General features: G+C 35.5%; 8 protein-coding genes across 14 annotated transcripts in view; 2 read left to right on the top strand and 6 right to left on the bottom strand.

The window, feature by feature from the left end:
- Positions 1-430: 430 nt before the first annotated feature.
- Positions 431-14,868, bottom strand: prrt1 (proline-rich transmembrane protein 1). The gene is made up of 4 exons (XM_051136869.1): positions 14,357-14,868; positions 11,321-11,679; positions 10,890-11,081; positions 431-7,328 (listed from the first exon to the last, which is right to left on the bottom strand). The coding sequence occupies exons 1-4, from the start codon at positions 14,373-14,375 to the stop codon at positions 7,152-7,154; spliced, it is 747 nt and encodes a 248-aa protein (XP_050992826.1). The 5' UTR covers positions 14,376-14,868; the 3' UTR covers positions 431-7,151.
- A 3,393-nt stretch (positions 14,869-18,261) lies between these two features.
- skic2 (SKI2 subunit of superkiller complex) lies at positions 18,262-50,263 on the bottom strand. Its single transcript, XM_051136844.1, has 29 exons — positions 50,184-50,263; positions 49,778-49,899; positions 49,569-49,690; positions 49,359-49,476; positions 47,827-47,941; positions 47,668-47,742; positions 47,527-47,580; positions 47,024-47,181; positions 46,753-46,923; positions 46,477-46,622; positions 44,314-44,460; positions 44,140-44,224; positions 43,948-44,054; positions 43,706-43,852; positions 43,394-43,493; positions 43,068-43,280; positions 39,015-39,125; positions 38,741-38,852; positions 36,203-36,321; positions 32,472-32,603; positions 32,156-32,293; positions 30,592-30,696; positions 30,000-30,135; positions 29,710-29,836; positions 29,418-29,628; positions 25,563-25,673; positions 22,720-22,938; positions 18,951-19,091; positions 18,262-18,683 (listed from the first exon to the last, which is right to left on the bottom strand). The coding sequence occupies exons 1-29, from the start codon at positions 50,194-50,196 to the stop codon at positions 18,483-18,485; spliced, it is 3,756 nt and encodes a 1,251-aa protein (XP_050992801.1). The 5' UTR covers positions 50,197-50,263; the 3' UTR covers positions 18,262-18,482.
- Positions 50,264-50,437: 174 nt separating this feature from the next.
- Positions 50,438-56,083, top strand: nelfe (negative elongation factor complex member E). Its single transcript, XM_051136866.1, has 11 exons — positions 50,438-50,500; positions 50,681-50,765; positions 51,804-51,873; positions 51,971-52,116; positions 52,213-52,287; positions 52,522-52,559; positions 52,650-52,921; positions 53,042-53,186; positions 53,428-53,482; positions 55,579-55,681; positions 55,811-56,083. Exons 2-11 carry the CDS (start codon positions 50,691-50,693, stop codon positions 55,882-55,884), a joined length of 1,053 nt encoding a protein of 350 aa, XP_050992823.1. The 5' UTR covers positions 50,438-50,500; positions 50,681-50,690; the 3' UTR covers positions 55,885-56,083.
- A 94-nt stretch (positions 56,084-56,177) lies between these two features.
- On the bottom strand, positions 56,178-62,214 carry LOC127181869 (zinc finger and BTB domain-containing protein 12-like). Of its 4 annotated transcripts, none has more exons than XM_051136856.1 (4): positions 62,127-62,214; positions 60,827-61,043; positions 60,185-60,454; positions 56,178-58,162 (listed from the first exon to the last, which is right to left on the bottom strand). In XM_051136856.1, the coding sequence occupies exons 2-4, from the start codon at positions 61,034-61,036 to the stop codon at positions 57,155-57,157; spliced, it is 1,488 nt and encodes a 495-aa protein (XP_050992813.1). In that variant the 5' UTR covers positions 61,037-61,043; positions 62,127-62,214; the 3' UTR covers positions 56,178-57,154. The 4 variants fall into 4 exon arrangements, with proteins under 4 accessions (XP_050992813.1, XP_050992814.1, XP_050992812.1 ...); XM_051136857.1 differs by lacking the exon at positions 62,127-62,214 and adding an exon at positions 61,923-62,107; XM_051136855.1 differs by lacking the exon at positions 62,127-62,214 and adding an exon at positions 61,645-62,107.
- A 2,090-nt stretch (positions 62,215-64,304) lies between these two features.
- Positions 64,305-77,988, bottom strand: zbtb12.2 (zinc finger and BTB domain containing 12, tandem duplicate 2). Of its 2 annotated transcripts, none has more exons than XM_051136854.1 (5): positions 77,662-77,988; positions 76,997-77,219; positions 73,832-74,023; positions 69,255-69,446; positions 64,305-68,140 (listed from the first exon to the last, which is right to left on the bottom strand). In XM_051136854.1, exons 2-5 carry the CDS (start codon positions 77,204-77,206, stop codon positions 67,121-67,123), a joined length of 1,614 nt encoding a protein of 537 aa, XP_050992811.1. In that variant the 5' UTR covers positions 77,207-77,219; positions 77,662-77,988; the 3' UTR covers positions 64,305-67,120. The 2 variants fall into 2 exon arrangements, with proteins under 2 accessions (XP_050992811.1, XP_050992810.1); XM_051136853.1 differs by having other exon boundaries at positions 73,832-74,026.
- Positions 77,989-84,022: 6,034 nt separating this feature from the next.
- On the bottom strand, positions 84,023-106,584 carry sacm1la (SAC1 like phosphatidylinositide phosphatase a). Its single transcript, XM_051136852.1, has 20 exons — positions 106,523-106,584; positions 102,811-102,908; positions 99,761-99,835; positions 99,514-99,641; positions 96,119-96,268; positions 95,577-95,636; positions 95,463-95,496; positions 94,454-94,555; positions 93,475-93,560; positions 93,281-93,367; positions 93,119-93,187; positions 92,951-93,030; positions 90,713-90,811; positions 90,475-90,613; positions 90,128-90,197; positions 89,951-90,023; positions 89,781-89,874; positions 89,604-89,696; positions 89,351-89,408; positions 84,023-86,254 (listed from the first exon to the last, which is right to left on the bottom strand). Exons 1-20 carry the CDS (start codon positions 106,549-106,551, stop codon positions 86,118-86,120), a joined length of 1,761 nt encoding a protein of 586 aa, XP_050992809.1. The 5' UTR covers positions 106,552-106,584; the 3' UTR covers positions 84,023-86,117.
- An 8,810-nt stretch (positions 106,585-115,394) lies between these two features.
- On the top strand, positions 115,395-118,356 carry tnfa (tumor necrosis factor a (TNF superfamily, member 2)). Its single transcript, XM_051136870.1, has 4 exons — positions 115,395-115,680; positions 115,774-115,801; positions 115,915-115,986; positions 117,583-118,356. Exons 1-4 carry the CDS (start codon positions 115,513-115,515, stop codon positions 118,020-118,022), a joined length of 708 nt encoding a protein of 235 aa, XP_050992827.1. The 5' UTR covers positions 115,395-115,512; the 3' UTR covers positions 118,023-118,356.
- An 8,315-nt stretch (positions 118,357-126,671) lies between these two features.
- The window catches only part of gabbr1b (gamma-aminobutyric acid (GABA) B receptor, 1b), a 180,222-nt gene continuing 162,714 nt past the window's right edge, over positions 126,672-144,179 (bottom strand). For all 3 annotated transcript variants that reach the window (XM_051136851.1, XM_051136850.1, XM_051136848.1), the window contains 4 exons: positions 142,510-142,637; positions 131,706-131,834; positions 130,912-131,055; positions 126,672-128,779 (listed from right to left, as the gene is read on the bottom strand). In XM_051136851.1, the coding sequence (XP_050992808.1) occupies positions 128,495-128,779; positions 130,912-131,055; positions 131,706-131,834; positions 142,510-142,637 (686 nt within the window). In that variant the 3' untranslated portion in view covers positions 126,672-128,494. The remainder of the gene's footprint in view (positions 128,780-130,911; positions 131,056-131,705; positions 131,835-142,509; positions 142,638-144,179) is intronic.

Genomic DNA, 144,179 nt, shown 5'->3' on the forward strand with positions numbered 1-144,179 from the left:
GCTGTTCTATTGTATTATTCTGTAACGCTTTCTATTATATTTTTTGTCCTGTACAGCCAAGCTCGGTCATGCTGATGCTTTCAGAAAGCTATCTTCACTCTCTCACTCTGATGGCCGGGCATCGTATTGAATTTGATCCACAGAGCGACAGATGCCCTCACAGATTGAGAAGAGCTGCAGCCCCTTGGCTATTACTGTACACCACGTAATAGATATGATATGTAAATGAGAGGATTTTATGAGGCACTGGCGCCCTCCGATCAGATTATCAGTTATGTGATGTGGAGATACACTGTAGCTCCAGTGACACGAGGGAAAAAGATTCAGAGATGGAAAAGGAAAAAACAGGGCAACTATAAATAGCACCTCTGAGACAAAGAGAAAGGCCAAACACGAGAGAGAGGAGGCAGAGAAAACGCAACACAATCGATTCTTGCACAACCAGGTATTCCTCTTTAATTCAAATCTGGATTCATACACAGCAAATCAATGCCTGGCCTCATTAAGAGGGAAAATCTCACAAAAACATCCGAGTCCGAGTCACAGTTCACATCCAAAATCAAATGAAAGAAAAATAAATTAACATCTCTTTCTACTGACTTAAGGTGAAATGTGTTCCAGACAGGTTTTGTGAGATTCACCATAGAATAAACCTCTAAAAGCACACAAACACAAGGGAGCTTGCGGCTTTTTTAATAAACCTACTGCATTTACAAGCTTAGAGAAACCGTGTGCAGTAACTATATGTAATCCGATCTCAGTGGCCATGTTTATAACAATAAAGCGTCTGCTTTATATCACAACAGTGTGAAAAAGCATATTGCTGGGCTAATTATAAACAGGAGCTAGGTTCACATCAACTGTACAGTGTTTGCACAACTTTAAAACACCAAAATAAAATGTATCAGACAAGCTCGTCTTATTAACAGACAGGATTTCTATTGAAACTATGCTCTCTTCGTTAGAAAATGAGGGTCATATTTTTCCACGTAGCCCATATAAACATGACCATGTGCAATCACACCTCTAACAGGTATAAACGATACATCAGTAGTCATTCAACAAACAGTTCAGCGTAACACTTGCAATATGCTGCAAGTCATTTGTTCAAAAATAGATCAGAAAGATATTAGAAATCGATTAAAGAGAGCAGGAAAAGAACGATATGACGCACTTCATATTTGCACAAGCAAAATAAATACTTCAAATTGAGTGACATGGCAGAAGAGGACAGAAAGTGCTCAAAATGGATGCAAATGATGATTTTTCTCCCGTCTTTCACATTCGTTTATCAAAATTGGCTGTTTTCTTTTTTGTATTTTACTAAAACAAAGCACATTTTACTCTTTGTATGACTGTCAAGCCTGAAATGTAGAAATCCTACAGCTTTATACAGTACATAAATGGAAAGAACATCCACTGAATCAATCCAAAAATTTAAATTCGGCCATTATTTTTACTTTCATGTTGAAAAAAACCTTTATGACTTCCTTTTTCTGTGGAATACAAAATTTTGCAGATTTAGGCTGAGCTTTTCCATACAGGGAAAGCAAAGTGGGAACTAGGTGTATCAAATGATTAAAAAAAATAATAATAATAAAATAAAGTAGTCTACACAATTTGGGCATATCATATGCTTCATATGTTAAAATTAATAAATAAATACATAAAAATAACATACAATAAACAGTCCACACAATTCGGGCTTATCTCATGCTTTATATCCCAAAAAATGAAATGAAATGAAATGAAATAAAATAAAATAAAATAAAGTAGTCCACACAATTTTGATCATATCATATGCTTCATATGTTAAAATAAATAAATAAATAAATAAAATAAAATAACATAAAATAAACAGTCCACACAATTCGGGTTTATCTTATGCTTTGTATCCTAAAAAATAAAATAAAATTAAATTAAACAAAATAAAAAATTGGGCATATCACATGCTTCATATGTTAAAAAAAACATAATTAAATAAATAAAATAACATAAAATAAACAGTCCACACAATTTGGGCTTATCTCATGCTTTATATCCTAAAATAAATAAATAAATAAAATAAAATAAGCAGTCCACACAATTCGGGTTATCTTATGCTTTATATCCTAAAAATAAATAAATAAATAAATAAAATAACATCAAATAAAAGTAGTCCACATAATTCAGGCACTATATTCCAAATCTTGTGAAGTCACATAATAGATTTGACACCAATTTTGTAATGTTTTGTGGTAATAATCAACATTTTAGTTTCTCCTTTCATGCTCCATAGAAGAAAGAAAGTCAAGGTTTTTGGACTGACATGAGAGTGAGTAAATGACAGACTTTTAATTTTCGGTTGAACTCTTGCTTGAAAATAAAGAGATTTAGAGATTATACAGTCAGTGGATGGCACAAATGGATGCATTTCTTTTTAAAGCAGATTAATTCACATACTGGAGTCCTAAAATAAATCTCTAAAACATTGCATCCATGTTTCAGTACAATATATATATATATGTAGGAGCACTCTAGGATTGTTTGACCCTTTTCATTCAACCAAACCATTGTGCTAAATGCGTTTACCTAACAAACTACAGCTAACTGACAGCAGCATGTGAGGAGTTTCAATGAGGTCAGAACTTGAAGCAAGTTACACTCTCATCTACAAAGAAGTGAGACAAACTAGCTACTTGCTTACTGAGCAGAAAAGTGCATATTATCACATGCTTCTTCAAAATATGCCAGCTGAGCAATCATCTGCGATGACTGACTGTTATCTAGGAGAGATAACCAAATGTTTCAGCACAACAGTTAGACCCTATGATTACATATTTCAATAAATATAGAATTATAATACACAAATGAATAATTTAGTTCAAACAATAAATAATACACTAGTTCACAACACACAAATCTCATGTCTTCCTTCAATGAAGAGCCAATTTACAAAAGTCAGTAATGAAGTAGTAATTTCACCCTAGAATACATTCCCGATTCGATTCCAGACCGGTTTGCAACAAGACACTTGGGGAACACTTACTCTACGCAAGTACATGAACGCAAATGCTTTTAGTTAATATCACATGTTGTTGCATTTTAAAACTTGTCAGCAATTCGTAATGATACGCAAAAACACATTGTATTCTCAGTGTTGCCACAAGGGGTGCTATACATTAGCATAAACTGTCTTCTTCTGGGGTCAGTTCAGTGTCGTGGCAGGCTAACAGTTTTTTAAATAACTTGTAGACATAATAACCACATAACCACAATAAAGGGCCATTCACACAGAATGCATTTTTGCAGTTAAACATCTGAAACACTGGCCATTTGCAACTGCAACTGCGCCACTAGTAGTGCAAAAATATAACATTTTAGTAATAAAAATTAGGGTTGGGTATTGTCACGATTCAATTCGATTTCTATTCACAAGCTTGCGATTCAATTCCTGTTTCGATTTGGTTCAGTATTGATTATTTTGGATGTATATTAGGTATAGTACATGACACATTCTCTCAAGGAAAAAAATCTCTCCACTAATGCTTTAAAATATACATGAGAGTCAGCTGGTACTACATTACTATAATATTTGAGGTTAAAATTAATTGATTTGTATACAAATACAACTTTACAATTACATAATTATATTTCTACTCCAATTCGTTTTTTGAAATATAAACATTTAAATTTAAAGGACAAATTTAATCAAACATAAAGTAAACATTTAAAAACAGCAAAAAAAACACAAAACATATATATATATATATATATATATATATATGTTATTTGGTGCATATATTTAGCGAAACACTACTCTCTAGTGTTCATTTTTCTAGCTGACTAATGTGTTTATGGTCACCAAATGTGACCCTGGACCACAAAACCAGTCTTAAGTTGCTGGGGTATATTTGTAGCAATAGCGAAAAATACATTGTATGGGTCAAAATTATTGATTTTTCTTTTATGGCAAAAATCAGTAGGAAATTGAGTAAAGATCATGTTCCATGAAGATATTTTGTAAAATTCCTACTGTAAATATATGAAAACTTAATTTTTGATTAGTAATATACATTGTTAAGAACTTTATTTGGACAACTTTAAAGGCGATTTTCTCAACATTAAGATTTTTTTGCACCCTCAGATTCCAGATTTTCAAATAGTTGTATCACAGCCAAATTTTGTCCTAACAAACCATACATCAATGCATCAATGAAAAGCTTCTTTAGTCAGCTTTCAGGTGATGTTTAAAGCTCAATTGTGAAAAATTGACCCTTATGACTGGTTTTGTGATCCCAATGTGTCACAAATAAGTTTTTTCTAAAGGTAAATGTGACGTTAAGTGACGCTGTTTATTAGCTGTTATGCTGCCATCTTTCCATAGTTGAAACACTGATTGAGCGATTACATGACACAGTATATGGATTTCGGTAAGTTGTACTCTTTCTTTTAACATACCTTCGGATGTTTATTCATGTTTATTTCATACTGAAACCGGTATTAAGGTGGAGGAGATGATCAGTTCACGTGCGCTTCTCTTAAACTGAGGTGCTACAGTGATCTGTCACTTCACATTAAACAGCACCAAAATGGTATATATTGTTCGAATACTGTAATAAATGGACAGAATTTGAAATCCAGAATTTTCGTATCAAAAGTAACAAAGCACAAAGATTATTGCGATTTATTGGATGGGAGATGTGCTAAAATATTCTGTTCATTAAATGAAAACAGGCTAGACTAATAAAGTGTTTTCATGACGCGTCATCAATCGGCCATGTTGGCGGCACTGAATGCAAACAATGCCACTGAACTGAAAAAAAACTTGCATATTTTGCTGATTATTGCTGCTGAAAATGGTCATTTTTTGTCATGTTGTGGTCTGTACTAATCGGTCGGACTGAGAAAAACACTTGGAGTACTATAGACTGACAAAAGTTATAACAAATCAAGGAGAAGAGTGCAAAAAACTGTCTGAGGAACAAAAGGCATTTGTGGTTGGCCAAACTGAACTGGGGTTTCCAGGGCAAGAAAGTTGACAACATTTAGTATTTAGTATTTAGTATTCAGTACTTGTTCTTATCATTTTTGGTCAGGTAGGTGAAATATTAGGATAATATCTTAATTAATACTGCTTGTATGTATCTTTACCACCGAATAACTTCAGATGGTCAATTATTTCCCTTTCCTGCTTATTAAGTCCTTCTCTATATGATTTAGCAGCTTCCACATGTTTTTTCCTTTGTTTAGACAGCATAAATTAACAGAACAATCTATTAAGTAGTACATTAACCATGCAATCCATGGTGCTGTTTACATCGGAGTATCGCCAATATGGCCATGCATGCGGGTAACTGACCAAATCGTGACGTAAGCACAAACCCTCTATAACGAACATATGGTCACCAAATGTTTTTTTTCTGAGGTAAAAGTGACAGTACTTGACATTGTTTACAATCTGTTATTTTGACATTCTAATATACTGTGATTATATCAGACAGGATAGGGATTTCGCTTTCTTTTAACATGCCTTTCGTACATTTATTAATGTTTATTTCGAGCTGTAACTAGTATTAAATCAGAGGAGATGAGGTACTACAGCGATGTGTCACTCCACATTAAACAGCGCCAAAACGGCATTTATTGTTTAAATATTGTAAAAATGGACAGAGTTTGAAGTCTGAGACTTTGTTTCATATCAAAAGTAACAAAGCACAAAGTTTATTGTGATTTATTGGATAGAAGGCGCATTAAAATATTCAGTTCATTAAATGAAAACAGGTGAGACTAATCAATTCATGGGATTTAAGAATCAATATTGTTTCGTATAGGATACAACAGACAAACAGGTAAACCAAAAATGATGCTAAAGCATAGCGTAATGTATGTAAAATTTGTTTAGCTAAAATAGAGAGGAGGCTTGTTGCTGAAGACCTTTATTATGACTGGTTTATCATCTACTGTATGAACACAACACCCTGAACAACATACTGAGTTTAATTAATACCCAAATGTAATTACCCACCCTGCTGGAAAAATAAATAAATAAAATAGACACCATCACAAAATCTGTAATGGTTTTACTGGTTATAATGTGACTTGTAGTGATTTTATTGGAAACTGTAATGGACCCTTTAGGTTTCTACTAGTAATTGGTCACCTTCTATTGGTAACTAAATGGAATATGCCCCAAACACACTACAGAAAACCTTTTTAAATGTTTTAATGGTTAAAAGTTGATGGTTTGTAATGTATTTGTAGCAGAAACCATTAGAATTTCTGTGATGGCTTCTACTGTTTTTTTCAGCAGGGCAGACTTCTTAGTTTCAGTTTTCAGCTAAATGAAAACTTTAATTTGGCTTTAGGAGCATTACTAGCTTTAAATATGCACAACAGAACTGCATGCTAGCAATGTAGCAAGCATTTGCATCTGAGTTTGTGTACTGCGTAGAGTAGATTTCAGGCCTCGGGTTTCAGAAAAGAAACCACTGAGTAGTCAATACTGATATACACTCTTCTGAACCACACAACTTGAGTACCTTTGGGTAAATGAAATGTGAAATGTATTTCAATACTCTATTAGTATTTTGACTTGTTCAATACATTATTTTACACTTTTCAATACTTAGCGTATAGAAAACACAGTAACTCAATTTCTCAGTTTAACCTGCAAAGAAATATATCTTTCTAAAGAGATAAATGGCACAAATAATAGATGGAATGTTTAGAACATCAAAAAACACAATTATACCAAAATGATGTTCCTGTAACACTTGTTTGTTTCTTTTAAAAAGTAACATTTTTGGCAAATTTCAAGAGCAAATGATAGCACATCTGACCTGACTCTTTAGTACGCTATATTTCTAACTACTGATCTACCACAGGCTTTTGTTTAGGAGAAACAGGAAGTGTTCAGGTAGGTTAATGTGAGTGTACACTGCTTACAACAAAGTAGATGAGCTGTGTTCCCCACGCTCGGATGTACTGTACCGTCGATCTATCTTGTAACTAATACATGGGCAAATGGCTGCAAAAGCGTATTTTCAACAGCAGATTAGCATGTGTTGGCTTGAGCCGTCAGAACTGTGCCGTGTGACAGAAAAAGCAGAATACCGACTGGAATGATGGCCTGGGGTCAGGATGGGGTGGTGCGTCCTGTGCTGGGCTCTCTAGGGCTCCCAGTCGTCATCATGGTGCTGAGAGGCAATGATGACCACTACGGTAAGTATGGTGCAGAGCACGATGGAGGCGATTCCCACCGCCAGACTGATGAAGGAGAAGTTACGTGCCTCACGCGAGGCGATCTCTGCTGTAACCATGTCGCCTCGAGCCACAGCGGTACGCACCTGAACACATACATTCCTATTTAGTAGACATCTAGTAGACATCAAATCTGAAACTTACATTAAATTGCTTGATGCTAAGAAAAACCCTAACTGAACAGAATTCTGTGTAAATCATTGTAAACTTTGATAATACAATGTCACACTGAAATGCAGCCCTTAAACAAATAGAACAAAAATATCCTATTTACTAGATATCTAGAATAAATCAATGAAATACACGAAGTCTGACATTTAAAAAAACCTAACTGAAGGAAATTTTGTAAATTATTTATCAACTTGAATTGGAACCACAAAAACCTAGAAATCCTAAAGACAAGAAAAAAATCAATAAAATACCTGTTAAAAGCAAGTGAAATTAAATTAGTATGCAAAATAAAGCTGTTTGATGTTGAAACAACCAAAGTGTTTTAGTAAAATCCAGGAGTTAAATTTTCTGAGCCTAAAAATCCCTAACTGAATGAAATTTTGTAAATTGTCACCTTGAATTGCAAACACTAAGCCATATCATAAAAAAATTATTAATGTAGATATCTAGAAAAACTTATAAAATTCCTGTTAAAAGCAAGTGTGAAATTAGTACACTAAAGTTTTTGATGTCAGAACAATCAAACTGAGTGAAATTCTGTGTAAATTATTTGTAATCAACCACTAAACAAATATGACAAAAATCATATTTTGGTAAAAAAAATTCAGGAATTAAATGAAATTATAACATTTTCTGAGGCTAAAAATCCCTAACTGAATGAAATTTTGTAAATTGTTTATTACCTTGAATTAGAACCACTAAAGAAATCCTATTTATCTATTTAGTAGATATCTAAAAACAAAAAAGGACAAAATGCCTTTTAAAAGCATGTGTGAAATTACATTTGCACATTAAATTAGGTTGTTTGATGTCAAAACAACCAAACTGAATGAAATTATGTGTAAATTCTGTGTAAAACCACTAAAGACATATCACCAAAAAAAAAACCTGTTAAAAGCAAGTGTAAAATTAGTACACTAAAGTTTTTGATGTCAGAACAAATTGACTAAATGTTTAATCCTGAGGTGGCCTTCCGATTATACTGACACTCACACCACACAGACTGTTACACATCACCCTGAACTCCATTTCCCATGTTCCACTGCATTGATTACGCACTCACCTGCAGCCAATCACACATACTTTAAATACGAGGCCCGAACACAGTTCAGGGCCAAGTATTGTTAGTGCTTACCAACCGATAGCTACTTTACTTTACAGTTCCCGGTTTTTGTTTTCAAAGTGTAGTCTAGTCTTGTTATACCCGTGTCTTGGTCCTAGCCTGTTTACCTCGTCATGTCTGTTCTCTGCCTGCCCTGTACACTTTTGCCTTTCTTGGATTATCCCTTTGTCTTGCCGTTACCGATTTTGTTTGCGCCTCGTCTGGACTATTGCTTGTCTGTGGATCACCCGTTTGCCTCGCCCTTTGGATTACGTTGTTACACTGTCGTTTGACCCACGCCTGTCTCAGGATTACTCTTTCGTCTTGCCCTGTTTATATCTGTTTGCTGGTGTCAACCCCGTCTCACATCTCACTCGCTCTGACAGAAAGCATGCATGCTGTGTAAATTATTTGCTAAACAAATAACTAAACAAATATGGCCCAAAAATACCTATGTTGGTTAAATCCAGGAAAAGGTAGAATACTAAAAATAAAAATACTCGTTCACACCACGTCTGAAAAAGGGGTCCTATTATGCTCTTTTTCAAAATCTTAATTTTCTATGGGGGTGTACTAGAACATGCTCTCATGCTTGGAGTTCGAAAAACGCATTATTTTTCACATAATTTACATTATTACATTACATTTCTCCCAGCCTGGCACTAAAGGCTTGATTAGTTCTGGGTTTAATGAAGGCCTGCCTTCTAAAAAAAGGAAATGTGTTATGATTGGTTAGCTCTCCCAGTGTGTTGCGATTGGCAAACAGCTTAGACAGTGTTTCAGTACTGCCATGCCCCTTGCCAAAGCAGTTAGCGCAAGCTAGATTTATAGTGAATCTTAAGTTTTAAATATGGATATTTTTCTTACAAAAACGCATCAATTCGTTACAGGAGACACCCAGGAGCCGTGTGAGGCATTTTTTATTATGGATGGATGCACTTTATTAGACTTTATTAGAGTCAGATTGCATTCGTCTGAAAGAAGCTAGTCATATACACCTAGGATGCATGGAGGGTGAGTAAATAATATGCTACAGTAATGTTGCATAATCTCCTATCCTCAGCCTGCGAGGTCGCCGATACATGATATTATCGTGCTAATTTATTTAATTATTTACATACTTAGTTTCAGCGGCCATTCTAGTCAATGCTTGTGTTTATATCCCCGCCACGCTGCGGCTCGTTGAAGCGGCTCTCTGTGCTGCATCACTAAAGTCAGGCTAATCCCCCACCTGGTCCCTACCCACCCCCAAACAATTCGAATTTCCATAGGCGGGATTTAATTTAATGATATTCTAATGGACCGTGTTGGGACATCATGGCATGCAGAAAACAAACGTTGTAGTCCAAAGGAGCCGTTTGTTGTAGCTCTTAAAAAGAGATTTTTTAATAACAAAATATCTCCCTTTGGAGTGGACTTTGAGATTTGTAACTTTGTAGATCTTTTTTATGCCCAATGATACACACCCCACTGACTAAAATTCAAAAAGTGAAAAAGCATAACAGCACCCCTTTAACCTAACTTAACCTAACCTAACCTAACTTAAGTTATCTTAAATCGTTTCATGTAAAAAGTCTAAATGTAAATCATTTATAAACAGAGACAATATGCCACATTAGCTGGGTTTCCATCCAAAGTAGCGAACTTAATTTATGCACAAAATTGGAATATCGCATAAAATATTTGTGAATAAGCACCACTTTCATCCAGTGAGTCGAAGAGAACAAAATTGCCACTTCCTGATAAACTGGCACTATATATCACTAAGAAAAGTAGTAGAAGCCACTGAATATAATAATTTTCATAAATAATAAATGACTTGCGCCTCAGAGTGAGCAGAGAAAATAAATGCGGTCACTGCTATCGGAGGCGGATGCCTGTTGTTTGGAACCGCAGTCACTTTGATGACAGACTTTGATTTGGGCATTTTAGAATGACCATAACATTTCAGATGCTGTGGAACGAGATCGGTTCACCGGTTGGTCAGGTTATGCCGTCCCATAGTGCAAAGTCACATTACTTTTTTGATGCACATGGAGGAATTCACTGGGCAAATGCATTTCCATCTCCTGTTATTTGCACAAACCCTTTTCCGCACAAGTCAAAAGCCACCTCTAGTGAACGCAAAAACTTTTTTGTGAATTAAGGGTTTTTTATTCAGATTTTTTTTGTTTCCATCACTCGTTTCTGATGCGATACTTCAAAATGCACATAAAAAACGGCGATGGAAACAGCTATTGAAATGCAACCATTTACCTAATGATTTCATGAACATTTGTTTAGTTCTTAGTAGTTTGTGTGAACAGCAAGCATGAAACAGAAACGATATTATCCGTGAGCTGATTTATATCTCAGCCCTGCTGGACTCAATTACCTGCACGGCTTTGATGATGGCGATTATTCCTGTGGGCCAGAAGCAGCAGACAGTGGTGAGGACGGCGATGGGCAGGTAGTCGTGAGGAGGACGACGAGACTCCATCAGAGCAATGCCGTTTGGCATATGCATGGCCATCTGGCCGGGGGCAACACCTGGATGAGGTGCACCGTTGGGCATGTAAGGCTGCGCCTGAGGAAAACAAACAGACAGGAAAGGCCATTTTTCATCTTATAGGAACTGGTGCACAATTCAGGTGCATAATCCCTATATTTTTTTTTTACTGGACATGACATTTTTATACTAGATGGGTATTGTTTCCTTGAAAATTTTGAAATTTCTTTAACTACTGTAGCATTGTGTATGTTGTATCCCACTCTTGCCATATACATGTGGATTATCCTGTGCAGTTTAAATGAATGCCCACTCACCCCTGTGCCTATGGGATAGACGGGCACGTAGGCCGTGCAGGGCTGCAGCTGGAGGGGGTATCCTGGATGTATGTAGCCCACTGGGGGATGAGGGACGGTTCCTACTGGTCCGTGCGTCTGCACTGGGTAACCGTTCGGAGCTCCCTGGGGCCCGAGGGTGCCGCAGTGGAACTGGGTTTCCTGCAGGTACCCCTCTGATCCGGGGGGAGGAGGTGGAGGAGGATAATTGGGCTGCGGGGCACAGCCAGGCGGAGGAGGATGTGGGGGCATGTTGGGGTCCTGGGTGGGAAGGTAGGGGGGCGGAGCCATTTGCATCATCGGCTGAGACATGGACTGCCTTCCCGCTGCCTCCTCCAATCCTGAGCCGTGACACAAACACAGTCATGCACCACAAATAAAGCCTGCCAGACAATTATTCATAAGAGTTGAGGCCCGTTTACACCAAGGACGGTAACTATAAGCATAAAGATGAAGTATGAAAATAGAGAAGTTCACACGGCAGCTATAAAGATAACACAGAAGAATGGTTTTATTGGAATCACTATCAGGATGATTTTTTTTCAACCAGATGAACTGTCAGAATCAGAATCCACCCGAGAGGTGACAAAACTGCAGCTTCTGCTTATAAATGTTATAATCCAGTGGTGTGGATACTCATGTATTTATAGTTATTTTTATAGTTATCGGTTTTGGTGTGAATGGGCTTTAAGACATAAATACACATGAAATTAAAAAAAAGAATAAAGACATTTAGACATTTTGTCTTCTGAGGCAATGACAAAAATCATTGCCTCTTGTTCATTCTACATGTGACATCAATTTAAGACATATACAGTAGTTGCTTTGGACACTAGCAGTCAAAAGTTTCTGAACAGTAAAATTTGTAATGTTTTTTAAAGAAGTCTCTTCTGCTCACCAAGCCTGCATTTACTTGATCCAAAGTACAGCAAAAACAGTATAATTCTGAAATATTTTTACTATTTAAAATAACTGTTTTTTATTTGAATACATTTTAAAATGTAATTTATTCCTGTGATCAAAGCTACATTTTCAGCATCATTACTCCAGTCTTCAGTGTCAAATGATCCTTCAGAAATCATTCTAATATGCTGATTTGCTGTTCAAGGAACAGTTACTATTGTTATTATTATTATCAATATTTAAAATGGTTTAGTACATTTTTAAAAATGAATACTTTTATTTAGCAAGGATGCTTTAAATTGATCAACAGTGATAAAGACATTTATAATGTTACAAAAAAAGATTTCTATTTCAGATAAATGCTGTTCTTCTGAACTTTCTTTTCAACAAAGAAACCTCAAAAAATTCTACTCAGCTGTTTTCAACATAATAATAATAATAAAAAATGTTTTTGAACCGCAAATCAGAATATTAGAATGATTTCTGAAGGATCATGTAACTGGAGTAATTATGCTACAAATTCAGCTTTTACAGGAATAAATTACATTATAAAATATATTCAAATAGTTATTTTAAATAGTAAAAATATTTCAAAATTATACTGTTTTTGCTGTATTTTGGATCAAATGCAGGCTTGGTAAGCAGAAGAGATTTTAAAAAACATTAAAAACCTTTTGACTGGTAGTGTATTATGGCATGATTCACTTGCTGGGACTCTGGTGAAGTTTTTTGCAGAATCATGAAAAAGGTATTTATTTATATATTTTTATAAAAAAAAAATCTTTAAAAAATTAATTAAAATAATAACTGGTGGTCTCAACAAAGGTATATACCATCGATCAACAACCTCAGAGCTCACAGGAGTTCTGTCTTTTTTAGTTAAGGTTTAGTTAAAATCTACAAAATCCGAAAACGAATCTATTTTTTTAAACCAATGCATGCTATTTTTATTTATATTGAGACAAAATTCCAATAAACTATTGCTAAACTCGTATTCCACCTGGAATATCCCTTTACAACAAAGATTTAATAAGATTTATACCAGCTGTGTCACCCAAGAGAGTTTAGTCCAGTGTGTGTGTGTGTGTTTATATGTAAGTGACTGGATCATTATGTAATCCTTCACAATGTCAGCAGCATACAGAGTTCAGGATGGTATAGGGGAATTTCAGGCACCGCAATTCATATTTAATTAGTTGCATATGAAGGGGGAAAAAAAGAGAAATACACATGGAATACATATTTAATGCATCATGTTCTGTGCATATTTAATTAACCTTTCCTTAAATAACTCTGTTCTCTTTACTTTCTAACATCCTGCAGATTAAGTATTTTAAACAATGCATATGAATCATGAATATACTTTAATTCTTTGTCTAAAGGTGATGACAAAGAGATGAGGGGTGTACAGCTTTACAGACTCATTACATTGAAATTATATTTTTTATAATAATAAAGATTACTGATAGACTAATCCAAAAGGTTCTTGTAAACCATATATTTGCGTTAAAATTCAAGTGATTTAGGGCCCTACATCGCACAGCACGGTGAATCACGGACCCAAGGGACCTGATGCATGAAATAGGGCCTCATACAACACCCTTTAAACCACATATAGCTATGTGCCTCTTCTCTCATCTGATGAAACTCCACACAGCCGTTTATAATCTCAGTTTAACACGACATACCGGAGAGAATAACGGACACAGCGGCTGTGTCTCAAATACAGTGATCTGCCTACACAGACAGCGTTGGTAGGGATCATCTGCTAGTTTTATTTCTTTGAAAGACGCATATGATGCCCAAAACGCGCAGGGTATGTCTATAACAGGCAAAACTGCAGCACGCTACTATAGACATCACGCGCTTTTGATGCCTAGGTAGGCAACTCACTAGGATTTGACACACAGTCTGAATATACGACTATATATAGACAAGGATGAACAATGAAAAAAAACCCATAAAATTCATGAATGGTCGTAATATAACGCTTTAATATGGCATTGTCTCTCATTCAGTTTATAATAAATACATTTGATTTAAATGAGTCGTCCAGCTGCGTGAACTGATTTAATTAGCTGTGCTATGACCAAATACAAAAACAGACATTTTTACCGTGTTTCTCCGACGACATCGTGCTTATTTATCCGTTTCGACGATGTTCAGTTTGTCCCTCCAGTAACAAAAACCCAAATCCAACCAGTACGTCTGTCTTTGTGTCAGATCACAACAGACGATGCTGATGATTTCTCCAGGCTAATTATAACGCATCTTCAGAAGGTAATCCTGATGTATGCTGTCTAAAGCCTGGGTTATTTGGGAATGTAAACGCGACGGGATGTCTGTTGCTGCTTTTTTTCCTCGGTCACACTGCAACATCCAGAGCATCAGCAGCAGCAGAAAAACAGGTTTCAACTAACGCATCTAGTTACACTGAATTAACCAGAGCGTCTTAAAGAGACAGCAGAATTACACTAGCACCCATGCCGCACGTATCACATGTTAGCATAATTCATTTCAAGAATACTAAAAACAATAAGGTGTATTTACTAGAAGAAATTAATAGACAGAAATAAAAAACAGAAACAAAACAAAAACGACGAATAATATGGTTACCATGGTAACTATAAATTTCGATAAACTACAGTGCCATCGTTACTATTTTTTTAAACTGTGGTAACTTGGCTAAATATTATAGTCGCACATTGTTTGAAGGAGCTACTGTATTAATTTATGATGCTTTTATATAATTGTATCTGTACATTTGGGGTGTATGGAGTTTTAAATGATTTTAACGTAAATTTAAAAATAAAATGACTCAAAATATTCACATTTTCTGAAATTTAGCCCCGAACTAACAAAATACTGTAAGAGTGAACGTGGTCATTTGTAAATTTGATGGGTCTGGCTTCCGGTCTCATCTGCGTCGAGCTATTTTTACCTATACAAAATAGCTTGTTTTGCTGCTTAATATGTCAGATTGGTGTGTCGTACCATATTATTTTAAAGTAATATCTTAATTATGAACACACTGTTTTGTAATGCAAACAGTTTTACCGTTTACTGCACGTTGTTATTCTTCTTGTTAGTTCCTTATACTGGCTATTTCAACTGCAACCGGAATACAGTTGAAGTAAGTTTACATACACCCTGCAGAATCTGCAAAATGGTAATTATTTAACCAAAATAAAAGGGATCATACAAAATGCATGTTATTTTTTAAAATGTACTGAGCTGAATAAGATATTTCACATAAAAAACATTTACATATGGTCAACAAGACAAAATAATAGCTGAATTTATAAAAATGACCATGTTCAAAAGTTTACATACGCTTGCTTCTTAATACTGTGTTGTTACCTGAATGATCCACAGCTGTTTTTTTTTTTTTGTTTAGTGATAGTTGTTCATGAATCCCTTGTTTGTCCTGAGCAGTTAAACTGCCCGCTGTTCTTCTTCTTATTCTTCTTTTTCAAAAAAAAAATCCTTCAGGTTCCACAAATTCTTTGTTTTTTCAGCATTTCTGTGTATTTGAACCCTTTCCAACAATGACTGTATGATTTTGAGATCCTTCTTTTTACACTGAGGACAACTGAGGGACTCATATGCAACTGTTATAGAAGGTTCAAACGCTCACTGATGCTCTAGTAAATTTAACTTTTGTCTTCTGTGAAACATGTAAGTATCTTCTGTAGCTTCTGAAGGGCAGAACTAAGTGAAATAAAAATGTAATATTTAGGCAAAATAAGAAAAATGTACACATCTTCATCTTGTTCAAAAGCTTTCATCCCCCAGCTCTTAATGCACATTTTTCCTTCTAGAGCATCAGTGAGCATTTGAACCTTATGTAATAGTTGCATATGAGTCCCTCAGTTGTCCTCAGTCCATCACTAAGCAAAAAAACAAACAAAAAAAAAAAAAAACGGCTGTGGATCATGCAGGTAACAACACAGTATTAAGAAGCAAGCGTATGTAAACTTTTGAACATGGTCATTTTTATAAATTCAACTATTATTTTCTCTTGTGGACTATGCAAATGTCTTTTATGTGAAATATCTTATTCAGGTCAGCACTAAATAAAAAATAACATGCATTTTATATTATTATTTTGGTAAAATAATTAACATTTTGCAGATTCTACAAGGTGTATGTAAACTTTTGACTGCATGACAAAAGTATAAAAAAAGACCAAATCTAGCAATAATGATGACACACAAATATAAAAGAAAATACCACTGCAGTTCTACTTAAAATGATCACAAAGCATAAACACTACTCTAGCATCTGGACCAATCAGACATACATTAATTGTTACATTTAACAAATAGTCTTTAAATCCAACAAGCTAGCTATATGCTGGAGCTCTGGAGACAACCCCCAAAGCAACTAACACCCCCAAAGGGCTCAGTTGCCAGGATGACTATCTGATAAGAGGTTTTATTGCCCAGAGGAATGCACATCTGCCCATGCTACATTTGCCCATAGGAAAAGCACAATGCCTACAGAAATAGACTCTTTCCTATTCATTCACAGACAGATTTCTTTGACCGTCCTATCACACATAGCCCAGGTCATCGTGTACAGTATTTTATTGTATTTTGCACTGCATTGTATTTTAATTTTGTCTGTTGTATTTGTATTTGTCTTTCTACTGTTTTATGCATGCGTTATGATAGATGACTAGTCGTATAACCCACCTATGCCATGTTTGGTCTCTTTGAATTTGTATTTTGATGATCTAAAAGATGGTGTAAATTAGATGCTGATACCTATGCAACATGTTAGTGTTTTAAGAAACCTTAGTAGTTTTTGCATCAACACCCAATGGAATTACATATGCAAAATACCATGCTCACGGACAAAGAGTCGTAAACTTTCCCTCCGAAGGTGAAAGTTACCATTGGTTCGTGGAGCTTAAAGGCATCAAACGATTGATGGGCTCTCTCTCTTCACTCTCTACACTCGTCTGCAACATCTTCCGATTGCTGCCCGTGTGGAGGAACCCACGGGGAGCCTGAGCCAGCACAGGGCGTGGCCGGCGGGCCCGACAGGCCCCAACATTCTCGACCACAAAGAGCCAGACATTTCCACTCAACCCTGGAATTCATCTTCATGACTCGCCTCAGTCAGTCAGTGGTTCTTTTAGAACGTAAGAAGATGAGCTAGAACTCTTCAGGACTTCCATAAGCACGCGCCAGGCCTTGCGGCCTTGTCTTTCCATTCCCCAAAGATCACAGGACTTCAGCTGGGTCCGTCTCAGCTCCTGGTTCTTCTTTTCTTTTCACATGGGAAGAAACTCCCAGTCACCATCGAGTCAGAACATCTTTGGAATTCATCACTCTTCAGACCCGGAAGAACGTGATTGCAATTCCAAAACCACCACTGCTCCAAACCATCAAGACTTTCACCTGAGACTGCATTCGGACACTTGCTCAACAACCAAGGCAATGCAAGTATTGTACATTTAACGAAACAAACAGAGGTTTAGTATAAGCTGTAGACAGCACTGATGGTTTCACTCAGGTGGCTGACTCTTTTCATAGCTTCATTTCCTTGTCTCTCTCTAACTGCTTCTCACTGACCATTCCTCCATGTATGAGTGATTTCATGTTTGTTTGTTTAGATTAGTTATGCGTTAGTCCTTCGTTAATAAACTATTGTGCACAAATTACATGAGTTTTGATTCTGATTCTGCCTTGCAAATTAATGTCCCTTTACAATTCCGATTCGAGCTACATGCTCTAATGCAACGGTACTTTAAGAAAGTTATTTTCTGTGGCCAAAAAAAATCATTTCTTAGAGTTGATATAAAATTATACTGAATGTTCGCTGGGCGAACAGATTAGTTGATGGAAAAATTAATTCTGCTACAGTTACTACTGGCAGTTGATATAAATAATTGTAATTAATTATAATTAATTGTAATTATTTATATACATTTCCCTTTAAATGCATATAAAATCGCTACACTACTAATACTCTATTTTTTTCTGACAATACAGATGAAACCATTCTTCCAGATACAGCTCATTTTATTGCTGTAGATTTAATTACAGTTCATGACTGTTCAACCTCCATTTCATATTGACATCACAATTTTGGTCAGGTGTGAGGTGTGAATTTCTCCTTCACTCGCACATGCATATTTTACTCCATGTAAACATGCACTCAGTAATTCAAGTACAGGTCCATTTTATATCCCAATCAATACAGAAACACATTCTGCCTCTTGTTCTCTGTTTCAGTGTGTGTAAAGCGAGGCGGTGAACACAATGTCTCTGCGTATGGCCAGTGAGGCTCTTTCCATCTTGCTGCCCAGGACAGAGTCGCCAACAATCCGCGCAGCCTGTCTCACTTCCTTCAGGACCTCATCCAGCCTCTGGATACAGCGTACGATCGTCCCCTCCTGCACATCCGTCAGCTGGGCGATCTCGGCAAACGGCTAACAGACACAAAAACACACCAGCATTATTGGGAGGTACTGAGAAATAAGATTTTCTCCGCCCAAACAGAAATGCAGTTAGTCTTTGGTCAGGCATTAATATAATTGCATTACAAGAATATAAATATTTGTACAAAGTGCTATTATTAGAGAAGCTACATTTAGATAGATAGATAGATAGATAGATAGATAGATAGATAGATAGATAGAGATCAAATAAGGCCACTGTGACAATTGGATCATTTGTGTTTTAAGGCCAGTGCTCACCATGCCTCTTGCCCAGCAGTACACAACCTCAGTCAGGCCAAACTTGAACTGGGCCACAAAGTCTTCAGCGGTCTGAGCTATCCCACAATCCCTCTGCAGCTCACCAATACGCTGTGCCACATTGAGTACTTGATTGATTCCCTACAAAAGCAAGAGAATGGGAGAAAAATTATTTATAATTATATATTATATACATAATATATAAATAATATGCATAAATTAGTATAAAAAGCTTGGGATCAGTAATTCTTTCAATAAATTTTAATTTTATTCAGCGTGAGCCCATTAAATGAATCGAAAGTGACAGTAAAGACATTTATAATGTCACCAAAGATTTCAGTTAAATGCTGTTCTTTTAAACTTTATATTCATCAAAGAATCCTGAACAAAATGTATCCCAGTTTCCACAAACATATTTAGCAGCACAACTGTTTTCAACATTGATAATAACAAGAAATATTTAATGAGCAGCAAATCAGCATATTAGAACAATTTGTAAAGGATCATATGACACTGAAGACTGGAGTAATGATGCTGAGAAATGTCTTTGCATCACAGGAATAAATTACATTTTAAAATATACTACAATAGAAAAAGTTATTTTAAATTGTAATATTATTTAATAATATTTATTTTAAATTATACTGAAAATTCTCAGTTTCTCAGTTATTTGTTTGAGTAAAACGTAATTTTTGTTTTATTCCATAAACTACTGATGACATTTCTTCCAAATTTTAAATACAAGTGTTCTCATTTAGTGCATTTTTGACAATTAGTCAAATAACTAAAAAGATAGCATGTTTTCAGACATGTTTATATTAGGGCTGTCAAAATAAAAGTTTGAGTATTATGAGTATTATGAGTGTTATGAGTATTTATTATAATTTTTATATAATTTATATTATATATAAACAAAAATATTTTGTACATAAATAACATATTTCTCTTAACCCTTGTATGGTGTTCGGGTCTGTGGGACCCGTTTTCACTTTTTGTCAAAAGAAAAATGATACGTGAAATAATTTTTTGAAGCTCATACTCATTGGCCTTGGCTCATTTTCTGTGAAGAACATATATCAGAACAAATTTTCAATGACCGCTCACTGTACACCCCTACACACTTATATTACACACAGGATGTTCGGGTCCACTGGACCCGGGGACAATAAAAGAGTGGACATTTTAGGTCCTGTGTAACTTCACTCTGTCCCCCTATTGTCAGGGGCTGCTATTAGTATGTGTATATGCGTTTATGGGTTTGTATGTGTGAGTATGTGTGTGAGAGAGAGTCTGAGAGAGTGTGAGTGTAAGTGTGAGTTGTTTGCTTCTGCCCCTGCCATTCCCAGACAAGGCTGTAGCACTTTAATTCATAAATGTGATCTAACAAAGGAAAAGGGCAAATATTAGCCAAACATTCTGTTTATATTGCTTGTAATTGGGATGAAGTAAACATCTGTTGAGTAGTTTAACATATATTTTTTTAATTGTGTTGAATTAAAAAGCCAAAAATGCAGCAGGTCCACCAGACCCACGAACACTGGTTGAGAAACAAAAATATGAACACCATACAAGGGTTAAATATATACATTAATATGTGTTTATTAGGCAAACTCAAACTTTTATTTTGTATGCTATTAATCGCAATTAATCGTTTGACAACCCTAGTTTATGTTCATTTTTAGACAACACAATACCAGTTTTAACGTTACAAAAGTTAAGAAATCAATATTTGGTGGAATAACCCTGATTTTTAAATCACAACAAATGAAAACATTTGTTATTTTGACCAAATGTCATTTTATGCACAAAAAAGTTCTAAATGACAATATTTGTATCAGACTGTTATAGAATAAAATAATATTAACATTTTACTCAAACCTATACCTAATAAATCCAGAGAAACTGAGAATTTTCAAATGGTCTCTTTTTTTTTTTTTTCCACAGCTGTATATGCATTGTATTATATCTTAATTATTTACTCATCATTTAATGTTTTAATGTAGTGCTATCAATCAATAAAAAATAACTAATTAATCACACTTTTTTTCTGAAATTATTCGCAATTAATCACGAAGAATCGCACCTAACATTCATGTTTTTACATAAACTTTTATATTGCTATAATTTCACATTCAATCTTCAAATTTATGTAGAAACAACATAAAGGCAGTATATTTTTAATATTTGTTAAATATTTTTTTATGACAGAATGTGAGTATCACTGATACCAATATTACTTATGTCTCTAGGAAATTTTTCTTTTTCCTAATATTTAACTATTGACTATAGCCATTCAACATTACAGTATAACTGAGAGCTATGAATTGTAACATTTATTAGATTTAAAAAATAACACTTCTAATTTAAGTGAACTTAAAAGAATCATTCACATTTACCTGTGTCCTTCAGCAAGTACGAAATATACAAAATTGAATAACGTTATCAAACACTAAACACTAAATTAAATATAGATATAGAATCCTTAAAGCTACAAAAGTTATTGATTTCCTCTTTTTTCCTTTGTTTTTTGATTAACATTCTTCACAGCGTCTTGGTTATTAGCTTATTTGGCTGCTATAACTTTAAGAGCTGCCGCTGCTGAATGTGATACGGATCTGTGATACTATGCTCATAGTTTCATTCACACTTTAATATGAAATGTTACAGTTCACAGCTCACACCGCTGAATTTGTGTGTGCAATTGAAGCGTGCATGCTACGAGCACAGTATAATAGCTGACAGAACATGAAAATTAGTTTTTACTGACATATGGCCTGACAACATCTCATCTGACCACAGTTCACAGTTGTTCTGCCATTTCCGTTTGATTAGTGCCTGGCGCTGAAGTGCAGCTGGAGTGTGTGTCTGAAACATCTCCTGTTTGATGTGGTCATAAAGACATTTTGCGACTAAATAAACGCAATTCTTGTCAAGAAAAAAAAAGAGACAGAAGTAGTTGAATGCACTAATTTTAACAGCACTGTTTTAATGTCTTATCTTCAGTTCAGTTCAGTTTTTGTTATATGGGACAAGTGATTAATTCAGTTAATTAACTGGCATCTTGTGTAATTAATGAAACTGGTAGGCCTAAACATATAGTTTTATATATTAGTCATAGTGAGATCTCTTAGCACAGCACTGCGTCAGTTTCTTTTGTCCTGTGCTCTACTCTTGTCTCCATCTGCTGTCTAAGTGCTTACACAACTAGAGCAATTCAAGCAATGTAGTCATGCAGTCAAACTGCAGCAACATTACCTGTACAATCTCACCTCGCAGGGTTTCAACAGCAAAGGGCTTTTTCACATTGCTTTACGAGCCACTGTGAAGTATATATACTCTTGCATGCTTCTCAGTCTAGTGTCATGACTTATTCACGGTCCCTTTAAAGCAATTCCATGTTTCTGGGCCGATCGACTTGTTTGTGTGCGACTGCATCCTTTGCTAAAGGCATAAAGCAAAGCGCCCGGGCCGCATCCACTACATTCTTATGCACATCTCTTGGGTGTTGAGTTTAGAGAGCCGTGTAAATTCACATTCATCCATAACCATGACGACAAGAGTATCTGATGCTTTATATTCTAATGGCTGTGGGCTCAAATAAAACGCTTGATGTTTTTCAGATGGGTGTAATGTATTAGCATGAGTAATTCATAGGATTTCCTCAGCATTTAATCTCAGGCTTTTGTAGTTTTGAATAGTTTAATGCTGTGTGATAAGGATATTTTCAATTTACATGTATTTGTGAGATATGTGGTGAGCATTGCATTACCTCCTGTAGCGTGTTGGTGATGTGCGGGTCTATCTGGGTGTTTTGTGTGAAGACGAGGCAGGAAAGCAGGGCGGCGCTCTCCTCAGGGGCGAGAGGACTCAGTGTGTTCTCAAAAAGGAGTTCAGTGAGTAACAACTCATGACTGCTGATCTGACACGCCACACGTCCCTTCAGCTGAACCGCTCCAGTGCTGTCCACATACTGAAGTGCTTCCAACACCTGCAAATGATGGTGCTATACTGTTAGCACTGACTGTGTTTATAATATCTGTGACATTCACAAACAGTGACTGTATTAGTATTGGCCAAAATTAACATTTAAAATTATTAAAGGAATAGTTCACCCAGAAATTTAAATTCTGTCATTAATTACTCACACTCATGTTGTTCAAAACCTATAAGACCTTCATCTTTGAAACACAAATTAAAGGAATAGTTCACCCAAAAATAAAAATTTGATGTTTATCTGCTTACCCCCAGGGCATGAAGGTGACTTTGTTTCTTCATCTTTTTAACTCAAACCGTTGCTGTCTGTCAGTCATATAATGGCAGTCAATGGCTACAAATCTTTGACTTTGCACAACAAAACCAAATTAACCCCCGCGACTCGTGACGATACAGTGATGTCCTAAGACACTAAACGATCGGTTTGTGCGAGAAACTGAACAGTATTTATATCATTTTTTTTTTTTTACCTCTGATTCACCGCTATGTCCTACTGTCCTGAGCCGAAAGCGATCTGCGCTTATACGTCACACTTTGCACAGAGATTGCTTGCGGCGTTTGCGTATACTATGCCAGAGCGTGTACACATCAGGCGCCAGATGCAGTAGGACAGTAGGACATAGCGGTGAATCAGAGGTAAAAAATTATATAAATACTGTTCAGTTTCTCACGCAAACCGATCGTTTAGTGTCTTAGGACATCAGTGTATCGTCACGAGTCGCAGGGTTTAATTTGGTTTTGTTTGTGTATGTTTTTTTTTTTACTTTCAAAGATTTGGTAGCCATTGACTGCAATTATATGACTGACAGACTGCAATAGTTTGAGTTAAAAATCTTCGTTTGTGTTCTACTGAAGAAACAAAGTCACCTACATCTTGGATGCCCTGGGGGTAAGCAGATAAGCATCAGATTTTCATTTTTGGGTGAACTATCCCTTTAAGGTATTTTTGATGAAATCCAAAAGCTTTCTGATCCTGCATAGACAGCAACGCAACTGACACTTTCAAGACCCAAAAAGGTAGTAAGGATATTGTTAAAATAGTCCATGTGTCATCAGTGGTTTGAATTTGTGTTCCGAAGATGAACAAAGGTCTTGCGGGTTTGGAATGACATGAGGGTAAGTATATTGGAAGCAAGTAATATTGGGTCTTCATTTTCCATAATTACACTTTTCTCTCCCAGGTTTCAAAGTCATTACACTGTTATCTACAGGTGAGGTCAAAAGTTTACATACACCTTGCAGAATCTGCAAGGTGTATGTAAACTTTTGACCTCAACTGTATTTTTTATTGTACATGCAATGTGGCAAATTTCACTTGAAACCTGAAGGAACAGTTCATCAAAAAATGATAATTTGATAATTCACCCTCAAATAATCAAAGGTGTAGATGACTTTTCATGGGAACAGATTTGGAGAAATGTAGCATTACATCACTTGCTCACCAATGGATTCTCTGTAGTAAATGGGTGCCGTCAGAATGAGAGTTCAAACAGCTGATAAAAACATCACAATATTCCTCAAGTAATCCACACCACTCCAGTCCATCAATTAACATCTTGTGAAGCGAAACACTGTGTATTTGTAAGATAAAAATGCATAATTTAGACGTTTTAACTCTCAGTTCCGGTCAAAATATGAGCCAATCGATAAAACAATTGATAAAAATACTTTTTCCAGTGAAAACGTCCATCCACTGTTGCCCTCTCATATCAAAACCCAGCAACGTATTTCTTTAGAACAGTTTTGGATTGTAAATGGTGCTTGATCTGTGCATATTTTTCTCCTGATTCAGATGAGATGACTTTTTTTTCACTGGATAAAGCACATTATTTTAGCTATTTTTAAGTTGAAATGGATTTATTTCTTATAAATGCGCAACTTTTGGCTTCACAAGACGTTAATTGATGGACTGTGAGTTGTGTGGATTACTTGTGGATTATTGCGATGTTTTTATCAGCTGTTTGGGCTCTCATTCTGATGGCACCCATTCACTGTAGAGTTGCCACTGATGAGCAATTGATGTAACGCTACATTTCTACATTACATCTATTCTGATAAGCAAACAAACTCAGCTACATCTTGGATAGCCTGAGGGTGAGTAAATCAACAAGTTTTCATTTTTGGGCCTTTAAAAGACAGTTTACCCAAAAACCATTGACATTTCTGTCGTGTATTTACTCATTTTCTTTTATTCACTAATAAACATCAACCAAAGCATGTAAAGAGCACAACATAATGTAAATAAAAAAGCCTAAATAAAAAAAAAAGATTTGGTCATGAATTACATGTATGAACTGTACAGTACCTTCAAACTTCAGTCTAAATGCTATAAAAAGGTTATTGGCAGGCCCATATAGAATTAATAGACGCTAATTAATAGACTTTCAATAGATTTTTTATTAGGGAAATATGTCTGCATGTTTATTTCCTACTGACACACTACAGAAAAAATAGAAATAACTGTCTTCAAACCATTTTTTAGCTGGTGATCTAATGCTTTTGGCCACCACTATATACAAAACTCTTGTTATTAATTTCATGACTGCATATCAAAAAACATATTACTGTGCTACTCAAACATATCCATCTTTAACATGGATGTGCAGTAAGTGGACTGACCTTGATTCTCTGATGGTACTCGGGCAGCAGTGTCAATGACTGGTCAGACACCAGGAACAGAAGCTTGTCAAGCTCTTCCTGTACACTCATCCTCTCCTGCACACGTGCAAACTGAGCAAGATATTCACAGAGAAAGAGAGAGAATATGAAAATGACAGTGAGAGAGAGCGAGTTTATCACTCTACTCCATCAGTGCATTGCAGAAGGTGAAGGCTGGAAGTGATTACTGAGAGCTAATGAGACACATCCTTATTCCTCCCTGCCACTGTCACACTCAATAAATGAGAGTCTGTGCACTCGGGAGTGTTACTGTGCCAAATTACTAAATATGGATGAGAAAATACAGCCGAGGATACATTTAGAAATTACTTCTTCGCTTTTGTCTGCACAGTGGATTTGCACATGACCTAAAACAGCAAGAAAAACACTACCAATCAAAAGTTTGGGGACAGTAAGATTTTTAAAAAGTTTTAAAAAGAAGTCTCTTACTTTAAAAACAGTAGCATTGTGAAATGTCACTGCAGTTTAAATATCTGTTTTCTATTTGAAAGGGTTTCTGCAGCCTTTACGAAGGTACATTTAAGACTTTTAGAACCAAGTAAAGAAATCCGGCTAAATAAATTGGTAACATTTTACAATAAGGTGTCATTAGTTAATGTTAGTTAATGTATTAACTAACATGAACAAACAATGAACAATACATTACAGTATTAATCTTGTTAATGTTAGCTAATGAAAATACAGTAGTTCATTTTAATTCACATTGCATCAAAGAACCCCACGTCCAGAACAACAATTTACAAATACTTTACTCACCCTCTTGTCATCCAAGATGTTGATGTCTTTCTTTCTTCAGTCGTAAAAAAATTGTTTTTTGAGGAAAACATTTCAGCATTTTTCTCCATATAATGGACTGATATGGTGCCCCGATTTTGAACTTCCAAAATGTAGTTTAAATGTGGCTTCAAACAATCCCAAATGCGGTTGTAAATGATCCCAGCTGAGGAAGGAGGGTCTTATCTAATGTAACAATTGGTTATTTTCATAAATATAATACAATTTATATACTTTTTAATGCCAAACGCTTGTCTTGTCTTACTCTGCCTGGACTGTTTTTGTTCCGATTCATGACAGTTAGGGTATGTCGAAAAAAGCCCATCTCATGTTCTCCCTCAATTTCGAAATTTTTTGTTAAGGGTGTTTGATCTTCTTTGCATGTTCACTTTGCAAATACTGGGTCGGTACTTCTGCAGCGATGTAGGATGATTTTGAAATGATTTCTGAAGTTGAGGGAAAAAATACGATTGGAGTTTTTCGACATACCCTAACTGTCTTGAGCCAGAATACACAGAGTTCAGGGAGAGAAAGGCAAGACGAGCGTTTGAGATTAAAAAGTAAAAAGACCCTTCTTCCTCAGCTGGGATCGTTCACAATCGCATTTGGGATCGTTTGAAGCTGCATTTAAACTGCCTTTTGGAAGTTCAAAATCAGGGCACCATATCAGTCCATTATTTGGAGAAAAATGCAGAAATGTTTTCCTCAAAAAACATAATTTCTTTAAGACTGACAGAAGAAAGACATGAACATCTTTTGAAGTACATTATACGTGCATCTTTGTTTTGGAAGTGGACATCTTTAATTAATGTTAACAAGCAATTGTGATTTTAATAATGCATTAGTAAATGCTGAAATTAACCTTAACTAAGATTAATAAATGCTGTAGAAGTATTGTTAATTCTTAGTTCATGTTAACTAAAGCAGTTAACTAATGTTAACTAATGAACCTTCCTAGGGGTTCAAGCACACAGTGCTGAAACCCTATTCTAATTGTTAGAATAGCCAAAGATCAGCAATCTCCAAGTAAAAACGAACCATAAGTCGTAGAGACTTGAAACTTGCAGGGATGGTAGTACTCACACCCTCTACAACATCACCAAAGCTCATCCCAATCGGCCTGACGGTGGCGCTACAGCGATCAAAAGTATGAAATCGCTCATAACTCCGAAACCATTCGTCACAGGCTCAAGTGTCTTATGTCGTTGGAATCCTTGGCTCACAATGGACAAAACGCGTGTTTCAGATTTGTCTGTAACCTCGGCCAATTTTTTGGGTTATTTTGCATTTTTTGGAAAACCTAATTTTGTGAACTAGTCGTAGGTTTGGTGTCCTTGGTGGTGCTATTAGAGCGGAAAAACACAAAAATGGCTATTACTGCACAACTATTTGTCTTTTCAACATTAAAATTGGTGTGTGCAGTCTTGGTCCAAAGTGCCACAAGTGTCTGCAAGGACATTTTCATATTTAAAATAACATTTACAGCCGCTATTGGCCGACAAAACTATGAGCACCTGTTAGACAAGGTTAATGGAGACCGATCGGAACAAACTCTGTGGGCCTGTTCGACTCACGGCCCCAAAGGTCTGAGAGAAATTTGAAAGAAATCGGCTACTGGAGGGCGCTATCATATTTGTCAACGATATTACGTACGCACACAGTTTTTTGCACATACATGCGATATTCGTATCATATGACAGCCCTCCTCATTCTATACAACTTTTCCTCTAGAACCACTGCTGTCAACCAAACCGTTAGTTAAATGATTGAGAAGATTTAAAAAAACCTACTTTTGTGAACTAGTCCTAGGTTTTTCACTCAATGTGGAAAAAAAACACTGCAGTACATTTTTTTCTTGGACTCTCTAGGTCAATAATTATCTAAAAAAAACATTGAAATGTACCCTTTGGGAAGCTATAACTAGGTTGTTAAGAAAAAGGGCCTATCTAAATATACCCAAAAGCACATAAAGCCTAAAAGAAAACTCAAAACGTCACAAAACCTGGTAAGCACGTGACCTGGATTTGCCAAAAATGCTTTTTTTAATCATTGATTTAGGTTGTTACAGGCTTGATAAATAATATGTAATGTCTTTTTTCATATGTGCTTAAATGCCTTAAAGCGCCTGAACCCCAGTAGTCACTGCTTGCAGCTTTATTTACAGTGTTACCAATAAACTGAAAGGAATACTATATGCCAATATGGTCTCTAAATGTTCATTTTTTTGTATTGGCAATTAAGACATATGTGACCCTGGACCACAAAACCAGTCATAAGGGTCAACTTTTTGAAATTAAGATTTTTACATCAACTGAAAGCTGAATAAATAAGCCTTCCACTGATGTATGGTTTGTTAGGATAGAACAATATTTGGTCAAGATACAACTATTTGAAAATCTGGAATCTGAGGGTGCAAAAAGCTCAAAATATTGGGAAAATCGCCTTTGAAGTTGTCCAAATGAAGTTCTTAGCAATGCAGATTAATAATAAAAATTTAAGTATAAAATATATTCATGGAACATGATCTTTACTTAACATCCTAATGATTTTTGGCATAAAAGAAAAATCGATCATTTTGACGCATACTATTGCTACAAATATACCCGTGCTACTTATGACTGGTTTTGTGGTCCAGGGTCACATATTTGCTTGAAAAGCAAAATTACATTAGCAAAATAAGGCTTGTTTTATGAGAAATTGATCTGAAAAGAGTTCATGATTCCACCAAGAACAAATACTAGCCAAAAGGCTCAGAAAAATTCAAATGGAAAACATTTTGCTGCTTATTATTTCTGCAGAAATGTGACTCATTTTTTCAGGTTTTTTTGTATTTTATTTGTTTATTTATAATTTGTTTGAAAGATAAACAAACAGCATTTATCTAAAATATAAATCTTATGTAACATTATAAATGTCACTTTTGATCCATTTTGCTGCATCCTGAATAAATAATCAATCTCACTGACCCCAGAGTTTTGAACGGTAGTGTATGAATGTGATACACGAGTATAACAAACAGACCTGTTCAGTGAAGGTTGGCGAGTGAATACAGTGGAAGTCTTTCAGACTGTCCTGTAACACTCGTTGCCTCATCACTCCCTCCACCACATCCACACCCTTCAGGTGCAGGTCATTCACAGGGTCAAGGGTCGTAATGCCATTTGGATTGGCCTCAGCCAATCGCAGGAGCTCCTGAGTTGCTGTCGAAATAGCCTGACCTGGTGGATCAAGTCTAGGAAGGGAAATGTATTTATTCATAACCACATTTCAACAAATGCAAATTCACTCACAGCTCAGACAACCACATACACACCTGAAGCGTGGCTGCTGTCTTTTATTGTAGTTGTCGATGATTCTCTCTGGAATGACCTTGAGGGTTTTGGCTGTGATGGCAGAGATGTCTTGCAGCTTTAGTTTCTGCACTGTATGACTGCAGGGTCCTACACACACACAGTCATACGGTAAATGACACTTTAAAAGAAGCTGTAGAAGTAGTTGTGGCGTGTATGATGTCATTCTCCAACCTAATGGGTGGTGATTTAATGTGTGGGCAGATAAGATTTTGGGGTGGATGTGATGCTGTGTGTGTACGTGTCTGCTCACCCTCTGGAATAAACAATGTAGTGCTGTAGATGGGATGTAAGGCTTTATTAGACAGATCATCACCCGCCGCCTCCTCATTACCCTTCTCACAGATAATGAGAGCGGTGAATGTGCGATTTACTGCATCGTTGGACACCTGTGGGAGGAGGCGAGAGGAAAGAAAGAGAGGAAAACAAATTTGGGAGAGTGGGGTAAGCTATGGTTTCTACAAAAATATTAATCAGAACAACTGTTTTCAACATTAAGAAATGCTTCTTGAGAAGCAAATCAGCATATTAGAATGATTTCTGAAGGATCATGTGACACTAAACACTGGAGTAATGATGATGCAAATTCAGCTTTGCATCACAGGAATAAATTACATTTTAAAATATATTCAAATAGACAACAGCTCTTTTAAGCTGTAATAATACTTCACAATATTACTGTTTTTAATAATAATAGTAGCACTGGTGGATTAAGTGGTGGTGCATCTTATCCCATTTTTCTACTTAAATATGTGACTGTGTCAGTGGTTACTGCTGTAGATGTGTGTTTATGGTTAGAGAAGGAGATGATGACGGTAAAATGTGTTCATTATTCAGTGACACACCTGTAGGATGACTCCCAGGGCGTTGCGATGCTGGCCGTTGTTCACTATCACCACTCTTCCCACAGACAGAGCTTTGAGTCCATTCACTGACTCCAGCACAGCTCGCTGCCACACATACACGTGATTATTATAAAGTGACAGTACTATTTATATATGTACGTATAAATATGCATTTTAAATATTATATAAAAATAATAAGTCTGGTGGTCTTGAAAGCAGTTATGTTTTTAAATAGAAAAATAAAATACTATTAGAAATAGAATTTTTTTTTGTTAAATAAACTAGCTAAATATGATCATAATGGCTATATTGTTTAATTTGAAGTTATCACTTTGCCCATGTCTTTGGTGTTATATCACCTGTTATAATAACAACACAGTGAGTTAAGTATCAGTGAAATACTATAATAATTTTTTATAACATTTTATTTTTTTTTCCACTTTTATTACTTTTTGAGAATTTTAAAAATGTCTGCATAGCTTTTTATTTATTTTATTTCAGTTTTAGTTATTTTATTACATAAAATGAAATAAAATAAAAAAATGTTTATTTTGCCTTAGCAATTAGTTGAAATATGTATTTTGTAATATGTAATTTTATTTCAGTTCACATTAATTTTTAAAAAATATTTTGATATTTTCGTTTATTGTATTTGTATATTTGTATACTTAAGACTTTTTGTAAAAAATTTTAAATGTCTACACAGCTTTTTTCATTTTATGTCAGTTTTAGTTTTAGTTATTTTATTACATGAAATTAAATAAAATAAAAAATGAGAATTGTTGCCTCAGCAAATAGTTGAAAAGTATTTTTTGTTTAATATTTACTTTTATTTCAGTTAGTTAATTTTAACATTTTTTTATATTTTCATTTATTATATTTGTATATTTTGTATGTTTCAATTGTTGTTTTTATTTTTTTGTGAATTTTTAAAATGTCTATAGCTTTTTATTGGTTTTCTTTTAGTTTTAGTTTTTTTATTGTACTACATCAAATTAAACGAAATGAAAATGAGGATTGTTGCCTTAGCAACTAACTGAAATAAGTACTTTTTTAATATTTAATTTATTCCAGTTAACATTTTTTTTTATTTTCATTTATAATGTTTGTATATTTTGCATATTTATTTTTTGGTTTTTAATTTTAATTATGCTTTGTGAATTTTTAAAATGTCTACACAGATTTTCTTCATTTTATTTCAATTTTAGTTTTAGTTATTTTATTTTATCAAATTAAACTAAATAAAAATGAGAATTGTTGTCTGAGCAACTAGTTGAAAAAAGTTATTGTAATATTTAATTTTATTTCAGTTAACGTACATTTCATAACTTTTTTTGTTTGTTTGTTTTAGCTCACTATAATAACCCTGAACAAAAACTAAACCAAGACAAGACATTTTATCTGATTAATTCAGTTCTGTCATTTAATCTGAACTCAACTGTCCAAGGTTTTTCTTAGCTGTTTTGTAACTGCATATAATAGCACAAATTCTGTGAATCCAGTGTTTGAGTGTGCATGTGATAGTGTACATCGTGCTCATATAAATGTGTGTGTGTTTGTGCACCTGCAGGCTCTCTGTGGTGATGCGCAGCTCTGTGATGGTGTGGTAATATGACAGTAAATCAGACAACTGCCCCTCCGTGTCCAGCGGAGGGAGAGTGGAGAGCGTGTTTCTCAGCTCGCTTATTCTCTTCTCGTGAGCCTGAGCAATACAAAGACAGAAATGACTCGGCTACCCAAAAGAGTTTCACAACATTTCATCACATATTTCATATTTCCGCCTTTTGTACGATTGAATAACCAAGGCAGTTACTGGGGCGTGCAAACCCCACAGACATTTCACCGTCACTCAGGGGCTGCTGGGAAATGAGGCCGTATACCTGTGTATCCCTATGGTTCTCAGAAAAGCTCCTCCTCATCATGTCGGTGACCCTCAGGGCCTCCACACGCAGCAGATTCAGGATCATGGTGTAGGTCAGTCTGAACTGAGACTGCAGCACTGTCGGCTTCCCCTGAGGCAAAGAAAAACGACACATATTAACACCATCTCTCTGTGCTCTTGTATAATTAATTCCGTTTCATTTAAATCACCCATTAGCATTGAGTCATTCACTGATTGGCAATATGTGAGGTAGTTCTAAGACTATGGCGTACAGACAAACAATGACAAACAATAGCATGAGGAGACAATGTAAGGATGTGTGCATCATGATGCTCTTTGTGTTCATCCGGTGTAATTAGAGTGGGGAAATGGAGTTGACATACAGCGGAGCTCCAATCGCACAGCGGCCCTTGACAACACACTGTGCGTTATTACAGCATCAGCTGCTGTTGCCATGACGTCCATGACATGGAGCTGATCAGCACACAGATTACTGGCCCATCCCGCATAGCCTGGGTCAAACTCATCAGCAGATCAAATGCATGAGGAAAATCTAATTTCATGCTTTTTGCCTTTTTTTCCCCCCCAAATAGCATGAAAATTACTTGTAAAACTAACTTTATTATTACATTTACTGAGGATCTGCCTGTGCAAAATTCACCATCATGATGCTAGGGGGTTGTGGGTGATTGCCAGGATATTGTTATGCGGTTGCAAACTAGTCAGAGTATCTTAAAGAGGTCATCAGATGCTGATATGATTCTTTAGGGTCTTAATGAAAAGTCTATAATATACTTTGGTTAAAAATTCTCAATGGTTGTGTGAACACCCTTTTTACCTTGTCAAAATGAGCTCTTCAAAAATCATCCCATTCTGAGGGATTGTTCCTTTAAATGCAAATGAGCTCTGCTCGCCCCGCCCCTCTCTTCTCTCTGTGGAGTGATGAGCTGCCCTAAGAGATTGTTTACTTTAGTCGCGAAACTTGCTAACTAGCACGTTATTAGCAAAGGTGATTCATAAAAAAAAAAAAAAAAAACCTCATACTCACTTCTGCTGGATCACGAATGATTTGCGTAAACATAGAGGCATTTATGAAGATCGGGAGGCGCATTCCCACTGCATCTTCAGCTGCTCAGATGTCGGGAGTAAATGACAACCACTATGTTCATTATTACATCCAGCAACACAACACCTCAATCGCTCAATCGGAGATATTCTTGTCTAACTTACATCCCTGCTCCGGCATTAAAACAATAGAGGTCGGACTGTTACAGCTGATCTGAGGTAAAACGCTCATATCAATCAACTATCGTGGGAGCGGCCTCTGTCGGTGTGACGCCGCACAGACAGGCATCTGAGAACGGCTCGATTTGAAAAAGGGGATATTATATTTACAGATTAATTAAAAACCACTGCATCGATTTTTATCATTATAAGGTAGATACATACACTGCATTAATGTTCAAACAAGAAAAAGTGAACTTTGCATCCGATGACCCCTTTAAACATGTTACTGAGGTGGTTTCTTACTGATCTAATTCAAAAGATCCCAGGTCTCTAAAAATGAACTGTTGCCTTTTCAGTGTAAGTCTATAGGTTTAATTGGTCCAAATGGAAAATTAAGCTAAAAGGAGAAGTTTACTTCCAGAACAAAAATTTACAGATAACTTACTCACAAGATGTTCATGTCTTTCTTTCTTCAGTCATAAAGAATTTATGTTTTTTGAGGAAAACATTTCAGAGTTTCTCTCCATATAATGGACTGATATGGTGCCCCGATTCTGAACTTCCAAAATGTAGTTTAAATGCAGCTTCAAATGGCTCTAAACCATCCCAGCCGAGGAAAAAGGGTCTTATCTAGCAAAACAATCTGTTATTTTCTAAAAAAAAATTCAATTTATATACTTTTTAACCTCCAATGCTTGTCTTGTCTAGCTCTGCGATGCACATGCGAACTTTGTGTAATCCGGGTCAATACATTTAGGGTATGCTGAAAAACTCCCATCTCATTTTCTTCTTTAACTTCAAAATCGTCCTACATCGTTGTTTTACCTTTATTTGTAAAGGGCGACTGATCTTCTTTGCATGCTCACTTTGTAAACACTGGGTCGGTACTTCTGCAGCGATGTAGGATGATTTTATAGTTGGAGGAGAAAATGAGATGGGAGTTTTTCAACATACCCTAACTGTATTCACCCGGATTACACAGTTTTCACACATAGCTAGACAAAACGAGCATTTGAGGTTTAAAAGTATATAAATTGTCAATTAAAAAAAAAAAATAGATAAGTATTATAATGCATTATGACTGTGGTTACAATCATACAATGCATAGTGTGTTACAAGGCATTATTAATGCATTAAAACTACTTTCATAATGCATTATACTGTATATTAAGTCTTTAAGTAAAATGTTAATATTTCATATTGCTGTTACGTATAGTATATCAAACATATAATATACTATGGTATGTTATACATTATTTATACACCATCAGTCAAAAGTTTTTGAACAGTAAGATTTTTGATGTTTTTTAAAGAAGTCTCTTCTGCTCACCAATCCTGCATTTATTTGATCCAAACTACAGCAAAAACAGTAAAATTTTAAAATATTTGTACTATCTAAAATAACTGCTTTCTTTTGGATACATTTCAAAATATAATTTATTCCTGTGATCAAAGCTACATTTTCAGCACCATTACTCCAGTCTTCAGTGTCACATGGTCCTTCAGAAATCATTCTAATATGCTGATTTGCTGTTCAACAAACATTTTTTTATTATTGTTATTATTTTCAATAATTAAAACAGTTAAGTAAAAATTTAGCTTTGAAATCACAGGAATAAGTTACATTTTAAAATGTATTAAAATAGAAAGCAGTTATTTTAAATAGTAAAAATATATTTTACAATTTTACTGTTTTTACTACACTTTAGATAAAAAAAACGCAGGCTTGGTTGAGCAGAAGATACTTCTTTAAAAATATTAAAAATCTTTAAAAATATTAAAAATCTAAAACTTTTAACTGGTAATATATATATATTAAAAAAAGCATTAAAATGTCAAAAGGTACATAACAATAACTTTCATTAAACCAAAAATTAAAGGTAATTAAAATGTTTAAAAAGTTAATAGTATAGTATTAATAACAAAAATAACACTGGTTCCAAACACTAATATTCAAAATCAGCTCCCACTACTGTGGATGCTGATATGTGCAGTGCAGAAAGCAAAATAACAACAGAGTGTTGTGCTGGAATGGCAGTGTATGGGGTCAGTGAATCAGAGACAGGGGTTAATTGACTGAACAGTCGTGATGTAAAGCACTGAGAGGTTAAAACAGCTCCAGAATTCTGGACACTCTAATGAAGCAAAGCCCATTCACCCACACTCCATCCACAAGAGGATGACAGAGGTGCACTCACAGGCTGCATGATGCTAAAAAAAGACCAGCGATGTCTGTATTTGGCTCCAGATTGAATAATCAGGCTGTGATTTACATGGACGAGATGGGATATCTCCTCTTAGATCATAGTAAGGATGGATTAAGAGAAGAGTGCTAAAGTAATCGTCATAAAAATTAAGGACTTCATCATGTTCAAATCTGTGCACTTTTACATGTTTTTCAGTTTTAGTCATGCTGAGGAGAATCATCAGCAGTGAGGTGTGAGGCCTGACCTGACGAGAGAGCTGTAGGTGTTTAACACAGACAAACGGCGCAGTACTGACCAGCATCATGGCGTGGAGGTCTCCCATATCATGAACTCCAGCCTTACAGAGGATGATAACAGTGCCTGTAGCATCCAAACCTCTTCTGCCAGCACGGCCCGCCATCTGAATGTACTCACCTACACACACACACACACACAGTTTAGTACTGTGCACTTTTGATCAAGATTAGAGTAAGCATCAGTTGTGTAATCTTTTAACTTTTTACATTCTATTTAATCTATTACATAGATTGGATATACAGTTGAGGTCAAAAGTTTACACCCTCCTTTCAGATCTGCAAAATGTTCATAATTTTACCAAAATAAGAGGAATCATACAAAATGCATGTTTTTTTATGTAGTACTGACCTGAATATAACATTTCACATAAAAGATGTTTACATATAGTCCACAAGAGAAAATAATAGTTGAATTTATAAAAATGAGTTTACATCCCCTTCTTAATACTGTGTTGTTACCTGAATGATCCACAGCTGTGTTTTTTTGTTGAGTGATAGTTGTTTATGAGCCCCTTGTTTGTCCTGAGCAGTTAAACTGTCTGCTGTTCTTCAGATAAATCCTTCAGGTCCCACAAATTATTTGGTTTTTCAGCATTTTTGTGCATTTGAACCCTTTCCAACAATGACCTTGAGATCCATCTTGCAAGTCATATGCAACTATTACAGAAAGTTCAAACACTCACTGATGCTTCAGAAGGAAACATGATGCATTAAGAGCCAGGGGGTGAAAATATATTATATTTTATTTAAAGAAAATTAAGTTTAGTTGTTTTTTTTTGTTTTTGTTTTTTTTACCATTGAGGCGTTGAGATATTTTGGTATTGTGACATATTTTTGATGACAAATAAGCTAATTATCTAATTATCTGTGATTTTTTTTTTTTTGAGGATCAAAATAATCAGTTTTTAAAAAGGAAAGGAAAGGAAAGGACTTGACGTATGGCCAAGTATGGTGACCCATACTCGGAATTTGTGCTCTGCATTTAACCCATCCAAGTGCACACACACAGTAGTGAACACAAACACACACACACACACACACACACACCGTGAACACACACCCGGAGCAGTGGGCAGCCATATTTTTATCGCTGCGGCGCCCAGTTGGGGGTTCAGTGCCTTGCTCAAGGGACTCACCTCAGTTGTGGTATTGAGGGTGGAGAGAGCACTGGTTATTCACTCCCCCCCAATATTTTTATTTAGCACAACAAATATTACCATGATAGTATAATGTAAAAGTTTGAAGTAAGATTTCTTTTTAAAGAAATTGCTACTTTTATTCAGCAAGGATGCATTGAATTTAATGCCAGTAAATACATTTCTAATGTTAAGTTTGCACAAAAATGTTAAACAGCACATCTGTTTTAAAAATATAGAATAATAATAATAATAATAATGAAAAAAGTTCATACCTGGAAAAATTATATTTTAAAATATATTAAAATAGAAAACAACTGTAATAATAATAATACTGTTTTTACTGTATTTTTTAAATCAAATTTAAGAAATCTCATATATGCTAAACGTTTGAATAGTAGTATAAACTAATGATTATCTTTCACAATTAAATAATATATAATTTTAATTAAAATAATAAGAAATTTTGGCTATTGAGAGGGAGTTTATTCATGTTTAATTGTCATAAAAACAATTTTACAGTGCAAAACACCTAAAATAGGCATCATTTTCTTAAAATAAAAATGTATAATGGTTTGTAATTTTTGGCTGAAACACGACCCAGAGACATTCTTGATATGTATTGTTACAATAAACCAGAGGTGCTCAACCTTGTTTCTGGAGATCGACCTTCCTGCAGAGTTCAGCTCCAACCCTGATCAAACATACCTGAACCAACTAATTAGGATCTGAAGGAGCACTTGATAATTACAGACATGTGTGTTTGATCAGGGTTGGAACTAAACTCTGCATGAAGGTAGGTCTCCAGGAACAGGGTTGGGCAGCCCTGCAATAAACTAAATGTTTTATGAATATCTATTTTGTTTATTTTGTGTTCTTTTGGCAAAATGTCTCCGATGCAATGGCTAAAACAGGGCCATCTACACTCAAATGTGTGCTACATCTTTAAAAGCAGGCAGCTTTACTTTCTCTCCCATCCCTTTTTTTATACACACTATTATTAGAAGAAAAATAGACTGAAGCAAACTCAAGTATCTCTCTCTCTCTCATACACACACATCAAAGGCCTCCTGCTGTCTTTCCCCCAGTCTCACTGCAGTCCAGTCACATGTGCACAAACATCTGCACTACTCCAGCATAATTAATCTGCTCATTCATTATAGACGCCTAATTCATCAAACACCTGGTCATCAGCAGCGTCTGTCTGCCTGTGGCGCCTCCGCCAACAAGTATCCGACAGCTTCTTGTAATGTGCATTGTTATGATGATACAAAATAATTATCATTTTAAATGAGAATACCTGCAACAGGCGTGCTTACGAAGCGCAAGGCAGCATATGTTTGGACAAAACAGGCATTTTGTTGTTTGCAATGTAAGACAGCAAAGGAGCTGTGTTTTTACCCGGTAGCAGATTTCTGAAACCTGTGCCGTCGTGTTTGCGGATGCTGTCGAACACAACGGTTCTGGCGGGCATGTTTACACCCATGGCAAACGTTTCTGTAGCAAACAGCACCTGAAAGAGAGAAAGAATGTTACCAACTCTTTAATCAAATATTTGTTATATATATATATATATATATATATATATATATATATATATATATATATATATATAATGTATATATTGAATCAATATTCATATATAGCACGTATGAAACAAGTCCATAAAACAAACCTTTACTAAACCTTTGGAGAACAGCATCTCAATAATCTCCTTCAAGATTGGCAGAATTCCGCTGTGATGAACACCAATCCCTCTCTTCAGCAAATCACGCATTGACAGGATCTGCAGCAACAATGCAATGCTGATAAACACCATAACTCTATTAAAGTATTAGCTCACTTTCAGAATATAAATTTCCTGATGATTTACTCACCCCCATGTCATCCAAGATGTTCATGTCTTCCTTTCTTCAGTCGATTAGGAATTAAGGTTTTTGAGGGAAACATTCCAGGATTTTTCTCCATATAGTGGACTTCAATGGTGCCCAATGAGTTGAAGCTTCAAACTGCAGTTTCAGTGGAGCTTCAAAAGGCTCCACATGATCTCAGCCAATGAATAAGTGTCTTATCTTTTTTTTTTTAAATACAAATTTCTATACTTCTTAACCACAAATGCTCATCTTGCACTAGCTCGACTTCATGCATTACGGCTTCAAAATTGTCCAACATCGTTGTTTTACCTTTTTTGTAAAGGGGTTTGACTTTGACGTTCGCTTTGTAAACACTGGGTTTGTACTTCTGCCTTTGTTATGCGTGACCTTTCCAACGTGACTACTTAATGCATGAGGTCAGGCTAGTGCAAGACGAGCATTTGTGGTTAAAAAGTATATCATTTATTTTATTTTTTTAGAAAATGACCAATTGTTTTGCTGGATAAGACCCTTATTTCTCAGCTGGGATCGTGTAGAGCCCCTTGAAGCTGCATTGAAACTGCAATTTGGACCTTCAACCGGTTAGCCACCATTAAAGTCCACTATATGGAGAAAAATCCTGGATTGTTTTCCTCAAAAACCTTATTTATTTATTTATTTTTTTAGACTGAAGAAAGACAGACATGAACATCTTGGATGACATGGGGATGAGTAAATTATCAGGAAATTTTAATTCAGGAGTAATTCTTTAAAAAGACTTTGAAAGTTTCATTATGCAGGTAAGTCCATATGAGCATCATGGTGAATATCGACCAGGCCAATTAAATCAATGAATAATCTGCAATTTTGCTCCTAATGCAACCAATTTTTTAAAAAATTGACTACAAATTTTGCAAAAAGATGCATATTTTTGGTTTTCAAATAATTTTTGGGTGAATTTTTCAAACACTTTTTAAAAATATATTCAAACAGCAAACAGCTGTAAAAATTTTCACAATATTACTGATTTTACTGTATTTTTGGTCAAATAAACACTTTTGGTAAGCATAACAGACCTCTCGTAACACTTTACTAGAAGCTGTTGTGTATAATGCATTACAAAGGTATTAATAATGTACACTGCAATGCATAAGATTTTTTCATAAGTAACTGCAACCAAAGTTGAACTGCATTATAATATTTGCAGATTCCTTGTTGCATCTGAAACAGGTTGTTTGTTATGTGTTTTTATGCATTATACTTTTTAAAGATGTAACTATGAATAGATAAGTGCTATAATGTATAATAATTATTCATGGGATCATAAGATGCATTATAGGGCATAATTAATGCATTAAAGTACTTATATAATACATTACATTATATATTATACAAATGCTTTAAATAAAGTATTACCAGACTGCTTACATTAAAAAAATCTTATCGACCTCAAACCTTTGAACAAAAGTGTAAAATTGTCTAAATAATGTTTTTTTTTTTTTTTTTTTTTTTTTTACATTAGAGTAGGTTACTGCAAGTTTAACTGTAAGTAATCTACTAAAAAAAAAAACATTACTTACTGTAATGCAAAAAAGGCAGTACTAAGTACACACTACTACTTAGTAACTTAGGACAGTGGAACAGTGGAACATCTTAAAATTAAACCACAACTTAAGAAGCACAACTTGGATAGTTCAGTTCTTAGTAACTATAGACCCATCTCCAATATACCTTTCATGAGCAGAATTTTAGAAAAAGCAGTTTTTAGACAGATAAATGATTTCCTTATGGGAAACAATATTTATGAAAAGTTTCAATCGGGTTTTAGACAAGGGCACAGTACTGAAACTGCTTTAGTGAAAGTTGTAAATGATCTGAGAATCTCTATGGATATAAATAATATTTCTATACTTGTCCTCCTTGATTTAAGTGCTGCGTTTGACACAGTTGACCATGATATACTTTTAAATCGTCTTAAGGAATATATTGGTTTAACTGGGACTGTTTTAAATTGGTTTAAGACATATTTAAAGGGTAGGAAGTACTTTATTAGCTTAGGGGACCATGTATCAGGAGTACATGATATTCATTTTGGTGTACCACAAGATTCTGTACTTGGCCCTCTGTTGTTCTCTTTATATATGTTGCCATTGGGTAAAATTATTGCAGAGCACGGAGTCAGCTTCCATAGCTATGCTGATGATACCCAGTTATATATATCTGTAGGGCCAGAGGATCCCGGTGCGGTAAATAAACTGGTGAATTGTCTAGCGAGTATTGTTAGCTGGATGAATAGAAATTTTTTGAAATTGAATGAAGACAAGAGTGAAATTCTCCTTGTTGGTAATGAACTGCAGAGAAAAAAGGTTCTTAATAGTCTGGGAAATCTGGCACTACAGACTAAAACTGAGGTTAAAAATCTAGGAGTTATTCTTGATTCTGAGCTTACATTTAAGGCACACATTGACAATGTTGTGAAAACTGCCTTTTTCCACCTCAGAAATATAGCTTGTGTAAGACCATTTCTTAATTTTGAAGATGCTAAGAAGCTGACTCATGCATTTATCTTTTCACGTTTAGATTACTGTAATGCACTCCTCATAGGACTGCCTAAAAAAACTATTGAAAGACTCCAGCTTGTTCAAAACGCAGCTGCAAGAGTTGTTACTCATGCTAGAAAATTTGCACATATAACGCCTATTTTAGCAGACCTACACTGGTTACCAGTTTCTTTTAGAATTGATTATAAAATACTCTTATTAGTTTTTAAAGCTTTAAATGGACAAGCACCTTTATATATTTCAGAGTGTCTAACCGTTTATATTCCAAATAGATCCTTAAGATCATCAGGCTCCACCTTGCTAAATATCCCAATGGCAAAATATAAAAAATATGGACAAGCAGCCTTTTGTTTTTATGCTCCTAAGACTTGGAACAAGCTGCCCATAAATATTCGTCAGGCCTCCTGCCTTAATATCTTTAAAAAGCAGCTAAAGACACACTTTTATACTCTGGCTTTTAGTTAGGGTGGTGCTGATTTTGTGTCAGATAGATTTGTAGGGTATCTCCAGGCTGACATGGTGTATCTAGTGGTTGGCTGATTTGTCATTGCTAGACCTTTTTATCATTTTTATTATTTTTTATTTCTTTTGATTTTAAATTGCTGTCATTTGTTAAATTTGTATTATTTTTGTACTTATTGCTGTTTTTTTTTTTTTTGTTCTTTTTTATTGTTTGTTTGCTCTCTGTAAAGCACTTTGAGCTACATACAAATGTATGAAAAGTGCTATATAAATAAAGTTTATTATTATTATTATTATTATTAAAGGAATAGTTCACCCCCCAAAAAAATGAAAATTCGGTCTTTAATTACTCACCCTCATGTCGTTCCAAACCTGTAAGACCTTTGTTCATCTTCAGAACATAAATTAAGATATTTTTGAAGAAATCTGAGAGCTTTCTGACTCTGCATAGACAGCGACGCAACTGACATGTTCAAGACCCAGAAAGGTAGAAAGGACACTGATAAAATAGTCCATGTGACATCAGTGGTTCAACCGTAATGTTACGAAACTTACGGGTTTGGAATGACATGAGGGTGAGTAATTAATGACAGATTTTTCATTTTTGGGTGAAGCAAAATATATATATATTTTATTTTTTTGGACTTATTTTGTAAAATAAGTGTTGATTTAATTTGAGGCTTTCTGCTTCTTGTTTGCAAATTAGTAAATATGTTTGTATAGTTTGTAATTTTATATAATGTATAATTTATAAGCATTATATTGGACATTAGCCACCTTGTTTTCCAGATATCTGAATTAGCCAATGAAAAATGTTGTTCTACTGCTGCACTGGAACCAAAGCTCACGTACCTGCGGTAACTGCCGATCGCCTCCTCTCAGCCTGGTCAGGCTCTTCTGCAGGAAGGAGTGAATCTCGCTCTTCTCTATGGAGCTGGTGAGGTCCAAAGAGGTCAGAGAGCGGGCGTTTTCATCACAGCGTGTCCGAGAGAACGTGAATGCCACCACTGGAGTCTGCTGCCTCTGAGACAGATAGTTCAGCAGCGTCTGCCACACGGCTCGATCCTAACAGAGCACAGAGAGAATAAAGCAAACACCATTAAAACATCATAGTTTTTTGGACCTATTATGTTAGATAACCAATTTAAAAGGAAATGACGAGAGGTTCAGACACTGACCTGACTGGCTGTTGTGTTGTGCTGCGATACATTCTTTGTGCCGAAAGATTGTGCATGTTTACTAGTGCGCTCCTTCTTGGCTTCTACTGCGGCATAGTAGCTGAAAAACAAAACATTTTGTAAAACGCAGTCAGAAAACATATGTTAAATTCTGATATGATGTTTCACAGTATTATTCTTTTTATTGGGAATATGAGATTTCTTTTAAAAATATTTCAAAACAGTAATGTACTAATGCTCTAAACCATCTTCAATAAATCTGAAACACATTTTTGTTTTAAAATGCATTCTTGTATTTGTGACTTAATGTACCCTTTAGTAAGGAAGTTTCCAGTGGAGTCCAGCAACAGGAAGAGCTCTTTTTGAGTCTTGGTGCTGTTGCCGGTATACAGATAGTGCTCTAGAGGAACAGGCCTCTTAATTGTGCTGATCACATAGATGGGCCGCTTCTTGATACGCCTGAGGACAGAGAAAGCACAGTACAACTGTATGAGCTACACAATCCACATAAAGTGAGATAAAATCCAGTTTCATGGCTTTGATAACACACATACCCGATCCATTCACTGAACTCCACTGCGTTTGGCACTGTGGCACTCAGCAGGATGATGCTAACATGCTCTGGCAACATGATGAGCACTTCCTCCCACACCACTCCCCTCTGAGAAACAACAAAATCATGCAAGATCTGAATGCAGTAAAGACAAAAGCATAACTGCACTCCATTTTTATACTGAATTCATCACCTCTGCATCATTGATATAGTGAACCTCATCAAAAATGACCCATTCCAGATCTCGAATGACCTCGGACCCGTTATAGAGCATAGATCTGTGAGGAAGGTATGCTGATTAACAAAGGTTGTCAGAAAATAATGAATTTTAAGCAACTGACATGAAGGCCTTCTATTAGATAATCACCTCAAAATCTCAGTGGTCATGATGAGACATGAGGATTCAGGACTCAGCTGGACATCTCCAGTCAAAAGTCCCACATCACCAAACGTGTTCTTGAAGTCCCGGAATTTCTGATTGGACAAGGCCTTGATGGGGGACGTGTAAATGGTCCTGTCAGGATTAACAGTGATATTAGTGTGAGCCATTAATCTACAGTATGACATGATAAGTTTACTTATTTTTCACGTTTCATACACAATGGGAATTCAAAGTGCTCTACATTTACAAGTACTTTTAACATGGTTTAAAAAATAACCAAAACTGCAAAGAAAAAAAAAAGGATTTAAAATACCCCTTGTAGTTTTTATTTTTTATGCATGCATTTCATTTTTTAAAAGTGACAGTAAAATACCTATTATTCAAAAATGTGTAGGTACATTTTATTTTTTTTATTCAGCAAGCATGCATTTAATTTTTTAAAAGTGACAGTAAAGTACCCATTATTCAAAAGTTTGTAGGTACATTTTTATTGTTTATTTTTTTAACGAGTACGTACTAATAACGTAAGTAACGCAAGTTATGTAATAATATTACTTTCTACAAGTAACTAGTAAAGTAACGCATTACTTTTAAATTTCTAAGAAAATATCTGAGTTACTTTTTAAAATAAGTAACGCCAGTTACTTTTTCCCCATTTATTGATTGACAAGGCTCCTGTCGAGAATTTGGGAGTAAACATGATATTACTGTATTCTAGACTAAATGTGAACATGCATTAATTCATCTCACTCACAAAAAACAGATTCAGTAATTCTCAAAATGAATAAAAACAGTGAAATGCAAACTCAGGACACAACCCTGCAATAATTAAATATGTTAAATAAAACAAATATCCTTTATGTATTTAATCCCATTTTATTAACCAGTGTCTTTGCTGCAGATCTTTGATGACGAAATTCAACTGTAAAAATTACTTTAGATAAACATTTTGTGCTTCATTTTTTTTAATAGCTGAAGAGTGATCTCATGCATAAATGTACTTTTCTTTCAGCCTGAGGTGAATTCATTTCACTTTTGGTGTAAAAGGGCTTTTACATTAGAATTGTTTTATATTCAAAACAAAGAAGCAAGCCCTGCCCAGATTTAAAAAGTAACACAAAAGTAATGTAACACATTACTTTCCATAAAAAGTAACTAAGCAATGTAATTAGTTACTTTTTCAGGGAGCAATGCAAAATTGTAATATATTACTTTTAACAGTAACTTTCCCCAACACTGGTGTAGGTACATTTTAATTTTTTTATTCAGTAAGCATGCATTTCATTTTTTTTTAAATTGACAGTAAAGTACCCAATTATTCAAAAGTTTGTAAGTTTGATTTTTTTTTTAATCAGCAAAGCATGCATTTCACTTTTTAAAAGTGACAGTAAAATACCCATTATTTAAAAGTTTGTAGGCAAGTTTTATTTATTTTTTTGTAATTTTTTTATTTAGCAAGCATGCATTTCATTTTTAAAAGAGTAAACAGTAAACTACACATTATTCACAAGTTTGTAGTTTCCATATACTTTTATTGATTTGTATTATTAGTTTTAGTTTACTTTGTTATTTTAATACTTCAGGTTAAACTATGAGAAATATTGCCTTGGCAACCAGCTGAAATAAAATTAGTAATAAAAAAAATAATAATAATAACAATTATTATTATTTTTTTTTTTAACTTTTTTTTGGTTTTATTTTTAGTTTAACTATAAGAAACCTGCAGTAACATTTATAATATTACAAAATATTTCTAATTCAAATAAATGTTGCTATTTTAAACTTTCTATTCATAAGAATCTTAAAAAAATGTTTACTGTTTCCACAAAAATATTAAGCGGCATACCTTCATCATTGAAAATAATAATAAATGTTTCTTGAGCAGCAAATCAGCATATTAGAATGATTTCTGAATGATCATGTGACACTAAAGACAGGAATAACGATGCTGAAAATTCAGCTTTGATGACGAGAATAAATTACATTTTAAAATATATTCAAAAATAAATATTTTTTTAATTGTAATAATATTTCACAATATTGTAGTTTTTATTGTATTTTTGATCAAATAAACGCTGAACACAAGAGACTTCTAAAAATATTACAGATCCTAATCTTTTGAACGGTAGTGTAATAAACAGAAAAAACCTGGTCATGTGCTTTTGGGAAAGTGCAATTGCGTATTCAGCCACCACGGTCTTGCCGGCTGAGGTGTGGGCCGCGACAAAGACAGAGTCATGAGCTTCGAGTCGGAGAATAGCCTGCTTCTGAAACACGTCCAGCTCAAAGGGATACTGAGACGGGCCAGGAATAAAGAAGAAAAAAAAAAACAACCCAAACAAACAAACCTTATTTTAGCAAACTCACAAAACCATGTACATAACAGCAGCTTTGCAAAAGGATGAACATCTTCTGAGTTCTGACCTTGAAAGCCGGGTCAGGGATCCGCTTGTAGAAGTCGCCACACGGTGAGGAGATGTCCACAGGAACGGCCCATTTTTTATTATCCCCCTTGTCTTCTTGTTGCAGTTTCTTCTTTTGCTCAGTCAGACTTACCGTGTTCGCTGAAGGCTGAGAAGGAGAGTTACCTGAATCCTGAAGAGTACATGAGTTTAAGAAGAACATATTTTAAAAGACAAAGACAAAATGTTGGGTGATCACCTAAATCATAATTCTTTCTTTAGGTTATACACACTTTAATTCCCAGGTCCTCCAAGCTGTTAGTTCTGGGAAGTTTAACAGTCTCCTCTTTTTGTGAGACTCCCTCCTTCTCCTCTGGCAGAGCGTCAACGACATCATCAAACATCGAGAGGAGGGACAGCAGGTTCACCTCACTCTTCGTGGTTTTGGCTTCTAAAGACATTAAAGGAATAATTTACTCAAAATTGAAATCCTGTCATCATTTACTCATCCTCATGTCGCTCTAAACCTAACTGACTTTTATAAAAGAATATAAAAGAAATGATTTAGAAATGCCTCAGTGTGTTTTTGTCTATACATTTGTCAGTGGTCAGCAAATTTGTTTGGAAACCAACATTATTTAAAATCTTCTTATGTGTTCTGCTGAAGAAAGGGAGTCATGCAAGGACATGAGGGTGAGTAAACAATGGCAGATTATTATTATATTTTGGATATTAATCATGCACAAGCTAAAGTGGGATGATGACATGGTATGCATGCAGAGAGCAGTAATCAGACCTTTGTCACTGAAGTCCATACCAGCCTTCAGCCCAGGAGGAACCGTCAACAAATCTGCAAGAAACAAACTTTCACTTTTTTTGTTTTCTTCCAGACACTCACAAATGATTGTTTACTGACAAAGCAAAACAGACCACCAACCTTTCTCAAAGTCGATGTCTTCTTCCAGCTCTGACTTCTTCTTAATCTGTTCTAACGTTAGTTCTTCCATTCCAGCTGTACAAAAACAGCAGAGATTAAAAACTGGATCATTATTTAAGCAGAATTATTAGAATTTCATCTAAATATGAACTACTGAACCTGGCAGAAATGGATAGTTTGTGTTACTCCCTCTCAGGCTCTCTGACGGAGGTCCAGGCTGTCTTTGTAATGAGAGGGAATTTTTGGCAGACAATCCTGTGTCCTCTAATAACACCTGACATAAAAACAAAATAACGTCACACTACCAGTCAAAAGTTTTTGGACAGTACCATTTTTAATGTTGTTTAAAGAAGTCTCTACTGGTCACCAAGCCTGTATTTATTTGATTCAAAGTACAGAAAAACAGTAAATCTTTAAAATATTTTTACTATTTTTACTAGTTTTCTTTTTTAATATATTTCAAAATGTAATTTAATCCTGTGATTTCAAAGCTGAATTTTTAGCATCATCACTCCAGTCACATGAATCTTCAGAAACCATTCTAATATTCTGATTTGCTGCTCAGAAAACATTTATTTTATTATTATTATTATTATGTTGAAAACAGCTGAGTATTTTTTTAAGGCTTCTTTGATAAATAGAAAGTTCAGAAGAACAGCATTTAACTGAAATAGTAATCTTTTTCTAAATATATTTATAACATCATTTTATACATACATAACATTATAAATGTCTTTATCATCACTTTTGATCAATTTAAAGCATCACTGCTAAATAAAAGTATTACTTTCTATAACTTCTTTCCAAAAAAAAAGATCTTTGGATCTCATCAAAGAATCATGAAAAAATGTACTCAACTGTTTTAAATATTGTTAATAATAATAAAAAAAATGTTTCTTGAACAGCAAATCAGCATATTAGAATGATTTCTGAACAATCATGTGACACTGCAGACCGGAGTAATGATGCTGAAAATGTAGCTTTGATCACAGGAATAAATTACATTTTAAAATATATTCAAACAGAAAGCAGTTATTTTAAATAGTAAAAAAAATATTACACAATATTCTGCTTTTGCTGTATTTTGTATCAAATAAACGCAGGCTTGGTGAGCAGAAGAGACTTCTTTGAAAACCATTATAAAAAAATGCATTACATTATAAAGAACATTTGCTGTGGTTTCCTTGTCCACATTAAAAAAAATGAATTTTAATATAAATATGAAGAGCATAATTTAGGCAGAAACTGAAGCAAAAATAATTACAGCTTTTTATTGGCTCGGCAAAAAGATCAAACTGGCACCACTGGTTGAGTGGAAGATGTTGGGACTTTCAAATAAACATTAATAAATATTTTTATGAATCATTATTCTGGAAATCAACCTTTTGTGTTTATTAACATTTTACATTAGCTTTTATATTTTTAGTTTTTGTCTGCATTTAAATATTTATCTTTATCTTTCAGAAACTGCAATACTGTTTCAACCACTTATTTTAATTTAATTTTTATATTTTATATTACATCTAATATTTATAATTTTTATTTTAACCTAATTTTGATTAACAAAAATGTTTTGAAATTGTTTTAGGTGACAATAACAATACTGAATCTATCTTTGAATACCGAAATGTAATAAGAAAACAAACTTTAACATTGACATACACATTGCAGTAAATATTTTCCAGTGTTACCTCAGTGAAATCCAGCAGCATACCGGTGGTGGGATCTCTGACCACAGACAGACCAGAATGCAGTGGAGACAGTGAGCAGTGCAGGAGAGAGTCCACCTCTTTGTCCCGCGTACTTATCCTAAAGGACAAATTTTTAACAGACAATTTAGTAAAGATCTGATACATATTGCAAAGAAAAGCACTTCCTTCTGCATGTGTCTCAGTGCATACTTAAGGAACTTGTGGAAGGCATCATCTACATCATGTACTGGGAGCCAAGCAGGATCTCTGAGAAAACGCTTTTCTACCTCTGTTTTTAGATCCAGGCAAGTAGGAGGGAGCCCATGGGGAAGCTGTAAAAAGATTATAGAAATACAAAATGCATATATTTGCATTCATAAACTAGTACATTATTATTCTAGTGCTATCAACTGACTAACCGTGCTGCGTGGAGGCAGGGGTCTGTTTTTGGGCAGTGGGTGTGTGATGAGCTCAAATCTCCCTGAGCAGCCCATCTCCAGCAGAGACAGGGGCAAATCATCAGGACCCAATGGGGGCAAATCTACACACAGAATAAAACAGCAGTTTATCAGTACCACTGCAACTACAGGCAAATACAAAGAAAACGATCTGGAGTAAGACCAGAATGCTCATAAAACCCGTTGGACCAGTACTGTCACATATAGTTTGGCAATGTAGCTGCTGAGCTGGCTGACATATGAGCGACTTATGAAGCAAAGCTGCTAAATCGTAAACTGACTCATGTTTATATTACTGTAGCACACCAGATAAGCACGCACAATTACATATTGCAAATAAAAAACAGCACGATTTTATTTTTCATACCTATTTTGTCCATGTCACTCTGCAGTTCTGTAGTATCAATAAAGTTTACGTCCTGCAGGAAGCTGCGCAGAACTAACGGACGGAAGTTTTATTATTATTATTATTATTATTTACTACTTTACAACATAATGGTGTATGTGTGTTAACTAAAATAAATGTACGTTTTAATGTACTTTAATACAGTGTAAAATAAAAAAAAAATATTATGGAAAAATTATTTGTTTGAGTTGGTTCCGTGGATGACAACAGATTACGTCATAATTGTGCGCCGAGCGAGGAATTACTGCAGACGCTTATGTTCATTTTCTGATTTTAAGGTAATTTAGTATAAAGCAACGCCTTTATGCGTTTTTATGCAGTATTTGTAAAAGTTGTTAAAAGCCACCTGTAGCGGAAACATGAAAACATCGATAGCATGTTATTATGGTAATGCATTGATTGGAAAAGATAGAAAACATCTGCTTAAACATATCGCTGTTGTTGTTGTTTTTCAACAGATCGAGCAAAATGGCAATATTTCCCAGTTCACTGACAGAAGAGGAGGAAGCACTGCAGAAGAAATATGCTAAACTAAAGAAAAAGGTGAAAATGTAGTTACGGTTCTCGTTATATGTTTACTAACCGTTAAAGGCAATATCATATAATATAATAAATAATAGTGTAAAAAGTCAAGTCTTATTTAATAAATAAATGCTTTATACAGTGCAAATAATAATAATAAACAGGAAAATAATGTTGTACTTATATATTATATATATATATATATATATATATATATATATATATAATTATCTGCCGGTGTGGTAAGAAAAATAAAAAGTAATTTCCTTACCCCGCTGGCAGATAGTTTTACTTGTTTTAAGCAAAATGCACTTCATTTAGAAACAAGACTAAATATCCTGTCATTTTACTTATCTAGTAAATGCATCTTGATTTAACACTTTTTAGATATTTTGACTAGAAACCAGACACAAATAATAAGTAAGATAAGCTTTTTTTTTTTTGCGGTGTACAGAAGACATCTCTCATTCAGCTCAAGTCAGTTCAGTGTTGATTTAATTATGCATTAACTGTCTTTTAAGACCCAACTGCGCAAGGCAAAGCTGAAAAAAGACACGTACATGCACATATGTGACCCTGGACCACAAAACCAGTCATAAGTGTCAATTTTTCGAAATTGAGCTTTATATGTCATCTGAAAGCTGAATAAATAAGCTTTCTATTGCTGTATGGTTTGTTAGGATAGAACGATATTTGGCTGAGATACAACTATTTCAGTATATGGAATCTGAGGGTGCAAAAAAAATCAAAATATTGAGAAATCGCCTTTAAAGTTTTCCAAATTAAGTTCTTTGCGATGCATATTACTAATCAAAAATTAAGTTTTGATATATTTACAGTAGGACATTTAGAAAATATCTTCATGGAACATGTTCTTTACTTAATTTCCTAATGATTTTTGGCATAAAAGAAAAATCTATAATTTTGACCCATACAATGTCTTTTTGGCTATTGCTACAAATACACCCCAGCGACTTAAGACTGGTTTTGTGGTTCAGGGTTACATATAAACAATCCTTTTGACATATAGTATTGTCTATGTTCACTTGTGTCATGTAGAAAAAGGCCTTAATGGCTCTGAAGAAGCAAAGCTCCACTAATCAGACGAGTCAGACAGGGCTTAAGCGCAGTAAGTCAATTTCTGAATTTCTAAACTTGCTAGATGCTCCTGAAATAAGTTTGAAATCTGTGATCTGTGAATGATCTCTATGACTGTCTCTGTTAAGCTTTGTCAGATCAGCCGGTGGTGGACACAGCGACTGCAACGGAACAGGCCAAAATGTTGATAAAGTCCGGCGCGATCAGCGCCATCAAGTCAGAGAACAAAAACTCAGGCTTCAAGCGCTCCAGAACACTTGAGGGGAAACTGAAAGTAAGAGACATTTTTCACCTCAGTAATGGCAAGTTAGCATAAATTTAATGTTTATTTTTCATACAAAGCTAATTATGGATTTTCTTTGTTTCTCAGGATCCTGAGAAAGGTTCAGCCCCAGCATTCCTGCCATTTCAAAGAAGCATCTCTACAGATGAGGAGCCTCCTGATGTAATGTTGTTTCACACTGTAGAAATGACACACAAAGGCTGGGTTTATTTGATAAAAATACAGTAAAACAGTAATATTTTAAAATATTATTACAATTTAATATAACTGTTTTTTATTTGAATATATTTTAAAATGTAATTTATTCCTGTGATGCAAAGCTGAATTTTCTTCAGTGTCATAACAGTGTCAACAAGTCTGTTGAGTATATTACAATTTTGTGTTTTTTTCTTGTAGTCTGCTAAACGAATCCACAGGAAATCCTTGTATGAGAGGTGAGACTGTAAAAAATAATACTCATAATCTTATACCTTCATAGAAACATTATTGCAGTACAATTTAATGCTGTTTACTTTGTCTTATAGTTTTGTTCCTGGAGATCGTTCTCGTGATGATGAGGGAGGAATGCCGAGTCGAGAATCAGAGCGGGATCGGGAAAGAGAGATGGAGTGGGAAAGAGATCGAGATAGAGACAGAGACCGGGACAGAGAGAGAGACCGTGAGAGAGGCAGGGAGAGAGAACGAGACCGGGAACGTGAACGGGACAGGAGCCGAGATAGAGAAAGGGACCGAGACAGGGACAGAGATCGAGAACGAGACAGAGAAAGAGACAGAGAGCGGGACGGACCCTACAGACGTAAGTAGTACTTCCGTTCAGGGTTCATATTGTGCCATTACAATGTTTTTAAGAACTGAGAATATTTAATTGTTCTGTTGAAAATGTAAAGGTCTAATAATCATCTCTAATGTTGTTCAGGATCAGATTCGTATCCAGAGCGCAGAGGTGTGCGCAAAGGAAACACAGTGTATGTATACGGCACAGGTTTAGTGGAAGACAGCTTGCGCTCGGCCTTCGCGCAGCATGGCAACATCATCGACCTTTCGATGGACTCACCACGCAAGTAAGATTGCTTAATGATTCTTTTGGGCATTTACAAAGGATTGTATGCTTATCATTATCCATGTGGATAACAAATCTGTTGTAACGTTAGAAATGTCTTTACTGTCACTTTTGATCAGTTTAATGCATCCTTGCTAAATAAAAGTATTTTTTTAACCTTTGTCCTGCCTAACTTTTGAACTGAGAAATGTCTCAGAAAACACAGAATATTTAACCCATTTTTGCCCTCTGTCTCTTACTAGTTGTGCCTTTGTCACCTTTGAGAAGATTGAATCAGCAGACCAGGCTGTGGCAGAGGTTAGTAGTCCATTCTTATTATGCAGCTGCTTTCTGCACTTTTTTTATTGTCATACGTTAATATTTTGTACTTAATACTTCCTTTTCTTTGTTTACCTTTAAGAATTCCATATATAAAAGATCTTAGTTTTGACAGGCTTCACTTCCCATGTCATTATGTCAATTTTCAGGCATGTACGTACGCAAGTAAGTAAGTGGTGAATAAGGACTTGTCTTAGTATATTAAAGGAGAAGTCCACTTCCTGAACAAAAATTTACAGATAATGTACTCACTTCCTTGTCATCCAAGATGTTCATGTCTTTCTTTCTTCAGTCATAAAGAAATTGTTTTTTGAGGAAAACATTTCAGCATTTTTCTCCATATAATGGACTGATATGGTGCCCTGAGTTTGAACTTCTAAAATGCAGTTTAAATGTGGCTTTAAACAATCCCAGATGTGATTGTAAATGATCCCAGCCGAGAAAGAAGGGTCTTAGCTATCGAAACAATCAGTTGTTTTCATTTAAAAAATACAATTTAAATACTTTTTAATGTCAAATGCTCGTCTTGTCTTTCTCTCCCTGAACCCTGTGTATTCTGGTTCAAGACAGTTAGGGTATGTCGAAAAACTCCAATCGTATTTTCTCCCTCAACTTCAAAAATCATTTCAGAATCATCCTACATTGCTGCAGAAGTATCGACCCAGTCTTTGCAAAGTGAACATGCAAAGAAGATCAAACACCCTTAACAAAAAAGGTACAACAGTGATATAGGATGATTTTGAATTTGAGGGAGAACATGAGATGGGAGTTTTTTTGACGTACCGAGTTCAGGCGGAGCAAGACAAGACGAGCGTTTGACAGTAAAAAGTATGTAAATTTTATTATTTTTATAAAAATAACTGATCGTTTCGCTAGATAAGACCTTTCTTCCTCGGCTGGAATCGTTTAAAGCCACATTTAAACTACATTTTGGAAGTTCAAACTCGGGGCACCATAGAAGTCCATTATATGGAGAAAAATGCTGAAATGTTTTCCTCAAAACACATAATTTCTTTACGACTGAAGAAAGAAAGACATGAACATCTTGGGTGAGTACATTATCTGTAAATTTTTGTTCTGGAAGTGGACTTCTTCTTTAACTTAATTAACTTACAGTAACAGGATTTACACAAAAATTAAAATAATATTATGTTGAAAAAAGCTGAGTAGAATCTTTCATGTTTCTTTGAATAGAAAGTTCAAAAGAACAGCATTTATCTGAAATAGAATTTTTTTTTAACATTATAAATGTCTTTATCATCACTTTTTTCTCTATCATTTTGAATGGTATAGTGTATAATGTATAAAGCTCTTTATTTCAGATAAATGCAGATTTTTGGATCTTCCTATTAATCAACTTAACTGTTTAAAATATTGATAATAATAATCATAAATAATGTTTCTTGAACAGCAAATCAGCATATGAGAATGATTTCTGAAGGATCGTGTGACACTGAAGACTGGAGTAATGATGCTGAAAATTCAGCTTTGATCACAGGAATAAATGACATTTTAAAATAAATTCAAATAGAAAGCAGTTATTTTAAATAGTAAAAATATTCCACAATATCATTACTTTTTCTTTATTTTGGATCACATAAATGCAGGCTTGGCGAGCAGAAGAGACTTTAAAAAAAAAAAAAACATTGAAAAGCTTACTGTTCAAAAACTTTTAGCTGGTAGTGTATATGTGTTTTATTTTATATTATGCAAACTGTATTTCAGTAACCAAAAACAATTGTTTTGGTACACTAAAAGCCAACCACAGAAGTGATCTGAGGACCCACTGAAAACTTTTATTGACAGTCATAAAAGCTCTAGTGCTCATTTGTTAACAAACTCTTGTGACATCAATATCATGTCGATTTCTGATGTTTTGCAGCTTAGCATTTATAAATAGTCTGTTGTGGACTGTAGAGTTTTTGTATTGTGTATATTCAAGCTTGTCTGCATTGCACGTTAACACTCAGCATTACAAATGCACAAAAAAATGTGTTTTCTGTGATAGTGCTCTGTGATCTTTGTTTATTTACTGAAAGAAAACCCTCTGTTTTTCCACTCTTTCTGTCTCTCAGCTGAATGGCACTACTGTGGGTGACGTTAACATCAAAGTCAGCATTGCCAGGAAGCAGCCCATGCTTGATGCTGCCACAGGGAAATCTGTCTGGGCTTCTCTTGGTAAATAAAGACATTTCACAAGCAAAAAAAAAAAAAAAACCTGTCAAGCAGGCTGAGTGTTGCACACTTGACTAACCCATTTCTATTTCTGTCTCCTTTTCTTGCTCCTGCTTTTTTCCTCCTTCACAGCTGTGCAGAACAGTGCCAAGGGCTCGTACAGAGACAAACGGAGCCAGGTCGTCTACAGTGAAGACTTATTTTGAAAACAGTTATTTAGCATGTGTTAAACTACTAAAAAAGTCCAGCAATACATTTTGTTTTTCAAAGAAGTGATGAAGTAAATCTGTTACTTTTCTGTCATTTAATCAGCACAGTGTTTGAGCATGTTTACTGCTTGGACGTTTAGCTCAGTCATGGATTATGTCATTGTGTTCAATAAATAATCAATAAACTTTTCCATCAGCATGTCTGGGTTGACTTCATAATATGTGCATACTAAAAAAAAACATTACCTCAGTGAAACAGCTATACAAGTGCATCTTCAGAGTCTGACAGGCAGAAACTATAAATCTGTTTTTGAATTTTTAGAGGTGACATCAAGCAAATATGAGCTTTGTGGATAAAAACTGATTTACTGCAGACCAGAACAAGCCTACCCCCGCAACAATCCACAACGTTAGATGGTATTGATGAAATGAGCTCTAGTTCAGACCTTCCAGTGCTAGTTTTGCCTAAAGGGAAACAGAATACTAAGAACACAAATACAGAGGCATGCACTGTTATATAAACTCACTGCATACTAAAAGGAGTAACATTATATCAGATTTAATGTGAAACACACCATTCTTTTAGAATTTTCCATTATTTTTTTTTTCTCCCATGAGATACAACATTACTCGTATGAATAAATATGGGGGAAGCTATTAAAACAAAGTTTTTTAAGAGAGAGAAAATGCAACAATATTTCAGCAGTAAGAAACAAAGTCTTAGCAAAGCATTTACCCATTACAAAAGCCAATGGGTAAATGCACTGTCTGATATGTATCTTATGTAGACATTAGTCTGACATGTAATAATGTAAAATAGGTGATGTTCCTGACCATTGTCCCACCACCAGAAGAAGTCCTGTGATTGATGAGGCAAATATCTATTAAAGATCACAGCTGGACCGAAGGCACTGATGGAGCATGCAGTAATGCCCAACAGGCACCTGTAATAATAGAGTCACAATTTTTGGACCCCAGTAATTTTTATAACATGGACAAGAACCATTAAATAAATATTTGTATTTCACAGTAGAAAGACAGTCGAGAAAGTCACAAGTTTGAAATGACAAGAGGTTGAATAAAACATGACAGAATTTTCATTTTTGGGCAAACTCTCACTCATTCATTCCAGGATATAGAGCTCAAATGCATAGTTATTACATATTGATTTTGAAGACATTTCTATGGCTGTGCAAATTAAAAATAGAAGTGTATTAAAAAAAAAAATAATGTCAAATTTAATTTTCATTATAATTTTCAATTTGATCTAAACCCCTAGCCCAACATCACCCATATTGTTTCGCTGCATCTCCAGGTGGTTTTGGGGCATGGTCTTTCCGTGTTGCTCCATTAGGTGACGACGTAGAGCAGATCTGTGGGCAAAGCTGACGCGGCAGTATGCACACACATATGGCCGCTCCCCGCTGTGTACATTCATGTGGTCATACAGTGTTGACTTTTGAGTGAAGGTTTTTTGGCATAGGGGGCAACAGTGGAGCTTGGAAACTCCACGGTGGACAATCATGTGACGGTTGAGGATATTAAAGTGGCTGAACTGCTTCCCGCAGCATGGACACACATACAGCCGGTGTGACACCAGGGAATGCATGGCTAAGTCCTGCAATGAGCAAAGCGCTAGTCCGCAATGCTCACACACCACTGGTCCCGTTACGCAGGATGTGGATCCCACCACTGCTACGGACTCGTCAGCAGCTCCATGTTCATTTGCATGTGTCCCAACTTCCACACTGGAAGCTTCCACATTAAAGAGTGCAGGACCTCCATCAGAGCCGATCTCTTCTCCTTGTCCCTCTCCAGGCCTGTACTCAACAAAGACAGAACCATCTGTGAGATGCTGATTGGATTTGTAACTGGACTGAAAGTCCACTCCAAAATTACTCATGGTCTCATCTGGTGGTGGAAGGTGCTCCTGATAATCCTGGTAGTTACCCAAATGCTTGCGGTCTTTGAATATGTACCGCTTTCTGTGTTTAAAGCCTCTTCCTCTGCCTCCACTGTGCTCTCTGTGTCGTCGTCTCCACATGCGGCCTGTCCCTCTGAAGCCGTTGCCTTTGGCTTGACCCTCCATATTGGGCTCCTCTACAGTGTCTGGCTGTTCATGGTCATCTAACACGACAATAGCTTCTCTGTCTTCCTCCTCAGCACTGGGGGGCTTCTCTGTGTCTGGAAGTTCATCGTTGATCTGTACCTGAATGATGTCACTCTCAGGCTCGTCCTCTCCCTCAAAGTGGCCAGATGCATCTGATCCTCTGACCTGTTATGGTAAAAAATAAATTAGTAAACTACATCTGAGCAAAGTATCTAATAAGAGCTGATCTGATTCTTTGTGGTGTTGGTAGAGATTTACAACATGGAAATCAGAAGTCGGTTTGATGGATGACTGATGGGTCAAATCATCTGTGGCACAGAATGGGAACTACACGTTAGGGTTGGATGATATGTAGAATATTCACAATTTGCATTGATTTTAACTGGTCAAACAAGTTTGCAATTAATATGAGGCATTTTAATAGCATATCTTTCCAAACATCAAAGCAAAATTTGCAATTTGGAGAGTTATAATAAAAAATTATTGATATTTGAGGGGCAAGGATGAGGAATAATTGATATTTGAGGGGCAAGAATGAGGGATATTTGATATCTGTGGGGCAAGGATGAAGGATATTTGAAGGGCAATGATGAGAGATATTTAATATTTGAGGACAAAGGATAAGGGATATTTGAGGCACAAGGATGAGGGATATTTGATATTTGAAGCGCAAAGATGAGGGATATCTGAGGGGCAAGGATGAGGGATATTTGATATTTGAGGTGCAAACATGAGGGATATCTGAGGGACAAGGATGAAGGATATTTGATATTTGAGGGCAATAATGAGAGATATTTGATATTAAGGGGCAAGTATGAGGGATTTTTGAGGGGCAAGGATGAAGGAAAGTATGGGGGCAAGGATGAAGGAAAGGATGAAGGAAAATTGACATTTGAGGGGCAAGGATGAGGGATATTTGAGGGGCAAGAATGAGGGATAATTGATATTGGAGATGCAAGGATGAGGGATATTTGATATTTGAGGTGCAAAGATGAGGGATATCTGAGGGGCAAGGATGAGGGATAATTGATATTTGAAGGGCAAGGATGAAGGATATTTTATATTTGAGGGATAAGGGATAAGAGATATTTGAGGCACAAGGATGAGGGATATTTGATATTTAAGGGCCAAGGGTGAGGGATATCTGAGGGGCAAGGGTGAGGGATATTTAATATTTGAGGGGCAAGAATGAGGGATAATTGATATTGGAGATGCAAGGATGAGGGATATTTGATATTTGAGGGATAAGGGATAAGAGATATTTGAGGCACAAGGATGAGGGATATTTGATATTTAAGGGCCAAGGGTGAGGGATATCTGAGGGGCAAGGGTGAGGGATATTTAATATTTGAGGGGCAAGAATGAGGGATATTTGATATTTGAGATGCAAGGATGAGGGATATTTGATATTTGAGGTGCAAAGAGATATTTGATATTTAGGGGCAAGTATGAGGGATATTTGAGGCAAAAGGATGAGGTATATTTGATATTTGAGGGGCAAGGATGAGGGATATTTGAGACACAAGGATGAGGGATATTTGGGGGGCAAGGATGAGGGATAATTGATATTTGAGGTGCAAAGATGAGGGATAATTGATATTTGAAGGGCAAGGATGAAGGATATTTTATATTTGATGGATAAGGGATAAGGGATATTTGAGGCACAAGGATGAGGGATATTTGATATTTAAGGGCCAAGGGTGAGGGATATCTGAGGGGCAAGGATGATGAATATCTGAGGGGCAAGGGTGAGGGATATTTGATATTTGCGGTGCAAGGATGAGGGATATCTGAGGGCCAAGGGTAAGGGTAAGGGATATCTGAGGGGCCAGGATGAGGAATGTTTGATATTTGAGGGGCAAGGATAAGGGATATTTGAGGGGCAAGGATGAGGGATATTTGAGGGGCAATGAAGAGGGATATCTGAGGGGCAAGGACGAGTCCCTCAGATATCCCTCATCCCTTGGCCACATGTCATGTTACTTGTGATTATTTCATAATGTGTCAAATGTGAGTATCCGTCAGCAGGTATGACTACTACATACATTTGAAACATATTTACATGGTCATCTTTGTGGTGGATGTTGAAGAGTTCAGCATTGACAGGCTGGAGTATCTTTCCTGAACTGTGAGGATGCAGTGATGCGGTATAAGATCCAAAATAGATCCCAAAGAATGGGTACTTACACTGACAATCACTGGCATTGACGGAAAATCTTCTGATTTCACAGTCTGAATAGACTTGTTTGAAGTTGAGACATTCACAACTGGGCTGCAACTCTGGGGCTGCATGTACTGGCTCAGGGCTCCTCTGCATTTCTCCACCACATGCTCCATCTGCAGGTAGCTGGCTGCAGTCAGGTAGTTCACAATCTCTTTGGCACTGAACTGCAGCATCCCTGTGTAACAGGACTGGAGGAGTTCACATACCACCGCTGAGCTGTGCAACATTGACACCTGGTGGACAAAGAGAGCATTTGTTGACAGAATTAAACAACCACTGTTCATATAAAAAAAAAAAAATAAACTGTCTGCATATAATGCATATAATTTCCAGCTTGCAAAAGTACATTCTAAGTTAGTCCAAAAAATCAGCAGCTATTACATAAAGAAGAGACAATACGGTCACTTAAAATAATTAAAATAAAAATGTATATCAACCTTTTTTTCTAAATCAGTGACAGAAAATGTATGTGTAGCAAAGACTGTTATTTCTTCAGCCTGTCCTGATGTTATCAGATTTCACCTTTTACACAAAAAATAAGAAGGATCAAAGTCACACTAATCATACAGAAGATTTCATGAGAACCTGGCAACAAATGGCTTCACCTGTAGCTCTGATGAGGGGTTCATGAGAAACTGGTCCCTGAGAAACACAGAGCAAGCAGCAAGTACAACCTTATGACCCTTGAACATGCGCCTGCCTCCCGCCACAATGGTGACATCACAGAAGTGCTGCTGTGTCCGCAGGAAGTTCATGTTACTCAAGGCGGTATCCCCATGTCCAGGCAAACGGAAACTCACCACATCCACATCCATGTTTTCACTACAGAAACCAAAAGAAAAAAGGCAAGAAATTACCTATTTTTACTATTTGAAGAATTTCATATGAATGCCCACGAAACACATATCTGCACTTTAAAATCACAGTTACTATTACTACAATACTTCCCGCTAACTGAAAAGTTTGCACCCCCTAGCTCTTAATATAATGTATTGCCTTTTTGAGAATTAAGGATTGTTTCCAGCTTTGGATCTCAAAACCATACAGTCACTGTTGGAAAGAGACTGAATGTGCAGAAGATGCTGGAAATCCAATCAATATGCAGAACCTGGAGAATATTTATGAAGAACAGTGTGCTGTTTAACTGCCCAGAGCTGCATTTTCTAATTGCATAAGAAGAACTATTGCCACCAATGGTTTCTACAATGCAATGTGATATGCAACCCAAGACTAACAAGGAACTTAGGAACAGCTCACAAAATATAAAAAACAGCTGTGGATCAGTAACAACACAGTATTAAGAATTAAGCATACATTTTGTTTAGTGTTTAGTTAAAAATATACTAAGTTACTATTTTGTCTTGTGTATACATAACATTTATGTGAAATACATTGTTCAGGACAGTACAAAAAAAATTATTACCCTTTTGCAGATTCTGAAGGGTGTATGTGTATGACCTCAGTTATAAATTCATATTTACAATAAAGCAGCAGCACAGTTCTTCGCTGTATGAATTATGTGTAACCAGTGTTATTGTTTGTATCAGTGTTAAGCTAAAGTAGCTGGCACTGTCGTATCTTTTGTTTCAGAGAGGCTGTTTAACACACTGCCCTCACTACCCTACAAACATCTCACTGATCTGATCTTGACTGATTTAGTGAAGAAAAATAAATAATCCTACAAAACACACGAACACACACATGATGTCTAGAAATCAAACCATCTCCATCCACATCACTGGACGAGCGAAAACATTACACTAAAATCTCGTTCTCGTTTACAGAAGTCTGTTGTCTTTATGTTTCTGATTTCGGTCCTTCCTACATTTTTTCTATTGCGCTCCGTGTGTTTTAAAACAATTACGGCTAGAATTCGCATAATGAAATTAAAGTAATGAAACTTACCAGGAAATATTGAATACGACGGATGATTTTCAGAATAAAAGCCCCGTTTGGACAACAATAAGACAGTGGTTCTTAACCTGGGTTTCGGGACCCCCGGGGGTCTCAAAGCGGTGGAAGGGGGGTCGTGGGAAATGTTATTTTTGAACGAGTGTATAAAAATACTTGCCTAATGGCCCCACCTACCGGCAACCTGTTATAAACTTTATTAAATTGAAAGAGTCACTGGTTGACATGGCAACAAGCAATGGCAGAGGATATCAGAGAAGACATTCTTATTTTATTCCTATGACATCAAGGAGGCGGCGCTACATCTGAGTGCTACGAGATGTCTTACGATTGGTTTGTTTTTATGCTATCCCTATGGGTGAGACTTCTGGTTTATTAGCAGCTATCCCCATTATTTTTAAACACGGAAGCCAATGGGCGAGACTTCCGGTTAATTAGCCGCTAGGCAAATAACGCGAATAACAACGTGCAGTAAATGGTAAAAATGTTTTGTTTTTACACAAGCGTGTTCGTAATTAAGTTAATACGTTAAAATGATACGGTAAGACACAACGATTTGCAATATCAAGCAGCAAAACGAGCTATGTTGTACAGCTAAATATAGCTGGATGCAGATGAGACTGGAAGCCAGACTCATAAAATACACAAATAGCCATGTCCTTTCTTACTGGAAAAATAAGGTGGATAGATGGTTTGCACTGACGTCACGGTTTGGTCAGTTACCCAGATGCGCAGCCATATTGAAGACGTAAACAACCGTATAGACTTCATGGTTAATGTACTACTGAATATGTTGTTATGCTAATTTATGCTGTCTAAACCATAGAAAAACATGTGGGAGCTGCTAGTAAGCATGAAAGGACATAATATTTTGACAAACTACTGAACAGTTAATAAGTGGTAAAGATACATACAAGCAGTATTAATTAAGATATTAGGCTAATATTTCACCTACCTCACCAGAAATGATAAGAACAAACACGAATGTTGTCAAGATTCCTGCCCTGGAAATCCTGGTTCAGTTTGGCCAACCACAAACACCTTTTGTTTCTCAGTTTTTTGCACTCTTTTCCTTGATTTGTTATAACTTTTGGCAGTCTATAGTCCTCCAAATGTTTTTCCTTGTCTGACCAATTATTACAGCCCAAAACATTACGATAACTGAACATTTTCAGCAGCAATAATTAGCAAAATATGTGAGTTTCGTTAAGGTTCAGTGGCATTAAGTTCAGTGCCGCCAATATGGTCGATTGATGACGCGTCATGAAAACACTTTATTGGAAAAGTACAAGAAAAACAACCCAGCAGTAAACAGTAAAACTGTTAGCGCTACAAAAAGTGTTCATAATTAAAATAACACATTAAACTAAAGATGGTTATCAGAGCCAAGGCATCAAGCTTATTACAGAGTTTGTTAACGAATATGTCAAAATAAAATATTGATTTGACTCTAAATTAATTTGAAACTTTTCTGTATGGTACTCTAAGAAAAACAATAAAAACTTTGGCTTAGCAACAAGATTAACACTGAAACATTACTTTATATTCTTACCGAAGCTCTTTGAGGTAATTTCACAATGATAGGTGTAAGATGCGTCGATTGCGTTTGTATGAAAACGAGTTTGAGCGAGCTCACACAGTGTTTTGAGACATGGAAGTATCGCCAATTCAGTTACCTAGATGAGCACTCTCATTCACAAAATTTCCATAGAAATTAGGAAACTGACTTCTTAATGCTGTGGTTGACTATTCAGTCAATAGATTTGATAGATTTGAATGATGTAACCATGAAGTTCTAAGCATTGAGGTGAGGTCTTTATGTTTAAATATGTGAAACTGACTGTGAATATTGGAATTATATTACATTTAAATTGGACTTAAACAATGAAAGTGGCTTTTAATATCACTGATAAATATTACTGACTAGTGTTAGATACTGCCATGTACTGGCAATGTAATATTAATTCACACCACGAAAATTACAGTTATGACAAAATCTTTTTATTACAGCTTTGTTGAATTAGCAACATACAGACACTAAAGGTACACTACAACAAAAATGACAAACACATTTTCTCACTTTCCTCATCACGCCACAGTACTAACTCATGAACATACTTTGTTTTGTTTATATTAACGTTTATTACTTACAAGCCATAGATATGCTAGACCTTCACTTAGCATTCCACTACTGTCTTCTCACTTGTAGTAAAAGACTTTTAACCTGTAAAGAAACAGAAAACTGTAGTATTTGTGCTTTTATGTAGTATGAAGGGGTAGTTCATCCAACAATGGAAATTCTGTCACATAGATGAAGATATACTGAAGAATGTTAAGTTTTAAACAACACCATTAGCTGCTTTTCCACTGTCGGGTTGAATGGTTCTAAAAATAGTAAGGAATGGTTACGGTTAGATTTCAGTGTAGTGACATTGCTATTCAGAATAGCTCACTTGTTTGTTCTCTGATTCTGGCTGCTAGTTACTATATGTAGCTGGCCAAGTGCACTATTTGAGCGAAGAAAACAGATATATATGAGCATCCTCCATAACACAGTCACTATCCATCTCATACTGCATGTAAACACTTGCCTAACCAAGGAAATGACTGACACATTTGTATTATGAGCTTGGTTGTCAACCCCACAGTGGAAAATAAAATCATATCCATACCGGTTAGGCCAGATCAGCATGGATAGCACAGTAAAGTAACAAGAATGGTTAAGAAAAAATGAAAACAAAATAATGATGAGCAAATGATAGAATTTTCATTATTGGATGAACTGCTGCTATGAGTGAATATAAAGTCACTCAGTCTCTCCAGGCTCAAATGCTTTGGCAGTGTTGGGCCTGCACATTGACAATTCTGAATCATTTTGAAGCAACAATACAGTTATTACACACTAATTACAAAGACATACATTTTTACCTATTGTGTGCACTGATAAATTATGCACAACAAGCCTAGAAATGTGTATTAAGAAAGTAAATAGGGTTAAATCTGATTTCATTAAAGGTGCTTTATGTATTTTCTTGACTGTACTAAAGCATAAAAACACCAATGTTAAGTTCACATACTTGTTTCTCCAAAAAACAATGTTACACGTGCATTCCATGTCAGAATGCCCATTTTTGTTTGGTCTGTGTGAATCCGCCCACTTAGAGTTTACCCAATAGTATTTAGACAGCCTGGGTTGCCAGATTGCAGACAACACAGTATACTGCAACCATGAAAGTGAGCAAACGAACCGCAAAGATCGCAGATTCTACCCAACCTAAAAAGCCTCGGGATTAATCCAAAAAGCTCCATGACCACAGGCATATTAAAACACAGATAAAACAACTCATCAGTTTACAGTGTAAAGCCCAAAGTATACTTAGTTTTTGTACGTGTACGCTAGCATGTGCTTACAGTCAAACGCGTATTTAAAGTAGAGCTGCACGATTCTCGTTAAACTGAGAATCACTATTTTTTGGTCTCAAATAGATCATGATTCTTCCACGATTCAGTTTGTTTAAAAGTGTTCAATTAATTTGGATGAATTATTAAATATATATATATATATTTACTTATTTATTTATACAATCCATTTAATACACCAATTTTTAATATTAAAATTATGAAGTGTTTTGAATGATTCAATGACTCATTCATAAATACTTCACTTGTTTAATTACTAGATGAATCAGCATTTTTTAACGTATCTCTTGATTCAATGACAAACACATTTTTAACAGTTACTTGCTGCTTTTACCTAGTGGTGAAACAATGCAATAGAAACAAATGCTATTTGAAGCGACAATTACTTTCAAAAGATGACATGCTCTATTTTGATCACTACCATAGACATCAATGTTTATATCTGAACTATGACATTTAATCCCAGTATTTGTGTTATAATATGATCGACTATAAGACAAAAATAATACTGTGTATTTGAAAAGACTGTTGTGAAGCTGTCTGCTCTCTGTGTCAGCGGCAGTATGAACACAGATTTGAATCCTCCGGCAATAGAAATGGAGAATCGCTGTCATTTAGAAATGAGATTGTGTGGGTGTTTGAATTGCCATCTTGATTTTTTAACAACTGATCGTGCAGCTCTATTTCAAAGTACACTCCATTTGATGATGTGTGTGAATGTGGACGGTCAACACATGCATTCTAGAAAGCTTCATCCAAGTCCAGTGTCTGCTCTATTTTCTCCTATAAGTTATGACCAATAACAAAAATTTTTTTAAACTCACTTTCTCATACCCTCTCATTCACAAGCACTTGTCAACGTGACTGTCTGTTGTTGTTGCGGTCTCCACCAAGGCTGCCAGGTTTTCACAACAAAACCCTCCCAATTGCTACTCAAAACTAGCCCAAAAGTAGCCCAATGGCATTTAGATAAAAAATGCGTTTCGAGGGGGTTGGGGGGTAAAATACACGTTTTTTGGCGGGGTTTTCCTGGTAAAATTAGTATTCCAGGACCTAAATATTACGTTATTGGGGTCGCTTACCCAACCCACGGCAACAGTGTTAACGTAGCCCAATTCTGCAGGAAAACCACGGACTTGGTAACACTGGTCTCTGCTATTTTGTTGTTGTTGTTCTGTCTCTTTGGTTTCGTTTTCAACTGTGAAACAATGGTGCGGGGTAGTGCTGCCACCCTGTGGAACAACTGATTACTGCAAAACAACTTCAATACGCATGTGCAACCTGCGTGTAAAAAGTATGTGAGGTTACAAAAATTGGGTGGTGCATGTAACGCACTGTACGCTGTCTCTCGCGTACACGTAAAAGGTGAAGTATACTGTGGGCTTTAGGTTAATCGCCTTCCATTGTCAGTTACATGTCCTCAATCTGACAACCCATGCGGGTGTTAAGTCTGAGGAAGAGGGGGTGTGAGAAACAATATTTTGAATTTAGACCGCAGTACCCATTTCAACCACAACCTGTCATTATTACATACTGCACTTTTTACACAGTAACAATTTCAATTTGATCTAAACCCCTTCCCCAACACCACTCTCATTGTTTCGCTGCATTTCCAGGTAGTTTTGGGCCGTGGTCCTTCCGTGTTGCTCCTTCAGGTGGCGGCGTAGAGCAGGCTTGTGGGCAAAGCTGACGTGGCAGTATGCACACACGTGCGGGCGCTCTCCGCTATGCAGGTTCATGTGGTCGCACAGTGTTGACTTCTGAGTGAAGGTCTTGTGGCACAGGGGGCAACAGTGGAGCTTGGAAACTCCACGGTGGACGATCATGTGGCGGTTGAGGTTACTGGAGTGGCTGAAGTGCTTGCCACAGCATGGACACACGTACAGCCGGTGTGTTGACAGGGAATGCATGGCTAAGTCCTGCGTTGAGGAAAACGCTAGTCCGCACTGCTCACACACCACTGGTCCCGTTACGCAGGACGTGGATCCCACCACTGCCACGGACTCGTCAGCAGCTCCGTGTTCATTTGTATGCGTCCCAACTCCCATCCCCTCTTCCCCGCTGGAAGGTTCCACACTGAAGTGTGCAGGACCTCCATCAGAGCCAATCTCTTCTCCTTGTCCATCTCCAGGCCTGTAGTCAATGCGGATAGTACCGTCTGCGAGATGCTGATTGGACAGGTAATCAGCTCCAAAGTCCGCTCCAAAATTGCCCATGATCTCATCAGGGGTTGGGAAACGCCAAGCCTCCTGATAGTTACCCAATAGCTTTCGGTCCTTGAAAGTATACCGCTTCCTGTGTTTAAACCCTCTTCCTCTGCCTCCCCTGTGCTCTCCGTGTCGTCGTCTCCACATGCGGCCTGTCCCTCTGAGGCCATTGCCTTTGGCTCGGCCCTCCATATTGGACTCATCTACGCCTGCGTCCAGCTGACCGTGGTCGTCTAACATGACAACAGCTTCTCTATCTTCCTCCTCAGCACCGGGGTTCTTCTCTGGGTCTTGATGTTCATCGTTGATCTGCACCTGAAAGATGTCACTCTCATGCCCCTCCTCTCCCTCGAAGTGGCCAGATGCATCTGATGCTTTAACCTGTTATGGTAAAAATAAATTAGTTGAACTTGATATACACAGCTAGGCAAACTACCAAAATAAGTGCTGATCTTACGCCATGTCTAAACCAGTGGGGTCATGACATGAGAAGTCAAAATTGCCTTGATCTTATGGCATATAAAAATTCTTTGTATTATTAAAACATCCTGCAAGTTTAATAGCTTCAAACATCCACCTCATTCTAAACAAAGCATTTATTTAATCAAGCTCCAAAAATGGCTTGTTTGGATCTGAGGTGCAAGATGACGTCACAAACATTTGCATAAACACTGCCTCCAGAGGAAGGTATTGATGAACAGCCATCTTCTCACCATAGGCCCGACCCAATAGGACCCAATAGGACCCAATAGAAATTACAATCACTGCCACCATCTTGTCTACACTGTATACAGTAAACAGATGCATGTTTGCTTTCTGACAGTCTACGCTGTTGAGTCTGTCGTCAATAGGACAAATTGAAAGAATGTTTGCTTTGACGCGTTTGGTTTAAACAGCTTTTTTGCGTCTTTGTTCAGATATCAGAAGGAACAAGTGGATAGTTATTTTTAATGGGATCCCAGACCATTTCAGAGGATTAATCAGAGCATTTTGTTTTGTAAACGAGGCACAGTGTCACTGAGAGTTCACAAAGAAACATTTGTTGAAAGATGAAGCAGTACTAGATCTGACTGCAGCTGCATCACAAACTGTAAGTAAATTATTTCATTATGCTTTGTCTGGAACTGGCCATTTTTAATGTTGTCAAAACACCCACATGCAATAGCGAGGGGACGTTGATACTATTTCCTATGCAATGATGTTAGCCAATCATAACAGTGGCCGATTACTGACAAGCCTTAAAGGACACGCCCCTTAAAACAAGTCGTTTAAGACAGAGGGTCAGAATGAGGGTTGAAAATAATTTTTCCATATATTTAGGTTTTTTTGTGCAACATGCTTTAACATTATAAGTAAACCTCAAAAAACATTAAAATAATAAAAAAAATAATCCATGTCATGACCACAGTTAGCTTGAGAGTGTCAATACTAAAAATCATTAGCATTATATCTTTCGGCACTGTTAGCATATAAAGCGAATACAACAGATATTTACATGGTGCATGGTCAAATCACTGTCATCTTTGTGAGGGATGTTGGAGAGTTCAGCATCGGCAGCCTGGAGCTCCTTTCCTGAACTGTGAGGATGCAGTGATGCCGTATCAGAAGGGGATGAGATGGATCCCAATGAATGGGTACTTCCACTGACAATCACTGGCATAGACTGAGGGTCTTCTGATTTCACAGTCTGAATAATAAATGGAGAAACACAGAGAATTTTGCATTATTTTTGTTACTAAAGGGTAATTCTACACAAATGTCAACCTTACAATGAAAAAACATAGTTTTTACTATACTGACAGCACAGATGTCAGCATTTGCTGGTTTAAATACCCATGTGAGGTCTCAAAGTTTTTAAAGCATTTTTTTTTAATGCATTATTTTCCATAGTCTGGTAAGTGTTTTTTTTTTCAGGCTCGTCACATCCATAACAGTACATATTCCTCATAAACAGACAAATGAAAAAAAACAAAGTAACAATTATATGCTCTGTGTAGAGCCTTTGCTTCTCTATTTGTTGGGTACTACAGCATCTGGTTTCTGCATTTTCATTTGCAGAAATCCTACAAAGTATGTAGTCTCTTAAAAACAATGTCCTCCTTTGTCACATTCATAATGCATGATTATTTCCCTTTTTTAACATAGAAAACTCATGCATAGACTGATATTTTTCTGATGTTTAGTCTCTATCAACAAGGGTTCATTAAAAGGGTCATTGGATGCAAAGTTCCCTTTTATACATTGTTTGAACATTAATGTGTTGGCAGTGTATGTACAAATCTACCCTATAATGATAAAATCCATGCAATGGTTTTTAAGTAATCTGTAAAAATAATATCCCCTTTTTCAAATCGAGCCACACCGACAGAGGCTGCTCTCACAATAGTTGATTGACATGAGTGTCTTACCTCAGACCTGCCTTAAAACAGCTGTAACAGTCCGACCTCCATTGGTCTTAATAATGAACATAGTAGTCATCATTTACTCCAGACATCTGAACAGCTGAAGATGCAGTGGATTACATTTGTTTGTGAATGGAATGCGCCTCCCGATCTACATAAATGTGTCTATGTTCACGTGACACATTCGTGATCCAGCTTCACCAATAGCAGAAGTGAGTATAAGGGTTTTTTTTATGAATCTTTGTGATCACCTTTCCTAATAACATGCTAGTTAGCAAGTTTAGCGGCTAAATGCGGTTAGCTGTAAAAGTAAACAGGCTCGTCACTCCACAGAGAGAAGAGAGAGGCGGGGCGAGCAGAGCTCATTAACATTTAAAACAACCTCAACCAGAACAGGATGATTTTTGCAGAGCTGATTTTGGCAAGGTAAAAAAAAAAAAAAAGTGTTATTTACACTACCATTGAGAAATTTTAACCAAAGCATGTTATAGACTTTTTATTAAGATGCTAAAGAATCATGTAAACTTGTGGAAAATGGGCATCCAATGACCCCTTTAAAATATAAACAGATGGTTTGGCTGTCAAACCCCAGCAAATACCAAAACAGCTATAGAAACAGAACAACATTATGGATTTGGAATGCAAATTTCTGGTCACATGGACCCCTTTTATGGTGTTTTGTCTACTAGACCTTTTATTGGAGCATGACGCTATGCTTTTGCTGAGCATAGAAGCATTCGGTCTGTCAGTAGTGGGCCTTTGAAGATAATCTACAATGCACTAGCACGTCTGGTCTTCAATCAGCTGAAGAGGACTGCTGGTCTCAGTCCACTAGCTCCCAGCTGTGACCAGAATCAAATTTAAGGCTTTGATGCTGGCTTTCAGGACTGCCACTTGAACTGCAACTCCCTACATCAATCCACCTATACCTTCACAATGAGGCACAACGTTGCTTTCCAAAACATTCACCCTTTTTGCTCCACTTTGGTGAAATGAGCTGTCAACCTCCTCCCAAAATGATAAAACCAAAGCTGGTCAACATCAGTCCTTGAGAGCCACAGTCCTGCAATGTTTCACTCCAACTCTAATCAAACACCCCTGAACAAGCTTCTCAAGGTCTAACGGTTACAAAGGCTCATTTCACTTACCTTTTAGTCACACACTTGTACACTTCCCTAAAGACTTCCCCTCGGGGGAATCCCCGCCGCCATTTTGATATGTGTTCCATTTTATGAAGTGGAAGAAGGACGTTTATTTGGACAGCCCCTCGACCCCTCGATTTTGACCAAGGGAGCTAGTCTAATTCATATGTACACTTCAGGCTGCTCCATAACCCCAATGCAACACGACTATGATGTCATTGCAGATCATGTTAAAGAAGTCATTGGAGGCCAATTTTCCACAAGTTGATATGATTCTTTAGGGTCTTAATGAAAAGTCTATAACATACTTTGATTAAAATTTCTCAATGGTAGCATAAAAAACACCTTTTTTACCCTGACAAAATCAGCTCTGCAAAAATCAACCTGTTCTAGTCGATGTTGCTTTAAATGTTAATGAGCTCCGCCCGCTCCACCCCACTTTTATCTCTGTGGAGTGATGAGCATGTTTACTTCAGCCGTATTTAGCCGCGCTTAGCCACGAAACCTGCTAACTAGCACTTTATTAGTAACGGCGACTGCAAGATTTCATTAAAAAAAGCCCTTTTACTCACTTCTGCTGTAAGTGAAGCTAGATTACGAATGTTTCGCACAAATGTAGACGCAATTGTTTAGATCGGGAGGTGCATTCTCTTCACAATCAAAAGTCATCCACTGCGTCTTTAGCGGCTCAGATGTCAGGAGTAAATGATGACTACTATGTTCATTATTACATCCAACAACAGAACACCTCAATTGCTTAGGAGCCATTCTTGTCTAGGTCCCTGTTCCGGCATCGAAACAATGGTGATCGGACTGTTACTGCTCATTCAAGGCGGGTCTAAGGTAAGAGGGCCGTGTCAATCAACAAACGTGGGAGTGGCCTTTGTTGGTGTGTCGTCACACAGACAAGATGCTGAGAATAGCTTGATTTGAAAAAGGGGATATTATTTTTACAGATTAAATAAAACCACTGGGTGGATTTTTGTCATTATAGGGTGGTTGTGTACACACACTGCCAACACACATTTATGTTTAAACAATATGTAAAAGTAGCCTTTGCATTCGATGACCCCTTTAAAGGTCCACTGAAGTGCTTTGAAACACGCAGCGCTATTCTGTTGATGTAATTTTGACATGAAACACGAAGACAGGGCGGGACACATCAAACAGTCCCGACCCCTTTTTGTACATAGCCAATATTGTTTGACTATATATCTCAGCTTGGGCCAGAGCAGTTGAGCTCATTAAGCCGCATGTGACAGCGTATGACAACCACAATATCATCCATGTCGCTATAAAACATAGCATTCTGTGTACAATTCAAATGGGTTCAGTACATTTTGTGGTCTGCGTTGACTCTATTTTGTGCCGGAGCAGACTGTGCAGCTTCATTCCCTATCCCCTATATAGTGCACTACGTGCCATTCACCATACAAAAAATACTAATTTTGTGAACAAGCGACTGATTTCAGCCGCATATTGAGCATCTATTTATAGCGTAGGGGGCGGGACGCTTCATTGATTGGACAGAAAGTTTGATAAGAAGCTGAAGTGCAGGGTGATGTCATCAAAATCGTTGACCCATATTGACGGAAGTGAGAGACTGCAAGAAAACCTTTCTTGTATTCAGACTTATCTCACAATTCTGACTTTTTTGTTTTTTCAGAATTGCTTGGTACAAACTCACAATTCCGACCTTTTTTCTCAGAATTGTGAAATATAAACTCACAATTGCAAGTTATAAAGTCAGAATTGCGAGATATAAAGTCGCAATTCTGAGAAATAAAGTCTCAACTGCATGATATAACTAGCAATTGCGAGTTATAAAGTCAGAATTCCAAAATATAAAGTCACAATTCTGAGAAATGAAGTCAGAATTGTGTGATGCAAACTGGCAACTGCGAGCTATTAAGTCAGAATTGTGAGATATAAACTCGTAATTCTCTGACCATTTTTTTTCTCCTCATAACTGGACTTTATAACTCGCAATTGCGAGTTTGTATGTCATAATTCTGAGAAAAAAAGTCAGAATGGTCAGATACAAAGTCGCAATTGCGAAAAAAAAAATGTCAGAATTGAGAGTTTATATCTTGCAATTCTGACTTTATAACTCGCAATTGTGTGTTCATATCTCACAGTTCTGAGAAAAAAAAGTAAGACTTGTGAGATGTAAACTCAAAATTGCGAGAAAAAAGTCGCAGTTACCTTTTTTTATTTTTATTCAGTGGCGGAAATGGGCTTTCATAAACAACAGCATTCTGCAAAACGTCTCCTTCAATAAAGAATTTCTGAGTGAACTGTTTCATTAAAGAAAAATTAAAATTTTGTCATTAATTACTCATCTTCATGTCATTCCAAACCTGGAAGACCTTAATTTGTCTTCCGAAGATGAATGAAGGTCTTAGGGATTTGGAACAACATGTGAGGTGAGTAATTAATGACAGAATTTTCATTTTCTAAGTGAACTATCCCTTTAAGAAGAAACAAGGTCTGCAATGATGACCAGTGTATGAGGTTGAGATACTCACAATAGGGCTGCGACTCCGGGGCTGCATGTACTGGCTCAGGGCTCCTCTGCATTTCTCCACCACATGCTCCATCTGCAGGTAGCTGGCTGCAGTCAGGTAGTTCACAATCTCTTTGGAACTGAACTGCAGCATCCCTGTGTAACAGGACTGGAGGAGTTCACAGACCACCGCTGAGCTGTGTAACATTGACACCTGCTGGAAAGGCAAAGTATTTGTTGACAATCAAAACAAGGAATGGTTTGCAAAATTAAAGTTGCAGTGAAACGGAAGTACAAGCAGATCTTCCATGTTGTGATGTACTTTTGAGCGCCACTGATTACTGAAGAAAGAAGAAAAATGTAAGGTAGGGACTTAGTTTTATCAATTGGTTGTTGATTGGATCGAGGCAGATATAAATTTGAGTTTCCAATTAATTATAATAAAGGTGCACACAGGTGAAAAAAGTGCACTTCCATAATGTACTTATTTTCACACACTAATTTCTACGTAATATACTAAAAATTATACTTCAGTACTTCTTAAGATAATCTTAAGAACATCTATGTTTACTCAAATGTGCTATTTGTATAATTTTTACCCCTGGTTTCACAGACAGGGCTTAATCCTAGTCCCAGACAAAATGTAAGTCTAAACTGCTTCAGCTGAAAGAAACTTGCATTGACTGATCTTAAAATATAACAGTGCCATTGTTCGGTCTCAAGATGCACACCAGTAATGTTTTTTTCTAAAATACGTTTCTAAAAATGACAAATTTGAACTATGGCCTAATCCTGGCTTAGTCTAAGCCCTGTCTTTGAAACCAGGCCTTAGTATATTAAGTACAAAATTAGTGTGTGAAAATAGAGCACTTTAAGTACATTGTGGAAGTGCACTTTTTTTTTGCCTGGGAAAGTTTAAGTGAACAAAATGATTGGAGAAGTCTGGCATATGTTACCAGAGAGAACTCTGCTGTTTCACTGGAAGAGTTAGGACATTTTGATTCAAAACTACAAGGTCAAAAAATTAAATGTATACAAGGATGAATCATTCACAATAAGGTCAATAACATGCATTTAGAAAACGGATAGGGTTAATTATCATTTTATGCAGACATGCTCAAATTTGCATCACTAATAACACCAACTGGAAGTGCATAAGTACTGATTTCACAAAACCAGTCATAAGCAGCACGAGTGTTTTTGTAGCAAGTCAAAAATACATTGTATGGATCAAAATTATAGATTTTTCTTTTATGCCAAAAATCATTAGGATATTAAATAAAGGTCATGTTCCATGAAGATATTTTGTAAATTTCACTTCAAAACTTAAAGGAGAAGTCACAATTTACAGATAATGGACTGATATGGTCCCCCGATTTTGAACCTCCAAAATGAAGTTTAAAGCAGCTTCAAACAATCCCAAATGCTGTTGTAAATAATCCCAGCTGAGGAAGAAGGGTCTTATCTAGCAAAATGATTGGTTATTTTCAATTTTAAAAATACAGTTTAAATAGTTTTTAATGTCAAACGCTCATCTTGCCTTTCTCTCCCTGAACTCTTTGTATTCTGACTCAAGACAGTTAGTGTATGTCGAAAAACTCCAATCGTATTTTCTCCCTCAACTTCAAAAATCATTTAAAAATCATCCTACATCGCTGCAGAAGTACCGACCCAGACATTGCAAAGTGAACATGCAAAGAAGATCAAACACCCTTAACAAAAAAGGTAAAACAGCGATATAGGACGATTTTGAAGTTGAGGGAACATGAGATGGGAGTTTTTCGACATACCCTAACTAAAATGAACCGGAAAAAAACAGTTCAGGCAGAGTAAGACAAGACAAGCATTTGACATTAAAAAGTATATAAACCGTATTGTATTATTTGTATGAAAATAACCGATCATTTCGCTAGATAAGAACCTTCTTCATTTACAGCCGCATTTGGGATCATTTGAAGCCGCATTTAAACTGCATTTTGGAAGTTCAAACTCCACCATATCAGTCCATTATATGGAGAAAAATCCTGAAATGTTTTCCTCAAAAAACACAATTTCTTTATGTTTGAAGAAAGAAAGACATGAGTACATTATCTGTACAATTTTTGTTCTGGAAGTGGACTTCTCTTTTAATTTTTGATTAGTAATATGCAGAACTTCATTTGGACAACTTTAATGGCGATTTTTTTCAATATTTTGATGTTTTTGCACTCTCAGATTCCAGATTTTCAAACAGTTGCATCTCAGCTAAATATTGTTTTACCCTAACAAACCATACATCAATAGAAAGCTTATGTATTCAGTATACTAAATAAAAAAAAACTGACCCTTATGACTGGTTTTGTGGTCCAGGGTCACATATTATACACACACACTCTTGTATATTTGGTCTAAGCGGACTCTTCATAGGTGTAATGGCTTTTATACTCACTGAATAAATTACATTTTCTGTCCCTTAACCCTAATACCACTGCAAAACATAAGCCTCACAAAAAACTTCTGCCTTTATTTGGATTTCAAAAAAAGAAAAAAAAGAAAAAGAAGAGTTTAATGGTTTTAAGCCATTTAGTTTACAAGGACACAGAACGTATCCGCATAAACCATGTTTATGTTGTAATACACGTCATTATATTCAAACACACATATTTTAGTTTCACAATGACCCAACTTTAACCCAAAATTTTTTTTAGAATAACTCAAAAAAGTCTTAATAAATGCAGCTATTATCCCTAAAAGAAATAAACAGTACTGAAGTACTGAAATAGGTCAACAAACAAAGGACTATCTGGAGATTTTATGTTCAGAAATGAAAGTGTCCTTGAATGGACCGACGGAGGGAAAGAATGGAATTTCAGACTTGCTTGGAATGCACAACTACACTGTAATAAGCTGTCTTCTTTTCTCCATTTATGCACAAGGTACACAATGCAGTTCATTGTGGTCCACTACAGTTTATTATACAAGATTTTAGGAAGGGGTAATCTGAAATCACAGACACGAATAATATCCAAATGTGAAAACTTAGAGTTATATCTTATATCTTTAGATTTGTGGCACACTATTTTATTAGATTTCATTAAATAAATAAATAAAAAAAGAGCAAAATAATACTAACGACACAGAAGATCAAATGGTTTGCGTCTGATGATGCTGTAACTTCATCAGTCTGAAAGCACGAGAAGCTGCTCACCTGTAGCTCTGATGAGGGGTTCAGAAGAAACTGGTCTCTAAGAAATGCAGAACAAGCAGCCAGCACGACCTTATGACCCCTGAACATGCGTCTGCCTCCAGCCACAATGGTGACATCACAGAAGTGCTGCTGTGTCCGCAGGAAGTTCATGTTGCTCAGGGCGGTGTCCCCATGCCCAGGCAAACGGAAACTCACCACATCCACATCCATGTTTTTATTACAGCTAAAACAAAACAACAACACCAATTTATTTAATGTGCAATATTATATTAATACAAGCAACAGATATCTACTTTTAAAACGACAATGGAATTTGTTACTCTTAATTTAAGAAACTTATTTCAAACAGTAAAAAGCTTTCTGAATATCTGTTATTTTAATTTATTTATTTGTGACACTGGAGGAAATTACATATTAACATAAAAATATAGAAACAGTATGTTCATAAATATTCTCATAACGCCATGCATTCACATTTAGAGGAAATCAGAGGCACAACTGTCCTTTATCTAAAGTCTGAATGATCATTGTCATGGGATGTTTATATGAGTGTTAGGCTAAAGCAGCTCACACTGTAGCATCTTTTGTTTCAGACTGACTGTTTTACACACTGCCCTTAATACAGTACAAACACTTCACTGATCTGATAAACAACACGAACTTACTTGAGTGATTTGGTGAGGAGAAATCAGTAATCCTAAAAAACACACGAACTTCTCACATTTATGATGTCTAGAGCTCAATCCAGCTCCATCCACATCACTGGACGAGCGAAAACACCAAACTAAAACACTCGCACTAAACTCGCTTACATAAATCTGTTGTCTTCACGTGTCTGATTTGGCTCATTCCTACTGTGTATTTTCCATTGCGCTCCGCGTGTTTTAAAACAATTACAGCTAAGATTCGCAGAATGAAATGAAGTAAGAAAAGTTAACAGGAAATTTCGAACCCGAACGATGATTTTCAAAATAAAAGCCCCGTCTAGACAACAGCCGCCATGGCTCAGAGCGCCAATCGCCCGTTTGTTTACTCTACAGTGCGCATGCGTATTAGCGAGACCGTTTGTTCCGTTAAACACGATTATTAAAAAACGTTAAAATGACGTGGACTCCTTCTACATGCATATACCATCGCTTTACGACCTCGTAGCCCACAGTAGGACTGTTTTAAAGACTGTCGTTAAAATCAGTTACTATTTGGAGAAAATGAATGGGATTTTTACCTCAGGCACTAGTTTGATCATTGTAAATTTATATTATCTGTGGTTTTAAAATCTTTAGAGTGTCGAAAAGCCTTTGATTTTTGTTTACATGATCATTTGTATCCAGTAGATAACCACGTGGAGGCGCTGTGAATTCAGGATGGACCAACAACAAAAATCCCTGGGTCTCAGTGTGCATACTATCCACCCTATCTGCCCTAAATAGTATTGAAAATTACTACTATCACATAGAATTTAGAATGGATAGTATGCACATTGGGACGCTGGCATTAATTTGCAAACGGTGACGATACAACCCTTTAAAACAAATAAAAATAAAAATAAAATACCTTATGCAAATCCCATTAGCACATTAGAGTCCCCATAGACCAAATATACAAGTGTGTGTGTGTATAATATGTGACCCTGGACCACAAAACCAGTCATAAGGGTCATTCTGTAAAGTGTTTTGTAAAAGCATCAGGGTTACAGTTAAGTACATCGAAATGTGAATTAATGGCTATTCACGAGCTCCCTATGACCTCATTATATAATGTTTCAATTAAGAAGGAGGTGAAATATTTGGGTGTCACAATTTCAAAAGATATACACTACCGTTCAAAAGTTTGGGGTCAGTACATTTTTATTGTTTCTTTTCTTTTTTTTTTTTTTTAAGAAATTAATACTTTTATTCACCAAGGATGTATTAAGTTAATAATTAAAAGTTTATTAAAAGTTAATAATAAATAATTTACATTGTTATAAAATATTTATATTTTGAATAAACACTGTACTTTTTAAACTTGTTATTTATGAAAGAATCCTGAAAAAAAAAATAAAAAAATCACAGGTTCCAAAAAATATTTGGCAGCACAACTGTTGATATTATCCAACATTGATCATTCTAATAATAAATCCGCATATTAGAATGATTTCTGAAGGATCATGTGACACTTAAGACTGGAGTAACAGCTGATAAAAATTCAGCTTTTCATCACAGGAATAAATTCTATTTTAAAGTATGTTAAAATAAAAAACATTATTTTATATTGTAAAAACATTTTGCAATATTACTGTTGTTTTTTTTCTATATTTTTAATCAAATAAATGCAGCCTTGATGAGCATAAGAGACTTCTTTAAAGACTATTACAAGTCTTACTGACCCCAAACTTTTGAACGGTAGTGTAGAAAGAATTGAAATGTTAAATATTGACAAAAATTGAAAAATATAGATCAACTATGAACTTTTGGTTATGGAGGGATGTCACATTTTTGGGAGAATATTTTTATCGAAAATTTAAAGTCTTCCAGAAAGATACATGCAATTAAAAAACTTAATTTTGATTTCATCTGGAGAAAGAAGTACCACTATATAAGGAAAAAAAATTATATCATAAGAGAATATGAGGATGGTGGGTTAAAGGCAATAGATTTTGTTATTATTAATGAGGTACTTAAACTTTAAACAAGTTCTCTTGATTGAACATGTTGTTTTTGAAAAAGAATTTCAGTCCTTATAATGTATCCTTATGAAATAATTGTTGTATTTTATTTCAGAGAAAATCTTTCTTTTTGGAGGACTGGTGTCAGTTTTTTTTTTTTTTTTAGTTATAATGATTTCTGCACTAAATTTAATTTTAAGTGTGAAAAATAAAACTGTCATTCCCAAAATTTTGGACCTTGAATTAGTTGTACAAATTAAGTGTACTTTAGTTTATAAAAAAAAATTCTTGTGCACAAAAGCTACCCTGGTCTTAGAGACTACATTTTTCAACATCTAAATATAGGAAATCAAGATAATCTGACTAACTTGAATATTTGCGTGTAGCCTAGCCTGACTATAGATCAGTCATGAATAGTTACTTAGATGCAAGTATTTGTTATTTCCCTTGTATCTTCCATTGTATTTATTGTTTTTACATTTATATAAAAAGAATGTCTATGTATTATACATTGTTCATACTGTATTTTCTGTTTTTAAATAATTATAATAATAATAATAATAAACTAGAAAGAAATGCTTAATATTAACCTGTGCATTTTAAAATTTTGTATGACATTTATCCTGCTAAGGAATTTCTGAGATATAAATCACAATAACTTTTGATTTTTAATGACACTGAAAAATGTTATTTTAAAGTTTGTCAATTTTCTAAAAATAATAATGATGTTCAGAAAAAAATCTTACTTTTGAAAATTTCTTCATTGTAAGGCCTCAGTTAATGATTCATCCATTTTGACATGGTGAAATTTGGAGTACATTTGGGGGACAAAAGTTTAGACTTTGTTGTAAATTGTTTACTTCTTATATTAAAATACTTTATTCACAAATGTAAAGTTTTGAAAACAGCACCATAGTTTAATGTCTTTAAAAAGGAGCTAGCCATATATAAAGAGGTCTTAAAAATGATTTGTTTAATAAGTGTGATTTTGTTTAATCACCTACATTGTTTATGGCTGCATAAATGTATTTATTGTATGCCGGTTTGTTTTTCTGTAATAGCATGATTTGTCTCATTCTGTGAGGACTTACAGTTGTGCTTGTGTTAGCCTGTATTGTTCTGTCAAGATGTTGTTGAATTGCAAAATAAAATTAATAATAATAATAATGATAAATTGCAAAAGGAGAAGTGAAAATAATTAAAGTGAGTATTACATGAAAAAGAGGACACATTTGCCAAAGCCCCAACTCTTGCATTTGTAGTACATTTCCTAGTGCCTTGATGGTTGAAAATAATTTAAAAAAGTGAAAATCTGAACCTCATGATAGGACGCTGCTGCAAAATGGCCCATGATAACGTAATGAATATAATACACTTACCTTGTTGTATGCCCTCAGGAAGGCCTGGAATCTCACAACATGGTAACCCATTTGTGCCCATTTTTTTCTAAAAGGTTTCATGCATATAGTCGTGTTAACAGTTAATAGTTTTTTCTTGAAAATTGTATTTGAATGTGTAGCAGATATGTTGTATGCACCCCTTCAATGTCAAATTTGAACAGGAGGAGAACATTTGGCACCTAATTCAAAATAACTGCTTTCAACAGATCAATCTTTATTCATAAGCAAAATTATTATGTATAAAACTTGAAGAACAATGATGCAAACCCAAAAAAGCTGCATCTAGCTTATAATCTCTTGAATATGAACACAACAAACAATGCTTTTTGTCTTAAAGTGGTGGAACATACTGAACAAAGTTCAGGGCATTGTGTATCAAAAAGGTAAATGAAAATAAAGGAATACAATTTTAAAGAATGAAGAAAAAATTGCATCAATATAACCAAAATTAACTAAATAAATAAACTAACTAAATAAAAAATAATGCATACAGACAATTTCTGTCAAAAGACATTCAGAATGGGAAGTTATGTCATACGTGTCCTCTCCACTCCCCTTTTCTATCTTTCTTCTCCCAAAAAGCACTAAACAAGACCAATAATCAATGATTTGATAACCTGTTAGCACAGCATTGCCCATTTGCCCAGTATATATGTACTGACAAGTCATTTGCCCATCAGCCGCTTGGAAATTTGACTAAGCATACAAAAAACTATAGATTTGTTTATATGATTCTAGAGACCTTCATGATTATGTTAATATATATGTGTCAACAAAAATACTTATTAATAACATGTAATTAACTTTGTTTGGGAGGGTTTGCCCTTGCCATGCTTCCTGGTAGTAGGGTTGGGAAGTTGACAGCCTCATGTGACAGGAAGTAAGTGAATACCTTTTTATTCTTGAAATCCTTAATTTGGTTGTTAGCTTGCATGTCATTGAGAAATAAAACATGGATACCATGTAGAAAAATAATTACAAAAGGAAAATGACAAACATAACCTGTGGCAACTATAGTTGGCAGTGGGCTTAAATAAGTTAATGTAATAGTCAATATCATTATTACATGGCATAACACTGGCTGATTGAAGACTAGACATACACTGATCAGCCACAACATTAAAATGACCTGTGCAATATTGTGTAGGTTCCTCTCAAGCTGCCAAACAGCTCTGACGTGTCGAGGCATGCACTCCATAAGACCTCTGAACATGACCTGTGGTTTCTGGCACCAAGACATCAACAAAATATCCTACATGGTACAAGGTAGGGCCTCCGAATTGTTATTCTTCTTCTTCTTCTTACAGCAGCGTCGTCGCTGTAATAGGACATTGCCATCAGGGAACACTATTGCCATGAAGGTGTCTATGTATTCTGCAAAGATATTTAGGTAGGTGTTACATGTTAAAGTAACATCCACATGAATGTCAGAACCCAGTGTTTTCCAGCAGAATATTGCCCAGAGTATAACACTGCCTCTACCGGCCTGCCTTCTTCCCTTAGTGCATCCTGCTGCAATCGCCATCCACATGATTCAAAAGAAAATGTGATTTTACTGCTTCCATTTATCCAAGGTCCAATTCTGACACCCATTGCAGGCACTTTCGGTGATGGACGGGGTCAGGTTGTCCTTCTTCGCACCACTTTTGGTAAGTACTAACCAAAATTGCAAGTCTTGTGGGGAAGCACTTTACCTGTCAGTGGTTTTAAAGGCGTCATCGGATGCAAAGTTCACTTTTACATGTTGTTTGAACATTAATGTGTGTTGGCAGTGTACACATCTACCCTATAATGTTAAACTTCAATTCAGTGGTTTTTAAGTAATCTGTAAAAATAATATCCCCTTTTTTTTTTCAAATCGAGCCAATCTCAGATGCCTGTAGGTGTGGCGTCACACCCACAGAGGCCGCTCCTACAATAGTTGATTGACATGAGCTCCATTGTTTCGATGCCGTTTGTTTGTGAAGGGAATGCGCCTCCTGATCTACATAAATGCATCTGTGTTCGCACAAATCATTCGTGATCCAGCTTCACCTACAGCAGAAGTGAGTATAAGAGTCTTTTATGAATCTCTGCAATCACCTTTCCTAATAACGTGCTAGTTAGCAAGTTTCATGGATAAACGTGCCAAATGCGGCTAAAGCAAACAATCTTTCAGAGCACAGCTCGTCACTCCATAGAGAGAAGAGAGGGGCGGGGCGAGCAGAACTCATTTGCATTTAAAGGGGTCATCGGATGCCCATTTTCCACAAGTTGATATGATTGTTTAGGGTCTTAATGAAAAGTCTATAATATACTTTGGTTAAAAATTCTCAATGGTAGTGTAAAACAACACCTTTTTTACCTTGCCAAAATCAGCTCTGCAAAAATCATCCTGTTCTGGTCGAGGTTGCTTTGAATGTTAATGAGCTCTGCTCGCCCCGCCCCTCTCTTCTCTCTGTGGAGTGACGAGCCTGTTTACTTTAACCGCATTTAGCCGCTAAACTTGCTAACTAGCACATTATTAAGAAAGGCGATCACAAAGATTCATAAGGTAAGACGCTCATGTCAATCAACTATTGTGGGAGCGGCATCTGTCGGTGTGACACAATTTAAAACCACTGCATGGATTTTTATCATTATAGGGTAGATTTCTACATACACTGCCAACACACATTAATGTTCAAACAACATGTAAAAGTGAACTTTGCATCCGATGACCCTTTTAAAGGAACAATCCATCAGAATGGGATGATTTTTGCAGAGCTCATTTTGTTGTTTTACACTACCATTGAGAATTTTTAACCAAAGTATATTATAGACTTTTCATTAAGACCCTAAAGAATCATATCAACTTGTGGAAAATAGGCATCCAATGACCACTTTAATGTTGTGGCTGATAAGTGTAAACCATAGACTTATCTCATCTAATTTTGCCTGTTTATATTTCAGCCCTTAATAGCCTTTCCATTAGTAAGAAGCGGGACAAGTTGCGTTTTATTGGTAGAATTTATTAAACATGATTTCCTCAAGAAACCATCAGTTACAGTGATTGAAATGTCCTTTAAATGTATTAAATGACACCCCAATAATCAAAACCAAACAATACCTAGATTATGAGCAATAGTCAATGTGGTTTTCATGAGAACTGTAGAGGTTTGAGACTGACAAGGACTGACAGACTACTAAAGACAAATGATGTCTCACAAACTATTCCCTTGAAATCATGGGCAAGTACTGAATGAGCACAGTAATCAGAAATCTAACTGTAATGTTGAGGCATATAATCAAACAAGACGAGAGAGAAGGTTAAACAGGATTTAAAACACTGTCAGGATCAAGTCCAAAAACACAATCAATATAGATAATATGTCATTTAACACACTTCAACCCAAGTGCACTCTGGAAATACGACGACGGTTCATAATCTAGGGTAATGAATGCATTATTCATCAAGCCCCGTGATGGAAGAATGTGATCAGTAACGCCACTTCGATTGATCAATAACTCAACCAGAAAGTGCTAAAGCTAAGTTCTTGTAAACTACACTGTACAGTACATTATTACAATGACACACTCATATATATATATATATATATATATTTATAAATTCTCTTAATTTCTTCCCAATGTACAGTTTACACATCAGATTTATACAGGTAAACATCAAACATACAGGATTTAATGATCAGTGTTGTGTTTCCATCCAGCCATTCTTTCATCTTTTCATCTTTGCGCACAAAGAAAACACGGCTCATATGAATTTGATGAAACGGTCATTTGCAATCTCATGTTGAGGTGTGTCTTGCATTATCATCTTCAGATGACTACAAAAAACACATATGAAGGCATCAAAATCTACATTCTTTTTGTCACTCAACCAAACCGATGAGCATTCAGTTCTTAAGGAAGATCTGAAAGTGATTCATTTATCAGTGTCCACTCCCAATCCCAAAAACACTTTGCTAAATGTGTCAAAGTTTATCAAAATAAAAGAAATTGGTGGGTGAAAAGTAAGGCATTTTAAAATGCACCATCATGCAAGTGAACATGAATAAAACTGACATTTTTCTGCTATGTGACGGTCATGAAAGCCACTCGTCTAAATAATTTAGTTAAAAGCGAATGCTTTCTGAATTGTCAGTAGAGTTTGAGGGAATTCAATTAAAAGTGAGTCAATTTGCTAGGTATTTTGATAGAAGTCTATCTGTGTCTAATGAACTGCCACTGAATTGGTAACGTTCAAGTGAAGTGCAGTCAAAGAGCCATTAAAGAGCCACTTTATGCGTGTCATATCTGTTAGTGTTCATTGGTCCTCGAAGAGACAAAGAAGTTACACGGGAAAGTGCTGTTCATATTTTTCTGTAAACTCATATAGAAACAGTGCTTAATACCGCTCGCTCCCCCTAGTGCGTCCCACAGCTGTCTAATTTTATCATTTATGAGAGACACAAACTCATAAATATGCTGGCAGAACAAAAGGAAACCACATTAAAACCCAAACTGCCACTGCAAAGAACAACTGAAAATAAAACAGAGGCATAAAGCTGATTTCAGCACAGAGGACATAAAAGGGCTGAGCCATTGATGCATCATGTAACGTTTCCCTGCATAACAATGTAATTACAATAGACCCTCCCTGATCTGTCAATGGCCACACGCCTGGTGTCCGATATCATAAGAGAGCAGAAGCTCTCGAGCCAAAACAATAACTCTAATTTCACAACGGGTCAATTTAGATTGATCGCCAAACAGTAATGACACAGCAGCCTTTGAAATAAAACGCAGTGTCCACAATGCACTTACAGGCTGGAGATGTTGTGCAACCCATGTGCAATTCTAAACTGATGCAAGTACTATTGTTGAAGAAATTTTGTGACGTTTAGACACCATGTCCCATGATTCAAAGGAAATTTGTAGTGTGGACAGTAACTGATGTAAAATGATATGGTAATATAAAAACCTCCATCTATGGGGGCAAGAAACAGGGATGCTTGTTATGCTGAAAACATTTAAGGACAGTGTGGACAGCAAGTCAGTACTGGAAGAAAATAAACAGGAAATAGAGAGAGAAGACAAAAGGAGGTTTCGATATTCAATCCATCTTCTCTTTTTGGACCAGCTTCGGTGCGTCAACAAAATCTCGTCCGTTGACCACGATGACAGCGGCTGTAAGAGCACTGGCCATTCCCCAGAATAACACATATGCCAGGGTCTCCGTCCAAGTGTCACCTGACAGAGAGTACCAGATACATTATTATTCACAAACTAAATGTATACATTTTTCAAAGAAGCAACAGTAATGAAACCTTATAATTATTAAAATCATCATAACGTATCTCTTGTGGGTCAATGGCAAATAAAATAAATAAAGTATCATACTGAAATATGAAGCAGGAAACCCATGAAAGATTTATGTTATTTTAAAAAATCCACATCGTTTTATGCATACTTTGAACTATGGGGCAAAATTACTTTGATGACGTTTAATGGTTGCAGACTACTAAAGACAACTGATGTCTCACAAACTATTCCCTTGAAATCATGGGCGAGTACTGAATGACATACTTTGGACTATGGGGCAACATTTTTTTGGTGACGTGTAATGGTTGTACTCGGTGACCTACTGACACTTCCTGTTGCTATTTTTAACTTGAAAAATAAGGATATACATGTAAGCTTAACGGAGAAGTCCACTTCCAGAACAACAATTTACAAATTATTTACCCACCCCCTTGTCATCCAAGATGTTCATGTCTTTCTGTCTTCAGTCGCAAAGAAATTATGGTTTTTGAGGAAAACATTTCAGGATTTTTCTTCATATAATGGATTAAATTGTGCCCCCAATTTTGAACTTCTGAAATGTAGTTTAAATGCAGCTTTCCGAAGACTCTAAATGATCCCAGCTGAGGAAGAAGGGTCTTATCTAGCGAAATGATCTGTCTTTTTTTTTTGAAAAATAAAAATTTGTATACTTTTTAAGCACAAAAGCTCGTGTAGCACAGGCTCTGAGATGCGCGTTCACAACACTACATACTATTGAATCACGTCGAAAGGTCCCCACAAGGAGTCTAAACGCCCCGTGATATTGAGTGAAATCCACGCTAAGAAGCTGCTTCAGGCTGCATGTTTATATCCTGCCAGGATGGCATCTAGCGTTTCTTGTCTCTGCCATTTCTAAACTCTTTCAATAGCTGTGGACTACTTAAAGCCTCAAAGGCATCAGGGCAAACGTACAGAGAATAAAGATGTGGGTCTTTAGGAAGTTTTATTCGTCCACAGACATCTTCCCATTCTTTTCTCCTCTTCTTATCACTAGGAAAGCAGTGAAGACTTACCTCACTTCTCATGTTGCTATTCGACTGAAAATTACAACCAAAAGCTGCACAATGTGGCATTGTATCATTACACAATCACATTACATTGTATCATCACACAATTTTCTGAATTGTGTTGCGGTAAAAATAGCAACGGGTAGCGCCAGTAGCTCACGGAGTGCAACCATTTGACGTCATCAAAATAATGGTGCCCCCATAGTCCAAAATGTGTATAAACCTTGTGGATTTTTTTAAATGACGCTGACGCTCCCTGTTGCTATTTTTTCCTTCCTGTTGGATTTTTTTAAACAATATAAATTTTTATGGGTTTTCTACTATATACTTCAGTAAGAGACATCATGTTATATTAAGGCCATACGAGTCTAAATACCCGGTGTTCCCTTTAAAAATGTATTCATGCTGGTTTCAAGTGGAATTTTTGAAAGATTTAAATGTAATGACTCATGCATTAAATCATGTAGTGTAATTTTAACTAATATTATTAAAAGTAACATTTTCTTTACAAATTCAATACATGTGAGTATACTTAATCATTAAAGATTTTAGACGCTGCTAGTCAAATGTTTTTGAACAGTAAAATTTGTAATGTTTTTTAAAGAAGTCTCTTCTGCTCACCAAGCCAGCATTTATTTGACCCAAAGTACAGCAAAAACAGTAAAGTAATTTGAAACATTTTTACTATTTAAAATAACAGGTTTTTAAATATAGTTTGAAATGTAATGTATTTCTGTGATTTCAAAGCTGAAATTTTATCATCATTACTGCAGTCACATAATCATTCAGAAATCATTCTAATATTCTGATTTGCTGCTCAAAAAACATTTATTATTATCATTATGTTGAAAACAGCTAAGTAGAATTTTCTCAGGTTTCTTTGATGAATAGAAAGTTCAGAAGAACAGCATTTATCTGAAATTGAAATATTTTGTAACATTATATTATTGTCTTTATTGTCTTTTGATCAATTTAAAGCATCCTTGCTAAATAAAAGTATTAATTTCAATAATTTCTTTCCCAAAAACAGACAAAACTAAACAAAAATTATACTTACTGACTCCAAGCTTTTGAATGGTATAGTGTATAATGTTACAAAAGTTTAAATGCTGATCTTTGGATCTTTCTATTCAAAGAATCCTGAAAAAAAAAGTACTCAACTGTTTTAAATATTGATAATAATAATAATAAAAAAAAAGAAGTTTCAAATCAGAATATTAGAATGATTTCTGAAGGATCACGTGACACTGAAGACTGGAGTAATGATGCTGAAAATTTTGCTTTGATCACAAGAATAAAGTACATTTGACAAAATATCCATTTTAAATAGTAAAAATATTTCAAAGTTTTGCCTGGTAGTGTATATATTAAGACTTTTTTTCCCAACAAATCTTATTTATTATTTATTATTCATAAATATCAAGTTTTTGGGGAGTTGCACCACATGACATTTGACAACCTGAACTAAACTTGACAACCTGACTTTTTGACCTTAGCACAATGTGTAGGGATCTGAGTGATATAATTATATCTTCTGTTTTATATTTTTTATAATTTTTTTATATGTTGATTGCACCACATGACTTTGTAAGTCACGACATGACTTTAATTATACTATGTTTTCAAATATTAATAAGCAGTTTTGTTAAAAAGTTCTTATCAGAAGAATCAGGACAGTTGCATTGAAATAAATGGTAATTCAGAAATTAAAAACATCATAAATGAGGTGTATTCAAGTCACTGCATTTGTTACTGCATTTTAATGTGTGTGTGAGTGTTTTTGTTTTAAATAAATTAATAGACCTTAGACAGAGTAGAACCAAATTGAATATTTGACAGGAATGAAAATGAGGCTGTGAGGGACAAAAGTACAGTGTGTTCAATGGATTGTACTTTTACAACATACCAGTTTGGTATATCTGAGATAAAAAAAGTGTTATGTCATTGACCCTATTGCTTTATTTCACATCGTTTCATAAATGTTACAAGATCTTACCAGCCATTAGGAGACAGATGATGCACATGGAGAAGGCCACCACCATAATAACAGGAAGCTGCAGAAGAAATTACAGAGACATATGAATATAAAATAAGCAGGGAATGACCAGCAGCTGGTGGTGTTGAATTATAAATGTTAGGATTGCATGAAGCAGCTCGGAGTAAATTTTTCTCTTTTTTACTCTTCATAGTAATGACCTCTTTTAATTCGAATTCTCTCTTACGACAATCATTATGGGAAAAGCACTGACCAAGAGGAACTTCCAGTCCTTCTGCAAGTGCAGAGGCGTCAAGCCATCGGTTTCATCCACTGTATAGTTTCCGAGGAAGAGATCGATGGAGTCCTGAAAGCAAAGTCAACTACTTAAAATTCGCCACAGCAAACAGAGTCTGATTGAAAAACATAAAGACAAAGAACTCATACGCACTTGTCTGAACCCGTCTGAGAAATTGTTCTTGTAGTAACGGATCATTGAGTTCCAGCCATCCATTACCAAGCCCCAGTGAGTCCTCTTTCCAGTTCTGAGGTCAAAGGTAAATGTTACAACGGTGGACGCACACAACTGTGCATATTCTAAAAGGAGTCTGGGATGAATACCTGGTGAAGTCGGTTTTCAGGGCTCCGGTTCCTGCATACTGTTTAGCACAAGCATTGGCGTTGTCTGCCCACGCTGAGAGAAAAAGAAAAGGAAAATAATGAGGTTTCTTCCTTTATTTACAATCGCTAACAAGAGAATTGTGTGTACTGAGAGAATTTCCAGCAAAACAAACACACCGTTTTTATAAATCTTCTCAAAATCAGCTTGTTCCTCAATTTTCTGGCCTACATGGAGGACACCCATCCTCTGAAATGACATACAGCTCAAGGTGATGACATATCAATATTTAACCACGTTATTAATCCATATCGCTGATTTTAAATGTCAGAAATCATGACCAATTTTATACTTCCTAGACAGACATGATGCATCAAATTTCAAATAAGAGGCCCTTGATGACAAAAAAATTCTGCACAAAGCCACAAAGTTACAGCGAGTCAGCTTTCTCTAGTGCGTAAGTGTCCTCAATTGCATCACACCTAGTTAGGATGCGTCAGACAAGCTGTTTGTGATGTGGCGTCACCTGTAGCTGGCTCTGTAGGGAACGTCTGGCCAGCAGGCTCTGAATGACGTTGGTGCGGTCCAGACAGTCCATACAGTTACTGCGGAAGGTTCCAGACTGCTCGGATGTCACCTTCCCATCTGAGCTCACCATGAAGTACCTGCAGAATCAGCATTCAAGAACCAGATCAAAGTGAATCAGTGACAACATCAGAGACCACGGTCTTTCCTATAAAAAAAGTACAGAAATGAATACAAACCCAAACTCGTCTTGCATGTCAGAAACAGCGTCAACGAGAATCTGGAGGCGATGCCATCTCATCTTACTGCACTCCTTGTGAAAGTCAAATGCTATGTACCTTAAAAGAGACGCAAGCATCACTACATAGTGGCATTGATAATAATAAGATATGTTTCTTGAGCAGGAAATCCGCATATTAGAATGATTTCTGAAGGCTCACTGAAGACTGGAGTAATGACGCTGAAAATTCAGCTTTGCATCACAAGAACAAATTACATTTTAAAATACAGCTGAGGTCAAAAGTTTACATACACCTTGCAGAATCTGCAAAATGTTAATTATTTTACCAAAATAAGAGGGATCATACAAAATGCATGTTAGTTTTTATTTAGTACTGGCCTGAATAAGATATTTTATATAAAAGATGTTTACATATAGTCCACAGGAACACTCACTGATGCTCCAGAAGGGAAAACCATGCAATTAAGAGCCAGGGGTGAAAACTTTTGAACAGAATGAAGATGTGTGCATTTTTCTTTTTTTGCCTAAATATCATGTTTTTTTCATTTAGTATTGCCCTAAAGAAGATACTTACATGCTTCCCAGAAAACAAAATAGGTTAAATCTACCCCCCAAATCTTAATGCATTGTGTTTCCTTCTAGAGCATCAGTGAACGTTTTAACCTTCTGTAATAGTTGCATATGAGTCCCTCAGTTGTCCTCAGTGTGAAAAGATGGATCTCAAAATCATACAATGTTTGTTGGAAAGGGTTCAAATACACAAAAATGCTGAAAAAACAGAATTTGTGGGATTGGAAGGACTTTTCTGAAGAATAGCAGGCAGTTTAACTGTTTAGTAGGGATGGGACAAAAAATCGATTCACCTAACTATCGTGATTTTTTTATTTACGATTTTAAAATCGATTTTTTTACACCAGAATCGATATTAATTTTTATATTTTAGCACTTATAAACGAGGCGGACGAAAGTTACGTCTTTTATTTCAGCAGAGGGCGATGTGTTGTATCGGTTACATGATGTCACATCTCTTACTAGCAAACATGAAAAATTGAAAATGGCGGAAGGAAAGACAGCAAGAGATATACAGCCTGCACCATCACACTTTAAATCCAAAGTGTGGAAACACTTTGGATTTCACAAATTACCAGGGAATGAACAGCTAGACATGTCTAAAGCAGTGTGCAAACTCTGTCGAATACTGGTAACCTACTGTGGTAATACAACTAACATGAGCACGCATCTTGCTCGACATCATCCAGAGTTAAACGCCAAGCAACCTGAGAAAGCAGAAGCGTCTGCAAGCCAACGAACTCTAAATGAGACATTGTATAAGTTAGTGGCTGTTTGTTTATGCTGAAATATTTAGTTTGTTATAAACTGAAATAAAACAGGAAAAATGCTAAAATGTTTTTTTTATTGTGTATATATTGTGTACTATTCACATTTTTCCATATGGTCTAGAGAGAAAAAAACAAAATCGCAACACATTACAATATCGAATTGCAATACTTGTAGAATCGGAATTCTTAAAAAAAAAAAAAAAAAAAAATCGCAATACATATCGTATCGGCACCCAAGTATCGGAATCGTATCGAATCGGGAGGTAGGTGTATCGTCCCATCCCTACTGTTTAGGACAAACAAGGGACTCACGAAACTATCACTAAACAAAAAAACACAGTTGTGGATCATTCAGGTATTAAGAATCAAGTGTATGTAAACTTTTGAACAGGATCATTATTAGAAATTCAACTACTGTTTTCTTAATATTTAAATGCCTTTTTTGTGAAATATCTTATTCAGGTCAGTACTAAATAAAAAAATAAAATGCATTTTGTATGATCCCTAATTATTTTGTTAAAATAATTAACATTTTGTGGATTCTAAAAGGTGTATGTAAACTTTTGACTTTAATTGTATATTCAAATAGAAAACAGTAATTTTAAATTATAATGATATTTCAAAATATTACTGTTTTACTTTTTTGATCAATTAAATGCTTTGGTGAAAGTAAGAGCCTTTTTTCACACTTTTGAATTCTGATCACTTAAAAGTTCTCTTGAATAGGCTACATTATTTGAGGCATCATTTCCGTCTGTAGCACAAACAGTGACGTACTTTAACACTTAGTCTTAAAGGTTTGTTCAAAGTGTATTCCTAGAATGAGCAATAGAGCAACTGCCTAAGCAAAACCACTAATATGCATCTGTAGGTATTTAAAGAAACTGCTGAAGTACTTGATGAGTCCGTTCTCCATGCCGTTGACCATTTTGGCAAAGGCCTGTTCAAGGGGCAATTCAGATCCTTTCTGATTCACCTGCAGATAAAGCAGTTATCTTAAACTCTCCGACTAATAGCAATCAACCACAATTTTCTACACAAGTGAGTTAAAAGGGTTTACTCACCAAATTTAGAATGACTTGTTTGCCGTAAGTGAGAACCTGTGACTCGAAATGCCTCCTGAATCCATCCATCTGCAAAATAGATAGATAGATAGATAGAGGATTTTCATCTTCAGATCATTTAAATAATTTAAAAAAATGGTGTAGCACCATAAGTGGTCTTACGTGATTGGTGTCTGTGCTTATCTGTGGCTTGGGCTTGTATCTCAGGTTGGGTCTTTGAGACCAGAAAAAGGGCATGGAGCCTCGAGTCTGTGTAAGTGGAGAGTGAAAGAGCACAAATTAAATCTCGGAGGTGAATTCTGTGAGGTCAAAAACAAATATTCTTGTAATAGAGGCCAACAGTATATTCCACCAACCTGCACAAAGGACGCCTGTGCATTATTGTACTGGACTATCTGTTCTGTCTCCACAAAGTTAGCAGCATGTCCTTCAGAGTCAATGCCTGAGGCACAGAGAAAAACTGTAATATCAGCAGCAAAGACCACTGTGTGAATATATATATATATATATATATATATATATATATATAGGGTGTAACGATACATGTATTCATGGTACGGGCATCTCGGTTCTGTGCATGAGGCCTTACAACGAATACATGCAATTCAACTTCAATCCAGAAGGGTAATGCAACAGTAATGCAACGCTGTTTGATAACCGCCAGCAGAAGAACAGCAAATGCCAGGAGTTGCGCACTTGAAAACAAAGCCCACTAGACAGTGATCATGTGCTGATTCTGAACGCGTCTCTCACTGACAAAGGAGTATAACGTTACTTTAAAGGCTTGTGCACTCCACTGTTTGCGAAATGGAGCTTTGTGCTCTTGTATCCTACCTCTCTCATTCGGCACAGATCCAAATATTCCATAATATTTCTATATTTGCAATGTATCCAAATGCTAAACTATAATTTATTATGTAAATTATAGACTTTGTACTTTAGTCCCGTTCTAACGGTGACACAGTGAGGCGGGCGCGCTTATGTTTGGTTTACTGTATTTTATTTTGATAAAGTACCAACTGCGCTGTCAAGTCAGCAATGCTGGAAATGATATGTTTTGAGTGTGCGTGCACCAGCGCGATTACTTCAACTGTTTCCTTATACCAGCAAAATCAACTGACAACACTGTCATTTACTGTCTTGTTAATAATGCATCACTGTAAAAGGTTAATTCAGTTCATTTTGCTGTCACAAAATGAACTGAAACTCAGCATTTATAGGCTACGTTATGTGTCGCACTGTTTTTTCCCTTGTTTATCTGTTAATTATTTATTCCTTGTACGTATATAGGCTATGTACTGTATATATATATATATATGCTTGAATTGATCTCACCTCGGACGTAATATCGGACCCCAGCTCTGAAACAGCTCCGTCTAGAGATGAGGATCCACTCAAATACCTTCCCATTGATGCAGCACGGCTTCATCACAATAACTGAAGCAAAGGGTTAAGCCTCAATATCACACACATTTACCAGCTACTACTTATTTGTTCAATTTCATGCAAAGCAATTTAGAGTACAAATACAGATTTACATTATGGACATTATTATTAACTAATCATGACCGATTACATACTGTCATCTTTAACAGAAACAGCTCACACTTTATAATTTGCTAAATGACATTTTAGTCAAAAGACTAAGACTAAATCAAAATTTGCTGTGAAAATTAACACTGATCTGATGGCATGTTAAAAGAAAGAACACAACTGTCTCACATAACCTGTCTCATGTAATCGCTCAACCAGTGTTTCTACCGCACAAAGACGACAATATAACAGCATGTCACATAAAGTCACATTTACCTCAGAAAAAACATATTCGGTGACTATAAACCTGTTAGTCAGCTGGAAAAACTAAGTCTAGAGAAAAGAATTTTCCTAATATATGAACCAAATAGCATATTCATTATAATTTTTACTGTTCTTTAATGTTTAATTTATATTTAAATAAATCTGTCAAGTTTTTATAACAGCCACCATTTAAATGTTTATATTCTGAAAAATGAATTGGAGTTGAAACATAATTATGTAATTAGGTAGGCTACTCGCCTGTGCATAATCAAAGGCATAGCAAAAGATTTGTGACAGTTTCGTTTTTGTTCTGGATCCCTAGCTCTGCTGCCACACTGGAGCGCATGCGCCACCAATGGACAGGGGTGGGAATTAAAGCTACAATTTACAAAAGACCACCCTCAGTGTAATCCGTCAAAGTGACAGACGGCCTTCAGATTTTTCCGTCACTCATAACAAAAAAATCAGTTCAATTAACACGACCTCTGGTCTAAACCCAGCCCTATAAACAACTTAACTATGAACAACACGACATCTCAAAGGATACATCCGTGGATGACAGGAAATGCAAATTTGTGGAGCTGAAAAGGGGAATCAGTGAATTAGTATGTGCGATTTTCTCATACATATTTTTTTTTAAGAATTATGTAAATTTTAATACCTCAGGCTGTGCAGTTATTTCTCTTAAAAGGTTTCCATTCCACATGAATCTCTGGTCTGCCTGTGTGGAGAAACGATAGAAGACAGGAATCATCTGAGAAGTTATGCTTGTTTTGAAGGGTCTAATACATGAACAGTGTAACTAAATGTACTCAAGGAGTTTGAACACACTGAAGCTAAACTTTATGAAAAGGGATAGACAACTGCAAAATTAAAAGCTGTGTCAAAAGCCAGATGCAAAGGCAAAGCACAGACTCTCTCTTTGAAAACAAAAACAAAAGGAGGGAAAACACAGTGTGTGCCCGCTTGTCAGCAAGTGTTCTTGTAAAACAAGAGCTTTGAAAATCTAGCTTACAAAGAGACAGCGCATCTCCTGTGATGGCCCTTTATTGTAAATGAGACAATTAGCTGACCATCCCTCTGTATGTGCCGCTCATGACAGCCCGCACCCTGCTGTGCTCTGTTTCTTTCTCAGCCACTGAAACTACAAACCGCTCTGTCTCTCTTCTGCCCTCATCATCACTCAGTCTTTGCTCTGCTTACCCTCTCCAGCAGGCTCATCTCCTGGAAGTCCGGGCTAGTGTTGGACAGGCGCTGTTGGGTGTGGGTCAGGTCGTAGTCCGTGCAGAAGTAGAAACCATCTGTGTTGAGTACATTGTTGATCATAGACAGAAATGTCTTGTTGTCCTGCATCTGTAAGAAGGAAACAGATTATTGGCAATAGATGATGTGAACAGAAAGAAGACTAGGGTTATTTTATTAGTTTTTTTTCCATTTTTTTGCAAAAGTAAAGACAAGACAAGATGGTAGAGATCAGGTAGGGTAAGCAATATTACTTTTACATTAAAACCATGCAATATAACCAACACCTTACAATTATGGTCGATACTGATATATATCACAATATAGGTTTTTATGGAAATGTGTTTAAAATTACCTACTGAAAAGTAGTTTTGCCAGTGTCCAAATTATTTAAGTATAGGCACATTTTATAGGTATTATTCAATATATTTTTTAATATAAATTTATGGTATATATTTTAATAATTAATATTATTACTTTTAATTAAGCAATAATTATGAAAGCCCATTTTCAGGACTGAATATTTTTATAAATACTTTATAAAGATATAAACTTGCAATTGTGAGTTATAAAGTCAGAATTGAGAGATTTTTTTTTTTTTCAGTTGTGAGTTTATATGTTGCAATTCTGACTTTTTTCTCAGAATTGTGAGCTATAAACTTAAACTTAAAGTCAGAACTGCGAGATATAAACTCACAATTCTGACTTTATAACTCGCAACTGCGAGCTTATATCTCACAATTTAGACTTTTTTCACACAATTCTAACATTTTTTTCAGAATATAAACTCAATTGCGGTATATAATTGAGAGATAAAAGCTCACAATTCGGAGTAAGAAATAAAGTCGAGAGATATGAACTTGCAATTCTGACTTTTTTCTTGTAATTGCAAGTTTTTAATCGCGCAATTATGACTTTTTTCTTAGAATTGTGAGCTATAAACTCACAATTGTGTCATAAAGTCAGAATTGCGAGATATAAACTCAAAATTTATATCATATAGTTTATATCTCCCAATTCTAAAGTAAGAATTATCTTGCAATTATGATTTTTTTCTCAGAATTGTGAGCTATAAACTCACAAATGCAAGTTAAGTCAAAATTGTGAGTTTATATCTCGCAATTTTGACTTTTTTCATGCAATTCTGACATTTTTTCAGAAATGCGCCAGAAAGACTTTCAGAAAGACTTTATAACTCGCAACTGCAAGTTTATATCTCACAGTTCAGACAATTCTGACTTGAGAGATAAAAGCTTGCAATTCTGACTTTTCCTAGCAAATGCGTTTACTTTTTTCTCAGAATTGTGAGCTATAAACTCACGAATGCAAGTTAAGTCAAAATTGTGAGTTTATATCTTGCAATTCAGACTTTTTTCATTCAATTCTGACATTTTTTCAGAAATGCACGATATAAACTCGTGAAATAAAGTCAGAATTGAGAGAGAAAAGCTTGCAATTGTGACTTTTTTCTTTGAATTGGGAGCTATAAACTCTCAATTGCAAGCTACAAAGACCAATTTTGAAGGGAAAGATGATGGATGTGTTATCAGAATTCGAACTTAATAACTTGCAATTGCGTGTTATAAAGTCAGAACTGCGAGTTATAATCTCAAAGTTACGAGTTTATATCTGGCAGTTCTGACTTTATAACTCATGAGTTTATATCACATAATTGCGAGAAAAAAAGAATTGTGAGATAAAAAGTTGCAATTACCTTTTTTTATTTTTGATTCAGCGGCGGAAACAGGCTTCCATAAATAAGTTGAAAATATATTAATTATATTTGCATTACTATTTTATTTTTGTTAATGTTAATATTGTTAATCATATTACAGTTTATTAATAATAATTTAATTTATTAAACTACCAATAATGATAAAAATGCTACCAATAAATAATTTCTACAAATGAACAGTGATTAATTTGCAAGCTGTTTATTCATTTTTTCTCCCCCTGAATGAAAAAAAACAAACAAAAAAAACAAGCTGAATTCTTGTTTTTCACACTTTTTTAAATGAAAAAAAGAAAGATGTGCTGTTTGCTGTTTTCTCATCTTTCTTCTTTCAATACTAAATTTTTTAAAAAGAATGAATAATACACAGATTATTGCTGACCAAATCTAAACTTCTGTCTAATGAACATAATGTCTGCAGAATAACTAACTACTAAGCTATGATTGAGGTGAGGTGTGGGGTTTGACATGCTCAAAAAAGTATTTTAGTTGAAACCAATGCATATCATGTATTTAAAACAAGCATGTTCACAAATTAATCGGCTCTCATGTATCACACAACACTCACAGCAATCTCACTTCAGTACAACTCATTCATTTTTACTGAAAACAAGCTTTGGTCCACGTGCAGGTGCCAAAACTAAGCTCTCAACCAATGCCAGGCATATCCTTTCTGCAGTAACAGGATCACTATTCACTAAGCTCTGGCTCTGGGAATGGAATGGAACAGGAACGACCTGAATTGATTCTTCCTCCCAGAAGAACCTGGTCAGCAGAACCATCTGCCTTCGTACGCAAACTCATCTCTCACTGCAGTTATTCCCTTCTGATAAACTCTGCCCAAAGAGCTTACATCTACATGCATTTCCTTATGAAAATGCCAAAGTATTCAATATAGAACATTATACAGACTTTTCATGAAAGGAATCATCACCTTCTCAAAATTTAGGTTGGAAGCAGATTAGTAAACGTGTGGCACTTTCATCCAGGCCAGAAACATAGTTCAGACAAGTAGGCAAAAATTGCTGAGAAAGCAAAAAGCACTTGCATTTTGCTACATTGTTTAATGACACATTTTGGAACGAAACAGCGCATGAAACCAAGCTAGATGCATTCACTGCAGATCTCATGCGCTTACATTGCACTTCCAGATAAGAGTAGAGACGTTTGGGGCACTTTAATGATCTAGCTGGTTGCAGTCAAGCCTCCCATGTACTTGTTTCAACTCCAAACACTTCCCGTGTCCAAAACCGCTCTACTCAGAGGCTGCATCCAAGGCCATTTCAGCCGAAGTCTTATCCTTGCTAAATAATGCAGCAAGTATACAACACTGTAATGAGATACCACTGCACTCTGAGCGTGGGCTCAAATGAAAAATTTACTGTGTGAGTGCACCCAATTCACAAGCAAGGGGGGAATCTGCTGCGTTGTTCTTAAAGCACTTCTGAGTAAATTGTAAATGGAAAAAAGGCTAGAAGTTCAGAGCAGGAAACCTTTGGTTATGATTTAGAGACGCACTGGGCAACGGATCAAACAACGAATGACATTTTTAAAACCCACTTTCTACTCAAGGTGTCACAACATCAGCAATAAACTGAAAGTTGAGGTTAGGGACTTTGACGACCTGAATATCTGTAAGGTGCAAAATGGTCTTCTTATAAGAAATCACATCAAACTCCACCGCTTTCCACACAGTGTGGCCAAACAGGTCGCCCACTTTCCTTTTCCGGGTGATGACAATAAGATACATCCCTGCAGAAACAAACAAAAAAAAAAAAAATCATGCATCATGGTAATTAAAATTATACGTCATACAATCAACATTCCGAATTCTATGTAAAATCAGAATGTCGTAACAATATAGAACCTACCAGCTACCAGACGAGTTGTTCCCATGATTCCACAAATTGGCCTGGTTACACCTGATGGGGGAATGTCCTTAACACCTTTAAGAGAAAAGAAAATAACGCACCTTTTAAATCACAGTAAAAAAGAAAGTAACAGACCTGTGCTGTGCTATTCTTGAAATACACCTTTAACAAAAGAGCACAGCAACTATCTGAAACTGAAAATGTCATACTGACAATACTGATGAAATGTCACTTTGCAAAGAGGTCAGCATTAAAACAGAACTACGACAAACTCCAAATAGCTGCCATAACTTTTCAACGATGCCTGTAGACTTTGAAAGGTCTGAATCCCTTATAAGTTGTAGCTGTTCATAAATGTCAGATCACAGCTGGGCAGACTATAAATCTTTCAATGTACTTTTTTCACATGGTCAGAGAAATGAGGTGCTTAACCTTCAGAAAATGTTCACTGCCAACCTCAGGAAGACAAACTCTGTTTTAAATGAGCCGTTTTACTATTCTATTCACTTTTTAGTAACCATGTTACTGAATTTTGGGACTTGCTGAAATAGTTTAAAGGGGTAGTTCACCCAAAAAATTCTGTCATTAATTACTCCTATCATTCCAAACCTTCATTCATCTTCAGAACACAAATTAAGATATTTTTCAAAATATTAAGATATTTTTCAAAATCCAAGAGCTTTCTCATCCTGCATAGACAGCAACACAACCGACACGTTTAAGGCACAGAAACATAGCAAGAACATTGTTAAAACAGTCCATGTGACATCAGTGTAGAGCTGTCACTAACGATTATTTCGGTAATCGAGTGATCTTTTGATTACTCTGATGATTATGAGTAATCGGATAATTATAATTCTTTTTTTGTAGTAATAAAAATAGACTTAAGTAAACAATAGTCTTTAAAATGATTTAAAATACATATAATAATAGCAATTAGGCAATAATAATTAATTCAAATAAGGTATCAAAACCAACTCATCATATTGTTTTATTGAACAAAACCTAAAATATATAATGTATCATAAACATTAGAGCTAATGTACATTATGCATTATAACCAGGGGGCAACCAGTACCTAGAGATTTGGTTTGGTCATCAAACTGCACATAGTGTGACCCATTAAATATAACTTTAAATATTTTTTTTTGTAATAAATTAATATATTTATAAAGTGTGGTAATTATTACATTTTAAAATAAAAAAAGAGAAGTATTAAATAAAAATATAATTATTTTATAAAAATAAAATGATAATGGCACAGTTTCACAGACAGGGCTTAGGTTAAGCCAGAATTAGGCCATAGTTCAATTAGGACATTTAAGTAGTTTTTATAAATATGCCTTAGATAAAAACATTACTGGTGTGCATCTTGAGACAAAACAATGAATCTGACACATTTCAAGATCAGTCAGTGGAATTTTTTTCAGTTAAAACAGCTCAGACTTACAATTTAGTCTGGGACTAGGTTTAAGCCTTGTCTATGAAACCCGGGGTAAATTAACTTTTATTTAATATGAAATTTCATTACTTTCTTACCTAAAATTAGCAAGCTTTTATTTTGGGAAGTAGGTATATGTGCGTTCGTGAATTCGTAATAGCATTATCCTTTATTATGATTTTTACAAGGGTTTAATATGTGGAATGCGCCGTTATAATAAACCAAAACTCACAACAACTGTAATGATAAATGTATTCATACCGAACCGTCACGGTACAGGCATCTCGGTTCGGTGCATGAGGCCTTACAACAAATACACGCAATTCAACTTCAATCCCTAAGGGGGCGCCCGCAGTAATGCAACTCTGTTCGAAAACCGCCGGCAGAAGAACAGCGAATGCCAGGAGTTGCGCTCTTGAAAACAAAGCCAACAGACAGTGACCATGTGCTGATTCTGAATGCGTCTCTCACAGACAAGGGAGTATAACGTTACTTTAAAGGCTTGCGCACTCAACTGTTTGCGAAATGGAGCTTTGTGCTCTTGTATCCTACCTCTCTCATTCAGTACAAATTCAAATATTCCATAATATTTTCATATTTACGATGTATCCAAATGCTAAACTAGAAGTTATTATGTAAATTTTAGGCTTTGTACTTCAGTCGCGTTCCTATGGTGACACAGTGAGGTGGGCGCACTGATGTTTGCTTCATTGTGTTTTATTCTTATAAAGTACCAACTGCACTGTCAAGTTAGCAATGCTAGAAGCCCGGAACTGATATGTTTTGTGTTTGCGTATAATTTGATATAATATTTAGTATTTTCACATATAGGTGTGTAGTACAAATGTAATTTGTACTACAGCCTGTTTAAAATAAATGAAAAGAAATCCAGCATAGTAGATTTTTTTTTTCTGTTGTATCGAAATCGTAGCGAACCGTGACCTCCGAACCGAGGTACGTACCGAACCGTGACATCTGTGCAGCGTTACACCCCTACTCCACACATGTAAATGATAATAGTTTGTGCGGAGCGGCATTTACTGTGACAGGAGCTGTGAATGCATGTGCGTAACCTGCACACATGTAACCAATTAAAGCGCATATATATTAAACCTGCATTGCATATATTTATCTAAGTGAATCGTAGTGTTTGTGAATTCGTAATAGCATTATGCTTTATTATGATTTTTACAAGGGTTTAATATGTGGAATGCGCCACTTCCGGTATTTTGCCGATTACTCGATACGGGCAAAATGCAATCAAGGATTTTTTATTTAATCGAATACTATTAATGATGTCGGTACTACATTTCTGGTTCTTAAACGTGTCAGTTGTGTTGCTGTCTATGCAGGGTCAGAAAGCTCTTGATTTCATCCAAAATGTCTTAATTTGTGTTCCGAAGATGAGCGAAGGTCTTACAGGTTTGGAATGACATGAGGGTGAGTAATTCATGACAGAATTTTTATTTTTGGGTGAACTATCCCTTTAAGTTTTAAAAAAATAAAACTTACTAATTTGCAATCATAAAATGGGCCATTTGCATTCAAGATAAAGAGGAACACAAAATATCTGAACTGGCTTCCAGTCTTATTAGTAGTTAGACCGTACCTGCGAGGGTCATCTCTGTGGACACCCTATCAATAACCAGCACGTCATTAGCTCCATCATCACAAGCCTCAATGTAGAACTTCTCAGGTGTTGCATGCCTATGAAAAAAGCAGACAATACATTGTTTTTCCAACTCCTTCTGATTTAACGGAGCAGCAAGTCAATTCTGAGACTTTTCTCATTGTGCTGGTAAACACACAGGTTTTTCCTGTATAAAACAAGGGGTGAGGGTTTGGCTGGTGAGCATTTGACAGCTGCATTATGGAAGCAAATGCCTTTGAGATTATTATGAATGTGATAAACAGCACTGAATAAAGAAATTGTACATTCAACACAATCAGCTTTTGAGTGGTGGATGAGATCAATAAGACAAAACAGCATCAGAAACATAACAGCTCGAAATTCATTTACATCTCAACCATCTGGAGAGAGCAGATTTTCAGCAATGTCATAATTTTAAATAAAGTTTAGAGAAAATTACAGCTCGTTTCCAAAATGTGAGGAGATTGAGAGTCTGTTTCAGGAACAACATCGTAAATGCTTGTCCCACTTTAATGGCTGGAGTCTTCCTTCCTTACCAAAATGCTGAGCAGCCACTTTCTGTACACCACTTGATGAGTTTGCAAATAGGAAAGCATGCAGCGTCTGCACGGTTAACCTCTGCCCCATTAACCATTACCGCATCATAGGTTTATGGAAGTTGTCTAAAAATTTCAAAATTTACTTGATGGCTCAGAGTTTGGTTTCATGACACACAGATGTAACACTGTTTGGTATTTTTATAATTCTCTGAGCCTTTTGATCAGGTCACGCAACTAAAGACAACACAGATGTTCAACTTCAGCCTGCAGTTTTTTGTTTTGTTTTGTTTTGTTGCTACAGTGGTGGCAAATTCACATCCATTATAGATCTGTGTCTAGTTTCTGTATATGACAAATCACAGCCGTTATGAATTATGAGCACACTAAAGAGTCTCAGAAAACACACTGCCGTACAAGGGTTTCTGAATTAATATAAACTATGTCATTATAGTTTTGACAAGCTTTTCTCAGCCGTAATACCAATAGCAATGTTCTGTTTATTGCGCAAGAGGCTATTCATAAAACTGAACGACTTAGTGTATCTCTAAAAAAAAAAATTTCCAAATGGGCAAATTACACAGTTAAAGCAAGACACAATCATTTATATTTTGGTTATATTTTTAGTAAGCATAATGGTGAATCTCAAAAACACTGTAAAATGTCTGGTATCTGGTTCACTCCATTAAATAATAATAATAATAATAAAAAAAAAGAATTCTTGTTAAATTAAAAAAACAAAACAAAACAAAAAAAACTATGTATAATAATAATTTTCAGAACTCTCTCTCTACATTTGCATTGTGAAATATAATTAAGCACAATTCATTATTACTGTTAGGGCTGCACAATTAGTTGAATTTCTAATCGTGATTACAATTACAGACGCCACAATTATGTAATTATGTAAGGCACAATTACAAAAAAAATGTAAAAATCCACCTACATTATGATGTGTGTGTGTGTGTGTGTGTGTGTGAGAGAGAGAGAGAGAGACAGTGTGCATTTTTCCTACAGGTTATCTTAAGGTTTTTTTTCTCATTGTTTTCATTTTTAATTTTAATTTTTTTTATATTTAAAGAAGAAACTACATATAAAAATGTGGCATGCAGTTGCTTCAAACAATGGTATAAAAGCTATTCAAAACACCATTCAATGTAAATTGTGATAATCGTAATTAATAATCGCATTTACAATTTCAAGGGAATAATCAACAATTATGATTTTTGTTATAATCGTGCAGCCCTAATTACTATTATGCAAAAAATAACTAATTCTTAAAGGAAATTTACATTATTTAAATAGTGAAACATATAGACAAATGTACACGGTAGTATTCATTATCGTAAGGTTTTTAAAGTGAAAATAACTCCAGAGAGAAGCATTGAGAGAAGCAAAAATCAGTAATATTGTGAAATATTATTGCAATTTAAAATAGTGGTTTTCTGATTTAATATACTTAAAAAAAAATCATTTATTCCTGTGATCAAAGCTGAATTTTCAGCATCATTACTCCAGTCTTCAACGTCACATGATCCTTCAGAAATCATTTTAATATGCTGATTTATTGTCAATTCTCAAAACAGTTGTGCTGCTTAATATTTTTATGGAATCTTTATGGAATACTTTTCAGGATTCTTTGACGAATAAAATGTTAAAAAGAACAGCATTTATTACAAATAAAAATATTTTGTAACAATATACACTACCGTTCAAAGGTTTTGAAAGAAATCAATACTTTTATTCAGTGTTAAATTGATAAAACGTGATGGCAAAGACTTAAACTGTTAGAAAAGATTTATACTTTAAATAAAGTATATGCTGTTCTTTTTAACTTTGCATTCATCAAAGAATCCTAAAAAAAAGTATCACAGGTTCCCCAAAAAACTGGCATCACAGCTGTTTCCAAAATAGATAATTCTAATAATAAATCAGCATATTAAAATGATTTCTAAAGGATCATGTGACACTTAGGACTGGAGTAACGGCTGATGAAAATTCAGCCTTGCGTCACAGGAATACATTACATTTTAAAGTATATTAAAATAGAAACCATTATTTTTATATTTTCTGTATTTTTGATCAAATAAATGCAGCCCTGATGAGCATAAGAAACTTCTTTACTGATCACAAACTTATGAACAGCAGTGTGTATATATATGCAACTCAGTTTTTAATTGAGGGTTGATTGTTTATAAAACCCAAACGATTAATAGATTAATAAGTGAACTTCAATTTCCATTTTTGGCTAAACCGATCATTTTGCTTTCCATAAAAAAAGAAAATAACAAGGTAAAATTTTGTTTCCTTCCATCGAATTGTTATGAAAAATAATGTCGGTGCAAAACAATCTTGGTTCTAGGAACTACTGTACATGAGCAGAAAGCAGTGACTCAGAACACACCACTGTAACTCATATCAGGGTTTGAGAGTCTGATAACTCAGTGTCATGTTGATGTAAGGTGTGGGCTGGAGAGATATTCCATTGGTTCACCTCCCTCTCTGTGGTTCAACTACAATTTCACAATTTGCCAAATAACAAGATACAAATTGTGCATCATTGTACAGTATGCCATAAACTCTATCATTCATTTTATACCTAGAATTATGTTTCACTGAAAAGCATTAGCACTGTTTAACATCATCTTTGCACTGATGCCTGTAAGCATTCAAACAGCTCATTGTGCTTCAGCTGACCTCAGCATCCTAACGCATAGTCAAAATGAACACGCTAGTCCACTATATATATATCTTACACTCACTAATATAAAAACAGGTGCCGTCCAGACTCGAATCAATCTATCATAACCCAGTGAGCCGCCTAGACAGCGTTTGGTGCATCACAGGCGCGTTTTGTTGTCGTAATGCAGTATAAAGATTCGTTTCTCGGGTTTAAATGCTCTCTAGGTGCAACTCACTGGTTTTTGATACACAGCCAATTTGAACAGTGCCTGAACGGCTTAAGCCAGTGCAGCTTCCAGCACAACAGAGAAAACTGCTCTGCAAAGACAACCACACTTTCCTGACAGCGCCCACAGACGCTGGCAATAAAAGAGCTGACCTTCATTAAAGCGAAACTGAGCGCCGTCTATGTTTATCTCTATCGCTGCGTTTGAATAAAAGTTTCAACTTACAGGTTGAACCTCTCGTAGGCGGTCGCCATCTTCACTTCCGGGTTTGGTCAATCCGCCGTGACGTATATGTGGGAGTGTCGATTGGAAGGAGCGGCTTCCGGTCGAGACGTCACGGTGCAGGTCACCTCATTTGCACCTATAGATCCTAAAAAAACCCCCCTAAACATCATAGACCTTAGATTTCCTTGATTGTTAATTTCTTTTAAAACTCGAAAGAATAAGAACAGCACGTTTCTTAATAATTGTTTTTTTTCCTGTACAGATTGTGTTCCTCACCCGTTTTTTTCTTATATATATATATATATATATATATATATATGTGTATTTATTTATTGATTTATATATCTATATCTATCTATCTATCTATCTATCTATCTATATCTATCTATATATATATATATATATATCTACACACACACACACACACACACACACATATATATATATATATTTATCTATCTATCTATCTATCTATCTATCTATATATATATATATATATTTATATATCTATATATATCTATACACACACACACACACACACACACACACACATATATATATATATATATATATTTATATATCTATATCTATATCTATCTATCTATCTATATATATATATTTATATATCAATATATACAAAAACACACACACACATATATATATATTTGAGCTTGTTGGTAACCTTTTTATTTTGCGGTGAATATTTCATACTCAACACACAGTAAGTCTTTTTTAGGTATCATTTTTATACATATGGCTCACTTCCATCATATTAAAGAGGGAGAAAAATATCAGGCTTTAGTAACTCATATTTTGAGATACTAAGTCATAATTACTGTATGACATAAAAAGTCAAGTCATAATTATGATAAAAAGCCGAAATTAAATTAAAATAAAATAAAATAATAAATTAAATAATTAAATTAAAAAGTAAAACTTATGATATAAAATGTCATAATTATGACAAAAAGTAAAAATTATGAGATAAGTCAAATTTGTGACAGAATTATGACATAAATTATGAGATACTAATTATTAAGGGATAAAAAGTTGTAACCGAGACACTTTAAGAAATTTTGGGATTTAAGTCATAGTAAGTCAATATAAGTTTAATTTCTGACATAAAAATTTAACTTGTCATCTCAGAATGATTTTTTTATTATTTTAGATTTTCAAGTTTCAAGTATGTCATAATTTTCACTTATTATCTCATAATTTTGATTGACCAAAGCATGAAATATTCCATATACATATAATCTCAATAAGAACAACGCATTTCTAAGGCATCACGATATCATTTTACATTTATATGTAATATTTGATATAATTTATTTTATTTTATGTACTATTGTCCGCTGTTTTAATGCAGTGCTTACAGTTATTTGTTTAAATAAACAAATAAAAATAAATCCTAACTGAACCCAAATGAACTTTAATTAACCACAGATGTTTAATGTTTAAATGTTATGGAGGGAAAAAAACTAAGTAAAAACAGTGGCTACTTGTAAATAAACACATTTATACACATACTGTGCAATGCATTGTATTCTGTAATTTTTTTTTTTTAAGTTACACTTGTGTAAGATGATTATAAAGTAGCCCAGGCAGTACGTTGAATGATCTTGCAGAGCTGAGGAAACTGTGGTCTACACAGGGTTACGAAACTAGCAGTAGCACATTTCTTTTCAGCAGAAGTGAAGCAGGTGCGTGTGTGCTGGAGGGTTGTTGGAAGGTCGCATTTCTATGGGTGTGTGTGTGCGCGCCTGTGTTTTCCACAGCTATTCAAAATGAACAATCATTAAAAATTCCCACCCCTTGAAGTATTTAGGGCGTGTGATTAGTCCCCCACCCACAAACCCAACCCAAAGATGAGTCAAGGGCAAGGTAAAGCCCCAAACTCAGAAAGGTGAGTGTAGCAGAAAGAGGAAACCTACTTTTACCTGTCAAACTAGACACCCACTAAAGGACGTTCCCCTGAACCAAGTAATCATGAACATCATCGCGTCCACTGGCTTGTAGCACCACAGCATTTGTATAGATGACAGTAAAGGTATTTATAATGTCACAAAACATGAATATTTTTGAACTTTGTAGTTATCAAAGAAGAAAATATATAGGCTATAAGAAAAAAAGTTTATTATACAGCTGTACTGTTTTCAACATTGATAATAATGTTTCTTGGGCAGCAAGCATATTAAACTGATCTCTGAAGGATCATGTGACACTAAAGACTGGAGTAATGATGCTGAAAATTCAGCTTTGCATCACAGGAATAAATGACATTTTAACATATTTTCATAGAGAACATTATATATTAGTACAAAAATAAAAATGTTTGAATGTCAGAGCACAAAGTAATATTTCAGACCAAATTACATTCTTATGAACAGTATATCAAATGTTTTACAATTTAAAAACCAATGTGCCTGTGTAGTGTTTACAAAAGAAATGGTCCTTAGTATAACATCTTGTTTATTAAAATTAATTATAATATTTAATAATAATCCTATATTTTGCAATGACGCATACACAAACATTTTTGGACAGTAGGATTTTAATGATTTTTTAAAGAAGTCTCTTCTGCTCACCAAGCCTGCATTTATTTGATCCAAAGTACAGCAAAACAGTAAAATTGTAAAACATTTTCACTATTTAAAATAACTGTATATTTTAAAATGTAATTTATTCCTGTGATCAAAGCTACATTTTCAGCATCATTTTATATTTTTATTTTTATATTAAATTATAGAAATGAATACTTTTATTTAGTGAGGATGCTTTAAACTGATCAGAAGTGATGATAAAGACATTCATAATGTTACAAAAGATTTCTGTTTCAGGTAAATGCTGTTCTTCTGAACTTTCTATTCATCAAGAAACCTGGAAAACTGTTTTCAACATAATAATAATAATAATAATAATAATAATAATAAATGTTTCTTGAACAGCAAATCAGAATATTAGAATGATTTCTGAAAGATCATGTGACACAGAAGACTGGAGTAATGATAAAAATTCAGCTTTGAAATCACAAGAATAAGTTACATTTTAAATATATTTAAATAGAAAACAGTTATTTTAAATAAAAAGTATTCCGATATTTTTGCTGTACTTTGGATGAAATAAATACAGGCTTGGTGAGCAGAAGAGACTTCTTTAACAAATCAAAAAAAAAATATTGCTGTTCAAAAACTTTTGATTGGTAGTGTAAATGTAAGTCCAGTGAGTGGATGACTTTTCCACCAATACCTGTCAGCATACGGTCTCTGCTTAAATAAAGAGGAAGTTTTGTTATTGTACAAGATTGTGAGATTAGTCAGACGAGTTAGATTACTCAGACGTCTGAATTCCCCTTCATCTCTCAACACCTCAATCACTGTCAGACTCTGATATGTGGGAGTCGCATGAAGAGATGTCAGTTTATCCCATGATGCTGCGCATGGAGGAAGCTGGGGGTCACATTGCATTGTCAATATATGATGTTGAAATACTATACCAAACATGGGCAATTTTATGTAATATTATTAAGCATGAGCTGGTGGAGTACCTCTGAAAACGGCATCCAATGACTAAACTTTTTTGAGCTGTATTTTTAATTTCCCTCCTATACTAATATTCGGTTTCACTTCCTTTGGGGAGGCTGACAATGTTTTATAGAAGTAATGTCATGGAGGATGAATAAATAGTTAAGTAATTTCTGGGGAATCTTTCATCTGTCAATATTTAATGACTAAATCACAAGTAGCATGTTGTGGTAAATACGCTGTTGCCTGAGATACGGTATCTCGAAGAGTTCAAGTTTTACACATAGTTTAAAAATAAAGTCATAGATCAAATGAAGGGCTGAGAGAGAGCTCTGTGTTTTTCAGTTCAGTATTGCTCTGAAATGTGACCACAGAGATTCAGTACACTATTTTTAAATGTCCTACTTTTGAGTATTCAGTAGAAGCCTACGTATCTTTTACATTTAGACACCCTTTCATGCGGTTCACTGAAAACTTGCATCATTTGGCCCACTGGCAATGCACTGGAATTAAATCAAAAAGTTGTTGGTATAGTGGCATACCACAGATTCCCCATGTAACAAATCCCACATAAACCTGTAATGTTAGAGCAATGTGGAAGTGATGACAAAGACCAAAACTACTTTTAGTGCTGTAAATGCACAATGCAGCAATGGGTTCGTTCACTTCCATGTACATATATGTCTGTAGACTCTGGCAGCAGCTATACGGATACAATAGTGCACTCCAAGATTACGTCATCTTGCTGTTTTGCCTGCTATTATTAAATCGTAGTAAAAACAATTAGTTACAAAGTGAATCATTTCGAAGAAAGTCCTAAGGAAGTTCTAAACAGTCAGACTTTGTAACTCCTTGTTGTGTTTGATGTTTCATGGTGATCACGACAGTCTTGTTAAGTGTTGTTGAAGTTCTTTGCTTTCTTTCATGCCATTTTATGACATTCTGGTCAAAGAAAATATGTGACCCTGGACCACAAAACCAGTCATAAGTGTCAATTTTTCTAAACTGAGATCAATACATCTTCTGAAAGCTAAATACATAATGGTTTGTTATTATAGGACAATATTTGGCTGAGACACAACTATTTGAAAATCTGGAATCTGAGGATGCAAAAAAATCAAAATATTGAGAAAATATCATTTAAAGTTGTCCAAATAAACTGCATTTTAATAACCAAAAATTAAGTTTTGATATATTTACAGTAGGAAATTTACAAAATATCTTCATGGAACATGATCTTTACTTATTATCCCAATGATTTTTGGCATTAAAGAAAAATCAATAACTTTGACCCATACATTGTATTGTTGGCTATTTCTACTATTGTCTGGTTTTGTGGTCCAGGGGCACACATATGTTTTTCCGGCCAAAGTATATTTTTGAATATATTGTAAATATATTGTAAACAGTGAAATATATTTTTTGAAACTGAAAAAATATTTAGTTTCTTATTGGCTGAAGAGACTATGAAGAGACTACTAGAGATCATAACTAGATTTATTATGTTATTATGATTTAAAAATGTTTAATGTATATTATACAATATATTAAAATTATTGTTATTACCAATTTTTAAAACTGTGTGCATTTTTTTCCAGGGTTCTTCGATGAATAGAAAGATCCAAAGATCAACATTTATCTTAAATAGAAACCTTTTGTAACATTGTCAGTGTTATTTTTTTTTTTATTATTATTATTTTTTTTGCTAAATAAAATGACTACTTTTATTTCTATTTCTTTATTTCTTTTAGTTCTTTGATTTCTGAAGGATCATGTGAATGGAGTAATGATGCTTAAAATTCAGCATTGAAATAACAGGAATAAATTACATTTTTAAAATATATTCAGATAGAAAGTAGTTATTTTAAATAGTAAAAAATTTCAAAATTGTACAGTTTTTGCTGTACTTTGGATCAAATAAATATAGGTTTGCTAAACAGAAGAGACTTAAAAAACATAAAAAATTTTACTGTCCAAAAACTTTAACCGGTAGTGTTTATGCACTGTAAAAAAAATAGTGAAAAATGTATGCAAAAAAAAAAAAATAAAATAAATAAATAAAAAAACCGGCAGCTGTGGGTGCCAGAATTTTACAGTAAAAAATACGGTAGCAACGTTTGACATTTTACGTTTTTTCACTTAAATGTACAGGTAAATATCATAATTTCATTAACTGATATAATGTTAATGTACTAACCTATTGAAACCTACTAAAATCGGTTTTGTACCTTTGAAATACACTGATAAGCACCAAAAGCAGGTGGTGATGAGAAAGTCACATAATGACTCAAAGCCCATCACAAGCAGCTTTTAAATATTTACACATATAAAAGGTGCACAGTGTCATTCACACAAACACTTAACACCATCATGGTAACACACATGAAACTGAAATAATGAATAACATACAACCCTAATGTACAAAATTGCTAAGAAAAAAAATAAGAAGAAAGTTATTTCAACAAAAAAAAAAAAAACATCAAATGAAAAAAAAAAAAGTAACACAGGGAATTCTAGGAATGTCAGTTTACAGTTATTCACTGCAAATTTTATGTGTTTTAGGTCCTTTACCATTAAGCCTTTAACTGTTTTTTACTGTAGCATTTTTTACCGTTAAATTTACAGTCATTTTTTACAGTGTATAGGTCACGTCTCCGAATTCCTTCAAGCTGGTGGTTATTAAGCCTCTTATTAAGAAACCACAATAAGATGCTAGTGAATTGGCAAAAAACAAACACATTACAAATCTTCCGTTTATGTCAAAAATTTTTAGAAAATGTTGTGTCCGCTCAATTGTGCTCCTTCCTGCAAAAAAATTATATCTATAAAGAGTTTCAGCCAGGTTTCATTCTCTACCATACCACAGAAACTGCAATTGTTAAAATTACAAATGACTTCCTTCTTGCATCAGACCAAGGCTGCATCTCATTACTAGTTTTACTTGATCTTAATGCTGTGATCGAAACTATAGATCATGACATACTCATAGACTGATTACAAAACTATATGGGTATTCAAGAGCAGGCTTTAAGATGTTTTAGTTCCTACCTGTCCGACTGTTACCACTTTATTTATATTGGGAACCATCTCAGTTAACTGCAGTAAAGTATGGAGTGCTGCAAGGATCTGTCTTAGGCCCTCTGTTATTTATATATATTCCTTCTCTGATTATTATTCAAATGTGCTCATACATTTTTATATAGTAATAATTTTCACAAATATACAAAAATGGCCAATATATTGGTATTAGTTGCCTTTTTTTGTATATTTTGATATATATGTAAAAACACATTGGTAGCAATAGTACAATAAGGCTCATTATTTAACATTAGTTAACCACTTTAGTTAACATTTAACAAAATTAAATTTTCCATCTTCCTCTTTCTTTCTCTCTGTCTTGATATGGTAAAAACAGGAAGAATTTTCTTTTTTGATTAAATTATACAGCAACATCCTTGTATCTATTAAGATTGTTAGACATAAGCTCATAGTTTCTGTTGCTGTTCATTGTTTGTGTTTTTACAAGCGTCTGCCTGTCGAGCGGTGAGAAGAGCTGCACTAACATTCTCACAGTCATCAAAACATGTTGCAAGACCTAAATGGACAAAAGCCATTGTCTGAGATAAATGGACAGAGTAATTCCTCTGCTATCACACACTCATGCTGTGAGGCCAATAAAAATGTCAAAAGCACTTATTTCTTCGGCCACTTTCTATCATGTCATGATGAATACACACTCAAAAAAAAAAAAAAAAAAAAAAAAGGAAATTGCGTCGCTCACCTCTCATTTGCACCGGACGACCGACTTTGGAAAAAACAGAAAAGAGAGAGCAGAATTTTGCAACAAACAGAGAAAAAAACCTTTCAAAACTTTTTAACTTATTCTTAGTAAGACGAGGAAAAGCCTCTCCCCTGTTGGGTTATTTTGATATAAAGTAAAAAAATAAATAAATAAATACAGCTAACTAACACAATAATAGCACAATAAAAACACAATGTGTGTGTGTGTGTATATGCGTATATATATTAATGTACACACACACACACACACACACACATATATATATACATATATATATATATATATATATATATATATATATATATATAGTCCATTTTATAATTTGATTGAATACTTCAAATGAAAGAGAGACCTCTGAATTATAGAATTCTATGAATTATGTATAGGCTTTTATTTTTATTTAAAGGAATTGCTGAAACAGTGATATGCTATAAATTTAATAAAGTAAAAATGTAACAATCATAAAAGATTTAATGATTTTGCTAACCTAACTCATATTATGATGAATAATGATGTTTTAAATGTATCATTCATGGAAATATTATGCAATACCTTCATGAATTATAAATTATAATAATTATTCATAATCAATCCACTAAATTCAACATGAAAATACAAATCTGAAATCTGAAATACTGTAACCACAAATTCTGCATTAACAAATAGACCAATATAAAAATGAATAATAAAATTATAAAAATTCAAACCACTAATATCTAAAGAGAAAAATGGTTCACATTTAATAAATAAATTATATGAAATTTTAATAATGATAACACTGTTATTTTTTTGTAAAGTATTTTATGTAATGTTTTTTTTTTTTTTTTAATAAAAGATTTTAAATGCTCTTTAAATTAAGGTTCCAAAAAGGAGGTTTTGAGGTGATGCCAAAGAAGAACCATTCTGGGTTCCTCAAAGAACCTTTCAGTGTTCGTTTTTTCTTAGTGAAGAGCATTTTAAAAATCAGTAACACTTTACAATAGGGTTCATTAGTTATCATTAGTTAACTACATTAGTTTACATGAACTAAGAATGAACAATATTTCTACAGCATTTATTAATCTTAATGTTAATTGTATTAACTAACATGAACAAAGAGTAATAAATAGTGTAATAAATGTATTGTTCATTGTTCGTGCAAATTAGTTAATGCATTAACTAATATTAACAAATGACACCTTATTGTAAAGTGTTACAACCTCTTTCCACTATAAAGAACCTTTGGAATCTTCTATGGAAGTCCAAGCTTCTTCAGAGAATCATGGATGTCAATAAAGAACCTTTATTTTTAGTAGTGATATCAAAACACTACTAAACAAGGGTCTGTAAACAAGGGTCCATGACACAGTCGCCTTTGTTTTAGTGATTGTAATTGTAAGTGGGTGTGAAAAGCGTAGGTGTATCTCATGGTTTCTCCTCTCCGTCTCCCTCTACTGCTCTTTTTTTCTCCCCAGCTGACATCACTGGAGTTTCCCCTGGTCTCTGTGCTTTAAAAAGAATGAAGAACCAGTTTTTCAGAACACAACACAGACAGACCAACGAAACAGTGAAGTGATAAACTGCTCTGAGGGGACTTGCATTTAAGAAGCGTGACAGCAACTTATTATTTAACATATTTGTGCAGAGTTTAACTTGAGCTTTCAGAGGACTAACACACAGTGATAATGGATCTTAAAAGTCAGTTTCTTGAAGAAGGAGAGCTGCCTTTACCACAGGTGATGGTGTCGAGGAGAAAGCCCGGCTCTTCAAGGTCAGGTGTATGGCGGGTCTGCGGTGTCCTCCTGGCTGTGGCCCTGTGTGCCGCCGCTGCCGTCTGCTTCACGCTCAACAAGGTGACAATTCTGACCTATACAGTAAATATGCTATTTAAGACACATACCTGTGTATTATTGTGCACTTATTGTTATGTTTCTTGTTCATTCTAGTCTCAGAACAATCAGGAAAGTGGAAAAGGTAAGTTCAGACCCTCAGTTTCAGATCCTCTTGTTTTGATTCACATCGGATTATTTGATTTTCTGTGAAACGAAATCATCTTATATGAGTTATTTTGTGTCTTTCCCCATCAGAGATTAGACTCACATTGAGAGATAATCTTTCAAAAGACAATGTCACTTCCAGGGCTGCTATCCATCTAACAGGTAAGCTTGAACCTAAAGTACTAAAAGAGGCAAATGAGCCGTAAATAAAAATATTATATCACCTCATCTCAGAATGCATTCAAAGTTTAAACGGCATTGTACATTTTAAGTACATCTTATTGCAAATTCTTTGGGGGGGTGATTGTATTAAGTTCAAAAGTTGACTAGACTATAAACTTCAATCATTTGGTTATGAATCCAAAAATGTAGGATAAACAAATATATGTCAGATTTCACTTCTATAGAAGTACTTCTAAAAGAAATATAGTTTTAAAATTGGTTCCAGGTCTCAGGCCAAAAATCCAGTCAAATTCTGTCAAGAGATGACATGCTCTCATCCTTGAAAATCATACAAACTATACAAATTAAGATAAAAATATGACCCTGATTTCAGTAGATACAGTTTCTCTAACAGTGAGAATAAACATAGTTTTGTTATTTTCTGTGGAGGCAGGCAAAACTAGGAAATATTTGTAAATAGTAAATTTTAAGAACACTTGTGTTTATTTTGCTAACAGTAATGTATTAAATACCAACGTAATGTATTCATGTTGAATGGACAACTACTTTTACAGCATTTATGAATCTAGGATAATGTTCTTTTGTTCATTATTGTTCATAATATATTATCTAATGTTAATTTAGGCAACTTCAAATATAAAAAAACAACACTTTACAATAAGATTTATTAGTTAACATTAGTTAACTACATTCGTTTACATGAACTAAGAATAAACAATACTTTTACAGCAAATATAATTTTTAATGTTAATTTCAGCATGCATTATTAAAATCACAAGTTGTGTTTGTTAACATTAATTAATGCACTGTGAATTAACGAGCAATGAACGACTGTGTTTTTATTAGCTAACATTAACAAAGATTAATAATTAGTGTGATAAATATATTGTTTATTGTTGTTCATATGAATGCATTAACTAATGTTTACAAATGACATCTTACTGTAAAGTGTTACCAAAAAATGTAGTAGTTACTTTAATATTTATCAACTGCATTCATCAAGACCATTAAATTATGGTCTTGTTATGGTACTTTATGGTTCTCACTTGATGTCTAATGTAAAATCTGAATCCTACCCTTATGAAAATTAACCGTGGTTTTGCTGTAGTTATACAAATGTGACCCTGGACCACAAAACCAGTCATAAGTAGCACAGGTATATTTGTAGCAATAGCAAAAAAATACATTGTATGGGTCAAAATGATCTTTTATGTCAAAAATCATTAGGATATTAAGTAAAGATCGTATTCCATTAAGATATTTTGTAAATTTACTATTATGCATTGCTAAGAACATCCTTTGATTCCAGATTTTCAAATAGTTGTATCTCAGCCAATAACAAATCATAAATCATACAATCAATGGAAAGCTTTCAGCTTTCAGATGATGTATCAATCTCAATTGTAAAAAATTGACCTTTATGACTAGTTTTGTGGGCCAGGGTCACAAATGGTGATCAACACGCCAAAAACACAGTCACTTACACTTTTACTGCACCGTGGTTAATTTTCGTAAGGGCAGAACAAAAACCTATTGAGAACCAGCGACTTATGCCATGTTTTTATTCCCTTCTAGGTGCATACAACCCTAACGTGTCTGCAGACAAGCTAGATTGGAGAAGGAACCAGGACCAGGCTTTCACTTCAGGCGGCTTGAAAGTAGTGGACCGAGAGATCATCATTCCCGCGGACGGCATTTACTTCGTCTACAGCCAGGTGTCTTTCCACATCAGCTGCAAGACTGACATGCCTCAGGACCACGACGTTCTGCATATGAGCCACGCGGTGAGCCGCTATTCCGATTCTTATGGCACCTACAAGCCGCTTTTCAGCGCGATCCGCTCCGCCTGCGTGCACGCGCCTGACAATGAAGATCTGTGGTACAACACGATTTATCTCGGCGCGGCCTTCAACCTGCATGCCGAAGACAAACTGCGCACCGAAACGACGGTAGAACTCCTGCCCCGCGTCGAGACCGAAAATGGAAAGACCTTTTTTGGGGTGTTTGCTTTATGATAAACAGGCACAATGTACTGTTTTGGATTTTAAGCTAAACTAAATACAAAACTGTGGGGACGAAAGCGACATACTGAGTTTTCACTGCAATGACACTGATAAACCAAGACGTTTTACATTAAAACCTATAACTCTATGATTCTTATGAATTCAGGGATCCAGATATCAGTGGGGGAAAACGCTGCCATGTTCAGCTGTAATTTCCAATGAATGGTGAATTAAAGCAAGCCAAGTTGCTTTTATAATTATTATTATTGTTATTTTGAAAGAATGTAATGCTAATGTTGTTTATTTATCGTGTATTTATTTAAATATTTATCAAACTATTTATTTAAAAAATGGATAACTACTGCCCTGCCACTGTATTGATTTCAGTCATGTAATAAATCTGACAATCATAAGTTCTTTGCATGTTCTCTGATATGTACAACTTTCCTTTCAAATCCTATTGGTTTTTGGTTCTGATATACACTGTAAAAAATAAAAAACACAATTTGTTGAGTCAGCTTAAAATAATTTGTTACCCTGCTGCCTTAAAATTTTAAGTTCAGTCAACTAAAATAAGTTTATTCAACTTGAAATGTTAAGTTGTACTAAGGAACAACTTAGATATTTGTGTTCGCTAAACTTAACAGATGGGTAAGTAACCCAGCTGCCTTAAAAATTTAAGTTGATTCAACTCAAATATCTAAGTTGTCACTTAGTATAATTTAACATTTCAAGTTGAATAAACATTTTTTGAGCTGACTGAACTTAAAATTTTAAGGCAGCCAAGTTACAAATTAGTTTAAGTTGACTCAGCAAATTGTTTTTTACAGTGTAGGCTACTGAGTGCAAAGGGTATAACAATTAGAGGTTTCTGCAGAGGAAACAATATCTCGGTGAAAGTGACAGGCCAAACAAACACCTCAGTCCTCAAAATATTTGTATTTTACTTTAGAAAGCAGGGAAATTGCATTTCTCATGCATTTGCAAACCCCTCTATGTGCACGTTTCCGCTGACACTGTTTCTTCATCAGAGAAAATTGTGTGGTTTCGGTGAGGGGAAACTCCCTTTTGTGCACCACCAACTCAGGCTTCAGGGAACACTCATGTAGAATGGGCATTTTTGTGGTTACCTCAGGCCTATCTTTTACTCTGTTATTAATCAACAATGGTTGAGGAGCAATAAAATCAGTGGGTTTTTGTGGCACAAGACTGTGGAAAAACTCTTGCCTGAAGCATGAAGGGATAATGTGTAGGCTACATTATGGGGGTAATTTTCGAATTTGCCTACAGCTATAATCTGCAATCAATTATCAATAGGAGTACATATTCATCTAGTAACAGTACAATATGTTTTCATAGGCGTGTGCTTGAAAAATCAGCGCCTATAGTGTTAACTGTAAATGCTGCTTTTTAACTAATAGTTTGAATTCCATACAAGAGTATTTTCCATAACTCTCAGGTCAGGGCAAGATGCTGTTTGCTATATGAGAGCGACTTCGGTTGAATTGTTAACAATCAACGACTGCCGGTGAGCTAGTTTAAAGGTTGACTCTATGAATGCAATAAGCATTTTTTAAAATCAGGGTTCAACAGAGTGCTGCAGGGATGCTGTATTTTTGCATTTTCTGGTTGAAGTCAATGCTTTTTTTTTGGTTAAGTGCCTGAAATAAGGTCTGTGGTGAACACAAGCTTAAGCTATTTTCACACTTTATTCAACCACATAAAATACATCAGTAAAACCCCTTTGTGACTTCTTAAAAGCTTTTACTTGTTTTAAAAAGACATTTGCTAACAAGTTGTTAAATGGCACTATAGAGGTTGGTAGGGACATTAAACATCATCACACCAATCAGGTAAATGCGACTGTAGTTCATTTATAGCCTATAGGGCTGTCACTAATGATTATTTTGGTAATCGAGTAATCTGTTGAATATTCTGACGACTAATCAAGTAATCGGATAATTATCATACATTTTTTTCGTAGTAAAAAAATAGACCTAAGTGAACAATAGCCTTTAAAATTGTATATATTATAGCAATGAGGCAATAATAATTAGTTCAAATAAAGTATCAAAAGCAAGAAATCATATGCTTTTATTGAACAAAACTGTTAAAATACATAATATATTATAAACAATAGTGCGAATGTACATTACACATTATAACACATGCCTGCAGTGGCCGCCAACGGCCTGATAATTGTTTTTACACTTTACTGCAACATTAACAACATTTAATTCAAACGTCCACTTAATCTTTAATATTTAGGCACTGCAGACACTGTAATTTCTCGAATATGTGGACATCAAAACGTGTAAAGTGAGAGTTTGAGCTTTTATTTTGAAATCGCGATTAACAGTTGGCATTGAGAAATATAATGATATTATCCTGTGTTTGTGTAGGTTTATAAATGATTTATCTTACAAATCTGATGAAATATCTCACGTTGCTTTCGCATATGAACGTTATAATAAACCCAAACTCATAACAACATGCAAAGATGGAGTTTGAAACGCTCCACACATGTGAAGGATAACAGTTTGTGTAGCAGCATTTTCTGTGAAGGGAGCGGCTCTGACATGCACATACACTGTAAAAAATAAAAAACACAATTTGTTGAGTCAGCTTAAAATAATTTGTTACCCTGCTGCCTTAAAATTTTAAGTTCAGTCAACTAAAATAAGTTTAACTTAAAATGTTAAGTTGTACTAAGCAACAACTTAGATATTTGTGTTTGCTAAACTTAACAGATGGGTAAGTAACCCAGCTGCCTTAAAATTTTAAGTTGATTCAACTCAAATATCTAAGTTGTCACTTAGTATAATTTAACATTTCAAGTTGAATAAACTTTTTTTGAGTTGACTGAACTTAAAATTTTAAGGCAGCCAGGTTACAAATTATTTTAAGTTGACTCAACAAATTGTTTTTTACAGTGTACGTGACCCACACGCATGTAAATAAAGTGCATATATTAAACCTGTATCGCATATATTTATTTAATTAAATAGTAGCGTTTGTGAATTCTAAATAGCATTATGCTTTACTATGATTTTTGAATGGGTTCAATATGTGGAATGCGCCACTTCCGGTATTTTGATGATTACTCGATGGAAACAAAATGCAGTCAAGGATTTTTTATAATCGAATACTCAAATATAATCAAGGAATCATAGCAGCCCTAATAGCCTATGTTTATCTTTTTACTTCTAGTGACTGTATTTAGGCATGAAGAGGGTTCCTATTATGCTCCTTTTTACAAGATGTAATATAAGTCTCAGGTATCCTCAGAATGTGTCTGTGAAGTTTCAACTCAAAATACTCTACAGATCACTTATGTAATTTTGAAAATGCCTATTTTGAGTGAAAGCAGAAACACCCTGTTTTCATGCATGTCTCTTTAAATGCAAATGAGCTACTGCTCCCTGCCCCCTCTTCCAGAATAGAGCTGCGCCTTTTGGGAAAGGAATCACGTTTTGTATTCGATCTGCGTGGCAGCAGCGTAACATACAGTAAATAAATCAATAAAGGCTGCGACTCTAAATAGTGTCTGGTGCTTGTCTGTGCAGCCAACGACAGAACAGTTAGCATGCTTTGCTTGAACTTTTGCAGTGAGTGGAAGCGTGCAGATTAAGGGGCGGTAATATTATAATAAGATCCCCTTACCACATCACAGCGGGAGCGAAATCTCAGCAGCTCATTTTTTCACGAACTTGCAGAAAACGGCTTACCAAAAAAATTACTGGGTTGTTCTTTTTTTTTGCAACTAGGACCTGATTATACCACTTAAACACGGACAAAGTCAGATTTTCATGATATGTCACATTTAATGCTTATGGGAGATCCGGATTAGAAGTAAAAAGGGAGAAAATGATATTTTAAATCAGCCGTGAGACTGAGGATTTGGGAGAAAAATGAGAGATTCTTAGTGAATTATTCATGCGATGTCATTCATTAAAAAGTACAGTGACTGTTGTCTTTTTATCCGTATGTCATATTCTTACAACAACAACAACAAAAAAATGAGCTTGTCACAGTTTTCTTGTGATACCAATGTCACAAATAAAACACCAAGCATTACATTATTTTCCCGATGAATTAAAATGGAGCATGACAGAAAATGTACAGCTCATTCGGTCAAACTGATGTATGCTGATTATTTGTAGCACATTATTACTTCGAATTTGTATCAGTTCTTTCGAATGCCACTCATTTGCAAATGCAGTAGACTCATTTCGTCTCAATATGGCACAGAAAAAGCATCAAACGACACTCTAGTCTAAATATATCTTGAAAGTGTAAATGGAAATGGCACTAACTGGAAGTCCCCTTTGACCATGTCTTTCACAGAAATGCCATCAGATACCATATCATATTCGTTTATTACGTGAGTTTTCTCATATCCACACAGTCAGTACTGAAGGTGACTGAAGTGCTTAAAAATAATGAACCGGCAAGCTTTACGCTGTACCTGAGGGTAATAAGTCAGTTCTAATTATAAAATAGCTTCTGTGAGTGCAACGTGACTCATCGACCACAAAAACCAATGCAGAATCGAACAGTTTAAAAAAAAAATGTAGCAAAAACTACATTTATTTCACCATAGACACCAGTCCAATAGCGTTGTACAGTATCTATCATAGTACAAATACAAATATATTTTCAATACCACATACGAATACCTTTGACTTTATATACTTCATACTTTGTGCAAGAGAATACATTTATCATGTACATTTAGCATTTACACAATTAACATTTGTGCATATCATTGTCTGCATGAACATCACTATCATGATTATTATTGAACCACCATTTGACGAGAAATGATGAATAAAATATTACAGTAGACTGATAATAAACACCATGGTGGGGTTTGTACTACTCATGTTCACGACATCCTCCCCAGGATTCCTGGAGAGTCATCTTGTATCAGCGTTTGTGTAAATCACCAGAGCACCATTTAGCCAATCACAAGTGCTTATGACACAACAAATCAATAACATCAGGATGCAGTTCAATCTCCGTCTGTGTTCGGAATGGAATACTAGTATGCTGTAGTATAGCACAGTACTAGTATAGTATACTGCCAGTATATACTGTCTTTTTTCATGTCTTATCTCAAACTGCAAACAGCAAATGGTGTCCAGTTATTATTTGAGGAAAAAATCATGTTTATATGCATTTTAATAAACATTTGCTTGCTTAATATTATTTATTATTGGGTTATAGAGTGCAACAGTGACAGTGTTCAGTAACTTAGTTTTGGATGTATTTCTCCAAATCACTGTTCTCAGTGCGATTTTAAGTCTTTGTTTAAAAGTTGCATGCCATGAACCAGACCAACCAGCTACAAAATGAATTACATTTTTCAAAAATTTTAGAAAAAAAAAAAAAGATTTGAAGCAAAAATGTATTTGAAAATTGACTGAAAACTACAATCCTATGAAGCACTTCGAATGATAAACGCACTACAAAATATGGAGAAATATAGACTTGATTTAAAGATACAGAAACAATATATTTTACTTTTATTGCAAAATATGCATATTATGCATACAAACATTTAAGTAGTTCAAGAGTGCAGGAAAACTGACTCTACATCATTCACAGTGCTTCATAGGATCTTTTGGCGTAATTTACTTGTTGCATTACTCTGATTGGTGGAGACTGTCTGCAGAATCATGGGTAATGTAGTTTTCCACAAGGAAAAGAACTGTTAGGCATGATTATTTTAAAAACTACCTGATCTTACGACGAAAACACACCTGTGGAAACTTTTTTGCAAGATGCAAAATACGTACCAGTAAGTACATATCATTGCAGTTTACAACAGAACTGAACACTAGAAGTGGTGAAACAGCGAGCACTTGTAATCATTTTCGTACACAGTTATGATTACAGCTCCATATGTTTTGTTTTAAAAATGTAACAAGCTTGCTCGGTGGCTCAGAATTGGACTTAGGAAGTGAAATCCTTGGGTACGAATCCTGTGAAAAACATGACTCACGATGAAACAGCTGAACGATGAGAGACTGTAGCACAAGCTAACACAGCATGCTTACGATTGCATTTTTACATCACATTTGCTTTTGTTCATACTATCAGGTAGTGCAGATGGTACGTTATTTTAAAACGCCATGGAGCATTAGGGTTATAGCACCACTCAATGGACATTTCAGGTTAGAACTGCGTTGTCACGTACAAAACCAACGTCTCATAAAATGTACCATGTACGTTCATCTTTTCCGGGGAAAAAACCTGAACCTCTTTTAGTGCCACTCAGTGGACATTTCACATAGAATATGTCATGAAACGTACATGGCGCTACATATTTTGCTTCTTGTTAAAAAGTTCCCACAGGTACGTTTTCGTCATGAGACCAGTTTGTTTAAAAAATGCCTTCAACAAAAGATTATCAACCTTGTATCTCACAGTAGATCGTCTTTAAAGGTTATTATGAAAGCTACTATTAAAATCACATGAAGAAAATGAACAGGACTTTTACTTCTGGAACCTGAATGTTTCACTCTATTGCAGTTTGGGAGCTTTCATTATTGGGTATTGTACCGCATACTATACCCAGTATACATACTATATACTACACTAAGTGTAGTATACTAGCATGCTATTTCGAACACAGCCTATGTTTGTTTTGCAAAACCAGCAGCAACATTTCAAATATTATGAGGTATCAACAGTTCTCAAAAATAATAAGCAATGTGCTGTTGTCACAAGCACTTACGAATAGACAAATGACTCTCATAGTCCCTGTAGGGATTTTTTCTGTACATCCCATCCCTCCAAATGAGAGACAGTCTTTGCCACCGCAAAGAAGGAAATGAGGCAGACGAGACGAACCATTAACAGTCCAGCTGAAACAGGGGAAACTTTGCTGTACAGGCCTGCTGATGAATCCAAGCCGTGCACGCCAAAATAAAGCAAGAGTTTACAAGGGTCAACGAGAGCACAGCTGTGGAGAAAAGCTGCCACTGAAGACTCATTTGAGGGGGCGCTGCAGACAAGAAACTGGCCTTTTATTACAGTTCCTCTATACTGTATTTAAAAATCATGTACTGTACTGTACAGTAGGGTTTAAATCAGGAATGTAACGTGCTGTGAGTGACACAAAGCAGCTGATGAGTGTGTGAATGTGCGTGTCCAAGTAAAGTACCGTGTTGCATGCTCATCTACTAAACTAATTCCTCTTTTCCAAAATGTTCATTATAGCTGTGTACCAAACACACAACAAAGATGGCTGCACAATGCACTTTTAAAGTTATTTGCATTGCAAAGCAGCAGCATCCTGTGACGCTTTCAATATGGCAGGTGCCATTTAGAAGCAAACCGCATTACAATGCTGGGAGATTCAATCTGCAGCTTCCAGCGACATGGGGATCTAATAAAAACAAAACCACCAAATCTGTGATGAAATTACGTCTCCTCTGTACAAAGCCTTCAAATGCCTTCAACAGCTTGTGACTGTTAATATATTATCCCAGCATGCTCTGGGAGAAAAGCTGGGTATGAGCAAACCAACATCATTTCATTACCTCACTCCAGCTTATTGTGAAGTTTTTTTTTTTTTTTTTTTTTTTTTAAAGGAATTGTGATTTTCGTCTGTGCAAAAAGCACCTTAAATTGGCAGGGTGTTGCTATGCCACTGCTAAGGTGTTCTGGTGGGTTTCTTACAAAAATGTCCCTTCTTCATTGGAAATTTATGGGTTTTTACACCTTATCTGTCTTCTCTTCATCAAGCTATATGACTTGAGATATCACGTCTGTGATGCAAAATAGGAATCTATAAAAAGTGAGTTCAAAATGAGGTAATGGGCTAATAAAACAGGAAACTATTAATTTTGTAATACTGTCAGCTGCACGTCAGGGAAAGAATGTTTACGAGGTCATGTTGAAATGAGAAAATTCGTAGATTTACAACAGGATATGAAGAATTCAGAAGTCAAACGCAGTTCAAGTATGATTCGCCAGCAAACACTGATAAAATGTAAACTTTAGGCGTACTGTAAAAATGCACTGGATAAAAGCGTTTGCCAAATGGGTGAATGTAAAAAATGTACACACTGATAAAACTTAGCAGATTTCGAGCACTTAGCAGATTTTAATGAAAACGTTACTGAGAAGGCAACGTCTTCACTATACGATACAAATCGCGATACGTATATTTCAAATCAATATATGTCATAATATCAAAATGTGATTGTGATTGACATTGCACCATATGTGTGTGAATCAGTCAGCCTCTCTAATGCAGTGTCAGAGTTCAAACTTCAAGGGAACCATAGTTTAAAGTTTTAAGACTGGTATGGCTTAATATAACATAAATGATGTTTCTTACTAAAATATGTAGTAGAAAACCAATTAAAGATTTACAATTTGGACTATGGAGGGTGCCATTATTTTCAATGACCTGAAATTGTTGCACTCGCTGAGCTATTACCACTACCTCCTGCTATTTTTACTGCAACGCAACTTGGAAAACATAATACTGATACGATAACACATTTTGTGGCTTTTGGTTGTAATTTTCATTGGAGGAGTAACAAGAGAAGCGATGTAAGTCTTCCCTGCTTTCCTAGCGATAAGAAGAGGAGAAAAGAATGGGAAGATGCCTGTGGATGAATAAAACTTCCTAAAGATCACGTCTTTGTTCTCTACACTTCGACCACAGCTACTGAAAGAGCTTACAAATGACAGAGACAAGAAATGCTAGATGTGGGGATTTCACTTGATATCTGGGGCATTTAGACTCCTTTTGAGAAAAATTGATGGCATGGCATTTGGTTTAAACCTATTATATCCATCGCCACCAGTCTTGGGCGTGTTACTCTAAAAAGTCATTAGTTATAGTTACTAGTTACATCATCATAAAAGTAACTAAAAAAATGTTCAAATATGTCAAATAACTTAGATGCCCCCAATATTAAATATGTTAAATGAGTAAAACATTGTACACTAATCTACACTATTTGAATGTTGCTGTGGGACAACAGGAGAGACACCTTACAAGGGGCTAAATATTACGTTATTGGGGTTGCTTCAACCCGCGGACATGATACACATCCCACAGATAAGAATAAGGTATTGTTTAAAACTGCAAAGGGTCAACTTTTATTTGTGTATAGTTACAATAACAACAAAACAATGTGCTTTTGTAAAATAAAGAAAATAAACAGGGTGCGTTCTCTGCCGTCTCGGTCTCCTTTACCTCTCTTCACAGACATGTAAATAAAACAACCTGAATCTCAGCGAATACCTACAGACATAAGAAATATATGTATAGAAAGCTTGAAATGTCTACTTTAAATTAAAGTCATGTCGAAAACAAATATTGTCTGATAAAGTCATCCGTAAGATAGCGACGCTCCAGTTTTTCCCATCTAACCTTATTATCTCCAATGTAATGATGCCCATGAGCGGCTCTGCTTTTCAAATGTTAAACATCCACCTGAGATGTGCGAACATGTAGATAACCTCTGTAAACAAATTTGAACATTCATCAGGCTACTTTTCGTTTCCAGAAGAAGACGGGCTGAGAGGAGTTATCTTGAATTTACCTAAGAAGAAGAACGCAACTCGATGCGATGCACAGCTTTTTAGGTCACATGGCTGAGAGAGAGCCTACTCAGATGAAAACTGCTTTAGTGGGCTCAATTATAGTAACAGCACATTTTATTGTTAGTAACAGTAATGGCGTTGTAACGGGGGAAATTCGTTTGATTACTCATTACTAAAAAAAGTAATGCTATTAGTATTTTATAACACCGTTATTCCCATCACTGATCACCACCTATAAGCTCTTTCAGTAGCTGTGGTCATTGTATTAGCATTTTATATTCCGAGATGTGCTGCGGTAAAAATAGCAACAGGTAGCGCCAGTTGCTCATCGAGTACGACCATTTCACATCATCAGAATAATGGTGCCCCCCATAGTCCAAAATATGTACAGAACAACGTGCATTTTTTAAATAACGTAAATCTTTCATGGGTTTTCTACTACATATTTCAGTAAGAGACATCATTTATGTTATATTAACAGCCAATCAGAGTTCTCTCTTACTGACAGCACCGATGCCAGCAGACATGGCCTGTATTTAGGTAACCTGATTGGATTGTCGGAAATATGATAGATTCCTAAATATAATTAATTTCAAAGAACATATAGTGTAATTCACAATGTTTTTATAAGGACATTTTTAGCTTGTCATTGTTCATCCTCAATTTTCTGAGTCAAAAACAGCTGAGGGTTACTCATTGAAACGGTGTAATGGCTCACAGCATGTGTGATGCAATCAAAACCAGATTCTCAAGCCTCCTGTGTATAACCTCCCATGAATCACAGCAAGTGTCGGAAGCAAAAGAAACAAACAAGGCCGTCTGCTGGGCGGAGATGGGGAAAATTGTGGGCTGAGAATCAAGGTAGCTTATTTTTCTTCCCCCTTTTCAGTTTTATCTCAGTTCCTCAAGTTTCACTTGTAGAGGAGCTGCAGTCGGCCGGGGTGGCAGTTGTTGCGATTGATCTTGCCGTCGGGCTGGTAGAGGGTGGATGAGTTGGAGAAGGTGGGAGGGAGGGAGTGGTTGTCGGAGGACGGGAGGGGGTATCCTGGTGGCGGGAGGAGAGATTTGGGATCGTTCTGAGGAGTGGGGAGAGATGGAGAGCTGTGGTTCTGATTGGAGGAGGTCGGGCGTTTCCTGGAGCGCAGGGCCTGTCGCTCTGACAGCTGGTTTCTCAGCTCTGATACACGTTCTTCTTTCTGTTGGGAGAAAATATGAGGCTAAATGAGAAACTAGTTTCTGTCGAGCCTAAAAATATTATCTGTGAAGATATGAAAGCCACTGAGAAATGGAAGATGAAAGTAAACGTGACAATCTGCCAGAGCTCTCGTGACATATTTAGCATTAGACAGGATAGTGAGAATTAAGAACGAGCTCTCTTTGAAGCTGGATTTGAAATGAAATGGCCACATAACCTATAGAATGCTGAAGTGGAACGACAGGATTTTGCAAAATCCTGCATAAAGGGGAATTTCATCTCAGTGTTGTTATTGTTAGTTAAAACTAAGACTATTAAAAAAATTCCATAAATTGAAATAAAACTGAAATAAAATAAACCAAATAGATGAGAACTAATAAAGGGCAAATAACTAAATTAAAGTAAGTTTAAATTAACAAAGCAAAATTACTAAAACTGACAAAAATTACAAAAAACGAAACAAAATTTGAATGATGACTATTCAAAATATTAAGAAATACTTTAATAGTATATACATGATGCTAAAATATGTTTCCCTTGCATGTGACGAATGTTGCAACAAAATGAATTTGTTATACAACTCATTCTGACTAACTGCTGATTTACTCCTTCGTATGTAGACATTTTTTCCAACTGATTTCATCAAAACAAGTTCACTATTGTCAAAACAATAAAAATAATCTACCATAAAAATATCTACCACATTGTTGGAAGATCACTTACAAAATACATTTTTACATTACAGTTTTACATTACATTTGGAATTTATATAATCTATTGAGATATTTTTTGCTAAAAATTTCAGCCTTTTTTGTGAAATGGCAATTCTGCATTTTAGTAGTATTAGCTTTAGAATTATTGTTATTTTTCATTAAATTAAACAATAAATACAACAAATATATGGAATATACTGCAATGAATATATAGAGTGAACAAAATATTTGGGGAAACCAACTCTGCCATTCGAAATTTTGGGTCAGTAAGATTTTTAATGTTTTTTAAAGAAGTCTTTTCTGCTCATCATGGCTGCATTTATTTGATTAAAATTAGAGAAAAAAAACAGTAATATTGTGAAATATTATTGCAATTTAATATTGTGTTTTTCTATTTAAATATGTTTTAAAATATTATTTATTCCTGTAATGCAAAGCTGAATCTTCAGCATCATTTCTTCAGTCTTCAGTGTCACATGATCCTTCAGAAATCATTCTAATATGCTGATTAATTATTAATGTTGGAAACATTGTTTAAGCAGCACAACTGAAATTAAGAAATGAATTCTTTTATTCAGCAAGAATGTGCTAAATTGATAAAAATGATAGTAAAGACTTGTATAGTTAGAAAATATTTCTGTTTTTAATAAATGCTGTTCTTTTTTACTTTTTACTAATCAAAGAATCCTGAAAAAAAGAATCACAGTTTCCAAAAAATATTTAGCAGCACAACTGTTTCCAACAATAAATAAATCAGCATATTAGAATGAATTCTTTAGACTGGAGTAATGACTGATGACAATTCAGCGTTACATCATAGAAATAAAATACATTTTAAAGTATATTAAAAAAGAAATCTGTTATTTTAAATTGCAATAATATTCCAAACTTTTGAACGGGAGTGTATATGTTAACATTTTGATGACTGTCACCAGATCTCAAGGTTCTCCACCCACAAAATCCAATTTATCCAATTATTATGTGTATTATCCTGTCTAAATCAGATCTCAGTGTTCAATTTCTAGTCAGAGCCAATCATCGGAAACTGTGTTTGCCGTTTTTACTTTCAGATTAAGGCAACTGGGAATTCAATTTCCTGGTTCTTATTGGCATACATTATTTTTACAAGAGCATCAGTTATGTACATGGAAAATGAAGTGATCTTCCACCATAAATTCTATGTATAGATATATAATGAAATGTAATGTATTATTAAAACCTACACATACAGGACTTTTCCTTGAATTTCTGTTCCTTTAAGTTACAAGCATTCTGCATCTTGTTGGCTACCCCAATTCACATTCAAATCAAATTCTAAATAAATTTAAAAGGCATTCAAATTCAGCTCTGAGATGTGCTCAGTATGCTGGTATCAGACATCCTCAACAGCATGCTGGAGAAAGTGAAGGTGACACAGAACCTCCTGGATGATCTTCTGCAGCTCTTTGTTCTCTCTCTCCAGCTGGCGGGATTTCTCTTCATCGTTGTTGTTTGTGGATGAGCCGGTCTTCATGGTCTCCTGCTGGTCTGACTGCCACTCACCACGAGTGATAAGCCTCCGCATCTGCACCAAACACACAAACACACCACACTAAGTATAACAACAGACGAGATTCATGCTGACAGAATATACGAGAATATATACAGCCTTTATGCACTACTTTTTAAAAACAGAATGCGAAAGGTAAGCAGTACACAACAATAGACATAACAATAGTTTAAAATTTAAAATTTTAAATTAATTTAAAATTTTAAATTATAATCCAATTTTGCATTTAAGTCTTTCAACAACATGATTTAAAGACTAATACATTCAAAATACTAATGAAAACTGCAATATAGTGTATAAGTGTAATCTGAGCGTCTGGGTGTAAACAATGTGGCTCCTTTATTTGCATATATAACTGCTCTTGTTGGCTGTTGTATGAAAGCAGTTTATGTCTTTACTTTCATCTCTTTCATATTCTCCTGAGACGTGTAATAACACCTGTCTCCTCTGATGACACTGATTACACCACATCTCCATAACATCGTCACTCAGCGCGCTTTAACATTTCACGAGCAGACCGCTGAGAGGGACGCATATGTCACACATTTACATGCCTCTTTGATCACTCCTTCCCCTGCTCTAGTTATCCTTCATTAATATTCATCACTGTAATACAATATTTACATTAGTGCTCCTTGTTTTGAGAAAACGATCTTCTGTTGTACCTTAGGGACGAAGAGGACAACCAGAGTGATGTAGACGGAGAAGATGATGGCCAACGAGGCGAAGGCGAAAGAGGCGTCCTGCTTAGATGACAGAATCATGGTGACGGGAGCCGTTATCATACACAACACCTGAAAGAGAGACAAACGGTCACATTTACAAGTGTGTCTTTAACTATGGATGCTTACAAAACACATTTTTCACCCTCTTATTTAATTTCTCTACTGACAATGTCCAACACAGTGCTGTCACTGTTAAGCAAAACTATAAAAATTGTTTGCATTAATTGAAATATTAAAATAACATAAAATAAAAATATAGCTGCAAGCAGCTATTACCGGGGTTCAAGCGCTTAAGGCATTTAAGCATACAAGGAAAAAGACATTGCATATTATTTAGCAAGGCTGTACCCACCTAAATCAATGATTAAAAAAGCATGTTGTTTGATGTTTGTCATGATGTTTGTTAATGTTTATGACTGTTATAGCACCAACTGTGGTCTGATTTCCCTAAAACTTTGCATGCTTGTTTAGAATTACCAGTCGCATACGCTCACCAGGTTTTGTGAAGAGTTTTCCTTTAGGCTCTACAGGATTTTAGGTAAATTTGGAATGGCCCCTTTTCTAAACGACCCCATTATAGCCTCCCAAAGGGCAAATTTCAACATTTTTTTTTTACATGTATTGCAGTGTTTTTTTCCAGACCAAAAAAACCTAGGACTAGTTAGCAAATGTAGGTTTTTGAAAGCTTCTCAATCGTTTAACAAACAATTTGACTGACAGCAGTGGTTCTAGAGGCAAAGTTGTCCAGATTTAGGAGTTCTAGTAGAATACTGAATGATACGAATATCGCACATATGTGCGAAAAAATGCGCGACGTACAATTGGTTACACCTTTGAAAAATGCGATATTGCCCCCCAGTGGCAGATTTCTTTCAAATTTCTCTCCGATCTTTAGGGCTGTGAGTCGAACAGGCCCACCTAGTTTCATTTTAAATGGTCTCCGTTAAGCTTGTCCAAAAGGTGCTCAAAATTCGGCCAATGGCGGCCATGTTTTTTGAGATATGGAAACGTCCTTATAGACACTTGTGGCACTTCGCAACAAGACCGTGCACACCGATTTTTATGCTGAAAGTACAAATGGTCGTGCAGTTATTGCCATTTTTATGTTTTCAAATAGTGTCACCAAGTGGCCAAGCTCTGCCATTTTTTCCCTGTGACCTCAGATTGAGCTCTTGCATAAGTGTGCCGAGTTTTGCAGAGACGTCTCATTCCGTTCAGGAGTTATAGGCATTTTAATATAAGCGGTCCTGCCCTTTTCAAAAGTTTTGGCATCCCATTTCGACAGTAAGTCGAAAGTTCAAATTATTTTGGTAATTATTTACATTTACTCTCCAGAGAATTTTTCTGCACTGGTTTCGTTCCAGTTGGGTGAAACACTTAGGACTAGTTCGCAAAAGCAGGTTTTTCAAAAAAAACAAAACACCTAAAAATGCGAAATACCCGAAAAGAGCGTTTTCTTACTTTTGTTCATTGTAGCACCCCCGTCAGGCCAACTGGGATGAGCCTTGGTCACATTGACGGAGGTGTGAGTACTACCATCCCTCCAAGTTTCAAGTCCCTACGACTTATAGTTTGCTCTGCACGATCAGTTTTACGTGGAGATCGCTGATTAGTGACCATTCTCATGAAGGATTGGACGATCCTCAAATGCAAACTGTGTGTGTTTTGCCTCAAGGCAACCATACATTTGTGTTGTGTTTTGCTTTCTTTTTATATATTCTTCATTCATTTATTCATATAATCATTTATAATAATCATTATAGCCATTTATATATTTATTTTATTGATTCATTAATTGATTAGTCATTTATATTATATTATAGTTGTCTTTTTTATATATTTTCCACTGTTGATTAGTCTTATGACTGTGTAGCTTCAAGGGCTGTTTGTCTTCATGAATAAGAGATACAAGGGAATGTTTATGGAAACTCAAGGTTTATGGGATGTTGTTGTGAATCAGTTTGGTATAACAATACTTGTTGAATTTGTGTTCTCCAGACGAAGTCTGAGCATTGAGACATACGCAACTAAGACTATTCAATAAACTCTGCTCCTTTTACCGTCATACTTCGTCTCCTGCTTCTGCTCTTCACTTTCATTGGCTTTTTCCTCAGTCAACTTCTTGGCTGGCAGAAGACTGTTAATAGTGTTTTGGGTATTTTGGGTACCAGACAAGACCTCCTGTTAACAGGGTTTGGGTATTAGACTACTCTGTTGACGAGTTGTTCTAATACTGGACAAACTGATATTTTCTGACGGGATCTGGCGTCCGGGGGGCTGGATCTTATTTTTCTAGGCATAGAGACAGCGATCTAACACTAACAATTACAATGGGGTTTCAGCGCTACGCCCCTATTTAAAAACACACACACACACACACACACACACATATATATATATATATATATATATTAAAATGGTTTCAATTATCTCCCTGATTTTTATAATGGATTTTCATAATTTATGACTGAAAGGTGGCACAATGTTGAGCAATAAAGTATATGCATAAATGGCTATTGAAAAGTAGCAAAAATAAATGATGAAGGCATGATAATATGTTTACAAGATCATTTATAGTGTGATGTTCATATAACAAACAGAAATAAAAATTCTTCTGCAGGCAAAGAAAGAGAACAGAAGCCAAGAGAAAAAAGAAGCATGAGTCAATAAATATTGATCAACAGTCAGTCATTTCTCACAAAACCAGTAAAATCTTACCCAGGCTAGCAAAAAGAAAATGTTGTCTGGCATCAGCAGAGGTGATCTTTTTTTTCAGGGTCATTAGTTATTTGGACAGGGCAAAAAGTGCAAAGCAGTCTCTCTAAATCAAAGCGGTTTACAGCTGGACTCACAGCAGTAGCCTACGGCTTTCACAGAGCCCATTTGAATCACACTATGACAGAGCAGTAATGATGTATGAAAACCTGCATGCTTTTAGCTTAAAATGAACGGCCATGTTAAATAATGCAAACAATACGCGAATCCTGAATGGAAAAGAGCTGCAAGCCAATCTTTAAAAATATTTTCTTTCGTGTTCCAAAGAAGAATGACAGTCATATGGCTTTGGAACAACATGAGGGTGAGTAAATGATGACAGAATTTACAGTATGTCATTATTTAGTCATGCTCGTGTCATTCCAAACCCATATGACTTTCAATTCTTCTGTGGAACACGAAAGGAGAAATTAAAAATAATGACTGTATTAAAGGGATAGCTCCCACAAAAATGAAAATCCTGTCATTTACTCTTATTCAGCCTTAAGTTGTTCCAAACCTCCATGAGTTTCTTTCTTCTTTCAAACACAAAAGACTATATTTTGAAGAGTGTGGGTATCCAAACAGTTTCTGGTCCCCAGTGCCTTCAATAGTATGGGGGGGAAATACTCACTAGTCAATAGTGACTAAGGGTGTGTGATAATGACAAAAAATGATCTCTCTATATTTTCTGGAGTTTTGCCGATAATGTTAATTAGGCGATATTTTGCAGAGTGTGTTATTGTACTGGTACTTTGGCAGGTTTAGGACTGCTGTGGACAGCTGACTCTCAAATCTTTTATTGTTCTTCATATTTAGATATTTAATTTACAGGAGTAATAGAAAGGGACTTTTCCAATAAGTTTAAATAGATTTTTACATTTTAAGGGCATTTCTTCCTAGCCTAATTAAATTTATGCATCATCTTTTGTGTCAAATTCTTAAATCAAATCAGTAAATTTAAAAAGACACCATAGGGCTGTTGCTAATCAAATGAAATCAGTATCAATAAAATGTGTTTGCAATGCAAAGGTGGCACAGAATCAGCATCTGAAGTGTCATTTAGACTGTTTAATGCAGGACATGAATGCAGTTAACCTGCACTTGCAAATTCATGTTTTGATGTTAAAAAAAAATGTTGAATACTGATATTTGAAATGTTTTTTGGAAAAAAGGTAAAACATACTTTAAATATAAACCTAAAATCGCCAGTACCATTGCATGAGTCATTCATTCGACCGGTTCGCTCAAACAGCTGATTGATTCAGTAACGAAACACTGTCCTGTGTTGTTCAAACCGTAACTTGTGTCTAAAACAGAGCCGATTCTCCCTATACACAAAATATGCAGCTGCGTAGGGCCCCTGAAACACCAGGGGGCCCCCTTGCTCTCAAAGATGATGATTAGTTTAGTTTTTGAAGTAGGCCTGCAGTTATCAAAACATGAATGTTAATTTCTTTAAATGCAGTGCACTGTCGCTCTTTATATATAAGAAATCAGTCAAATCATGTAATGTGAATGTAGTACAGTCTCTTGCTCTCCAGGATCGGCACTGGTCTAAAATGTAAATCAATTAATATTAATTTCTTGTTCATTGGACAGTTTTATAAAATCAAACTTGACCTATCAATAAGTCCCTCCCCTCGAACGCAGGTGAGCCAATGGCAATTGAGTATCAGATGCACAAGTAGTGGAACTCGGACATATTTAGGTTTCATCTCCTTTATTCAAATCTCCTGTCAGTATAATGGTGTTTATGCTACAAAAATAGTAAAACGATATGCCTGGGGTCCTTGTAACACTGATTCCAGGCATCCTGACAGCAGAGGCTGAGAGCATTTGGAATTTACTTTATTATTCAACATTCATTTTCTGGTTGTCCTGCTCTCATTAAGTTACAATTTTCATCTGCTCAAGCAGAATGCTAATGTCATCTTGAGCTTCAGCAAAGTATCTCTGGCTAAAACTAGCTTAACGTGAGGCTTCTCCCATTTGCATTGCGAACTGTAAACCCTCGCTTCCAAATGAATCGTTACCCACAATATTTATTTTAAAATCTTATAAATCCCTCCATGGCATATTTAAGTCTCACTTGAATGCTCCTCAACCAGAGGTGGTCCTTCTGTGTCCAAAATGGATCAAACATCTTGAGACAAGGTTTTCACACGGACAACTGCCATTGTAAGACAGTTAGCAATGAAGGTCAAACGATCAAAATTGATACAATTTTCCCTCTTATCTTGGGAACTCTAAATGTATTTTAGACTAATTCACGCAGTGAAAGCATGCATTCTAAATGCGCAATAGTCTAATCTACATCTCATAGTGTTATACTTGCACTCTGTGTGTGTTTTTGTTTGGTTTTGCGATATACACTGTCCTCCAAAAGTTTGGAAACACCCCTGGCAAAGTGTGGTTTTGGACGATATCAGCATAAATCCTTATTTTTTGGTGCAAATACATTAAAGTAACTTGACATTATCATTGAAGATCAGCAATAATAATCTTCATTTTAATTACATAATAATGGCAATATATACATGCCCCTTTGCCAGCTGTGATGTCTGGTTACTGGTTTAAACTTGGCCCAGATTTTTGGGTCAGCACACCTTAATAGCTTCAACAATTGATTGCCAATTAAGTTTAGAATACAATGAATTTAGGCCCATATTATGCAGAGCTGTAATAGCTGCTAATGGTAGATATTTTGATGAATCGAAAATTTAAATTTTTTCTATGTATAAACCGTTTATGTAATAAAATATGTTTTCGTAGTTTGTGTTGTAACTTATCAGTGCAAAATTATCACAAATTAAAAAGGATTCATGCCAATATTGTCCAAAACCCCACTTTTCTAGGGCGTTTCCAAACTTTTGGAGGGCAAATTGCATATTGTTTAAACAACAATTCTGATATTATTGTAGACAAAATATATTGCACACCCCTAATGGTAACCAGAAACTGTTTGGTTTCTAGGCCAAGATGAAGAGAAACACACTGCTTCAAATTAAAACCTTACAATGAAAAAGCTGACAGCTTACTCCTAAAGCTTTTGATGTTCTTCATATTTAGATATTTAGTTCACAGGAGTAACACAAACAAACTTTTCCAATAAGTAAAATACTTTTGCTGCTACTGAGGTGGGATATGGGTAAGGTTAGGGAGAGGTTTGGTGGTATGGGTAGGTTTAAGGGTGGGTTAAGGTGTAAGGGATGGGTCAACAGTGAAATTATAAATGTAATTACAGAAATTAATTACAGATGTAATTACACACAGCTATTTTTTAAAATCTAAGTACAATGTAAATACATGTATGTACACAATAAGTGCATTGTATCAAATGATTAATTTCAATGTAAGTACTCAGTAGTTAAGGCCATTTAATATAAAGTGGGACAGAATCAGTAAATTTAAATAGTAAGACACTATAGGGCTGTTACTAATCAAATTAAATCAGTATCAATAAAATGTGTGTTTGCAATGCAGAGGTGGCACAGAATTAGCATCTGAAGTGTCATTTAAATGCATTCACACAGACTGTTTAATGCAGGGCATGAATGCAATTAACCTGCACTTGCAAATTTATGAAAAACATTGAATACTGATATTAAATGATTTTTAGAAAAAAGGGAAAATGTACTTTAACTACAAACCTAAAATGGCCAGTAGGTGGCAGCACATCACTGCATGATTGAGTCATTGAGTCATTTATTCAACCGATTCATTCGAACAGCTGATAGACTCAGTAACAAAACAACATTGTGTGTTGTTCAGAGATGCAAAACAGTTCTGCCATTGCTTTGTTAGAAACTATTTTTGTTGACGAAATAGAGCATTAGCTAATAGAACATTAACTTCTTGTTTATTGGACTGTTTTTTTAAATCAAATTTGACCTATCAGTAAGTCCCTCCCCTCAAACACAGATGAGCCAATGGCAGTTGAGTATCAGTTGCACAAGGAATGGAACTCGGACATCTTTAGGTTTCAGCTTCATAGAGAAACACTGGAATATTCAAAGCTCCTGTCAGTATAATGGTGTTTATGCTACAAAAATAGTAAAACGATATGCCTGGGGTCCTTGAAACACTGATTCCAGGCATCCTGACAGCAGAGGCTGAGAGCATTTGGAATTACTTTATTATTCAACATTCATTTTCTGGTTGTCCTGCTCTCATTAAGTTGTCCTGCTCTCAAGCAGAATGCTAATGTCATCTTGAGCTTCAGCAATGTTTCTCTGGCTAAAACTAGCTAACATGAGACTTCTCCCGCTAGCATTGTCATCTGTAAACCCTCACTTCCAAATTAATCTTGTTACCCAACATATTTATTTTAAAATCTTACACATCCCTCCATGGCATATTTAAGGCTCACTTGAATACTCTTCAACCAGAGGAGGCCCAAAATTTATCAGAACATCTTGGGACAAGGTTTTCACAATGACAGCTATCATTGTAAGACAGTTAGCAACGTATGTTTGTCCGAGTGAGCAACAGTAACTAATGGGGGACGGGGCTTACTGATAGGTAAATTGATACAATTTGCCCCCTTATCTTGAGAACTCTAAATGGATTTTAATAGACCAATTCACGCAGTGAAAGTGTTTCTGTTTGGTTTTTGTGATACACTTGATAATGTCAAATTGCATATTGTTTAACCCTTAAATGCATACCTCGGGTCTTTAGTGATGCCGGGACGTCATTTATTACCCTCCCCCTCCTTCATTTTTTTGTTTGACATCAACTTTCTTAGTATTCCTCAATCTATTCATTATAAACAATAAAACAAGAAAAAATTGATAAAATATGAAAGAATGTCTGTATTCTGAGTAATTTTTTGTAAAAACCGTATAGGTTCGCTAGAGACCCAAAGTGTGTAATAGGGTAAGTATATTTTTTGTGCGCAAAAACACATAAATATCCAGTGACTCAATACATGCAATTCACCATTATTCCTCGAGATGGCACTGTTTGATAGACAATAATGACGAGATGTTTTACTCGTAATTATCGCAGGCATAAAACAAAAGAATATTATGACGGTGATGGTAAATTCATCTGCTCAAATACCCTTCTTAGTTTCATAAGATAACGAAATATGCTTTACTTTATTCTTCTGTAATTGTTATTAAAATAGAGAGTTTTTTGCTATTGCAGAAGTTAGAGATCCATCCGTGCTGGATATATAGGTCCGGGTCGCTAAAGACCTGAATATGTAATAATGATTGGCAAAACAGTCATGCATTAAAGGAGAACTCCACTTCCAGAACAACAATTTACGAATAATTTACTCACCTCCTTGTCATCCAAGATGTTCATGTCTTTCTGTCTTTAGTCGTAAAGAAATTATGTTTTTTGAGGAAAACATTTCAGGATTTTTCTTCTTATAATGGACTTCATTGGTGCTCCGATTTTGAACTTCCAAAATGTAGTTTAGCTTCAAAAGGCTCTAAACAATCCCAGCCGAGGAAGAAGGGTCTTATCTAGCGAAACAATCTGTCATTTTTTTCAGAAAATAAAACTTTGTATACTTTTTAAGCACAAAAGCTTGTGTAGCACAGGCTCTGGGATGCACGTTCACGATGCTATGAATTAGTAATGGGTCATTCTTGAATGATTCTTTCATTTTGAACAAATCTTTAATGTGACTCAGGAAGAACGAGTCATCTCGGGGAGTGATTCGTTCAGTTGCGCATGCGCAACATCCTATTAGGTTCTGTACTGGAATTAGTTCACCTGTTTCGAGTCTTCGGGTTTTCTGAGTCATTCGTTCATCTTATGGGGCTGTCACATGATGAACAAACGACTCAAACCCAAAAACTTGTCAGATAAGAGGTGAGGTGAGCTAATCATAGACTAAATACCCAGGTAAACAATGAATGAATCTTTTCTGTTTCTTATAGCATTACAGTTTTGTCTTGTTTGTAGTGTGATCAACGTTTGTGTAAGCAGTAGATGTGTTAGGGAAGTAACATGTAACATTTTAATTATATTTTGTTAAAATGAACGAAATTACTCAAAAAAAGATTTGTTCATTTTGCTGAACGAGACTCAAAGGTCTGAGTCGGTTAAATGATCAGAACTTCCCATCACTACTACGAATCACGTGTAAGTTCATCGTCTGTGTACTGAGTACAGTGAAAAACTCCATCTTATTTTCTCCTACAACTTGAGAGGAGGACATCATTGTACCTTTTTGTTTGTAAACACCGTTTACAAACTTACTTGCACTTTCTTAGTCTTTGCGCGTTCGCTTTGTAAACGCTGGGTCTGTAGTTTGACCTTTCATTATATTTCATTATATGGAGAAAAATCCTGAAATGCTTTCCTCAAATAACAATTTCTTCACGACTGAAGACAGAAAGACATGAACATCTTTGATGACAAGGGGGTAAGTAAAATTATTTGTGAATTGTTGTTCTGAAAGTGGAGTTCTCCTTTAAGGGTTAAACAACAATTCCGATATTATTGTAGACGTATGTATATTACACACCCCTAATGGTATAAACAGTTTGGTTTCCCAGTTTTTAAAACATCATCTTTTGTGTTCAGGTTTGGAACAACTTGAGGATGAGTAAATGATATCCCCAAAAATACCATAAAAGCATAATAAAAGTTAACATTCTGAGTAAGGGAAAAAACTAAACTGAAGTAGTTATTCACTGATTATTTCACCAGGTTTATCGGTGGGCGCACTATTCTTTTAAACTCATACATTTATTATGACTATATAAATATATTAAATTATTTACAACTTACGTATGATATCGCATGCATCATGCATAAACTGTTCTGTGTTATCTCATTACTGAGAGGAGGTTTTTAATGGTGACCTGCCAAAGGACTGCAGATGAATTCCAAATAAATAAATCATATTTCAAAAACCTCTGTGCACTCTATTTCTTGATTTGGGCGTCAAGTCCTGAGAAGGTGAATTCAATAAATCTTATCAGTTTGCTGTGAACAAGGGGCTCTTGTCTTTATTATTGTCCTCCAAGCAGCCGAAACTCTAAAAAGTGATGGAGTTCGTAATGGCATGGCAGATGGCATCTGAAATCATTTCTTTAGCAGAATGGGCATTTGCTAAGGGCCAGGAGTCAGCCTGCAACTCAGAAAAAAAGAGAGCGAGAGAGAAAAGATTAAAATGCAAAATTCGGCCCCTCGCTGATCTAAAGTCTCTCCCTCAATTTGAGCTTAAATTGGGTTCAGTGTATAATGGATAATCCTCGGAGGCTGAGATGAAGAGAAACACATTGCTTCAAATTAAAAGCTTACAATGAAAAAGCTGATGGACAAAAGCTTTGTGCTTCATTTCCAATTGACCTTCGCCACAGAAAACAGACCAGAAGTCTTTATGGCAAATGAAAAGAGATTCCCATGTATTTATCCTCCACATCGAGTGCGTTATCAGCGTGGTACGCGCTGCTTTCGTGACTCGTGAGCTGTGGGGCGGCACTGAAATGCTAAAGTGGAACAGATGAGATGCTGTGCAAAAACAAACAACTTTCAACATTACTGAGGGACCACTTTGCTTGAGTTTTCTAACTAGTTTAGAGCTCCAGTCCCGTCAAACTGACGTGCAAGTTTATTCCCGGTGATGAGGGGAAGCTCTTTTTCCCCCTCTTTCCCTATCCTCTGGAAAGCTCTGCGTCCCTGGACAGCATTCGAGATGGCAGGCTCAGACACTTCACTTCCATCAAATCTAGCAGAGCCACACTGAAGAGCTCCAGGCATGTTCTTCCTGCTTATGAGTGTGTTGTGACACACAACAGCTCCAGACGGACGCTGCGTCCGATTCACACGCCAACTCCCAACTAAACTTGAGCAACGAAAGGGAAAAAAACCCTTCCACGGTGCTATTTCAGTCACGTCAGACCAACAGTTCTACCTTTTAATTGGACAATATTTGGGTGACGACTGACATTTCAAATGTCACCCAAGGCGCTCTTTAAAATGTCCAGAGGGATATGTATAAAAAGATGAACAGACTCACGGAGACGTTGTAGATGGCCATCCCAACAGCTCGATGATCGTTTATTTTTTCAGTGGACACAGATTTGGTTTCGTAAGCCAGAAAAATACCCAGAAGCAGCAGCAAGCCCTTATAGCCATAAACGACACCTAGAAGACAAAACAGAGACAAAAATAACGAATATCTTTTACAAACATCCTTATCATCGTTCCATCCCAAATCGCTTTTGTTGGAGCCAGTGTTGCAACTCAAACTAACAGAGCAATGTAGTTTATTTTAGATTATATTAAAGGGACAGTTCACCTAAAAATGAAAATTCTGTCATTAATTACTCACCCTGATGTTGTTCCAAACCAGACCTTCATTCATTTTCAAAACACAAATGAAGATATTTTTGATGAAATCCAAGAGCTTTCTGACCCTGCATAGACAGCAACACAACTGACACATTCAAGGCCCAGAAAGGTAGTAGGTAGATGTCCATTTGACATCATAAAGTTCTCAGAATTCATCAAAAATATCTTAATTTGTGTTCGGAAGATTAAATGAAGGCCTTTCGGGTTTGGAACGACATGAGGGCGAGTAATTAATGACAGACTTTTCATTTTTTGGGTGAACTAACCGCTTTAATATGCCAATATAATAATATATTTTGATTATTTACACTACTGTTCAAAAGTTTGGGGTCAGTGATATGTTTTTTTAAAGGGGTGCTATTATGCTTTTTCACTTTTTGAACTTTAGTCAGTGTGTGGTGTGTATCTTTGCCATTTGTTGGGGAGCTAAAGTGGGGGATTAGCCAAACTTTAGAGATGCAGTGTGGAGAACCGCTTCAACGAGCCGCAACGTGGTGGGTGGGGAGTATGGAAACGTGACGTCAGCAACGCACGGCATTCTGGGACTTTCGAACACAGACACAGTCTAGACTGGGTAATAGTGGAGGTAGATGTTAAAATTTCTTAGTATTTAAAAACACATTAGAATGGAGAACGCTTGCTGTGACATGAACTGCCATATCTGCTGTCATGACCGGAGTGGAAAACGGATCTAAAATGAAGCACAATTTTATGCTTTTCAGCTCGAAACAACACAATGGCGGAAGCAGCTCAATGAAAATAAACAACTTCAAAATCTGTCTTTGTCGTTTGTATTTATTATTTATTACAGATTCATAATTTCCGATCCACATGAATGTGTAAGTGCTCATGCTATGAATAACACGTTTGGAAATGTAATTTAATCTGTGATTTGACTTGTTGTGATCACTGTCTGTGTTCATAAAGCAACTCATCTGATTTACTTCTCAGCAGCTCTTTGTAAGAAATCGTGTATTTGTTCAATTTAAGTCCAGTAAAACTTATTGCACTTCATCCTTTAATGAAATTGGGGCGTTATGATATATGATTAAATACATCAGCGTTTCTCAATTACAGTCCTCATGTACCGTTGCTCTGCATATATTGCATATGCCTCTCTTATTTAACCTGATTCATATAACCAGCTAGTTCAAAGAGAGTTACATGACTGAACTGTGCTCCAATTAACATGGTCCCTACACAGTGTTTATTGCTCCCCACTCCCTGAGCAATGGTAATCAGCTGAAGTTTACTTTACTTGGGAATATTCATTCATGGATTTGCGCTACGCCACTGCCTGCATCATCTTCACACACAGACTAAACTTACTAGACA

The sequence above is a fragment of the Labeo rohita genome, chromosome 19 (assembly GCF_022985175.1).
Source record: "Labeo rohita strain BAU-BD-2019 chromosome 19, IGBB_LRoh.1.0, whole genome shotgun sequence".
NCBI lineage: Eukaryota > Metazoa > Chordata > Actinopteri > Cypriniformes > Cyprinidae > Labeo > Labeo rohita.

What these genes read in the sequence shown, in the direction of transcription:
- tnfa (XM_051136870.1), top strand. Translation starts at nt 115,513, where the DNA reads ATGGATCTTAAAAGTCAGTTTCTTGAAGAAGGAGAGCTGCCTTTACCA. An exon ending in CAATCAGGAAAGTGGAAAAG is followed by an intron (nt 115,802 to 115,914) that starts GTAAGTTCAGAC and finishes TTTCCCCATCAG; the next exon opens with AGATTAGACTCACATTGAGA. An exon ending in GGCTGCTATCCATCTAACAG is followed by an intron (nt 115,987 to 117,582) that starts GTAAGCTTGAAC and finishes ATTCCCTTCTAG; the next exon opens with GTGCATACAACCCTAACGTG.
- nelfe (XM_051136866.1), top strand. Translation starts at nt 50,691, where the DNA reads ATGGCAATATTTCCCAGTTCACTGACAGAAGAGGAGGAAGCACTGCAG. An exon ending in ATGCTAAACTAAAGAAAAAG is followed by an intron (nt 50,766 to 51,803) that starts GTGAAAATGTAG and finishes TGTGTCATGTAG; the next exon opens with AAAAAGGCCTTAATGGCTCT. An exon ending in TCAGACAGGGCTTAAGCGCA is followed by an intron (nt 51,874 to 51,970) that starts GTAAGTCAATTT and finishes GTCTCTGTTAAG; the next exon opens with CTTTGTCAGATCAGCCGGTG.
- zbtb12.2 (XM_051136853.1), bottom strand. Translation starts at nt 77,206, where the DNA reads ATGGATGTGGATGTGGTGAGTTTCCGTTTGCCTGGGCATGGGGACACC. An exon ending in CCCGGAGTCGCAGCCCTATT is followed by an intron (nt 69,447 to 73,831) that starts GTGAGTATCTCA and finishes TTTATTATTCAG; the next exon opens with ACTGTGAAATCAGAAGACCC. An exon ending in GTGATTTGACCATGCACCAT is followed by an intron (nt 68,141 to 69,254) that starts GTAAATATCTGT and finishes TTACCATAACAG; the next exon opens with GTTAAAGCATCAGATGCATC.
- sacm1la (XM_051136852.1), bottom strand. Translation starts at nt 106,551, where the DNA reads ATGGCGACCGCCTACGAGAGGTTCAACCT. An exon ending in AACAAGTCATTCTAAATTTG is followed by an intron (nt 93,031 to 93,118) that starts GTGAGTAAACCC and finishes CTTTATCTGCAG; the next exon opens with GTGAATCAGAAAGGATCTGA. An exon ending in CTGAAAACCGACTTCACCAG is followed by an intron (nt 89,875 to 89,950) that starts GTATTCATCCCA and finishes CTTTGACCTCAG; the next exon opens with AACTGGAAAGAGGACTCACT.
- LOC127181869 (XM_051136856.1), bottom strand. Translation starts at nt 61,036, where the DNA reads ATGGATGTGGATGTGGTGAGTTTCCGTTTGCCTGGACATGGGGATACC. An exon ending in ACCCCTCATCAGAGCTACAG is followed by an intron (nt 60,455 to 60,826) that starts GTGAAGCCATTT and finishes TTTGTCCACCAG; the next exon opens with GTGTCAATGTTGCACAGCTC. An exon ending in CAATGCCAGTGATTGTCAGT is followed by an intron (nt 58,163 to 60,184) that starts GTAAGTACCCAT and finishes TTACCATAACAG; the next exon opens with GTCAGAGGATCAGATGCATC.
- skic2 (XM_051136844.1), bottom strand. An exon ending in ACTATATCAATGATGCAGAG is followed by an intron (nt 44,055 to 44,139) that starts GTGATGAATTCA and finishes GTTGTTTCTCAG; the next exon opens with AGGGGAGTGGTGTGGGAGGA. An exon ending in ACAACACAACAGCCAGTCAG is followed by an intron (nt 43,281 to 43,393) that starts GTCAGTGTCTGA and finishes GTGCTCTGTTAG; the next exon opens with GATCGAGCCGTGTGGCAGAC.
- prrt1 (XM_051136869.1), bottom strand. An exon ending in TCTATCCCATAGGCACAGGG is followed by an intron (nt 11,082 to 11,320) that starts GTGAGTGGGCAT and finishes TGTTTTCCTCAG; the next exon opens with GCGCAGCCTTACATGCCCAA. An exon ending in CCATCATCAAAGCCGTGCAG is followed by an intron (nt 7,329 to 10,889) that starts GTAATTGAGTCC and finishes GTATGTGTTCAG; the next exon opens with GTGCGTACCGCTGTGGCTCG.